Source organism: Haemaphysalis longicornis, unplaced genomic scaffold (assembly GCF_048455015.1).
Source record: "Haemaphysalis longicornis isolate Haplotype H1 unplaced genomic scaffold, Haemaphysalis longicornis Haplotype H1 scaffold_3, whole genome shotgun sequence".
In the NCBI taxonomy this organism is placed as follows: domain Eukaryota; kingdom Metazoa; phylum Arthropoda; class Arachnida; order Ixodida; family Ixodidae; genus Haemaphysalis; species Haemaphysalis longicornis.
The window spans coordinates 174894993-175039171 of NW_027526335.1; the positions used below are offsets into that span (position 1 = coordinate 174894993).

At 46.9% G+C, this 144179-nt stretch overlaps 4 protein-coding genes across 5 annotated transcripts; 3 read left to right on the forward strand and 1 right to left on the reverse strand.

The window, feature by feature from the left end:
- The first annotated feature begins 18914 nt into the window (after positions 1–18914).
- Positions 18915–24341, forward strand: LOC144173561 (uncharacterized). Its single transcript, XM_077701937.1, has 4 exons — positions 18915–19008; positions 20044–20088; positions 21853–22114; positions 23354–24341. Exons 2-4 carry the CDS (start codon positions 20046–20048, stop codon positions 23697–23699), a joined length of 651 nt encoding a protein of 216 aa, XP_077558063.1. The 5' UTR covers positions 18915–19008; positions 20044–20045; the 3' UTR covers positions 23700–24341.
- An 8435-nt stretch (positions 24342–32776) lies between these two features.
- On the forward strand, positions 32777–41710 carry LOC144175813 (uncharacterized). 2 transcript variants are annotated; one of them, XM_077704812.1, is made up of 4 exons: positions 32777–32878; positions 34351–34394; positions 38676–38986; positions 40109–41710. In XM_077704812.1, exons 2-4 carry the CDS (start codon positions 34358–34360, stop codon positions 40436–40438), a joined length of 678 nt encoding a protein of 225 aa, XP_077560938.1. In that variant the 5' UTR covers positions 32777–32878; positions 34351–34357; the 3' UTR covers positions 40439–41710. The 2 variants fall into 2 exon arrangements, with proteins under 2 accessions (XP_077560938.1, XP_077560937.1); XM_077704811.1 differs by having other exon boundaries at positions 32779–32932.
- Positions 41711–60776: 19066 nt separating this feature from the next.
- On the reverse strand, positions 60777–116723 carry LOC144175547 (acid-sensing ion channel 2-like). Its single transcript, XM_077704618.1, has 12 exons — positions 116396–116723; positions 112144–112307; positions 106924–107042; positions 105278–105438; positions 100454–100558; positions 98360–98474; positions 95713–95800; positions 82546–82591; positions 82446–82477; positions 78667–78739; positions 71433–71633; positions 60777–61611 (listed from the first exon to the last, which is right to left on the reverse strand). Exons 1-12 carry the CDS (start codon positions 116651–116653, stop codon positions 61327–61329), a joined length of 1647 nt encoding a protein of 548 aa, XP_077560744.1. The 5' UTR covers positions 116654–116723; the 3' UTR covers positions 60777–61326.
- A 19614-nt stretch (positions 116724–136337) lies between these two features.
- Positions 136338–137352, forward strand: LOC144175548 (large ribosomal subunit protein uL1-like). Its single transcript, XM_077704619.1, has 2 exons — positions 136338–136343; positions 136777–137352. Exons 1-2 carry the CDS (start codon positions 136338–136340, stop codon positions 137350–137352), a joined length of 582 nt encoding a protein of 193 aa, XP_077560745.1.
- The last annotated feature ends 6827 nt before the right edge of the window (positions 137353–144179 follow it).

A 144179-nucleotide genomic window follows, 5' to 3' on the forward strand; every position in this document is an offset into this window, starting at 1 on the left:
AAGACTGCGTCTCGGACGTAAAGGTCGCAAAAGCGAAGCTCGGAGGTCTCCAAAACAAGAGTCGCATCTTCGACGCTAGGGTCGTAGCAGGACGGGTCAGACGCCTCCGGAGAAGTAGCGAAGCCTGTGGCGTTAGGATCGCGGTAGGGGCATTTTGTCGTCTCCGAAGTGTGAGTTATATCTCTGAGACCAGCCTCCCGGTGCTGCCACGGAGACGTCGCCAGTACAGATTTCACGGCAGTACAGATTTCACGGATTCACGGCAGGGCCGCTGAGACGTCTACGAAACGATAGCCACGTTGGCGACGTAAACGTCATGCAGTCGCCGGTGTCCCTCTTCCTGGCTGAGCCCCTCCGGGTTTTGTTTGGCATCGCTGCGTGGTGCACAGCCCAGGTCCTCGCATTCACCTAAACACTCAGCAGCCATTTCCCAGACGCGCGGCACCTCACTCGTGACCATTGGGGACCCCGTCGGCATGAACTACTCGAGAAGCGAGCAGAGATTAGAGGTTGTGATGCCGGTAGAAATTAGGGTCGTCTGAGGCTGAGGGACGGGGCTTGCGGATGAGGCTTGTCTTACGGAGAAGCGTAAGTGCATTCTCAATGCGCAGGATCCGCTCGTCGTAATCGATCGCAGCCGAAATGTTCGATTCATTCCAATTCGTCATCCTTCAGGTCAGCTTCAATTTGAGTGTCGAGTTGGTGCAGGCTCAACTTGTCGTATCGATGAGGTCGAGAAAATTGTGCCTGTCAAGGGCCGTTCCTGCCTTGCTCCGTAGCAAGGCATCGAGCACTGTCATGGTCCTGGAGTCGCTCGCTCGTAGTACAGCTCGGCGAAAACGATATACGTCCATGGCACCGGTGGATGAAGCAAGACGCTGGGGTTTCGAATACCTAAGGCACGAGAGCGGCTTGGGTACGAGGTGAAAGGGGCGGCGGTCAAGGACAAGATTTCCAGGATAAAACCGTGCAAAGGTATCCAAGCCTCGAGTGCCTCGGAGCCGCTGCGCCATAAAACGTCCTGCTGGTGCCTCGTTTCCCTGTTTCGAAACCAGAAATTGCGTAGCGAAAGACGATCAGTGTCTGGCCTCCAAAATGGTGATGGAGTCGGTTGGTTGGTCGGTGGTGGTGGTGGTGGTGGCCCGAACAATGGCGCATACCCACTTAGGGGGATTGGCCAAGAAGAGTTATGTTTTCATTACAATCAATCAAGGCAAAATAATGGAGCAGAAGAAAGAATTTGGTCTAGGTTAATGAGAGAGAGAGAGAGAAAACACGAGAAAAAAAAAACAGAGAGAAGAATAGGAAATTTATAGTAAAAGTCAGCCTAATCGGAATGTTTTTAGCACTGCAGACGAGCTGTCTCCGAAATGAAGGAGTGGATGGCGTTGCACACGTCCCTATGGCATCGGCCCAGCCTAGTCCCCCCAAACGACAAGAGCACCGGTACAGTTAAAGGCAGACCAAGACGTAGCAGGGGAATCTCCAGCAGCCTTCTCCGATGGTTAGCAAATCGGCGGCAGAGAAGAAAGAAATGCTCTACGGATTCAATTTCTTGGCAAAAGTGGCACAAAGGGGTGGTTATCAGATTTGCCCTGTATAAATACCGATTAAGGGGTGGCACACCACAACGAAAAGAAGTTATCAATGCTTCGCACAAGCGAGTTTGGCATAAACTTCTCTCCCAGCGGTACCTGAGGTGTTCCAGTTCAGGAGAAGTGTTCAGACCATGATCGGAGGCATCTTGATTAAACAGGTATTGGCGATAGCGTGCCAACAACACGCAAGAAAACGGGGGAAGAACCTCGACGATCGGTAAAGCCAAAGCTGTTTTAGCTAATATGTCAGCGGTTTCATTGAGGGTTAACCCACAGTGGCCGGGCAGCCAAACGAGCCGAATCTCCCGCACATGAGTGGGGACGCGGGAATAAAAAGTTTTGGCAATAGGATGTAAAGTTTCTGAGGAGAGAGCCATGCACACGGACAAGGAGTCGGTGAGTAGCATCACGGAAGAATTCGCCGGATCAAGTTTCAGGATTGCAAGGAGTAGAGCAAGAAATTCTGCATGAAAAATGGGGATAAAATCTGGTAATCGCAATGAAAAAGACCAGTTCAACGTCGGAGAGAAAATGCCCACCCCAACCTTTTCGTCTTTTTTCGAAGCGTCAGTTGCAATGACCACGTGGGATGGGTATTCGGACTGGTGAGCCAGGAGAATGTTATTGAGTATGTTAGGCGGGAGAAGCTTAGCGTTTTTAGGGAAAATATAATCAAATGAAATCCTTACTACTGTGGATGGTGTCTGCAAGGCGGGAATTGAAAGGAGGGTGGTGTTTAATGGAGTAAGCAACGAATTGGCAAAAATGACCTGTGGGCGCCGGAGACGAGACCAATATATACCAAAAAAGGACCTTGCATGCTGAAGGAAAACAGCCTGTGGTCTGGCCAGCGGGGAGTCAAAGAACTTTGCGAATGCATTAACGGTTAGGTATTTGAACCTGGAGTTCAGCGTTAGGACTCCGGCTTCTAAGTACAGCACTCTAATCGGGACGTAAGCGGGCAGGCCTAAGCAGCAGCGCAATGCTTGACGCTCGAGCTTTACCAAAGGCAGGAGCTTATAGGCAGCAGAGCCAGAGAACAAAACGCACCCAAATTCTAAGACTGGGCGAACATACATGCGGTAGATCATCAAGAGTGTATCTGCTCTCAGACCTGATCGCTTGTGGCTAAGGCCCCTCAAAAGCGCGACAGCGCGGGAGCCTTTCACTGCAATGTGCTCAATGTGGAGACGCCAAGTCAATTTACTGTCATATATAACTCCAAGGTATTTTAGTGAATCGACCTGCCGAATGGATTGGTGACGATAGGATAACGAAATAGATATTGGGTCCGTAAGGGGGAACACGAGAATGGCACACTTAGTAATATTTAACGAAAATTTCAGAGTGTCCAGCCATAATTCTAGAGCATTCAGATACGACTGAAGAGAATGAAACAGGGAATGAATATCCTGCGAAGAAGAGAAAAAGGCAATGTCATCTGCATAAACGTATGTTTGTACATCAGGCTGACTAGGTATGGAGCTCAAGAGCACATTAAATAGCACTGGGGAGATGACAGACCCCTGGGGGACTCCACGCGTCTGCTTATAACGAGAAGAGGCGCAGCCATGTTGGTAACAAAAGAACTCTCTGCTTTCTAGAAAAGCCGCTATCCACGCAGTGATGTACTCCGGGAATGAATAATAAGCCAGGAGATCTAGGAGGATGCCATATTCCACGCTGTCATAAGCTTTTGAAATATCCAGAGTGACCAATGCAGCAACCTGCTTATTCTGTCGTGCCCACTGAATGCGACTTTCTAAGTCTATGTGTGCCCACCAAATGGAGCATCCTTCTCTAAAGCCAATTTGTCTGCAGTTTAGGATATTCTTATCAGTCAAAAACTTGTTAATCCGGGGAAGCAAAACGCGCTCAATCACTTTAACTAGAGTAGATGTTAGAGCTATCGGCCTAATGTTATCAATTGAATAACCGAGCTCCGGCTTTTTGGGGAAAGGCAGAATTTTGGCCAAACGCCATTCAGGTAATATCCATGCGTTTCTAAGTGAAACTTTAACTACATTTAGCGGTCGACTAGCGAGGCAGTGACCGACTTCGATCCTCCTCTTCCTCTCTCCCTGATGTCGCCCCCAGCCCGCGCATCTTTATTTTTGAACAAATACCATTTGTGTTTTGGGGGGTTGATTGTTTTATTAAGTGTCCCTGGTCCTTGCTATAAGGCATTAGTGGCCACATATTTAACAAATCCCAGCCTGGGAATACACCGTACATTTTCGCGTGGCTATTCCCATAAAAGGCCCAAGTAATTGTCAGGTAATGGGTAATCAGATCCCCGAAACATGCTTTTCTACGACGTATATGGGTGATCAAAATTAAGTCAACCGATTTTTTAAAAGTCGGCGCTTATATATATACGTGAAGCGCACCTCTACAGTTAGGTTATGCACCGAGGGGGACACGGAAGTAGGTGGTAATTGTTGATGTAGGTGGCTTAATTAACTGAAATTGAATAATTAACTTTTTCGTGACTGCAGTAAGCAAGCATGTTTGTATTGAAAAGTTAGGCGCAATCGTGTTTCTAAGCAGCTTCATTTGGCAGAATTATTCTAGCACATCCCGACTCGGAGAAATCGAACGGCGAAGTTTAATTGCCGTTCGCATTATTACGCATGCTAGACAGCGAAGGCCAGTGGAAGGCTCGTCCCTTTTATTCTGCGTTTCGATAGCGGTTCCAAGTACTGAAGAATGCGATAACGCCAGCCAAGACTGAAAGTGTGCCAGTTGTCACTTTTGCCTATGCCTCCACCTCGCTTTCAAACTAAACACCATACGCACCAAGCACGCCACAAAAGGGTGGATCCCTGTGCCCGGTTTCGCGGTTTAGCATGCGTAATCATGCGAACGGCAATTAAACTTCGCTGTTAGATATCTCGGAGTACTGATGCGCTAGAGAAATTCCGCCAAACGAAACTGCTTGGAAACATGATTGTGTCTAACTTTTCAATACAAACAGCCTGCTTACAGCATCCACTAAAAAGTTAATCATTCAATTTGAGTAATTAAGCTCCCTACAACAATAATTACCACCTAATTATGTGTCCCCCAGGGCGCAGAAGCTCACTGTACAGGTGGCCTTCAGGTAAATCTAAGCGCCTCATCTTGAAAAAAACCTGTCGACTTTATTTTGGTCACCCTGTCTATTCAAAACATAGCCAAATTCCTTGTCCGCGCTCCTAACAGAAACCAACCTCGCACTGTGTCTGTATCAGGTCTAAACGAGACGATGATATGTTCCACTTGGGCTGGAAGCATTCGGAGGCGACAGCGGTGATACGCTGCTGCCGTGGCGGACGCAAGTAAGAACGGCCAGGAAGCGCGCATTACCTTGTCTCCTGATAGGCCTTGTTGGTGTTCCAGCCCTCTACCAAGACCAATCTGTTTTTGTAAAGTGCCCTAAACGCACTACTTGCTCATAGACGTCACCATAACAGCTTATGGAAAGGAAAAAAAGGAAAAGAAAAGGGAACGGAAAAGAAAAAAGAGTCACCTCCTTCTGTGTGATAAAGCCATTCCACAATACATCGTGAATGGAACCAGAGAAAAAGCTCCTACGGCAACTCCCAACGACGGCCGCTACGTTTATTATCTACCACATCGAGCCGTCCTGCGCGACGACCACCTTACGATGAAGATTAGCATCGTTTTTGATGCATCTTCACACGCCAGAGAAATCAGGACGTTGAATGAAAACTTGGAAGTCGGACCAAATCTAAACTCGGACATTGTTGCTCTCCGTTTGAGGTTCGACAGTTCAAGAATAGCATTACTGCTGACGGTGAAAAGGCCTTCCTCCAGATTACCTTAAAAGAACAAGACTGCGACTCCCTACGCTTTCTTTGGTTTGAAAGATGCCCACAGCTCGGTCAACCACTTCCACGTCGAATGGTGAAAAGGCCTTCCTCCAGATTACCTTAAGATAACAAGACCGCGACTCCCTACGCTTTCTTTGGTTTGAAGGCTGCCCACAGCTCGGTCAACCACTTCCACGTCGAGAGGTTTGGAAGATGTCGAGTGTGCCGTTTGGTGCAACTTCAAGTCCATTTTTGTTGATGGCAACGTTACGACGCTCATTATGCGAAGCTGCTGGTCCGACACGCATATTTTAAGGCATGGACACGCTGGTTTACGCGACGCACTAGTTCAGCTTCGGCACCAAGTTGTGGGATCCGTCGACCCCCAAGGACGAGACACGAGCGTCAAGGTGGGGGAAAAGTGACCATCAAGGCCTGCATTTAATGGGACGTCGAAGGGAAGAGAAGACGAAGAAGAAAAGACGTGTGCTCGGGAAGCACGATTCATGATGATGATGATGATGCCTGTTAAGGGAGACTGGCCTTCAGTTTGCAACGATGGTTCGCAAACGCAGGCCAATGGCTGCCGATGTCAGTGGAGCTGTCTAGAAACGCTTCAGAAGATTCTCTACTGTGAAGAAGGATGAAGCAAAGCTCTCGTGCAGCGCCTCATTGTGAGCGACAATATGCTTGGACATCGTCGTAGTTAAGGAGCGCACGAAGCAATACACGCTTGTTTGTAATTGGCGATTGAGAATACTTCCTGGTTAATCACCTGAACAAAACATTGACCAGCTAGAGCTTTATTCCGGCGGACAAGCATGTGGCTGTCCATTTATTTCCCGTGGAATCCCATGTATTGATAGCAGACGAGAGCTGCACAATATTTACAACTTCACTGTTTACTATGTAATTTTAAAAAGTAAATGAAACTTGGCGTAATGTTAGTGTCGTCTTGGTGGCTAATTATCATAAAATTAGTTTTCCAATAGTTGCAATAAAAAAAGAGTTAGATCCACTTTCTATAATCATACTCCCTCCGTAGATGGACGTGCTTCACTGTGCAACCTCAATGTGGGAAAGACATCTCACAAACACCAAGGTTGCAACGATAACGTTACAGTCGGTTTCCCCTCTAAACGCAAATGCATTGCTGAGAAGACATTTATTTAGGGTAATATAGGACCACCTATATTAAAATAAGGCCCTGTGACTTTTTATTTTTAACACGAAAGTGTTTTATTCCGGTGTCCACCAGATCTGATTGACGTGACATCCCGTCACGGAAATGACATCGCCAGATAAATTTTGATTGAGCGGGTGCGCCGAGATTCAAAGAACGAACTCTTTCACCGCAACGGGAGGTCCGAAACGCGCTTCCGATTGCGCTATTGGCGGGGAGCGCAAACACGGGCGGCGCTTCGAAGCGCGCCTCCGTGACGTCGGCTTAGGGATTCTCGCATTTGTCGTCTGCTTCACTCAGGCTGGCTCTCCCTGCTGTTTCCTTGCGCTCGGTCAACGTCGGATGCGTCACTGCCCCAGAATTGGCGAGTGGGTATCTTTTTATCACAATAATAGTCTCAATATCGTATACACTAGCTCATGGTGTGAGTTAAAGTATAGTTTTGGATACCGCTACGGAAGAAACAATGGCGACGTCGCCCTATTCCTCGCGACACCGGTCCTCAGCGTAGCCCGAAGAGTCGGAGCTAGGCGTCAGCTTCTGAATTAAGCCCTCTTTCGAACAAAGGTAATAACCAGCTGCTAGTAAGCGACAACAGAGAAAATGGAAGACCAAAACAAATTCAAGGCCTTCAAAGATGCCGGCTTTGGCAGAAGGCATTACGATTCCCGGTAATCACATGTAAGGTGGAACAGTTTTTGCAACCTTGCAGAAAGGTCGAAAGAATTTTATTAGACCACTTTACGTTGTCATGTCGTGAAAGTATGCCAACATGCACTATCGGCCGCGCGAAAACTGCAGGTTGAGTTCCAAATAACCAACTGCGTGCATAGGCTCGTGGTGGTTTTATACCTGGCTTCTAACCAGTATGGCGGTTTATTGAGCAAAGCGAGTCACGTCTACGTTAAAGATACAGTAACAATATGTTTGTTCAGACCTGGAGGGATATTTCGTTACATTTTCCACAGCAATATCTTCCCGATATTCTCATATGCGTTATAGGAAAACTGCATTCAAGAAGAGGAGGCGCTGGGGGGGGGGGGGGGGGCGGAGGAGAATACTTTAACAATGGAATCGAGCTGGTTAGTGGGCCGGCTCCTCAGTCCATGACAAGATATTAAAAGTAATTTTCTTCTGTTCATATACCGCAATCCTGAGTGGAGTAGGATTTGTTCTTTGCGCCTGGAACAGTTGGAAATGAGTAAAGAGTTGCTTGGAAATATTAACCGGTTGCGATTCTAGTAATATATGCAGGTATACTACTTATTCCGTTAGTTAGCGAGTATATCATGCCTTCAATACCATAATCATGTCATCATTGTTCGGGTTGAGCGTCAGTTCGTTATGATAACGATGGTTACGATAGAAATTTGGAGTACACAAGCCGCCTTCGAGTACTGTGGACAACGTTGTTTGGGGTGTGATCGTGGTGGCGTAGCACAAACCTTCTCATTGTATTTGCATGTGAATAAACGAAGCACGCTGCGGATATGCACCTTCTTGCACGAAGCTGGAATGAAAGCCAATTTGTGAAGGTGGGAACGTATACCATACAACCTGAAGAAAATATCCACAGTATCTTTGTGAGCCTCCCAAACATTCCCAAACCTCCTAATAAGACGTTTGTGACGGTGCAGAAGAAATAAAACATTGGGCACAAAAAAAAACAAGAAATATTAATCTGATACAAGACAACAGCAACGATAGAAATAGAAGACAGTCGTTTTATTTCCTGCTGTGCGATGCGCGCGTGTAGTGCCCCGCTGCTTCGTACGTAGCATTGCACTGTTGATTCTTCCAAAGAGCATCTCAAAAATACTGCAGGGAAGCCTACGCATTTAGAATACTTATCGAGCAGCTCTGAGAGCTGATCCTCGCGAATAAGCTATAAAGGACGAGTTACACACGCTCTGCTGACCAATGCTCTGAAGAAAGTTGTTCTCTATCTCCTTGTGGGTTGCAAACTTGTGGGGGATACAGCTTTAAATTATTCAGATGCGTCAGAAGCAGGTAAAGTAACTTAATCACTATAAATACGCTTTTTAATGCACTACAGCAACAGAGCGGGTAATTTTTAACACAGACACTGCCGCCCCTCACAAGCGGAGTGTAGCAGACGACAGCGGCGCGAGTCCCTAAGCCGACGTGAGAACCAGGGGGCGCCACTCAAACATCTCACCGCGAATAACAGATGCGCGGATGGGACGATAAACACGCCTTATATCCTTTACTTCAGATAGTTCCGCCGTCTAGGAGAGGCGAAGCGAAGTAGTGCATCATAACGCTAATGAGCACCGACTGTTGGCGCCTCGAGGCCAGCGCCCATAGGGTGCCTTGGTTCACGCGTCCGCCTTACGGCGGCGCTGTCATCGAGGCACGCTAAGCGCCCACCTGTACCGCGGACATGTAGGGTAACTGGCGGAGAAGCATGTAAGGCAACGACCACGGAGAAAGATCTACACCCACTTGCGGACGTCGCGTTTGTAGCACGGTCTGCTGCTCCTTTCACTGCAGCGGCCCGTGTATTCACCAAACAATGCGCTGACAACCCGTTTGGTTTCGTAGCACAGACGGTTTGCGAGCGCCTGTGGTGTCAGTCGGATTTACGCCATGCTCTGGCGCATGCAATCTAGTGACTCATGTTGATTCGTATAACCTGGTATAACGGTGCCAAACCGACGAAATCTAAATAGCGATGTGCCAGTTGATATTGATGCACAATAAGCATTCAACTGCTCCTGCGAAGGCACATTTAAATTTCGTGTTTTACCGGTTCCTGTGAAAGAGGGATCAACCACATTTTTTATGAGTTTTTTCATGTGGCACAGTTTAACGATCCCGAGGATTTGAGTTGGCACCGCAACGTGGCGCTACGCTCGCATGCGATTCTTCTCTACATCGCCATGTTGCCGGAGACGATCTGCTGGAACCTAGCCATAGACAGCTTTGCTGTAAAACAAGAAGCGAAGGAGAACCAAACACAGCATGAGCACTAATCAGCCACGCAGCGCTCACCCTGTAAGCGCCGCGGAGAAGCGGCAGCCGGCGGTACAGCGATCGCGAAGGTCGAGGCGTATATAGCCGCTTCCGGCAAACAAACCCTCCGCATATCGCAATTGGCAGCACTGAGCACGTAACATATACACGAAGAGCCTTTATAGAGAGGAGGGGGCCTCCAGGCCATCAGAGGAGGCGAGGGTGGAATATTTGTTTTGTGCAATCAAAAGCAGGGTCGTAGAAAGGGGGAGGCGGCGCCACAAAGCTCACACTTAATCTACCAAGGTGGAGTAAGTTTCTGCGAAGGAAAGTTTGACATCCACCTGAATATAGCCATACGGCTACAAAGGAAAGCTATATAGCTTCATCAGAAACTTCGCAGTTGAAGAAAAATTCGTAGAGCGACTGCTCCGGTTAAGCGGTGGTCCCCGGTTCGAATCCTGGACCAGGACAAATTTTTCTTCAACTGCGAAGTTTCTGAGGAAGCTGTATAGCTTTCCTTTGTAGTCGTATGGCTACATTCAGGTGGATGTAAAACTTTTCTTCGCAGAAAGCTCGCACTACTCGTCCAAAACCACTCGTCATATCCGTTGGGGTGGTCTTGGGTAGTCGATAAACTCATGGTCGCGTAGAAGTTTCTCGAATAGTAGGAAGGGGGAATTGAATGCATGACGCACCCTAAAAAATGTACCGTACCATGCACCCAATCTGCGGCGTCTTTATTACAGTTACAAATGTTTCCAACCGACCGCAATAGCGAAATGACATACTACTACTGTCTGCGTACGCGTATGCACGGCGTGACCACAGCATGACCAAGCTCGACATTGTCGCGAACGAGCGGCCAAATTAGCAAAATATTAACCGAAGTCGCTTAAGAACGCAAGCACATGCTTATTCTAACAAATTGTGGGGTGATTATTTAGTCATTAGCTCACTTATTTTACACTCCCATTACCACACAGGTCGTCGCAGCGTACGCGAGGTAGAGGGTCGTTCTCTTTTAGCGCGATTTTTCGGTGTGGTGTGGAAGCGTAACAGTCCCACCGTATTCCTTCCGTCAGCATTCGCAGCCGTGAGCGGAGTGAGCATTCCTAACCAAAATAGTAATAAAACGGCGCGAAACGGAGCGCAGAAAGTCAGACGGCCCCTCCCTAAAGCGATTCTGCGGGGCAGCACATCGCAGCCGCAGACTACACCCGCAACTCTTGCAGACGCCACTGACACGCCAGGCATATTTTGCATTCACGCTCGCGTGGTGCGAGGAGGTCGACGAAACGAGGGAGAGTCGGGGCACAAGGGGAAATGCCGTGTTTGATTTGCAATACCGTCCCTAATACCCATCGCTTTAACAAAATTATTGAAGGGGCTGATTACTGCAAAAATAAATTATTTAAAAATGTGAACACCCGTGTATTCGCAAAACTTGTTTCGGGGCCCTTTAAATGGTTTCGTATCTTTCACGTTGGTTTAGAGGTGGGGCGCCGCATATAAACACGTCTAGTTTATGCTGTCCATCGCACCGGAAGCGCCGGGTTGCTACCTATCTTTGAATGGAATATAACTGTTAGCAGCAATTATCTTTGAAAGAATATCAGTACCTTGGCCGTGATTTCCCCATTCACCAGCACAAAACGACGGAAATGATCAACGCCTGTGGAATTGGTGCTACTCCTATGTAGTTTTCCACACATTCCACGATGATGTGGCTTACCTATGCATTTGAGACACTCTTCCCTCAAACTCTTTGACACCCTTCATGCATCCAATATCCGAAATACCCCGCAACCGGCAAATTCTCTAGAACTACGCATTAGCTCCAATCAACACTCCTGCTATGCGTCCCAAACGTATTTCTTTGGCAAGCCTGAATGGCTCTGTCGCCAAACAGGGCCAACAGGAGACCCTTTGGAAGTCTCTCTGCAATTCCCTTGCTCTCCGTATCGACAGCAAACTGTCTTCCGCTACCCGTGAGATATTGAAATCTCGCCCTAAGAACAGGTGAGGAAGTGAACCGGTCCAGCGTTACAGGACTCAGGTCCTGTTTTTAACATGGCTGTTTCAGCATGTTTCAGTCTCTCTGAATCCCTCCATCATAGGTAGCACAGGAAAGCCTTGTTTGGAGAAGCGTAAAATTTCCGTCTGAGTATGGCCTCTAAATGATGGTGCGCTGAAAGCTACAAAAAACTTCGGGTTGCCTTCTCATTACCCACCAAAAAATGGTTTCATAAGCTTATACGGAACACTGCAACTCAGGATGTGACTCGACGCCGCCATTCCGCAGATTGCGGTGTAGCCCACATAAGTGTCATTGCTGACGCAGAAGAATACGCTATTTGGAAAATTGATATTCAACTGTGGAAATCATTACAGCGCGATGATAGACGAAGACTAATAAAACACGGAAGAAGCTCTGGTCCCCTGAGCTGCTGTACGCGAAACTGAAACAAAACACTGTCGTTAGCTAGGTTATATTTTCCCTCATGTTCTGCGGCATTTTTGTGCGAACACATTCCCACTGTGTGTAACGAGACAAAACCCGCTGCTCGTGGCCAACCTCACCGTCGTCAGGAAACAATCGGTGAAAGTGTATCCGTCCTGACGGCTGTGCTTATCATACATGTGAGTGGCCCTTGTTATTTAACCGTTAGACCATAGATACGACTCACTGACACGTTCTTTTGCGTCCATAGCTTGCGGTCCTCTTGAGCTAGTGCTTCTCTATCCATGTTTTCTCTGTTTATTTGTTTTAAGGGGGGGGGGGAATGAGGGATGGAAACTTACCCTCTCCCTCACTTTTGAAAGGCACGTGAGGCGTCGTAGTAAACCTGTAGAGGACGTATCGCACCAGGAAATCTTTACTGATATTTCTTTATTGGCGACCGCTTGAGATTGCGCATTTTTAAACATTCTGAAGCGTATTTCTTCAGAAGTCACAAAGCATTTTCAAAGGACAAATAGACTAGTAATTCCGAAGTGAGGAGCGCCTCAAATGGGTGCCAGTTCATTGAAATCCGCCATAGCTTCCTTCGCTCACCTTTGTTTACGGTCTGCAGCGGCAGCGTTGATTTTTAATCCTGATTGTTCGGAAAAAATACTATGCGCAACACCCGTTGTGTTTTCGCCTGTTTCCGCTACTTAGCTGTAAGACACAGATATGTGCGCGCCACCCAATGAGTCAAGAAAATTATCTTCGGCCGTTATGTATGCAAATAAAAAATAAAGGCACTTGAAGAAACAAAATGTCTCTTTCCCTAGAAGAGCCTTTTATGCAAGCTTCCTGCGAATGGGGGAGTAAAATTTGAAGGTGCCGCTTTTCCCCTTCACCAATCTTCCCAACGAATAAAAAAATTGGCCGCGGATCTGCTCCTTTCGTTGCAAAGGTCGTCAAAATACGATAGTATTTGTAGACATTTGCGAAGGAAATGCCCATTTTTGCTTTCCCGCTCACCTCTCATGCTGTTCCTCTACCGTCGTGCTCATATCAAGGTAAACACATCAAGGGTTTGCTCAAGGCGATTTGAATTTACCGTTTTTGATTGATTTGATTTGATTGTAATTTACCGTTTTCCACTGCTACGGGCCGGGTTCATCGATGCCGGCGCTGCAGTAAGGCGGTGGCGCGCGTGAATCTAGGCGGCCGACTTCAAGTTTTATAGAACCGCGTGGCCGTGCTCCACGCGCGTTCCAAGCAGAACGTGGAACCTAGCTAGTGGAACAACCGATTTGCGTGCCAAAATCTTTGAGGACATCATCATCATCATCATTCGTTGCCGTTGTCACGCGATTTTTTATATGCCGCCTGGAGGTGGCGCGGGCAACAGCAGGCGGCGGTTTTCTGCAGTAGATGTAAAATGTCATTTGCTATCGAAAAACCAAGCATCCATTAATTTTTTAATAAAGAAACACTGTAAATATTCTTTGGGTACTAATTTCCTGTCTTATATTTGCGTAATGTCGTGGTCTTGTTCAACAAAGTTGACAAGTGTGAACATATAAACCGGGCTAGACGTTTACCTTTGGCTGTGAGTATATAAGACTGTTGCGGAAAATCTACTTTGCGTTGGCCGGGAGGCTGAATAGAGTCACGACAGACAGACAGACTACAGACAGACCAATATTTCTGGGTTTAAGTAGCCCAAGAAAGACTATCGTCTTTAAAACAGCCTCGGCAGGTCCGTTGAAGATTCTTTAAAAGATTATTACTATTAGCGCTTAAGTTAGTACCCATAATACTATATTAATGCTATCAAACACATTATTATCAATAAATGAATCGCGTATGACACTCACGTACTACGGAACGGCTGAGCAATGGGCACTCCAGCGCAAATAAAACACATGAGACAAAAAGAAACAGCAGCAAAAGCGAATATTTGTTACTGTATGTAGCATAAAAAATGAAATATAACCCCTTAAACGTAAAAAATAGTTTGGGCAGTACAGTCATTATATGAGCGAGCGTTGGTTGGACGAAAATAAAGATTTCTCCAAATAAAAGACGTTATTTTTACAATGTTAGTTCAAACAAAGTTCAATACGGAGTGAAGGATTTGGCAATTATTGATTCAATCGGTCGCAGTGTACAGAATATTAACTGAGTACCTCCAGTAAATGTTCCTAAAAATCGAAGCCAAAATGTCGCGTTCAAATATGTTCGTAAAGTAACCGGAAAGGTGGCAGCCACCGACGGCAGGCCAAAGCGCTGGAACTAGGTTATGGACGTGTGAGGAAGATATGTGTGTAGTGAGTTATCTAAAAAAATTCCACAAAATAGGCGTACTTTTTGCAACACGTTGCCAGAAGGGGAGGACAGAAAGCGACAGAGAAACCGAGAACGACCGTACGCCTGCGCTGAGGGGTAACGTCAGTGGAGACAGCGGTTTCATTGGCTGCGGTGGTGCTGCGTTCGCACCGCTGCCAAACGTATAGGTTGTCTTTACTGGCGTGGCGCGCATGGCAACCATTTATGTCGCCTTAGCAACGGCGACGCGCAGGCTGAACCATGGCGGTGCCCGCATGAGGCCGCCCCACCGAGATAAAAAGCATTCCTTGTGGAGATACATGGGTTTAATTCCTTTCACTGCAAGCGATGTACCACAATTGTTCCCCTCCGCGACGAAATGCACGCTCAGCTCTCACGTGGTGCTGCAGCGCGTCTTCGGTTGCGGAGCCAGCGGGATCGCGCAGCGTTGTTTTCGCCACCCGGCGTTCTCTTTGAGAAACGCCAGCAGACACACGGACCCTGACGCCACAACCTCGACTCTAACTGCTGTTTTGCGGAGCTTCCTACAGCCTACCTGTTGCAAGACACGAGTGAAGTCAACGGCACAGATCAGCTGACGGCCAGCTGCCGTGTTTGGGTATCGGCCACAGACTCATCGATCGGAGAGCGTATTTTTTTCGGAGTTTGGTCGTCGCTTCGGAGCGGAGCGGTCGTGTTTCTTCGCACTCGTCCGCTTCGGAGGGACTTCGTTTCGGTGGCCCGTTGTCCACGGGAGCCGTTGCGCTCAATTTGGATGTCGCTAGGCTTTCGTCCTGCTGGTGTGGGCCGACGAGTGGCAGCTCCGGCTCCCCAGTACCCGTCTGTCGGCCGCACTCCATTCCAGCGAACTCAGAAGAGGTCGGAACCGACGTAAACTTCGCTCTTCGTCACGGCAAGCTCTCCTCTACGCTTCACTGTTCCCTTCGAGGCTTCTCGTCTCCCGGACGCTGCATGACGCAAGCCAAAACTGTTCGAGGTGTATTGTCTGCGACGGGATCGACCACAGTGAAACTACTCTTCTCCGCTCTTTCCTCGCCTTTCTAATCTTTACCTCTCTACTTTTTCCTCGCCTCTCTAATCTTACCCTTCCTCTATCCTATCCTAGCATAGCCCCAAATTTCACTGATGTTACTCGTATCTGTTGACGCCGCCAGCGAGAATCAGTTTTATATGCGGCAGTCGATGTACGCTGGTGCTTTTTGTAGCGTGAGCTACACTGGCCGAAGCTGAGCAGTTTCGCGTGGCTCCTGGAGAGCCATGCTGCGCATGCGCGAAGAGCAGTGACGTCACACGTCGCACAGAACGTTGCTCGCTGCCCGGCGTCTCTCACCTGCCCCACTCGCCCAGCGTCTTCGCCGACCTTCGTTCCGCACGTGGTGGCCCGGTCCACTTGATGATCATGGGAGGGGTGGCCGGGTGTCGAACCGATGGCTCGTGCGTCGCAGCAACGCCGGCGTGCGCCTGTAGAACCAGCTGAGCTCTGGGGCGATTGGTGACGCTGCGCCGGAGCCCCTTGATAAATATACACGTGTCACCTAATGCGTATACCGTGTGTGCGTGTCATTGAAGCAGCAGTAAGCACGATAATGAAGCTAATCCTAGACAACCGGAAGAGGTAAGAGTAACTAGCTGAACCTTAGCTCACGCTACGTATATGCTGGCAAAGCCGAGCTAACCCACTGCTATATTGTTTTTGTTTTTCCGCAAGATGCGGGCGCAAAGCGCATGTTATGGTGCGCATGCGCGGCGGTTTCAGTGCTTCCGGCGAACAAATCGCCCGCTAAACATTTCAGTGAGGAACATATAAAATAGTTAGGAAAGAGAAAGAGAAGAAAATAGCTATTTTATATGTTCCTCACTGAAATGTTTAGCTTCCTACTTTTTGCTCTACTCCAATTTTTAAAACGCCTCTCTTTCTCTTTCCTTCCTACTTTCTTCTCTACCTCTATCTTTAAAACGCCTTCCATATGCCGCGCGGCAAACACTCGTAATAAAAAAAATATATAAAATAGTTAGGGAGATGGCAAGTCGCCTCGTTCCCTTCTCCGCCCGGCGCGCCCCTAGCATGGCCTGTTGACGCGTCCTGTTACTGTTTGTGGGCGCTGTAAAATGAAGCGTGCTGCCAGCGAAGGGGTGAGTTGGCCGCCAAAAAGTGCAAAGGAAATGACGGTGACGACAAACCAATAGTGGCCGACAGAAGCGGGAGAAAGAGGTAACCAAATTCTCTGCTAAGCGAAGCACACATGAACACTGAGACCGTTGAAACGCAAAGCATGTTCGGCGCAGTGTGAAGGGGGCATGCTATAAATGTCGTGTGGCGTGCTTCTAAAGCAGGAGGGAGACATGCGTATCAGGTACAGCCTTAAGTTCGCTAGGGGGAGACGCGAGATGATAAGCATTATTAAAGAGGAAGTAACACGAAAATTTGCATCTTTTTTTTTTTTTTTGTTGCAATAAGTAGGTTATGACCTATTTATCACGTGTGGAAACCTTATTTGCTTCAGCGCACGACGTTCGTGTAATTAGAGACGTTCTTAATGCGGCCAGCTTCAGTTTTGGTTTCAGCGGGTGCCGCGAAAAGATGGGTTTTGTATAAACAACGCTGTCCACGTGACTGTCGGACAGATATCCCAGAGTAGAGCTGCCGTAGTACTGTCGCTTAAGCATCGGCGGCAGTTACTGCTAATGCATTTACATACTGACCCAGTCAGGCGCTTTATTAAACAGCGACCGCGAACGTGATGCAGGCGTTGCGAGTGCGGATTCCTGCCGCGGCTGGAGAACGACGCGCGATGGTCCAGGCAATGAGTGGAGAGCCGCGCGGTGGGAGCAGCCGGCCGGTCTGAATACAGGTCCGCCTACAGATTTTGGGCTTAACACTGCGACGGATATTCGGTTGCCGCTCCCGTAAGCGGTACAGTTAATAATTTTTAATGCAATTTGCCATCGCATCATTACCTCCTTTCTTGTATGTGCAGCTTTGTTTGAGCCTTCAGACCTATATGAAGGCTGCATTTTACTAGCGAAAAAGAGATGCGGCCGAAGAAGTACACAGGACACTCGCTAGACTACAACTGAAATGTTACTTAGCGTCCGTGAAACAGCGAAGGACAGCGGTTACAAGCTATCACTCGAGCTACCTTCGCCTGCCTTCGCCACTTCTCGGCCGCAGCCGTCGCCCGCACAGCGACCATGCTGGTGATATACGCGGCTGCCTCAGTGCGCTTGTCGTGTGCCCGGCGCGTGTTTGCGGCCAGCGTAATTAAAAGCAATAAATCAGAGTGCCAGGAATCGCTGTAGAAGTTATGTCGCGGTCAGCTGTCCGATGATCCGAAGAAATCCCGGCGCCTACAAGGCCAACGATGGGATCGTTTGTTGCTCGAGAGCAAAAGCACCGACCTCCGACCGAAGCGGCGAGCCATCTTGAAACACCGGCAGTGCGGAAGTGGCCAACACAAACTCGAGACCTGTTTGGATGTTATTTATTTACTTCACACCCAAGTAGATGTCGATGTCGCGAGGACCTCCGCTGCGTGCTCGGTTGCATTATGCACAGTTTAAAATTGATTTTAAATACGCTCTAATGTATGTGTGTTCGCCCAAATGTATCTTACAAGTTATCTCGCCTTAAAACTTTTGTGTCACGACTGTTTTAAAGATGCATCTATGACTCTTCCACTGTTTTTATAGACCACCATAAATTTGGCAAAACCCCAATTGGTTCAATGGGCTGTACGCCAACTCGGCTTCCTCAGAGCTGCGAGCAGATACTAACAGCTACTTCGGTACTGCGGAACAAGGGTCATTTCTGTTAATTAAGTTAGCACTGCATTACACTTGGTGGGATACCATAAAAAGCTTTCTCCTGAAAATTTTGTTAGAACGTGTGGTGATCAACATCATATCTTCGTGTAGTAAACAATGACAGATCACTTGAACTCACGTTCGATAACTTATGAACCAAACAATCGGCGTAAAATACTTTCCTGTAACCTAGCAGAGAATGTATCCCCAGAAATGTAGCAAGCGGCATTACCAAGACGAAAAAGCACCCTTTCGGTTTTTTTAAGGTTTGCAAAAACCACACCAACGTCTTTCAGCAAAAATTTGTTTCGGTTTGTTGGCTTCAACTCGCACTTTGTTACAAACTTTGCTTTCACTCATACAACACTAACTCCTGCTCAGTTGTACAAAGAAAAAACAAAATAATATGACGCTTGTCTTCAGCCTCTTTTACACGTTGGTAGCGACAGTGTGGGCAGCTGTGTCAATAATAACTTAAAAGTCTATTGAGTAGACAGGTGACACTTGATGGCCGACTGTGCTTGCATTTAGACATGGCCACTGGCAGCAATACACATTCCGGCCCTGATACCGGCGCTATCGACTTCCCGGATATCTGATTGACTTGATGGATAGCTGACAAGACAAACCCTTCTGGTCCTCAAAAAGTGACGATGGTGTGAAGGCCTTCATGCCAGAGTAACACACGGAGAATGACATCAAGGGCGAAAAACAGCCGTTCGAGCGTTTGTTTAACGCCCAGTTTGTGATAACAATGGCAATAAATAGAGCCCTACAGGCCGCCCCAAACTTGCATACTGAAGGTGCTCTGACGCTTCGAAAAACGAAGAGGGTTCATCTGCCTTTGTGAGTACTACTGTTTTGCATTCATCTGAGTAACGGCAGCGCGTGAGTTGTGGTTTGCTTGTTTTGGGGAAATTTCTTCGCAGTGGACCTGACGCTATCTACGTATGTTACTACATAACTCCATTTTTTTATAAAGAGGTTTTACTTGTTGTTGTGAAGTTAAACGCAAGAAATGTTTATGTCCTGTTAGGGAAAACATTACTTCCCGCTTCAAAACTCGAGAGTGAGCAAAGTGACACAAAGGGAGGGAACGTGATTGTTGTTATAAACCTGTAAATAGCAATCGTTCCGAAGCTGAGTATGTAGAAGTACGCAATGCTTTCCAACTTCCATGCAGATGAAATACCCTTATTTACCGATCTGCCCGTTGCGTAGCCGTTTTTGGAGGCCACGTTGCTTCACATCGCGTAGAGATGCAGTGAATGGATTCGAGCGTGTCACTTACTTGCTGATTTTCAGTCGCGAGAAATAAGTACCGAAAAGTTTATCTAAAATATGGCCGTATGAGAGGATAACCAAAGACGATTTCATCTCTGCGTGCTGCTGCGCACCAGTTTAAAAGGCAGTGCGATGCTTAGCATGAGAACAGGGCTTCAATTGACGCCCTTGCAGGGCAAAAGCAAAGATAACTCAGCAGACACAACTCTCCCCAACGTCGACATTTCCCTCGTGTATGGAATTCTTCCTCAGATTCCGTCAAAGACCTTCTTCAGCTTCTTGAAAGAAAGTTGAACTTCATTGCAGGTTACAGAGTATATAAGATTTGCGTGCTAAAGTTTTAAATCAAAGTGACGTATTTATAGTATATCTTTAATTTGCATGCTTTGCACTCTCACGATGGGCTTCACAAGGCGTCAGTCAAGGAAACATGTCGCAAGTTTTTTATATCTTCACTTACCCAGTACAAAATCAACATAAATTTTAAGCGGAAGTGAAAGCTAACAGGGGTATTTTACAAACAGAACAGAAATACCACTCCGAAGGACGGTATGAAGTAAGTGGGGAGTACATTTTTCATGCCTATATCTGTTGCAGAAATGGCAATTCTGAACACCATTTTCGGCGCCTTGTTTTTGGCAGGTGAGTGCATCTAACAAACATTTTTTGTTGTTCGGAGTCTAGGTATATTGGGTGCACAGGTAAGAGTTTCGACCAGGCCTCTGACTTTGTCTTTCAGTAAGTGAAACTTATCGATATATATTCGTGTATCCCCTGCAAAGTGTTCGACTTACACTGCTGAGGCATCAACTTTCCGCAAGTGAGCAGTTTCCTAACGCTCCTGAAAAAGACTGCACATTAAAAGAAGGTGTAACGTGCAAATTAACCTCACCTTGTCAAATTTTTTTAAATAAAATAGCTGGGATTGACGGTTCGTCTCTTTTACTCCCCTTTGATGATCGTGTCATTGTTTTTTTAATGACAACCCCTAGTCCCCCGCATCATATTTTCGATCACTGGTATACCGATGCTAACGATACAACATAAGCACTCCAGAGGTTGAAAATGTGTCTAGGACGTGCTCCAGACAAGCCTAGCCGTGTTGTTGCGAAAATATCAAATGCAAAACCCCATTTCACTCGTGTAGTGGCTTCGATCTACAAGTTGCTACACAATAACGAATAAAACAGGTGATGAAATGTTGCGTAATGTTTCACTAACAATGCGAGAATGTGAACCTTTTATTAGTCCTACCATGAAAGGGCTAGAGATTGCTGAAGTATTCGCATAGGACGTGATTTAAAAGCGTCGCGGCAGCATCCTTGGCAGATATAGGGGCGCTATTATGTCTTCGGCTTGGCACTAATTTCATAATAGGAGAACATTGGTAGTTCGGAAATCTCTGACATATTCTGAGTAATCTGAAATAATCAATCCGCATCCCAAATAAAGGAGTGGTATGAATACAATGAAGGACCCCTTCGCCCTTCGGTGCGCCAACGTAGATTGACGATTACGCGAACATTTCTTTGACACCATTCAACGCCGTAACTCAGAACGCCAGCCGGTCGAAACCACTTGGCAAATCTTGGGAAAAAACCAATTGTACTCGTGAAATTCGTTCAAACTTCAGCCTAAGTATATAAAGGGCTACTTCTGGTTAGCAACCGGGAACAGATGCGAGTTAACCGCCGCGGTGGCTCAGTGGCTAAGGCGTTGCACTGCTGAGCACGAGGTCGCGGGTTCGATTCCCGGCCGCGGCGGCCGCTTTTCTTATGGAGGCGAAAAGCAAAAACGGCCGTGTGTACGAGATTTCGGCGCTCGTTAAAGATCCCCAGGTGGTCAAAATCCGGAGCCCTCCACTACGACGCGCCTAATCGCCTGCGTTGCGTCGGCGCGTTAAAAAAAAAAAAAAAAAAAAAAAAACAGATGCGAGTTTGCACGAGATAGTTGTCCCTACAAGGAAATGTAGATCCTGCGTCAGTCTCACGCTTCTTTGTGTCATTCAAACTGACCCTGGCACGTTCCAAGTAAAGATGGAGGATTTGAGAGCACGAGTACGTTGTTTCAGCACTAAGGCAGCCAAGCGAAACTTTGTATACCTCGCTGGTTGTGTTCGATGTAACATTAAAACCCACTGCAAGAAATCCAACTTTACACGGGGTTCCACAAAATGATGATGATCATAAGCGATGGCACATCAACCGCTTCAACTGAAATACCCTTCCCGTGGCCGGAATCGAACTTTGGCCTCTCGCGTTATGAATCCGACGTCTGCCCGATGGCAGCATTCTGACACGGTAGATGCATTTTGGACTTTGGACTTTGACTTGGACTGAGGTTGCATGGGAGATAGCTTCGCGTATCAGCAATCTTTCTCTTAACAAAGGGGCTTTGATTTTACAGGCTTTGCGAGGTCACAGACTGTGCATCCGGCTCATGTCAACAACTACGTGGACGAGATATTAGAAGACCGGCTCCCCAAGGAAGTTCGCAGCCCGATCCATGTGCCCCCCTTCACTCGGGACGTGAGCCACGATTCCCACTACGGATCGGTGCTTTTCCAGTCCACCAACATCAGCAAGCACGAACGCATGAAACGATGGGTGAACTGCGATAGCTCTGTTGGCGAGTTCCCCGAGCGAGTCACTATTCTCTGCAATGTGACGTAAGTTCGTCTCTTCGGTTCTCTTTTATTTCCCATGCAAGTTTATGCATACTTTCACGTTTCACCGATAACAGGCTGGTGAAGATTTGTACTATGGTTTAGGAAAGTACAGCCGCAGTGAACTCGTGGCCTCCTTACTTACAGAACATCTTATCCACTCAGCCGCATAGGTGGATCATTGAAAGCTTCATACGTGCATTTGCAGGCATAAAAAAGAAACGACACGGGGAGCAGGCTTCACGTGTTCTTCGCGCTGACCGACCACCGCAAAGTTTCTTTTTCAATTTGGTATGTAACTGGTATACCTCAAATCCAGCAACGCAACTTCATTTAATGTTGCGTTCAATAATGATTTCAATGCAATAGCCCATGTTACTACTTTCGTACGCCGGCTGTGGAGGGGGAGGGGGATTGCGAGGCAGCATTGAGGCCTCCTTCCACCCTGAAATTTTTTATCTCTAGACTAGAGGCATGAACGAAATCGCGTGACTCTGTCGTTAGATAACAACCGATAATTATTTTTCTGCGGTAACAAACGTCACAACTTCCGCTACTTCGATGTCAGCGCTCACCACGCTTTTTAGTCGTATTACAACGCGCACCAAGAAAACCTAAATGAGAATAAAACAGCCTGAAAATTATACAAAGTACCCCCGGAGAACCCCCTTTATTACGTTTTCCTTAAATTGCCTGAGACTTTGTCTTTTATGATGGTTTTACCCAGTTCCTGTTTTCATGTTCTCAACCTTCCTACTTCACAGGTCTTTGAATAGGGCCATTCGAAATGAAATCCTGCGTATGCTATGGGGTTTCATTAAAAACGTTTGACGGTGTTTCAATTCGTTCGTTTTACCGAACCCATTTGCAAGCCCTTACGACGTGCATTACTGGTGTGGTCGCGGAATCATTTTTCATATATTTCGCTTTGAAACACGTCTTGTGGTAATCACAAGCTATTTCACTGCGGCCCCAACAAAACCAAAAATACAGGCAATAACGGAAGTATAGATGAAAAGTATTATTACTCGCGTATGGTAACTGATATGGTGGCCGGTATAATGAAAAGCACGGTGACTACCCCAGGTCAAAATGTAAAATGTGATTTAATAAAAAAAGTTTTGACTGTATTTCCCAAGACGATATTACAACTGCAAACTTTAATGCCGAAGTTAAAAAATATCGGGTAGTTCTTTATTTGAAAACCACGGGGCACAGAAAACACGCTGTTCTCTGATGCAGGTTCTCGGGTATCCTGGTGCACACCGACAGCCTGCTCTCTTACGATGGCAATGACACGGCTCCGGTGCGAGCGCGCATCTTCTACCCTTTGAGCACTCGGCTGGTCCTTCGATTCGCCCCCTGGGAAGATCCCACTGCGAACCTGACGCAGATCGGGGGCTTCGACAAGTTGACGTCACGCTTCTGGGGCTTGGACAAGAGTGACCCACGCAACCAGAAGCTCGCATGGGGCTACGAGAAAGTGGCCAAGGACCTCGTCCAGCGAGCCATTGCCCAAGAGGTCGCACCGGCACTGGGAAGAGCAGCGGCTGAGTTCCGCTTTCCCTGTTGCCCAGACAAGCCGTAAAAGCACGTGCACGTGCAATGCAGATGTGTTGTGCTTATATCCAAGGACATAGGGTATCCGGTCTTCGCTTCGGCTAGTAAGCAGTCTTTTCTTTGGCGCATATGTCTGGTTGTTCAAAAGGCTGTTCTTTTCTTGCTTCAGGCAGAATGCAAGCGATCAAAAATGTGAATGCAGCATAGGATTCCTCAGAATGGCACATTGATGACCACAATTTCCTAAACGTTGTACGGCAGGTCTATGATGGCATTCTAAACACGCGTAGCGAAACAAAGTAATCGCAATGCTTGCGTTTTTTCTTTGAGCTTCTCTGAGCATTTTGGTTCAATTTTCTTCAATTTATTAGTGTTTCTTAGCATACCTGCAATTTTCTTCTACTAGCTTCCTTATAATTTCGGCTTTTTTATTCTGCGTCTGTTTTTCCATATAGCTACCATATAGAGTAGCTATTGCTGTGGTTAAGTCGCTTGGTTTGCATTGTAAATGGGTAATAAATAAATTGTTTGATAATATTACCGTGGCTATGTACTTGCATATTCGAAATCTGTAGTTTTTATAGCTGCTTTATTTCACCAAATTGCCTTCTTCAGGTCCCACGCCATGTTTGAATTTGAAATATGTCAGTGAATAGAGCATTGTTTGGTTCCAAACAAGCACTTGGGCACTATAAAACACGAGATCTTTTGAATAAAATAAACTTGTATTTTGTCTGCATGGACCGTATAAGGATTAGTAGATGATAATGATCTTGTACCGCACTTAATATGTTCCAATGTTTTACCAAAACAGCATTGTCGTTTGAGCCCGGATGAATGAATCAATTAATTTATTTTTATCAAGGAAAGGAAAGAGAACACCGGGCGTAGTTTGTCTCTTCTGAGGGTGGACACCGGAACGCCTGCTGGTGGGAGGGCGGGTGTGGGGAATGGGGAACACAGTTGTACAGGAAAGGGAGGATAGAGAGAATGAGAGGATACATATATACATACACACAGGTCTAACAGGACATATATGTATAATATATACAAGCTAAACTATAAAACACGAAGGCAAAAAAAGAAACAAAAAACGGCTACCGCTGGCGGGAATCAAACCCGCGTCCTCGGGCACAGCAACGCAACGCCTTACCCCCTCATTTTGAAATTGAATTCGTCTTGAAACTTATAGTAGCGTAAGTGCAGATTACAAAGGGGCGACCAACGCGGTAGGATTTGAAGCGCCTTCTCTGACAACCGCAGCCGGTGCACGAACGAAGACGCGAGCGGCGGCGAAAGATGCGGCGAACTCGAAACTAAAGCGTGGCAAACTGTTCGCATGGCGACGCAGTGAAACCTCCCCCTCGCGAAGGGCACGATCAAATGCAGAGCATTTCCGAGGGCGCACGACGTTAAGTAGTTTGCGTTACGTTAATGTTGTTGCCCTTGTGGCAACTGCTAACGAGAGAGCGCTCGTCAGCAGTAAAATTGGCAGCCTCGGCGCACGCTGAGTCCGAGAGAGGGGAGAGAGTGTCCTTGAAACGTGCCTGGGCGCCTTATCGAATGTTGATCGCGCCGATCGCGAAACGTCTGAGCCGGGCATGTCGAGGCGAGCGATTCGGACTACTACGGACGCCTAGAACGGGTGACATCGTGAGTTAAAGAAATGCTCTGCATTTAATATTGTCACGCTCGAAACTGTACAGCGCTAGACTAGTCGCGACCAATCCCCAAGCGGGGTATGCGTCAAGGGGTGGAGCAGAAGAGGAAGTAGAGGACGAACCGCACTCGTACTGACCGCAGGATCGGTGACCGCCTCCTTCAACGCTCTTATTCCTATTCACGGCTGTAATTAAACCCTTTGCACCGTAACAATATTAAAAAAAATGGTGAATTAGCATATTAGTATACATTTACTTTCACCAGGCTTCTAAATTTATTGATAATTGCTGCATGTTTATTTTCCCACAATATTCTAACAATCATTTCTGCACGTACTGAAATTAATTTTATGCGCACACTTGATATTTTTGTGAGTTTCTGAGTTAGAAAATTTCTCACCCGCATTTACATGCGGAAGCGAGCTACACGACATGAGAGTTTGCAAGGACAATATTTATTCTAAAGCAAAGCTTTACTACTTTCGTCCAGTGGTTTCTAACTTCACCTTTTGACCTCAGACACACCCCCTGCGACACATCCCTCGAAGCGCATCGCGTGATTCGCTAGGCCCACTTTCGGCGTTGCGCCAAAGGCCCCGCTTTCAGTCGTCTGCTCAGCTAGCGGAGGCGGCCACCGCGGTTGCCGGCGCTCAGCTGATCGGCAGTCAACCACCTCACCGCCTCCCACATATGCGCCGCTTGGTCGGCTCGGGCTACGAGACTGGTCTTGCGCCCGGCAAACAGGAACACCACGTTTGCCGTAAATGAAAGCGAAGTCAGGCCTTCCCCTGTGAACGTTGGACGGGACGGATCGGCCTTGAGCCGTGATCGGTAACACAGCTACATCAAAGGTTAACCAAGCGAAACCAAGGTTCAGCCAGGCTAAGCCAAGCTTTTTCTTAGCATATCTAAGGTTAGCTGAGCTAAGCCGCAGCCATTTTAGGGAAGAAGCATCTTAAGGCCGAGGCTTGTCCGGCGTCCGGCGTCCGTTCTCACGGTACAGCACCGTGTCACTCGAAACATCTGTGAACAAAAGGTTCCCAAATGGTTAACAAAAACAAAATAAAAGGTTCACAATGAGTTAGAGAGAGAGAGAGAGAGAGAGAGAGAGAGAGAGAGAGAGAGAGAGAGAGAGAGAGAGAGAGAGAGAGAGAGAGAGAGAGAGAGACGCACAGCACTGTGTAACCCGAAACATCTGTGAACAAAATGTTCACAAAAAGTTAACAAAAGCAAAATAAATGGTTCACAAAAGGGTAGAGAGAGAGAGAAAGTGCTCCTGCAGAGCCGTGCTGCGCATGGGCGAGGAGCATCGTATTGGATTGAATTGGAATAAATTGAATTTTATTGGATTTGATTGGATTGGACCTATTTTTAGTAGCAATAAGCACTCTCACGCGTGATTTACGGTAAGAACATTTCCCAGTATTTGGCCCACTTGTCATGATTCCCTTCGTGGAGATGCGTGAAGTTTTTTTAATCTTGGTACACTGCATGTAGAGTTGCAAAAAGAGCTGTTATCGGCTCGTTAATTACCGCAAACCTTTATATGACTCACTGATTACGTTCCACGTCACGCCAAAACCCTCCGCAGAAAAGGCCATTTAACATAGTGGGCTCACAAGACAGTGATAGTGATAAGGGAAGGCACATCAAGTTCACTCCCCGCCCCTAGCCCCCCCTCCCCCCCAAAAAAAAACGCTTCCCCGGTCGGAGTGGAACCTGGGTATATTGCGTTATGAATCCGACGTCTACAAGATTGTGCCATTACGGAACCGTCGAAGCAGGTGTGATTTTAGACTTCTACTTTCAATCGGGTTGCGTGGTAGAAAGCTTGGTTTTTTAACCAGCTTTCTTTTAAGAATTAGGCTTTGATTTTACTTGTAATCACCATTTACGTCTGACAGGCACTGCGTACCTGGCTCCAAACCTTATGGACCACATCGTTTACAATGGCGCTGTTGTCACGAAAGTTATATTCACTCCCCTAGTTTTTGGGTTTAGATGGGACACGTACTGCGAACGGTGTATCATGCTTTTTTTGTCACCCCTTTTTTCACTTCGCACAAAATTGAGCAGGAAACATCGTCAGCTTAAGGAGCCATGAAGAGAATATGCAAGTTGGTTTTATTCGAAAGATTTCGTGTTTTATAGTGCCCCCAGCGCTTGTCCGGATACAAACGATGCTTTATTCACTGAAAAATTAAACAATTTAGGTTAAAATTTTGATTTTCCCGCTGAATCGTTTGTTTTCGGGGTCTGCGATGGCATCACAGGAACCGACCACTCTGCAGCCTAGAATACCTTCATTCACGCATCTGCCGTACAGGGTAGAGACACGTATACGCTGGCGCCGCCATTTTGGGTCTCTCGCTCGCCGCTGAAGCAAGTCATTGTGTCAAAACCGCGCTAAAATTATCGCCGCAACGCGGTTTACTGAAGGAGTTTGAATCATATTGTCTGCTTCGCGTTGCTAGGTTTCGTGGGAAACGAAAAGAACAACGCGTTGAGCACGTTGGCCCAATTGCGGCGGCACGGGACCGTTCAAAGGTTGTCTCCACCCTGTACAGCGGTTGTCGTTTGTTCCCGCGTTTCTTTACATTACCCGAACCTAGATGGCGCCACCATACCGTGGCAAGCGTTTGGTTTGTTTTTGCCCATATTTAACCCTGGCTTGTTTTTGTTCTGGGAGAAAATATTCGTTCCCTGAAACAGTGCTCGCTCGACAAATGTGGTCACGTAAAACACCGTTGCTTGCGTCAATCGGCCAGTGTAGTCTGAGACAACCCCAAGCCCCGTAGTGCTGTGCAGCTAAACCAAGCATGCTGTGCGCAGTACGAACAGCACTACGCATCAGTACTTCTATGTTTACATGTGCTTTCGTAACTTCCACTGTTTGTCCCATCATTCTTATTGCTTTGTAAAGAATGTGCCCTAAATGTAAGCGCAAATCGCTCGTTCGGCTAGTTTGTAAGCTCTGCCTAATTTGCGTCTGCTTGTGCGGGCCTCCGCCAATCGCCGAGCTGGCTCGAATGACATCATAGATTCTGTTGCGGGAAATGAGCTGGTGGGTCGCATGGCCATTCCCGTTTTTCCTAATTATGTAGCTTATTTGAGCGAAGTTTACGTTAAACGTGGTGTCAGTATGATTCTAACGAGGCAATCTTTTGAATGAACCAAACTTGTGTTTTCTCTTCATGGCTCCTTTAATAGATAGAATTGGAGGTCTGAATCTCGGCTCAGACACTTTGCTCAAGAACGAGATGCACGCGATGAAGTTTGAGTGCAGCACGTTGCGAGTGCGACCTATGGGCTCTGAATAATGTACCAACTTGGCCTCAACCGGTATCACTGGCCAAGACAAATGAATACATTCGGCATTTCTGCTAGCACAGTAATTATAATATTGAAATCAGCGAGTGAGTTTGAGAATTTTGTGGCGGACTCCAAAAAAAATGCAGTCCATATTCAGAGACACGGTGACGTTAGGCCACAACAGCAAATAAAAGCTATGGGCATAATCCAGCAGTCCCCTAGAAAAGCACGTTCGAAATTCCGAGAAAAAGTTACGAACAAATATGTATTAATAATGTGTCGATACGGATATCGTAGCTGTGTCAGTGGAACACACAAGAAAATGCCATCTTAGAAATAAACTGAAACTCTTGGAATGAATGGAATATTAGCTGAAGTGAAGGAAATTTAAACAATGAAAACTTCTGACGGAACTCACAAAGAAAAACTCCCAGATAAATGGGAAACGATCGCTGAATTTTCTACTGTCAACAACGGGCTTCAATCCACAGCTTTCAGTGACTGACAGGAAATGTTACAATTGTTTGCGCTTAGCTCTATAATCTAATAATGAAAATGACAACTAGTGTGGTGGTCATTCGTTACTATCTGTAGATCGAACACGCCGCTTTCTAAAGAAGTGCACGCTAACGGCTTTAAGATGATGTGGGTACTTGTGTTCAAAAACGGAGTTGTAATTAGAAACGCTCACGATAAAGTGGCCAGGAAGGAATCGCCCTTTCCGCACCAAACAGCCTTGCTTCCTTGTGGTACGAACAATCGAGACATTGGCAATCGGTTTAGAGCTTTCATCCCCGTATTGCATGGTTTGTTCATATTTTTTTTTTAAACCAGCACTACAGAAACGAACGTGCAAACTCTAGGGGCTCCCTTCAGTATTCCTTCTTTGTGGGTATACAGGAACATTCCACTATCATAAAAACTGAAAAACTGTAAAAGACGAAAAGTCTCTGGCATCAAAGTACAACGTAGACGTTGTTGGCTGGTATCGACACTGGTTTTTCACATGACTTACTCGATTTGAAAAATTCAGAGAAGCCTGCACTCACACAAAAAACTTGAGTGGCGAAGCTCTTGTAGGTCAGCATAGCCGGATACGTAGTAAAGTTTCAGCATCATTCTACATTTGCGTAGTTGTGGTGCTGGTAGTCGTCAGGTGCATTGAAGAGATCGTCGTCTTCTTCGCGGTGAGTGGGGGCTGCAAAGTCATCCTTAGCATTGTAGGTTTCCACCAGATTTTCGTCGTCGACTCGAGGCAGCGGTGGCGGGACCAGCAAGTCGTCTCGGGAAGGAGTGGCATACTCGTAGCCATGTCTTCAATTTTCAATAATTGCTTCTAGAGAATGCAGAGGCCGTGGTGACCTCTTCCAAGCTGGGTGTCCTTTCAGCTTTTGCATTAGCAGAGTAGTGGTTCGGGCGCGTTGGTACATAGCGACATGTCTAAGTGCAGTTCTAGGTGAGTGACAAAAAACAGAATAAGACAGACAGTGCACTGTCTGAAAAAAAACGGACTGTGTGGGTCTTGTGCTGTGCTTCGACACGTCTATTTGTATTAGCGCTGCAGTTTTTTAAATTTGCCGTAGCAGTTAACGACAGAGCTCGAGTTTTTGTTGTTGTGAAAGCTACTGCGCGAGCTGGGGGGAGGGGGGAAACAACATCTTTACTCGCCGGCTAAAAGGTCACGGTGGCTCTCACTCCCTCGCTAGGAGGGGGGTGCCGGCCGCGACTGCTGGCGTGTGATCGCCGCCAGCGCAAACTGCGCGGCGGCTTTCTGTGTGTCCTTGTCCGTCTCTCGCACCGCACGCGCAAGATGGGGCGGTAGTATATTCGTTCCCGCTTCCGCGTCACGGGCGCCACGGGCTGCACGAACCGTTTCAAGCTTCCCCACGTGGTGGCGCAGTGTCGCGGGGAGCGCGCGCAACGACAGAAAGAAGCAGTAAAGCAACAAAAGCAAGCCCCCCCCCGCGCAAAACGGCGGAGAACTTTCCAGAGCTGCAAAGCGGGAACGCCCCCTTCGTGACACCGCGGGGCCAGAGGGGCGGCAAATTTAAGGCAACGACGTCAGCAGCTACGCCAATGTCCGCGTCAACGCGAGCGAGCGGAACAATGGAAAATAGGAGAGTGCGCGAGCTGGGGACTCGGCGGTCGCCGCGAGGCACGCGCTCACGAGCGCTGGGCATTTATTCACTCCTCGTGGTTTTTGTCAGTCTTTTTGTTTTCTAAACGACAACGCGCGGTCGTCGGCGCGGGGAACACGCCCAGGAGCGCTTGGCATTTTGTGGTATTTTTTCTGCAACGGCAAACTTACGGCCAGTACCAACAGTTCCGCTGTTAACGGAACGAGAGAGGGCGTCGCTTGCATTGTTTTGCCAACGCTGGTTACCAGCGACCACATGGACGTCCATCAACTGCTGGCATCTTGGGCATCGGTCGCCCGGTCTTCACTTGGATTCCCGAACTAGGGTACCCCTCCGTCTTTATGGCTCATTCAAGTTTCGTACTACTACTACTCATTCGCCATAACTGCACGCCCATTGCTCACCTGGTCGAGCGCTTCGTCGTTGTCTTCCACCGTGGAACATTATGCATCACGCTACAACCCCCCCCCCCCCCCCCACACACATACACTCTCTAGCGAGAGAGGGGTGAGAGTGAGAGTCTTTTGCAATGTACGTATTAAAAGAACACCAAATGAAGTAAAAGTAGAGGTGAACGAGTTTTTACCCTTTCATTTACTTCATGATAGCGGTTAATAACATCAGTTTGATGATTGATTGATTGATTGATTGATTGATTGATTGATTGACTGATTGATTGATTGATTGATTGATTGATTGATTGATTGATTGATTGATTGATTGATTGATTGATTGATTGATTGATTGCAGCGTTTGACGCGCCGAAGCAACGCAGGCGATGATGTGCGGCATAGTGGGGGGCCACGGATTAATTTTTACCATCTTGGGATCATTGCCGTGCTCCCAAATCTCGTACACACTGGTGTTTTTGCTTTTCGCCTCCTTTTGCTTTTCGCCTTGTGCTCAGCAGCACAACGCCTTAGCCAGTGAGCCACCGCGGAGGATAACTTATCGCTTTCGGTGCCTTTCTTTTATTGTCTGTTTAAATTTGTAGCTATAAGATAAAACTGCCTTGTTTTGAGATTTCGGAGTGCCCTAAAATCCATAAGTGGAGGAAATTATTCCGGCGCCCTCCACTACGGCGCGCCTCATAGCCGGATATACTTGCGACGCATTGAACTTCCAAACTAGAATTATTCGGCTTTCATTCAGGGTGCATTGACCGCAACACACTATCATTAAACCAGCATATTTTGATCATTGGTTAACCGCCAGTAATTTTCCCCAGATTGCTTTATGGATGCCTTAGTTGTGTAGAGGTATTATGGAGCGCTTAAGGAAAAATGGCAGCGCACTTTCCATGAAACTGCTTCCCCAAGGCGAAACGCATCTTTCCCGGCCGCAGATATTTGATATAGTAGCCCTGGGACACAGTGCTCTGGCCAGTTGGGTTGAATGCGACGTGTACTCAAATTTGTTATTTATTTATTTCATCGGTGGAATTCCGGCACCGTTGGTTTGGACGCCGACGAAGAAGAGGGTCGATTTTCGCATTCGATGGGCATTCAAGGCTTTCCCTTTACTAAATTCTTGGCACCGCTCAACAGCTTAACGAACGCCGAAGTCTAATTAATGAGTTATTCTTTTGGGCACCCGCGGCACACGCATTGGAAATTTTACCTTCATGGCAACAAGTCACCGAAGAATATTTTCAAACAGTGTCATGAACTACCAACAGATCTTTAAGGTGTTCAACTTGGCGATTTTATTTGCAAGTTCGTTTTTCGCAGTCAAAACTTGACTATGAACAAGAATTTCTAGTTTTTGTTAGGTAGTTTGGATATTTATAGCAATTCTCATGCAAGCCCCTTAGGCGTCGTCGTTAACTTGCAGATGGAAGTGGCCTGCTGTCACTTCAACGGATCTTCAACCGCCTGTAAGGTTCGCTGTTTTCCTTTTCTTATCAGCGGCTTTATCGCCACTTAAAGTACCTTCCTCTTGAATGCTAGGATACGGTATTTTTCCTTTATCTAAAGGGCCTCCGTTCGGTGACAACTGTCTGATAGTGTCTCAAACTCGCCGCCTCCATTATCACGCCTGTTTCTTGGACGGCGTACTACTCAAGAAGAGAAGATTTCTTCGAAGAGCTGAGCCAGGTCTGTACTTTGCGACTCTTCACAGTTCTCGCTCCACAGCAGTTAAGAATTCAGGTGCGTAAATAAGATTTCTGTTTTACATAGGCGGCCTAACTCAAGTTTTTAAGTTGGCTTGTAGTGTTTCTAATGAAAGACGCTTAAGCGTCTTGGTGTCTTGCCCACTCTTTGTGCTGCGTGAAGCTACACAGCCATGACAACGGACTAGTGCCGAATTTTTCGTAAGGCCCTTATTTCATAATAATATCTCTGTTTTTCAAACGAAAAAGTGGCAAAACGAAGACGTCGTAATGTAAAGTAGCAGCGTAACTTATGAGACGCAGCCATAAATTAAACACCACCGCTTCGATATTTACCTGCGGTTTGCCTACATCGCTCTGCACTGGAGAGGAAATCACGGGCTTTGGCACTGGCACTTGCCGTTTAACTTGTTAAGATTTCATCCGAAAAAGAAGGTATGGGTAATCCGCCGATTGTTCTACTGAATTTCCATATCGATAATTTCAAGTGTACGCTAAGCATATCGATAATTAAAATGCTCATTGTTGACAGCTATCAGAACTGTTGGTTATTGCCTAAAACTCCTAGTACTTATCTCTTCGGTAGGTAATGACGCTTGCTGCGTTAAAAAAGCAATATATTTTGGTTTGCCAAGGAACATGTATCTGGTCTTTATTGGTAGAAATATCATAGAATAGAAGTATAAAACCAAAGTTTGAGTACAAAAGGTATTTAACCCATAAATCGGATGTCGCATTCTGCGTTTGTAGTAGTAGGTATATAAAATGTAGCAGGGGTTGGTATTTATCACCTTGTCGTGTAACCGGACAATTTTCAGGTATAAAGAGCGAGTGAGCAATGCCAGAAATTAATCTTTGCTCTTATTTTTCTCCGATTCTGGCTCTTCACACGCGGTTCTTACTCTAAGTGAGTGATGACCGAAGTGTGTATCCACGATATTTTAGTCTATATCAAAGAAGTGCACTGGGCAACAAAAAACTCAACTAGAGAAATGTTTTCATTTCTCACGGCTGCGTTAGAAGTCGTGCTTGGAGTGAATAATTCTGTTTTTATTTTCACTTCAATGCTTTCAGCACAAATTAGTCGGAGCTCACGCTGGAGAACAGGGTCTAGCAAAGGGAGGGAAACGGAATGAAACGAAAAACCAGCTGACATAATCAAGAGGGGCAATGGTAGTATTAAAAGATAAAGAATAACCTTGAACATTGAAAGAGAGTAAAAACTACAGGAGAAGAGAGTAATAAAAGAGCAAACATGTAATTGGTAGACAAGAGTAAACTACAATTGGTGTAAGGGGTAAAATACATACAAAGGCACGTCGATAAAGCAGTTGATAATAAAAGCAATAGGGGGGGAATACGGTTAGAACACAAAAAGTAATTATGGAAGTAGGCAATGTCGAAACCAAGGTCATCATGCTTATTGGCATTGTCGTTTTCCTTTTGTGTCTTTAGGTGACCAATGGCTAGGACGTTCACAATATGCCTCATTTTAGCAGGTGAGTTTGCCAAATGGAACTAAGCGCGTCAAATAGGATTATAAAATGATATGCGAGACCGACCCGCAATGCTGGCCGTTATGTAACAGCCATTTTGCAAAGACCCGGTGGACCCTCCCCCATCAACAAGCATGCGGTCAAAAAATTGCATACGTGGTGTTAGTTCACCAGGCAGCAAAGAAACTGGCAGCAAGTTTTCCCGACCACATCATTTTTGGCTTAAGGGGCAATACAGCAATACACCACAGACCAGCAGAACTAAGGCAAGATAATGATATCTCATCCTTGTTGGCATCATCTTTATCGTCACTTTCGTCAGCCTCTATACGTTCTCTGTGCGACGAATGCATCTCCAACAGAGCTTAAAGCATTTGTTTCTTGCGTATCCTTGGTTTATTCCTTGCCCTTAGGTTTTGTTCTTTTCTATCTGCAGCTAGGTACTAGATCAGTCACCTCTCGCTGGAAGTGCAATGGCTGGGATTGAACAGCTGGGATTTAAAGACGCACCAAATTTTCTTGCGTTCCACTGCAGAAACACGCAACAAACGGTGCTTAAATCTGAGGACTGGAAAAAAAAAACAGTAACCGATATTAACAGAAAACTTTGGCGTGAAGAGCTTCCAATCTCACCACAGACCTTCAACTTGCTAAGCTTTTCTGTCTGTCTTGTCCGCCAAAACATAGTAAAGATATCCCTGTTTTGTGGTTGCTACAGCGTTCTCAGGCATAGCCGATATTCCTAATGATTTGTAGACTTTCTTCTCTAAGCTGAGCCGCACACATATCCCGACCTAGCCAATCTGTGGACCTAAGATCCTATAAGTATCGTAAATACCACTGCATTTGCTTCTGTAATTCATTAGGCAAGTCCTTCGAGGGTGGAATATTAGAAGTGTATGTTGATATTTTGAAGCCTAACACAGCGTTTGATACTCGCAGAGCAGCACATGCATGCAGAGTTGCGTTTGACAAAGCTTCTTGGAATTACCAGTGAACTATATTATTGCGGTCAGTCAAAAAGTTAAATTATTTATATGGTCTATTACTTACTTTTTCAGAAGACTAAGGAGCGGCCACAATAATCTGAGCCCGTACTCGTGAGCTTCGATACGCGTTGCATATTCAGAGAGTACCAGATGTCCACCGAAGTGTATTGGAGAGAGCTTTAAAAACGGCTAACATGCTCAGTCATTCCAGTAAGTAAAAAAAAAGCAATCGATCAATCGATCTAAATCAATCGACACTCAATTGTTTCCAACAAAAATAACCTCTCCTGATTTATTTCGGTTTCTTACAAGCGCAAAGTAAATGAAATGACGTGTGCGGAACGAAATGACGTGTGACGTGAAAGGACCTATGTGAAACTGGTGTACATCAAAGCGCGGAATTATTTTCCGGGACTCAAAGGCTTAATAAATAGATGTTAACAAGACCTGGAGACTTGTAGGACCTCGGCACCTGTCCTCGGCTTCTGACCTCAGCGAGACCTCAGAACCTGCGCATACAAAGCTCGATAAGTGGCCCGACAAGTTCGGCCACCGCAATCGACAAAGCCAAATAAACAAAAGCAGTGCAGGGAATGAACATTTTATTTCCTTTTGACAGAGATATTTAAAAGGCCCTGAAAGTAAGTATTGTAGTTGGTGAGCGGCTAAATTGAGTGCTTGTTGAAGAGGGATGATCGCACTTCTCGTCAATAACAGGTCTACAAAAGTGGCCCAATGGCGCTAGGGTACGCAGATCTGTACTGAGACGGACCTTGTCTTGAAGCATCTATTTCGCGCCGCCAGGTGGCGCTTTATTGCTGCAACTGGTGAAATGTAGGTGTAGGTGTTTTAGAACAAAAAGGGTTATCATAAATCTCTACAGAATGAAAGAATGAGTCATTTATAAAATAGGAGCAGGAAATCTTTAATGTCTGTTAGACTGCGATCACACCCATTTAAATTTTTGCAGGGGGGAGGGGGGGAGGCATACGAACCACCCTAAATTAGGTTCTCAACGTTGCTCATAAAGTAAGCCAGAAAGCAACAAAAATGGTTAGAAATAAATTAAAGTGCTGCGTAAAAGAACAGAGATTATGCTACGACACCGAACAAATGCCTTCCTTTAAGGACAAACGATACTTACGTCTTGCACCTAACAGCTAGTGTATCTAAATTTCTAACAGGGGAGTCTATTATGAATAATATTCAAGCTATATCACAACGCCTAAATGTTAACGGGTTGCTAAAAAAAATAAATAGTCAGCGGTAGTGCGGTCCTTCCAGCTAAAAAATGTTCTATTAATGCCAACGACGCATTGCCATTATCATTACGACTCAACCTCCGTTAGTCTCGGTAGCACCTGCTCTTCACTGAAGTAATTGAAGAGCGGAATGATCCGGGAAGCTAGATGTTACCCTCCCAAGTGGTAGTATAGTGGCCGGGGAACTGGACGGGTGGCGCAACTGCTCGGCGTGTTTCTCATTATTGGAATGCGCCGGCGCATTAGGGGGCGCAGAATTTTGTTGTTTTTGTCGTGTTTGCGTAATAGCCTTTGTTATAGAGGTGCTGCTGTGGGCGGACATGTCTTGTGAAATTCCTGTATGATGTGTTTTCTTGTTCGCGGCACTAGCAGCTACGGAAACTCGTGGGACAACCAATTTTTGGTACGGAAACATCATTTGTATGAACAGTTCTGTCTTTTGCGGCCCTGTATGTCTGGCTCCACCCGTGTTGAGTATTACCATTCATGGATTGTACTAGTACAACGTAAATTGTATTAACATTAACTTCCACCGGTATGAATCATAGCGATTTCCACGCCAGATGAGCGGTGGGATACCTGGCTCCGCTTCGTTTGTAGAGAGAGGCAGTTACGTACGAGTTCGGTGACTGGGTGGTCGGAGAAATGTTCTGGCAGTTTACAAAAAATATAACTAAACGAAATAGAGTTTCTATATTCTCAGGTAAGGCAACCGCCACCCGTCGCAGAAAAACCATAAAAAAACATCTTGAAAAAGAACTAACCGAATCGGAAAGTGATACGTAAATGTGGAAGGCTTCATCCGGTTGTCTAAAAACGAAACAATCGATATGAACGGAAAATGAACTGTCGAAATCAAAGTCAGCAACTATACATAGAAAAAATAGAAGACGCTGTAGCATTGAACGCGTTAATTGACACCAAAGTTTCTACCGCTTTCCTTCAAATGCCCAACATTTACTTTATCCCAGAACTTGTTACACTGGCTTCAATGCAGCGGAGGCGGCGAAGTTTCTGTTTTTTTTTCAGTCGTCAGTTGCATAAACATGATAAAACGCGACCGCCGCATTCGGATATAAAACTGAGGGCAGATCTCTGGCCCCCTCCTGTCTCTCTCGTCGTTTAGTCGCGCCGTTATGGTTCTTTCAGACCATAAATCAACTGTCCAGAAAACAAGTATGATTACAGGCATAAAACATCATTTTCAACGTGAAGCAATAATGTTTGAATAGTCATGCGGTATTTATTGGGTAAACTTATCTTGGTAGCACCAGAAAGCGTATTGAAGTTAGATTGGCCACGTTTCTATCCTACGTAATAAGGTTCCGTAGCAGAGAACAGCCTCTTTTCCTTCGGGTAAATCTTCAAAATTGCCCCACAGACATTGTCTTTCGCGCGTGCGCGACGCCGTTTCTTCACCAACTGGGAATAGCAGCGCCACAGCATGCTTCAATACGTCGTCCACGGCAGCTTAGCCGAAGAAGTGAGCTGCATGATTTTCATGGATGCAGCACAATACACGCAGAGCCCAGTGTGGTATAAAAAGTTGCTTTGTGTATTACCACGATTGCGCGATGGAATGAGCTTGCGCTTGCAAATCGGTATTATAGCTTGGCGCAGCCTCTTCTGCGGTTTTCCTAACACGTGGCGTGCCTCCTAAAGGTTATCTCCACTCTCAAGATTCATAGGGCTGAAAAGCCCTCGCGGTATTTTGAATTTGCAAGCAGCACCACGGAACGATGGAACGGCATAAACAGCTACGCCGCGTTTACCGCCAGCTGCATTCCACTAACGTGTGGTTTGCCACTGGCAGCAGTGTTTGCTGAAGCCCCGGCCCTACCTTACAACGGCTGCATGGACCCTGTAGCAAATCGTTCTAAACCCGGTAGCGAATATTGATTGCAGTCCTTTGGCGATACACGAGGGGATGACCTCGTAACTCAACGCGCGCAATTGTAATGTCTCAATAGCAAGATAGCGTTATTATTCCTGTGTGTTCTGGGTGTTTAATTTTGTTCTGTTGGCCGCTCAAGTGTTCACCGGCTGGAGAGGAGCCCATAGCCAACTACCCTTCTGGGATGTGAACACATACGTGGATGATGTCCTCAACTCGGGCCTCCGGCACCAGAACTTCCTGGTGCGCTTCGACCCGCTGCATGTTCCACCATTTGCCCTGCATAACAGCCATGACAAGGAATACGGACCAGTCCGCTTTGAGACTTCCAACGTCACAGGCCTCAGCAATATCATTCGAGTTCAGCGGGGAGACCAGTGTGCAAGTGTCACCGAGGAATTTCCGGACAGGATCAACGTCACCTGCCACGTCAACTTCAAGACAATCAAGGTACACAAGTCGCGTGTCATTTTGTAATGTATTCCACGGCCGACAACGCCGGCTGAACGGGCTTCAAACGTGTCCTGATTTCGCTGTCTTCAAAATGGCTTTTCGAGAACTCACGATTTTAATTTTACAGTTGGTTTGTACAGCCATCCACCGTTAGTGGGTTCTCATTTATACTCAGCTCATGGGCCAAACATTGCACCGAAGCCATATTTGTCGGCTGAGCAGAAATGAAGTGGTGCGAACATTTTAGGCATAACTAATGTACACTTCCTACCGATAGCAGCGCTGTTATAGAAAATGTGCAACCAGGATAACGTTTCTTCGAATTATAAATGTAGTAACCATAGGTAATGTGCACCGTTTTGAGCCCTGGGTTTGAATATATTTATAGGGATATTGCCGAACTGCAAACATGAAGTCACGCAAGGTCTCTAGTAGTTAAGGAGGAATAGACAACCCAACCCAAAGCAACTCACAGCGCACTGGCGTGCTCGGTTTGTTACCGAGTCTTCAAAAAATTCAGTAAAGCTGACATTGAAAATTGATTTCTCAGAGTCTGACCAGGCGGCCTGGTGAATACTAATTCGGACTGCACGAAGAAACAAATATTCAATACAGTTATCAGGGGTTGACAGCTGAATAGTGCACGGTGTACAAGAATTAGCTAACCGTTTGCTCCAATTTTAGGCAATATTCATACTTCGAGGCTTCCTTGCATGTACTGTCTCCTAAATAACTGGTGATTGGCTGAACGTGACATTCAGCTGATTTTTCTTCCAATTAAGGGTCTTCTTGAGGGGAAAAAACCAATTTTAGCTTCTTGAGGGTAGAGGGAAACTTATCTGAGTTGCCGCAGAACTAATAGCCGACGGCTTCAGTTTCATTTGGACTGTATATTGGCAATAGCACAGGTGGTTTAATGAAGTGGCCTTAATTTACAACGATGTCCTCCAGTAAAACTTTACGAAAAATAATAGGGGGGGGGGGGGGGGCTGATGCAGTCAGGTGTAGTCGGTGTACTTTTCAGCCTGTCATGTTCTGAATGACTCCGTCCTAAAAAAGGCAACGATTTATAAAGGCCCGCACCTAAAGTTTTGACATGCGCCATTACTTTTTTCGCAGGTCTACTTGAAAAGCCTCCTGACACGGGATGGACACGATGTCATCCAAGTACGGGTGAACGTGACCTTCCGCGACGTACTGGCTCACCTCAACATACACTTTCAACCGTGGCACAACCCTGTGGCGAACCTTACGGTCGGCGCAACGTTTAGCGACCTGCGTTCAAGCTTCGAGGGACTGAGTGAAACTGCGCAAACACAGAGGCTGATTTGGGGATACGAAAAAGCTGCCAAGGACCTCGTCGCCTCGGCTATCACTGACGATGTTAGTGATGCCCTTAGCAGAGCCGCTGCTACTCGTGTGTTTCCTTGCTGCCACAATAGGATGTAAGCCACTGGAAACGAACCGATGAGCTCCTTACCGATGCTTGCGTCAGCTGGGGTTAAAAATGCATGCTGGGTACAAAGATACAAGTCAGTTTTGAAAAGCATCGGCAACTTCTCCGCTACACCCTTTCTGTGCGTGAAGGGAATTTGTTTTCAAGTTACTTCTTGACGTCTTTGGGGTTTCACTAAGTAATAAATTTTGTGTTGTGTTAGGCGAATATTTGGCAACAATGATGCTTATTACTGTTTAGACGGAAGTCACATTCATCCAATTGGCGTGGTTCGAACAAATATTTCACACGTTGTGGCTCCCATCGATAATTTGTGTTAAAATAGAAATAAGGAATAAGAAAAGTTCCCCGCGTGGTACATTAATGACGAACTCCAAACACGGACAAGCGTATGTACAAAGCGCAATATTGTCACCCAATAAATAGGGATTCGCGAACCCGCCAAAAATGGCGTAACAATAATGCAGGTATTGAGTACGTGCCGTATAGCGACAAACACATGCTAAACAGCCGTTTATAAAGACTTTTGCCAGATAACGCACCGTGTAGGAACCCATTGCTCGTGTTTTTACTACACCCTAATTTTTTGTTAGGCTAACACTCTTAGGCTGAAAAATTTCCGACCAGTTTCTTCAAGTGACCTTCTAAAGCTCCTCATTTTCACGAAGGATCAGTGGAAGGTATAATACATTCGTCAGTCAATGAGAACAATTTTCACAAAGCCGCAAGAAAACTTTAATTTCAGGAATCAACAAATGGGGTCTACACCGTGTCCGTCGCTAGCTACTGCTTCCCTTGGTACAAATCAACGAAGCTGTCATTCTGATGGTGCTTTGCGGTGATCACCTTAATCTGTTTTGAGGACTATAATCCTGCAGCTTTCTACCTACACACCGAAGCCCCTTTGAGGCAGGCTCTAATGTCTAGACATAAACACAACCGCCAGATGCGTAGTGTGAGCCCCAACGACAACAGACCCACACAAAAGTAGTGTTCTATAACACACCTCCGGGAGGATAAACGTAGATAAAATTGAGCATTTCAAAGGTGGGTGCCGAATTGGTAGTGAAATTGCATGTCCATAATTTTTCCATCAAGAAACGATTAACCTGTATAGTGCTATAGTCATCACTTAGGTACAAAAATTAGATACCGTTTTCATGCATATCTTGCCCCAGTGTGTTCTATAAACTGTGAGAGTTAAGGTTTTCTCATGTATTTTTCAGTCTGACGTTTATCAAATAAACATCTCATAAAGGCTTCGAGTGCATCTATGATTGTATTCATCGGTGAGGACTTTGGAGTTCCAAAGATCATTCGGAAACCAAAAAGAGTGGTCAAAATAAAATGCTCCGCACCACTCACGGGACACACCTAGAGTCATGAAAGTCATCGTATCAGACACAGAAAATAGAAAATATCTAATGTAAGATCACTGTATAGCATGGTTTCTCAAAGTGGGTTCCGCGGAACCTTGGGGTTCCGCAGGCCCCTCCTCAGGGTTCCGCGAGCCACTGATAAATTTTCCCTGGTTCCGCAGTCCCGAAGTCTTATATGGTGAACTTGAGGTGCGACCGATCTAAGGAACCTCCATTACTCACGCCCGAGTGTCAATAGGCACATCTAGGCGCATAACAGAAACGCGCGAGCTACGCAATAAATCTCGCGAGCAGCTTGTAGCCAGCCAGAATCCGAAAACGGGCCACGTGGTTAAACTATTGCACTTTAATCTCGGCCTTATATTACCCCCATGCGTATTTCTCCTGTTTGGAGATAGGTGCCGCTAGCGTACGCATTCGCGTAAAGTCGACGGGGGAAAAAAATTCCCGCGCCTTCCCGCGAGGGGAACACGAGTAAATGCAGAGCATTGGGGCCTCAGTACTGATTGAATTAAGGCAGTGTTGCTTCCATCGCTTCTTCCGTGATGCTGGAGTAGCAGACACGAGTAAACGTGGGCACGAGCGTCAACCAAGGAAGGAAGGAGCAACGCAGTGACTGAAACACGAACGACCGCTAGCCGCTATATTTGCAGCGCGCGCAGTAGAGGGAGAGCAGTACGGGGGGGGAGAGCGCGCATGCGCAAGCAGCGCGCGCCCTTCCACGCCCCACCGCGCTGCTATCACGCACATGTTACGCCGAGACCGCGACGGAGCGAACGGGCTGACTACGACGCATGCGCGCTCCACCTGCTGTTGAGAGAGAGGAGGGAAGGAGAGGCGCACCTGCTGCGGACGCGAAACTGTTGACACCGTCGGACGCAGGAACAGGCGAGGCTAAGAAATGCTCTGCATTTAAAAAACGATACCCTTGCTTGCTTTTGAATTTATTTCACGTTAATTTAGCATGAACGGAATGAAAAATGGCGGGAGGGGGGGCAGGTAGGGGGGGTTCCTTGGCACTTAACGGAACTTAGCAGGGTTCCCTGGGACCAACATGCTTGAGAACCCCTGCTGTATAGGATTGCTACCAGTTCGGTCACAGTGCTCTATTACGCAACACACGTGTTTTTCACTCACTGGAAATCATTCCATGTCGGCCCCACAGTAACCTGTTGTGACTATACGGCTATAAGCAGAACTTAGCGCTCAGAGATTGTCGCTGTAGCCGATGACTCGTAACGTTGAGAGAAAGAGAAAGAGTGAGAAAAGACTTTTTTGGCCCAAACACTTTGGTAGTCGACGATCAGCGAATCAGGTTCCGGGACAGCAGCTTCTCCTTTCTTGCCGGGTTGATGGCTCTAATCTTAAGATCCCCCGAAATCAAGCTTTATGCTACGAGCGTATTTGTGTTGGACACAATATTTTCTACTTTTGTTACAAATGTTCATTTTATCCACGGATGTCTACGCGTGAGCTGTTCGAACTACCGCTTAGAAACGTACGCCGAAGATGTACACCATTTTAGCAACCTTAGCAGAGTTTCAGTGCACGCAGACGTAAACCTACACGTAAATCATTCTCGAAGTAAAGTATAACACACGGTTGTGTACAAACAGCGTCACTTGGGCACTTGTAAGATATCCACGGCCCCCGAAGGCTCCATAGTCTTCAGTGGCTTGCAGGCATGTACTGCTTAGGAAATTTACTTCCACTGACAGTAATACCAGTAATCGATCGGAGTTGCTACTCAACAAAAACTCAAACCTTCTCCATGATTAGGACGTGACGGTCTCTTTAGGACGTGACGTCATCTTTCACCACCATCCGACATCCCTACAGTTATACACATTCCTTACTTTATAGCTGCGAAGAAACCGCAGTCGGTGGATTTTTTTGTGTTGCTATATTTCTCACATATGCAAGAGCTACATGTGCGTTGTTTTAAAAATAAGACCTATGTCAAAAGGGACAAGTTCCTCTTGTTCTGATGCCGGGCAAACATATTACTTTGCAAATTGAATGTCTCTCAAGCAAAAGTACTGCTTCGTGAACTGGCAGCAAGAAGATGCTTCCGCCTTCAGCATTGTTGCCAAAAGGGGCTCTGGTGTTCGTTTGGGATAGTGAGGCGGATATTAAAGATGTTTCTTGGGAGGTCGAAGGTGGGTGATGAAGAAGAAACGTTGATGGCCTAGAGTTGCTGAGTCAATGACGATCTTACATTTCAAACTGCAAGAACCGTAAAACCCTTCAGCCACCAACAGCCAGCAAGATCTGTCAACCCAGCAAATAAACTTACCGGGCTGTAGAATCGCGTGAAGTTCAGCATAAGATATACATGTATATATATATATATATATATATATATATATATATATATATATATATATATATATATATATATATATATAAATATATATATATATTGTAAGGGGGATTATAGCTGGGGACCGGCAAGACGCTTGGAAAGAGGCAGAGACCAGAGACGGGTAAGGCAGCGCAGACCGATGTCTCGGTGCGTTCTCTTAGAGCGAGCCACGCGATGCTGACCGTGCCTCTTCTTCTCTCGCGCAGCACCTTGCGCCTGCAATCATCATGCGGCCCATAGTAGTCCTTCCTCCGGTACATACCCCGTCGGTTGTACAGGGGAGATTGGCGCACACTAACCGCAAGGTATGTCGTCGTGTCGGAGACTACTATCTCCAGTACAATCACCCCCCGCCGAAAAGAGGAGCCATTCTGGCGACTTAAGGGGACGAAACCACGAGGGGATCGTAGTAGGGCTTCAAATGTTCAATGTGCACTATTTCACGACCTTGACGACGAAGGTCTGAGGTGGGAGTCACGGGCTCGACGAGGTAGTTCACGGGCGATGTTTGTTCGAGAATCCTATATGGGCCATGGTATTTAGCAAGGAATTTCGCCGAAAGACCAGGAGTGGGGCATTGCACACGAAGCCATGCAAGGGATCCAGGTTCAAACGTTGGTGCAGCGGCGGAGCTGTCATGTCGAGACTTCTGGCGTCCTTGGTCGTCTGATGTGAACTTGCGAGCGAGCTGTCGACATTCCTCAGCATACCTCGCCATCTCGGAAACTGGGGCACATTCAGAGGCGTCGGGGCGATAGGGCAGAATAGTGTCGATCAGGCAAGACGGCTCACGTCCATATAGAAGGAAAAACGGTGAAAAGCTTGTGGTCGCTTGCGTGGCGGTGTTATATGCGTACGTGACGAAAGGTAGCACCATGTCCCAATTTGAATGGTCGGACGATATTGCCGCGAACCATGCATTGGGTTTGTTTATTTGTGTTTTGCTTTTACCGCCCGGCTGCGCCGGTCTGTGTTATCTCCGTGCCAAGGGAAGCGCGTGGTGTTTCATTCTTTCTTTCTGTGCCGCATGTGTTATCTGTTCAGATAGGGAGAGCATTCCGATCTAACGTGAACATCCCGGAATAATCTTCTTGCATCTACAATGTTCTCGATGCGAATCGACGGTTCCAGAACCACGCGCGCCGAAAGATAAAAAGCCTGCAGAGCAGACGCCGGGGCATTCGATTCTGCGACACTCGCCGACGCACGTACGTCACTTTGTTGACCACTGCTTCGCCGCCTCTGTATTCTTTTAAGTTGTTAGGGGAGCACAAGTTCGCTCCAATAAACTTGTTTCTTTTCCAAACAACTGCTTCGTCCTTGGCTACGTGACATCTGGTGGAGGTGCTGGGTACGCACCCTTCATGCCCACTACAACCTCTGGAAGCCGCCAAGCCAGTCCAACAAGAGCCAGCCTCCGCGTGCAAGATTTACCACCCGAGTTCGGTCTACTACCGGAGAAGACGAAGAAGAAAAACGTCGCAACCAGCACCATGCTCAACCAAGCCAATCCTCCTGTCGTTCTGCAGCAGCCACGGGAACCGCCATCATTCCGAGGAGCCCCCGCAGACGACCCAGAAGAATGGTTGGAGAAACTGGAGCGCGTCCGGAAATTCAACAGGTGGGACGACGCAGAAACGTTCCGGCACGTTTTCTTTTACTTGGAAGATTCGGCTCGCACTTGGTTCGAGAACCACGAGAGCTCCTTGACAAACTGGGCTCAGTTCAAAAGCGAGTTCACTAAGACCTTCACTACCGTCGTGCGGAAAGAAAGAGCCGCCCTTTTGTTGGAAACACGCACGCAACACCCCAACGAAGGTGTCGTGATCTTCGTTGAGGAGATGAAGCAGCTATTTCGCCGCGTGGACCCCGAAATGACGGAAGAAAAGAAGTTGCGCTTCTTAATGCGCGGAGTGAAGGAGGAACTGTTTGCTGGACTTGTCCGAAATCCGCCCAAAACCGTCGCCGAATTCGTGACCAAAGCCAGCACCATTGAAAAAGCCCTCGAAATGCGTGCTAAGCAGCATGACCGCAACTTTGTTGGCGCGGCCAATGAGAACGACTTTGGCAGCACGCGGATCCCGTCCGACAGCCTACGCGAGACTATCCGCGCAATAGTGAGAGAGGAGCTGCGGAAACTTCTCCCAACGCCGCCGCATCCCCAAGTCGCTTCCCTCACCGACGTGATTAGAGAAGAAGTGCAACAAGCGTTGGGCTCTTCTACGCCATCTGAGGTACCCCGAGAGCCACAAGCTATGACATACTCCGCGGCTGTTCGTCGACCCCGCCCTGCTCCAACACGCCGTCAAGAGGCCCCGCCGTACCGCCGCCCACTGTCACCCGCCCGACCCCCGGTAGCCCGAAACCAGACGCCGAGGAAGACGGACGTATGGCGAACTCCCGATAACCGTCCTCTGTGCTACCACTGCGGAGAGGCCGACCACATTTACCGTCGCTGCCCATACAAGAGACTCGGACTGCGTGGTTTCTCCGTCGACGCACCTCGCCCTCTCCCTGGCCAACGACCACGTGAGATCGACGAGTATCTATCTGAAACCAGCCGTGGCCCAGCGCGTTTCAACCGTTCGCCGTCGCCCTACCCATACCAATCGCCGAACCGCCGTAGCAACGCTGACTTCGCCCGTGGAAGGTCCCCCAGCCCACGCGGGGGAAACTAAAAGCAGCAACTTCTGGAGGTGAAGTTGCTCTACGGCGAAAAACCGGAAACCCTCCAACGACGGAAGGACGCGCCGAAGACAGTGATTCACGACATGCCCTCATCCCGACGACCCGACCTAACCCTGATGAGACTCCCGAACACGACGACAGCTATACGCCGCGACGCTTACCCGACCTGACCGAGACGTCCGCTGAGAAGACATGGACAACGACGACGCACAGTGCCCGACCGTCAACACGTACAAGCAGAGATACGACGCCCCGACGAACCCGGAACTCGAGGAAGACTGCATCTGACGTCAAGGTGTCCATCGACGGCTTTGACGTAGTCGCCCTCGTAGACACGGGAGCTGACTATTCGGTAATGAGCGGACCATTTGCGTCTAAACTGAAGAAAGTTATGACCAGATGGGACGGTCCGCATATACGCACAGCAGGAGGCCACCTCGTGACGCCAAGTGGAACGTGCACATCGCGCGTCACCATAGACGGCACGACGTACCCTGCCGCGTTCGTCATCTTGCCTAACTGCTCCCGCGACGTAATTCTCGGAATGGACTTTTTGACGGACAACGGCGCAATAATTGATCTGCAGACCAAGTCGATAACTTTTTCCTCCGATCACTCCATGACGCCGGAACCAAACCCCGAACACCGTGCAGCTGTAAGGATAGCCGATGATCATGTCACCCTGCCACCCCGCGCAAGCTTGATGATCGCCGTCTACTGTGAAGGTGCTGCTCCCGACGTCGACGCTATCGTGGAGAGTGACCGAAGGTTGCTTCTTGACCGCGGTGTGTCTGTCGCAAGAGGCATTGCGCGGTTTAAGCATCGCAAATCCCACGTTTTGGTCACCAATTTCACCGAGGAGTACCAGCATTTAGACAAGGGCGCTGCAATTGCGTTCGTCGAAGAAACGCAACTAGCAAGTGACGTGATAGCAGTCGCCGACTTTGAACGCGCACCCGACGATACCTTCAAGCTTCCGCACCCCTTCGACGTGAATCCGGCGCTACCGCAAGAAGAAAGGAACAAGTTATTGGCTTTGCTGCGTCGCTACAGCGAGTGTTTTTCGTCGAACTCAAAGTTACGTCAAACACCTCTGGCGAAGCACCGGATAATAACCGAGGATGGAGCCCGACCTACCCGACAGTCACCGTACCGCGTCTCCTCCCACGAGCGCGAAGCCATCCGGACTCAAGTCGACGACATGCTCAACGACGACATTATACAGCCATCGAAAAGTCCGTGGGCTGCGCCGGTCGTACTCGTGAAGAAAAAAGACGGCACACTGAGGTTCTGCGTTGACTACCGACGATTGAACAAGATCACCAAAAAGGACGTGTACCCCCTGCCACGAATCGACGACGCCCTCGACCACCTCTGCCATGCGAGGTACTTCTCATCGATGGACCTGAAGACCGGCTACTGGCGTATTGAAGTGGACGAGAGAGATCGAGAGAAGACTGCATTCATAACCCCGGACGGCCTATACGAGTTCAAGGTAATGCCGTTTGGGCTATGCACGGCACCAGCAACGTTCCAAAGAGTCATGGACACTGTGCTAGCTGGCCTGAAGTGGCACACCTGCCTCGTATACCTTGACGACGTTGTGGTATTCTCCCGGACTTTCGACGAACACCTCGCAAGGTTGCAGTCAGTACTCGAGGCCATCCGTACGTCGGGGTTAACGCTGAAGCCTGAAAAGTGCCGCTTCGCGTACGAGGAACTGAAGTTTTTGGGCCATGTCGTCAACGCCGCGGGAGTCCTGCCTGACCCGGCGAAAACTTCAGCCATAGCGAACTTCCCAAGGCCGAAAGATAAGAAGGGCGTGCGCAGATTTCTTGGACTGTGCGCATACTACCGGCGCTTCGTCGCAAACTTCGCACGCATTGCAGAGCCGCTCACGCGCTTGACGAAAGATAGCACCGCTTTCAGCTGGGAAGACGACCAAGAAAAGGCATTCTGCGAGCTGCAAAAACACCTGCAAAGCCCGCCCGTGCTCGCTCATTTCGACGACAACGCCGAAACGGAAATACACACGGACGCCAGTGATATAGGCTTGGGTGCCGTCCTTGTCCAAAAACAAAGCGGGTGCGAAAACGTAATCGCCTATGCCAGCCGTGGTCTGTCGAAGGAGGAGAAAAACTACTCTGCCTCCGAAAAAGAGTGCCTGGCTATTATATGGGCCATTTCAAAATTTCGCCCATACGTGTATGGCAGACCGTTCAAGGTTGTAACAGACCACCATGCGCTGTGTTGGCTCGCCAATTTGAAGGACCCCTCTGGCCGTCTTGGGCGGTGGAGTTTGCGCCTGCAAGAGTTCGACATTACAATCGTCTACAAATCCGGCAGGAAACACTCCGACGCCGACTGCCTGTCCCGCGCCCCTGTCGACCCACCACCACAAGACTCCGATGAAGACAGTGCGTTCTTCGGGGTTGTTGCGGAGAGCGACCTAGCCGCCCAGCAGCGTGCCGACCCCGACTTGCGAGTAATTATCGACTACCTCGAAGGACGTAACGTCGCCGTGCCTAGAGCGTTCAAGCGTAACTTACCAGCATTCAGCCTCAGAAACTCCGTCCTCGTGAAGAAGAATTTCAGCCCCGGAACAAGAACGAATTATCTACTTGTCATCCCCGCAGACCTTCGTGACGAAATTTTGGAAGCGTCCCACGACGACCCGTCTTCCGGACATCTCGGCACAGCTCGCACTATTGCAAAAATTAAGGCGAAGTACTTCTGGCCCCGCCTTACATCCGACGTCACCCACTACGTTCGGAGTTGCCGGGACTGCCAGCGACGAAAACCGCCGCCGACAAGACGCGCCGGACTTCTACAACCGATCGCCGTCCCGCGGAGGCCCTTTCAACAAATTGGAATGGACCTTCTAGGCCCGTTCCCGAAGTCACGATCGGAGAACAAGTGGATTGTCGTAGCGACAGACTACATGACGCGCTACGCAGAGACCGCCGCTCTTCCGCGGGGGACTGCACAACAAGTCGCCAAGTTCTTTATAAACCAAGTTGTGCTGCGACATGGAGCCCCTGAAGTCCTAATCACGGACCGCGGAACGGCCTTTACCGCGGAGCTGATGCAAGGAATCTTACGCTACAGCAACACGGATCACCGAAGAACGACGGCGTACCACCCCCAAACGAACGGACTAACAGAACGTCTGAACAAGACAATTGCGGATATGCTGTCCATGTACGTCGACGTTGAACATAAGACTTGGGACGAAGTCCTCCCGTATGTCACGTTTGCGTACAATACAGCGACGCAGGAAACTACGCAGATGACACCGTTCGAGCTTGTCTACGGAAGACGACCGACTACGATGCTCGACGCCATGCTTCCGCATGTAGAAGACGACGACCTCAACGCCGACGTCCACGGATATCTTCAACGTGCGGAGGAGGCCCGACAGCTCGCTCGAGTTCGTATAACGGACCAGCAGCTGGTGGATGCGGGCCGCTACAACCTCCGACGCCGAGACGCCGAGTACAAACCAGGGGATCGTGTGTGGGTTTGGACTCCCATCCGACGACGCGGACTGAGCGAGAAACTTCTGCGACGGTATTTCGGACCCTACCAGATTCTGCGACGTGTTGGCCAACTTACCTACGAAGTGATCCCCGATGGTGACTCCGGCACATCACGACGACGTACGCGGCCCGAAGTCGTCCACGTGGTTCGCTTAAAACCTTTCTACGAACGATGACGAACTTTTATTTTCATTTTCGGACTGTCGCTTATGTTTGCATCGGGTCGATGCACTCTTAGAGGGGGGGTAATGCCGCGAACCATGCATTGGGTTTGTTTATTTGTGTTTTGCTTTTACCGCCCGGCTGCGCCGGTCTGTGTTATCTCCGTGCCAAGGGAAGCGCGTGTTTCATTCTTTCTTTCTGTGCCGCATGTGTTATCTGTTCAGATAGGGAGAGCATTCCGATCTAACGTGAACATCCCGGAATAATCTTCTTGCATCTACAATGTTCTCGATGCGAATCGACGGTTCCAGAACCACGCGCGCCGAAAGATAAAAAGCCTGCAGAGCAGACGCCGGGGCATTCGATTCTGCGACGCTCGCCGACGCACGTACGTCACTTTGTTGACCACTGCATCGCCGCCTCTGTATTCTTTTCAGTTGTTAGGGGAGCACAAGTTCGCTCCAATAAACTTGTTTCTTTTCCAAACAACTGCTTCGTCCTTGGCTACGTGACAATATGTACATGGAGAGCATATCTCCAAGGGTGCGGTTGAACCTTTCAGTAAGGCCATTTGTCTGGGGGTGGTATGAAGTCGTGGTTCTGTGGACAATCTGGCATTGCTTTAGCAGCGCCTCCACGACGTCAGAGAGAAATACGCGGCCTCGGTCGCTAAGCAGCTCTCGGGGCGCACCGTGGCGTAAGACGAAACGCCGGAGTAGAAAAATGGCGACGTCGTGTGCAGTTGCGGTGGCCAGGGCGGCTGTTTCGGCGTATCGAGTCAGGTGGTCCACCGCGACGATGATCCAACGGTTGCCTGATGGAGTGATTGGAAGGGGTCCGTAGAGGTCAATCCCAATCCGATCGAAAGGCCGTTCCGGGAATGGTAGCGGCCGCAGCTCTCCAGTGGGGTGTCGTGAAGGGGTCTTACGACGCTGGCAGTCAGTGCAGGAGCGAATGTACTTCGCGACGAACGTGTACATGCCTCGCCAGTAGTAGCGTAGGCGTAGGCGCTCATATGTCTTTAGTGTGCCAGCATGCCCACACTGGGCGTCAGCATGAAACAATGCACATATCTGGAAGCGCAAGTGACGCAGTATTACTAGCAACCATTTGCGGCCTTCTGCGGAATAGTTACGCCGGTATAGGAGCTCCTCCCGAATGGCAAAATGCGCTGCTTGGCGCCGCAGTGTGCGAGATGCGGAAGGCGTTGTAGGGTTTGCAAGGAAGTCTAGTACCGAAGCTATCCAAGGGTCCTTCCGCTGCTCGGTTGCCATGTCGTCAATTTGTAGCGACGACACCTCGATATTCGACACCAGCGCTGACGTATTAGCTTCCGGTGGCAATGGCGAACGAGAAAGGGCGTCTGCGTCGGTGTGTCTTCTTCCTGAGCGGTAAACAACACGAACGTCGTACTCCTGGAGTCGAAGTGACCAGCGGGCCAGACGTCCGGACGGGTCCTTCAGCGATGCCAACCAGCATAAAGCATGGTGGTCCGTGACTACTTCGAAAGGGCGGCCATAGAGGTAGGGTCGAAATTTACTAATTGCCCAAACGATTGCAAGGCACTCTTTTTCTGTGACGGAGTAGTTGTACTCGGCTTTTGTCAGAGCGCGACTTGCGTACGCCACGACATACTCGCCAAAACCAGCTTTGCTTTGAGCCAGGACAGCGCCGAGACCGGTACCACTGGCGTCCGTGTGAAGTTCAGTGGGCGCGGTAGGATCGAAATGGCGCAATATCGGCGGTGATGTCAGAAGCCTTCGTAAGGTCTCGAACGCTCTCTCGGAAGCCGTTTACCAGTTTAAAACTTCTTTGGCGTCACCGATAAGCTGCGTCAATGGTGCGATGATAGACTCGCAGTTCCGGACAAATCGCCGAAAGTAGGAGCAAAGCCCAATAAAGCTTCGAAGCTCCTTCATTGTGGTCGGTTTAGGGAACTCGCGGACCACACGCAGCTTGGCTGGGTCTGGTAGGATGCCGTCTTTAGATACCACATGACCTAATATAGTAAGTCTGCGGGCAGCAAAACGGCATTTCTTGAGGTTCATTTGCAGGCCAGCCGAAGTAAGGCACGTAAGGACTTGGTCAAGTCGCTGGAGGTGGGTCGTAAAGTCCGGTGAAAACACGACAATGTCGTCCAAGTAGCATAAACAGATACGCCACTTCAGCCCACGCAGAACATTGTCCATCATTCGTTCGAATGTCGCTGGCGCATTACACAGTCCAAAAGGCATGACGTTGAATTCGTAGAGCCCATCCGGTGTCACAAACGCTGTTTTCGGTCGGTCAGCCTCAGCCATGGGTACTTGCCAGTAACCCGAGCGCAGATCTAATGAAGAAAAGAACTCGGCACCTTGCAAGCAGTCCAGCGCGTCATCTATTCGAGGTAGCGGGTACACGTCCTTCCGTGTAATCTTGTTTAGACGTCTATATTCCACGCAAAATCTAATAGACCCATCCTTCTTGGTGACGAGCACGACTGGAGAAGCCCAGGGACTCGTGGAGGGTCTATTAACGTCCCGGGACAGCATATCGCCTACATGCTCCTCGATAACGCGGCGTTCCTTGGGTGACACGCGGTATGGTCGCTGGCGCAGTGGTGCGTGGTTCCCGGTGTCAACCTGATGACAGACAGTTGACGTGCGCCCTAGGGTTGTTTGGTGGGAGTCGAAGGACGTGCGGAATCGTTGTAGAAGAACCAGGAGCTGGTCTGTTTGCTCAGCGGTGAGGCCAGTATCTATGGAAGGCAGAAAAACTGCCGGACCGAAAGTGGTTTCGGGGCTTAGCGCGTCGAGATGGCCTGTGGCTGACTCGTTCGGGATGTCGACAACGAGGTGTGGCGCAACAACTTCGACGCACCCAAGACATTCGCCGCGAAGCTCTCGAGACGGACAAGGGGACGGGTTAGAAATTGACATGATGCTCGAACCACATTTGATGTCCAGGACAGCGAATGGCAAGAGTAGGTTTGTGCGCGACGAAAACAGACTGGATGGCGTGAAGAGAACGGTGGCGTCCGGAACATCAGGTGACGATACAGTTACAAGAACAGAAGAGGATGGGGGAATGGAAGCATCTTCGGCAGCAACTAATTTTACGCTTCTAGTCTCCGCTGCACCATCATTAGGTGAAAACAGTTCAACTTCTGCACGGAAGCAGTCGATGACAGCGCGGTTACGTGACAGAAAATCCCAGCCGAGGATGACGTCGTGAGAGCATGAGCGTAGGACGACCAGTTCAACGATGTGGGGAATGGCTTGAATGGTAACGCGAGCAGTGCACATGGCTAGCGGTTGAATGGGCTGTGCGTTGGCAGTACGAAGAGTAAATCCTGAAAGCGGCGTCATCACTTTGCGAATTTTGCGGCAAAAAGTCTCATGAATCACAGATACGGCTGCTCCAGTGTCAATAAGCGCGAGTGCCGGGGTACTATCCACAATCACATCAATCACATTACAAGGCGAAAAATGAGGACTTAGCACGTTCGACAGTTTCGCAGCTCGTGCCTCAGGAACTGCGGCTGCTAGTTTCCCTCGGCTGCAGGGTTCACACGGGGGCGCATCGGGGAAATGGAACGGCGGCGTGGGGAAGGAGAACGGCGGCCAGAAAAGGGAAGCCCGTCGGGTGAATACGAAGCAGGCGTTGAGCCAGAACGAACGGCCGCTGAGTGGGGCTGAGAGCCAAAGGCGGGCGCTCGAGGAACGTCACTCGTCTGAAGCGGTCGGCGTCGGCAGAAACGTGCGACATGTCCGGGAACGTTACACGCGAAACATATGGGGCGATTATCGGGCGCGCGCCATGGGTTGGGGGCTTGAGCTGCAGCACGAGGATACGGGAGCACCCGCTGACTTGTGGCGTACTGCAGCGGCTGAAATGTTACGGGTGGTGGCTGCGCACAAATCGTAGCATACGTGTAAGTCCCTGCCACCGGGTTAGAGAAGGGTGCCGCCAAGGTGGAAGGAATAGGTGCTGCCATAGGCGAAAAGAGAGGCGCCGCCACAGGTGCGGCTGCGGGCGCGGCCATGGGCGAGTCGAGTTGAGCAGTAACGGCTGGGACCAGGTGCGCACTCGAGGATGTAGGCTGGTGGTCTAATGGCAGCGCTTCGGCGACTCGGTCTTGAATTACGCGGCGTACTGTCGTAGGTAAGGGGCATGAGGGCGTGGATGCCAATGGGTGAAGGTTAAGTTGACGCGCAGCCTCCTCGCGCACGAATTGTTCAATGTGTGGAAGAAGAGGCGCAAGATAAGACGAGACTGCAAGTGCTGAAAGTGAGGCCCGATGCGGTTCGTCATTCGGGAAGCACTGGCGGGTAGAAATGCGTTGCTTCCTGAGCTCGTCGTAGCTAACACACCATTTGATGATGTCTCCAACCGACTGGGGGTCCTTGCTGAGCAGCATCTGGAACGCGCCGTCTTCGATGCCTTTCAAGACGTGCTTGATCTTCTCGGACTCGGGCATAGCAGGATTTACGCGCCTACAGAGGTCGACGACGTCCTCAATATAGCTCGTGTAAGTTTCGTCGGCAAGCTGCACGCGCCCACGTAAGCTCGCTTCAGCCTTAAGCTTGCGGACGGCGGGGCGACCGAACACTTCTAAGAATCTCGTTTTGAAGGCAGACCAGGTTGTCATGTCGGCATCGTTGTTGAGGAACCACCGTTCGGCTATTTGAGTAAGGCTAAAGCCGACGTTAGCACGCTTCGCCGGGTCATCCAAGCGGTTGTAGGCACTCACTCTTTCGAAGGATGACAGCCAGTCTTCTGCGTCATGATCGTCGGTGCCGGAGAACTTGGCAGGGTCGCGTCGAGGAAGAGATCCGGAGCACATGATGGGTTCATGCTGCGGAGGCGCCATTTCAGGATGGATTTCTTGCAATACTGGTCGAATTATGCGCTTGCTCCGTAGTTCCAGGCTGGAAAGGCAAAGGGGAACTGCACCTCCACCACACTGTAAGGAGGATTATAGCTGGGGACCGGCAAGACGCTTGGAAAGAGGCAGAGACCAGAGACGGGTAAGGCAGCGCAGACCGATGTCTCGGTGCGTTCTCTTAGAGCGAGCCACGCAATGCTGACCGTGCCTCTTCTTCTCTCGCGCAGCACCTTGCGCCTGCAATCATCATGCGGCCCATAGTAGTCCTTCCTCCGGTACATACCCCGTCGGTTGTACAGGGGAGATTGGCGCACACTAACCGCAAGGTATGTCGTCGTGTCGGAGACTACTATCTCCAGTACAATATATATATATATATATATATATATATATATATATATATATATATATATATATATATATATATATATATATATACGCTCTTTCTCTAAGCTAAACCACATTACAACACACAGCGCGCAAGGGAAGCGAAAGCCAGGCGAGTCCCGGTTGTACAAAGGAAAACTCATTGATCTGTTTTTTCAGACATCCATGTTGAACAGCAGCTTTTTAAGCGATTATACATATATAGATTATATGGATTATATATAGATTATAGCATATAGCAAGCGTATACCCGCAAGCTTCGGTTACTTACACGAACTCACCCGTGGTAGCAGCATTGCCATAATTACTTCAGCAGCCAGCCCCTTGGGAAGCACCCTTAGCTCTTCCGCCAGCTCGCCACCGCCACGAGCATATTGTTTTTCACGTCGCTACCCTATTTCTCAAGCTGGTCCTGATTTCGCCTTCAGGCACCCTGCTCCGGAGGTGCCTCTTCTGATGCTTTAAGGGTTTAACGCACCGACGCCGGTGCTTGTTGTCTTTCTCGAGCAAGGTACAATTTTTTCTCCTATTTTGCGTACCCCACAATGGTTTTCTGTACCTCACGTGGTCCACAAAACGGAAATTAAGGCTTTCGCATTAAGGCACCAGCGTGCCGTGTCTGATGGGAATCTCAGCTACGGGGAGGCTAACACTCGAACCCTCGCGGAAGGTATCAAGGATGAGTGGACATCGCGAAAACGTAGAACACACGATCATGACGAACTCGACGGTGGTGAGCTTACCTTTCGCGGCACACCATGTAGCTTCTATAAAATTCCACTGCAATCCAGTCGCCCTTCTCTACTCGTTGTGGCGGGGTATAAGTAGTGCTGTAGAAATGTGTTGGGACTCGGCCGGAGTTAAACTAGTGATATTTGCCGCCTTCTCGTAGGGCTGCGCAAGTAGCGTGTCTTGAATAGAAAAGCTCGAAAACTTAGTCACTTGTAGCGGCAGTAACAGCAGCTTCTCTCTACGTGGCCGACTTCTCCGAAGTGCTAGCACCACGATCTGCGGTAGGTTTTTCACCACATTTCGGTCCAAATAGGGCGGGGTATTGCGCAATAGCCAGCCGTATGGCCTAAATTGTCCCCGCTACGGCAGGGACTTCTGGTGACGGTGCGGAAAAGCCGCTATTAGCAGCGTAGACCATGGCGTAGGGCTCACATGGTGTCTCGGGTGAACTAAAACTCCCAAATGCTTGCTGGAGTTCTCGAATCTCCCCGCTTAGCCCTGCAACCTCCCGTTACCCCGACATGGGAAGGTTTGGCACCGTTGTTCCAGGGCTTCCTCAAAAACTCGGTTGAGCGCTGTCTGGGTGCTTTTATTGTGCAAGGTTGTGGAACAAGCCTTATGAACGAGGTCGTCTCCAGTCATCATCTTAGGAGGACGATACCTGCTTCGAACGATTTCGGGTGGGCGGCCTTACGTTCCATAAAATCCGCTAGCGCTGAGGTGCTGCGAAGGTATATGCAATAGGCGCTGGAACTATTAAAAGGGCCGGAGGGCTTCAGGCGCTGCTTTCGAAATTCCTGACTTTAGATGGTAATAAAAAGGTGTCAAAATCATACAACTTTACTAGGTTAAAAGAGTGAAGAAGAAAGCTAACCCCTCTGTGGGTATGCGCCGTTACTATAACGTAGAAGAACAGGAGGAGGAATAAACTTTTCTTGTGCACCCTAGGATGTGTTCAGCCTGCTACGTCCAGGAGGCCGCGTGTCCCAGCTGCGTCCAGAGTTCATTGAAACAGGGCTTGCTGCCGCTCTGGTGCTGAGCTTGTCAGCTCGGCCTCCAACTGCTCAGGGTTGGGGGACGGGACGCGGTTAGGGTGGTGGGACAAGAGAAAACAAGGTGGTGAGTGGTGAGAGGTATGTGAAAGTGGGAGCGGGTGTAGAGGGAAAGGAGCGGCGAGATGTGGTGCAGGATGGGTGATTATACAAGTTTTCAGTTTGCAGGTGGCAGTAAAGGGTGGCGTGGTGTGTTAAGAGGGAGGCGTGGGGTGGGGGGTATATTCGGGGGGCATAAGCCGCTTCATTCCCAACCAGGCCGGCATGGCCAGGAGTCCAGATAGTGATCACGTCTGGGTACGGAGGCAGGCAGCACACAAAAAAATTCAGTCGTGGGAAGCGGTTAAACCAAATTTGTCGAGTAATAGCTCATTTATAGAGAAACGGCCGTCATACAGATACTTCTGTATCAGCAACTACCTCATCTGCAATTCTACCGCAGGCAACACCCAGACGCTGCTCGGCATTGCCGGAGCGAACGCGGTGTAAATTGCACAGTGCCTGCGCGACCACAGAGCGAAGCCGAAGTTTTTGGAGTGATAGCTGTGTTTCCGCGCCGAGAGTGCATGTGGAGTGGAACCGAAGTTTCAGTCGCAACACTTATTGGCTTGTATGTCTCCAAACCACTGTGGGGATAGTGGGTGATTGGTGTGGGGCGTTGCAGCCAGTGCTCGCATTAGAGAGCGGCGGAAGTTCTCGAGGGGTCGGAGAAGGCAATGTTCATGGCCTGACTTGGTGCAAGAGTAGACCTACGCTACACGTTTCCTGCTGTACCGCTTTGGACGCAAAAATGGGCTACGAATGTAGTGTACGTGTTCGTGTGGACAGTATGGAGGTCGACAGGGCTAGTAGGCTCGAGAAAGCAAGGTTAAAAATTGCATCTCCTAGAGAATTTGGGGCACTCCAAAACAAGATAATAGAGTTTTGCTGTAGTTTGGGAGGACTGGTAAGGACATTTCTAGGTAGCGAGGGGTAAAGAGGGGTCCATTGAGAAGGGGTGTATCAATGGTTGTGGAGCGATAGTTTGTTTTCGTGCCAGGAGTGTGCTGTGAACACCAACATTTTTTTAAATAAACACACCCTTCCTCTTTCACCTTATCTCTTTCGCGCCCTATCCGCTGGAATGAACGAGCAATTAGGCGCTTTAAGTGAGCGCAGAAAAAGAGGGACTGGCTGGAAATTGGGTGACCTTGAAGGACAAATCGACGGAGCAATGAATTTTGTGTGGTTCGTGTGTGAAGTGGAGTAATTTAGCTTTCGCTCTTAAAATAAGATGGTGCCGTTATTTTGTCATTGTTAGCGCCAAGCTTTTGCGCACTGGGGAAGACGTGCCGTCACTTTGACCTAGTTGCGTCTATTCGGAAGCCTGGTAAAGAAAGGTTGCAGCTTCAAAAGATCCTTGAAGTAAATCTTTGAGACATAAATACTGATAACTAAATCTCAACACATCTTTGTTTGTAGCAGATAACAAATGTTTTAATACTTGAATGTTTTTATTCTGGGACACATTCTTTTACACGCTTTTCACAAACATGGATAAATGTTAAGAAAGTATCAATTATGTGAAATCGTGCTTATTAAACTCATATTCATTGCTACTATGTAAATATTATTTGTGACCATTTAGCAATACAAAAGTGCGAAGTGTGTCATATTGTGCCTAATATAATCACATTAATCGTTACCCAAACAAATTATTTCCGACCACTGGGCAAGTCGAATGTACAAATTGTGTCCAACCGTGACTTTATACTCAGATTTATTGTTACCCAATAAACATTATTCGTTACCATTTGACAATTTAAAATTATATTAATACTTGGGGGCTCATTTGTACAATAATGATCCGTTAGAGGAGCTATGAGGTTTCGAAAGTAAACCATTAGGACAGAAATAGGCGTGATAGAAAACTGTAGACACGAAACTAAACCACCAGTAAAATTTCTCCAATGTCTGTTTTGTAGTTGTATAAATTACCGTATTTACCCGCGTCATGATCGCACTTCTTTCCCAAAAATATGATGCAAATTTAGTGGTGCGATCATTACGCGAGGTATATTTTTCGCGAAAAAAGTTCGAGCTCAGAAAACGCAAGTTGCAGGTCAGAATCTTTACGATAAGTCTCATGAACATAATCAACATAAGAAATAAAAACAACAACTCCACCACCACTGAATGACCACCGAGTGACGCAAAATGCAGTGTTTTCATTACGCAACGCGCCGCAATTAGGGAATTACGGAACGCGCCGGAACGAGTTTGCTGCGAGGTGAGAACAGCTCGACCAATGAGTGGCTGCTGCTGTCACAGTGTGGGACATCAAGACACGGCGGCCGACGCAGCAAGCCCAGTGCGTTTTTTATATGTCTCGTGAGTACATTATGTGCATCTAGTGAGACTTTTTTCCGCACCAATAATGAACTCACTCTTGCCGATATCGCTAATATCATCAAGTACGCGGCAGTAACGTAGTTATGTCTACTCTGAAAGAAGAGGAAACTAAGGTAAGCACGACCATCGTCATCAAACTTGCCACACATATGACATATGGCTGCGGCAAGTTCAGGGTGCGATCACTACGCGGGAAATAAAAAAAGCCGCATTTTGACGAGGAACTTCAGGGGTGCGATCATTATGCGAGTAATTACGTCTTTAAAGAAGCGTAGAACTAATAAACGAATACGATTGCTGATAAAAACAAGGGGTACAATTTGTCTCGAAACAAATCATCTGAAGCTGTTACTGTGGCTAGTTCGAAATGACTGAAACCTTCCTGCAATGATCGCATATATAAAAAGCTATTCGGAAAACGTACCATTGGCACTAGAACACAGTAGAACATTTTCAATGTATGTAGACAGCATAGTGTGGTTCATCTGCGCAGACGGGCGCGTTGTTTCGAATTTCAAAATTGCTACTTAGCTAACTTGCCTCCCAGCAAGGGTAAGTGGCACAACCTAGTTTATAATTTCTTTCAGTGCAATGGCGGGCAGGCACCGGTGCAGTTTTTCTCTTTTGTTTTCAATAGCGTAGCGAAGTGTTCTGCCAGCATGGCATGCAAAAAAATCTTCTCATCTCGTGGTAACGACACGAGTGCCTCGCAGCAGAATACAGCACACAGCGTTTCCACAGCGTGGGACTTAAAAGGGGACTCACCTCATCTAATTCCTATAGGACTTACTAGTTCATTGCCAACGGGCTTAAAATTCATCGTGTACCGATAGAAAGGCTTTAAAAATTTATAGAAATGTCCTAACTGCTTCGTTTGTTTCTTTCAGAGGTATATCGCTTCTTTACTGAGGGAGAAAAGAAGGACGCGTTTTGGTTTATTCCGCTTCCACTAGACGGCGTCGGCTCTCTAACAAACAATAATATTAGTGTTTTATTTCCGTGAAAAATTGACATATCTCTAAAGTAAGCAAATGATGTCATTCTGAATGTTGATATGTATTTGCACGGCTTCTTGTATTGGTGCAAGTATGGATTTTCAGTCGTTCGGGCACGAAGTTGTAACTCCCGAAGGAATGTTAACACCCTGATCATGTAACCGAGAAAGCAGGAGGCTAGTGTAAGAGCAATACACCATAAGAGCGGTTTGTCACAATCTACAGAATACCTTTCAAGCGAAGTACGGTTAAATGGGTGCAGGTGAACCCCAGGCAATACAAGCAGGCGCATCACATCTGTGACGCTTGGGTCAACTCAGCAGATCATTGCTTGCGGCTACTGGGTGTGAATGGGTGAAGAGAAGCCAACGGATTAGATGAAAGGTGGGCTCGTTCCTCTTTAAAATCTTTGTGGGAGAAGCCAAACTTCGAGGCGCCTTTCGGGCGCTCCGGAGCGCCTAAGTGGTTCTGTTCCGCAGTAGAACCCTTCCAAGCACCAGGCGGCAGAAGACGTGAAGGAAAGTCGTTGTAGAGGGCTTGACTGCCACGGCCCGTATTGCCTGTCTTTGTTCCTCTGTTTCCACCCGTGATTGATCCACCTTGATGGTCCTGCAATAGAAATGACGTGAAGTGCTAAAAGTAGCTGAATTTTCCTTGAAAACAGTTTGCAATTGTTTGCAACATTTTGCAACTCCACAACAATAGTAGCTCCCAAAGGTAGACAAAATTTTGAAACTGCCATTTAGGGCAGCAAAACTGGAGTTTTTCCTACAATCGCGAAGTCATGTGCTCATGAAATATTCAAAGAATATTCAGCGCTCACTGAATTTCACGCCCACATACTTACGACGATGTTGAATGCAAAAGTCGTTATCAGTGCCTTCAGAGGAACACGTAAAGAGCTACAAGACGGAACAATAAGTTAAGAAGAGGAAGCTCAACTGCCCAAGGCTAAAACATTTTAGGTGATTTGTTTCGTTGGTGGCCTGCTTTTGGTATAAAGAAGTTTCAATTAGACAAAAATTTATTAAGGCATTATTTCGTTTCCCTGCGAGAAAAAAAAACTGCACTGTTGATTAGTACATTATTTTGTTTTTAATGGCACAAGAACGAAAAAAAGCATAGAGCGCCACGATAATGGTAGGCTAGATGAGCAGAATTAGCAATAAAAGTACCAGGTTAAAAATGTATTTGTTTTTTTTATTTATTTATTTATTTATTTATTTATTTATTTATTTATTTTAACACCCTCAAGACCCATAGGCCGTTACAAAAGGGGTGGGTAACAGTAAGCACGCAAAGAAAAAAAAAAGACAATAAAAAGCAAGATAAAAGAAAAAAAAAGGAAGAAGCAAAAAGAACAAAAACAGAAAATAACTAGAAAAAGAACGGATATGTAAAAAGCAAACAAGCAAATCAAACACAACAGAAAACGAACACTGCAGAATTGTTACAAAAAGTGTTGAGTAATGGCATTTTAAACAATGAAGGGTCTTGAATGGTTACGATGGAAGAGGGTAGGCGGTTCCATTCAGCACATGTTCTGAGTAAAAAGGCAGCTGAAAATAAGTTTGTATGGGAGAAAGGAATGGTAACCTTATGCTGATGATCAATGCATGATGAGTGGTATGACGATTCAGAAATGAGGTCTCGCATCATTGATGAGTTGTGAAAGAATATTTTGTGAAAAATGTGAAGTAGCGTCAATTTCCTCTGGACAGTTAAGCGTGGTAGTTCAAGGTGAGATTTCATTTGGGATACGCTCTCAGTACGGGAGTAATTAGAACAAATAAAACGATCTGAACAGCTCTGAACGAATTCTAGCGTAGTGATTAGTGTATGCTGCAGGGGATCCCATATTGCGGAAGCGTACTCAGGATTTGGGTGAATTAGTGACCCGTATAGCAGAATTTTGAGGGACAGCGGAGCATGAGAAAAGTTGCGGCGCAAGTATCCCAGCGTTCGATTAGCATTATTACAGATGTAGGTGACATATGTGGGAAGATAGGTTATGGGTACTGTAGACGCCGAGGTACTTATAGGAACAGTCATGCTGGAGGGGCACTGCGTTAGTGGTATAAGTACAAAGGGTAGAAATAGATCGCCGGGTTATTGTCATGCATTTAGATTTGTAAGAGTTGAGAGTCGTAAACCATTTATTGCACCAGGTTGAGACAGTGTCGAGGTCAGCCTGTAGGAGTGTGCTATCTGATTCGTTCGTTATTGCGCGGTAAAGGACCCGATCATCGGCAAATAGCCTTATAGAGGAGTTAATACTGTCGGGGAGGTCATTAATATAGCTATATCAGGAAAAGTAAAGGGACAAGAACGGAACCTTGTGGAACGCCAGATGTTACTTCAGAAAGAGGTCAGTCACAGTCATTAGTTACAAACTGAGGGCGATTAGTCAAAAAGCATTCAATCCATTTAGGTATTTTTGGATCTATGTTTAATGTACTAATTTTCAGAAGAAGTAATTCATGAGGTATTGTGTCGAACGATTTTTGAAAGTCAAGAAAAATGTAGTGTACAAGTGAGCCGCGATCTTGAGCTGATGCTATGTCGTTAGTGAAATATAGAAGGTGGGTTTCGCATGATTAATGTTTTCGGAATCCGTGCTAGCAGGATGTGAAGAAAGAGTTACATTCCATAAATGGGACAATATTTGAGTAAATTATCTATTCTGATAGTTTACAAGAGACATTTCTTAGGGAAATTGGCCTGTAACAAGAGTAGTAAGAGTATTGGGTGTATAGGAACATATTAAGACCTGATTACTACAGGCACAATAAGGTGCGAAGTGTCAGGTCCCGCCACTGTTTTGCAACAGGTAATGAACACAAGTGAGGTTATGGGATGTACGATATTTATTTTAAAACTCAAAATCTCAAACGTAAGTAAAAACTTTTTTGTAAGAGGGCAATGGGTGGTCTGATAGGAATAATGAATGGCGCAAGAGAATATTATATGCGTAATTTTCTTTAAAGTGACGTTTCCTTAAAATTTTACACCTATCACGTTTGATAAGCATTTTGACAAGGACACCTTGACAGCACTCTGGAGTTTCGCCTGTGCGGCCTCGATGGCTGGACATTACTAGCGTCCTTCCTGCCCTCCCCGATTCGGGCCATCCTTTCTCAAAGGATGGCTTCGGGCCATCCTTTCTAAATAAAGTTTCCTTTCTTCCTTCCTTTGATAAGCATGTGAAGGACAGATAGCTGCCGACCACATTGATGACACTGAGTGTAGTTTGTGTCAGTTAACAAGTATTAATGCGTGATGCATGTGTGGCCCATGCTAAGTCTGCATAAGGCCACCTCTATGAATCTGGATTTGTTTCTCCGCCGACGTATTTTGTTTTTTAGGTTTAAGGAAGAGCAATTTATTATCCATCGATTTATTGCACCGTTGTTAGCAGTGGTCTCGCAGCTTCCTCCTCACAAAATGTTATAGGTCTTGATCCATAGGTTTAGGTCCATGTTATCCCGAAGGGCAGCTGGTGCAGCGCTTTGGTCAGCGGCTTCGTTTCTAGCAATGCCACAGTGGTCGGGAACCCAGCACACTGTGACAGCAAGCTTTATACTATAAGCCGGGCACAGAGCTCGAAAAATAGCATTAAAAGTTTGGTTTCTACTAGCCTTCAATGATGAAAGCATTGAAACAGCCCTTAGAGAATCGGTGTGTATGACTGAGCTCTTAATTTGAGTTGGGAAACGTGGTTCAAAGCTAGAAGAATACCACGTGCCTTTGCAATAAATATACTTGTGTTCCTGTTCATTGTTTTGTACAAAATGTTGTTGCGCATGCTGTTGGTACAAAACTACTCACGACGAAAAGCCATAGAAAACACAGGGACGTATCTATAGACATGCCTTCAAATGCATTTTTTAAAGTAAAAGGTAAACTGAAGAAAGTGAAAGACAGAGAGACAATGAACTTTATTGTGAAGAAAGTGAGCTTTCATCTATTTCTGCTAAGTTTACTCCTGCAAAACCGCCATAATTTCTAATATGATTACTGTGAAGGCAGTCTGATGTAACACTTCGTCGGCTTCGTGTCTGTCTTGCATGAGCATTGCAACCCGCAGCGCTAACTTCTTCGTGTCTTAGAAAAACGGCGTCGATATCAGCGTTTACTGTGACCGAAATATATGGTGCGGAAAAAATGCCTTAGCGGACTTTCCGCCGCCCAAAGAAACCCTAAGCTTCGTAAGACGCTGCGCCGAGAGAGCGTGAAAGCAGAGCGGAATGTTTCACCTCTCGCGAGCGCCGCTTGAGGGTACCAACACGCCCATACAAAAATGCCTTATGAGCATCTATTGAAAAATGTCTGGTGAGCTATGGCCGCCTATGGGTCTCTATGGTCACCCATAAAAAGGCATAAATTAGGCTATAGCCAGCTATTGAAGTTTTTAGAGATCCTGCACTAAAGACTGTAAACCATACAATTCTCTTTAGATGATTATAGAACATCCTAGTGTGTTTAGTCTGTAGAGTCACAGCTATTCAGGTTACTGTAGCCAGCTAAAGAAATATGTATGGCTTTAGTTCTAGAGACCAGCCCCGGCGAAGCTATTTTGGCTGGCTATAGACCATTGTTTAGCTTCAAGTCTATAGACTTGAAACCATTCAGCTGTCTTTAGCCAGCTATTGGAAAAAAATATGTCCTCAAGCTAAAGAGAGACAGCCACAAAAGCTCTCTTGGCTGGCTATGGGCTGTTGTTTAGCTCCAAGTCTACAGACTCAAAACCATTCAGCTGTCTTTTTCCAGCTATTGAAAAGAGTTCGTCCTAAAGCTATAGAGAGAAAGCCATAAAAGCTCACTCGGCTGCCTATAGGCCGTTTTTTCGCTCTGAGTCTACAGACTTCAAACCATTCAGCTGTCTTTTGCCAGCTATTGAAAGGGTTCGTACTAAAGCTATAGAGGGAAAGCCATAAAAGCTCATTTGGCTGGCTATGGGCCGTTGTTTAGCTCTAAGTCTACAAACCTGGAACCATAAGGCTGTCTTCTGCCAGCTATTCGAGAGAATTTGCTTTTAAAGCTAAAGAGAGGCAGCCATAAAAGCTTCTGCGGCTGGGTACAGTACAATATATAACTGTAAACCTTTAGATGTATGATAATTAAGCAACATTTTGCTTGCATTAAGAAAGCGTTTGGCGCAGAACTTAAGAGCCTGCATCCATAAAGGCTTCTTTAGCTAACTACATAGTAACATAAGGCTCCAAGATTCAAGCCGCTAATCGAAAAGTGTCAGCCTATAAAGGTATAATTCGAGCAACCATTAAATCCTATTCTGCTGGTTTCAATATGACTTATGACGCGGAATTCATATACTCATGATTTACCTAGCTACATCTACAACACAGATAGGATAACGATGATGAGGTTGATCGGGCGGTTTTATGAACGTATTTGTTCAATAAGGTGAGGTACTTATTATACCAACAATACGGTAAAAGAACAATTAAAGGAAGCTACTGATTAACGCTCAAATTCAGGTTGCAACTTTGGATACTGCGCGTCGGCAAAGCTTGCAAATGAACGTTGACCGAAAGACGTATAATTTCGGAGAATTCTTCCTCTACGGCCCTTCGCTGCCGTGGTCAAGTGAAAAAGCGGGCTTCTCTGAAAACGGCCCTCACAGCGTCGAAGCATATTGGAAAAAACTTTCGCGGCCCACGGTACGCTCTCTCAGAAATATGGTGGAAGCTGCGAACAACCGCATTCTTTCTCCCGCGGAGTCCACTTTCAGATTAGTCATTGAGAAAGGGGGGGAGCGACCCACACTGGACTGAAGGAGGCGCGGTGAGGAAATTTTGGGAAGCGATGAAAGGGTAGAGGGGACACCCCTGCGTCCTGTTTTATTTTCTTTTGTTTGTTTGGCATACTGGTTTTGGCCGTGGGTACCCAAGGACACCGCCATGCGGCCCGCGCTGTGTTAGTATTCCTGCGCACAGCAATGCTAGTGACAGACAATTTTGCCTGAGTACTGAGAACAGATAAAACTTTTTCGAATGAAGAAAACAAAATGTTAGGCGATCTTGTATTTCCCCCCCAAAAAATTACCAGCGAACAAGTTAGAAAAAGGTCGAAAGATGGGCACGTATCTCTGCACTATTTGCTACCGCGATGGACCTGCTTATACCTAGATGTACTCAGTCAGCCACATTTCGTCTCCTTGCTCATGTGCGCGGGCAGGGCACGTGTTGCCTGGTGCTAAGAATTTCGACTCGATGGCAATGTGCTCGTGTAGATGGTGTGACGCCAAGCAAATGTGTCGCTTTTCGGTGTTTACGGTGACAGTGTTACGATTAATTCAACATCAACTTCAAGTCATGCGAAAATGGAGACCTGCTATACTGTGACAGGAATTTCATCGTACGCAAAACTCCAGGGTGAGTGATCTTACGAACTGAAGAGACTGTATAGTGCAAGAAATGCAGGACTTTTTTTGGTGTTCACGAATACTTTTCTCAACTACCCTGGTGCACATGGGCATTGCAATTTGCAACGTACACAGAAGTGAAGATTTGGCCGCGGGGATGTGACAAAAATAATTATTTTTTTCGCGAACTGAGAAAACTTACAAGGAACTAATTGAGTGAACTTGGAAAAACGTTTTTTTATCATTACATTGTGTGCGACCGTCTTCATTGTTTTATTGAGAGTGCCTTTCCATTTTAGCCACCGTACTTGCAGCTGTGTGCGTTGAGTACTGAGTGTACTGAACGACTTCCGAGTGCTCTCTTTTCTGTGGACTACCCACCACCTGTAGGTATTTGTGTCTCGGTGGGCGTTCGCGGGGAATGTGCCGCGTAGTGTGGCTGTCGAGCGAGTCACTTAAGCGTGAGCCAGAGAGTTGGAATTGGTGTGCTGTGTTTTTCGATCGGCGTATGTGAACAACTGTTTACTGGTGGTGAAGTAGCGTAGATAGCAGCCCTTTATGTAATGAATGGAATGAATAAACCCTTGATTTTGCTTTCCTTGAATGCCTGTGTTTAACCCTTTTGTAACTGAAAACTGGCGAAGTGTTTGCAATCGCAACCTCGCACTCCCCCTATATCGCTGAAGTGTTCATGGAGCATATATTACAGAAAGCAGCTAGGCACACGACCTAAGTGTCACAGGAGAAGTTCTAGGGATCTGCAAGGCTCTATTCCAGCATGGCAGCATGCTAATAATTTCTGAGTGGCTGCTGCTGTCGCTGTGTTTCGAGTAGTGGTGATTCTCTTCTGGCTACAGCCCATTCAAAAATATGGTATGGTCGGCTATTGAAAAACCTTCTTATGGTTGTCTTTAGCTATTTGGCCCAATTATCTTTAGACATTTTTATGGCTGTCTTTAGTCATTCCTATCGACATTCCTATGGGTGTCGTTAGATTCTTCTATAGCCATAGCGATATCGAAAGACGAGCTAAAGACAGCCATAGAACCGCTTATAGAAGAAGCTAAAGACACCCATAGGGATTTCGATACGAATAGCTAAAGACAACCATAGAACCGGCTATTGAAGAAGCTAAAGACGACCATAGGAATGTCGATACGAATATCTAAAGACAACCACAGAACCGGCTATAGAAGACGCTAAACACACCCATATGAATGTCGATACGAATAGCTAAAGACAGCCATAGAACCGGTTATAAAAGAAGCAAAGACACCCATAGGAATGGCGATACGAATCACTAAAGACAGACATAGAAAAGTCTAAAGATTATTGGGCCAAATAGCTAGAGACGACCATAAAAAGGATTTTCTATAGCTGACCATACAGCATTTTTGTATGGGCGTAAGCACAAGGGTGCAATACGCGGTAGCCCGGCTTCGGCCTTTATGCACGTGTGATGGTTGCGCTGCCGTACATTTTGTCCAGGGCATTAGAGAGTCTTGGCAATCACCAAGTACGGTAATAATGCTGCATTGTAAGCGCAACAGCGAATATTAAAAGACCCCAATTTTTTAACAGTCCATTGAATCGGCATTGGCGGTCTTATTTCTGGCTACATCGCGAAACTAAAGCCACCTATTACACAAGTTCAGAGTTCGCCGCTGGTCTAGCGCCATACTTGTTATTTTGTGGGTGACACGAGAAGACATACCGTGCATTATTCGTGGCTGCTGCGACAGTTATGCTAATGAAGTTACACAGGGTACAATATGTTTTTATACAACGCCATGCTCCAAAATTGCGATTTTCACGCATATCGGCGTTGGTAGCGAGCTTTTGTCACTGCCTGCCAAGGTTGCGTTTAACTTTACTTAGCAGCGCGGACTTGACAGTGGAAGCACAGTACAGTACCCTGCGACGTAAACTAACAGCGTATGTGAAGAGAGACTTCTCGTTGGCACCCAAAAGTTGCATCGGCGTAACTATCAAACAGCGCTTCCACGGAAACATCTTACGAAGGTGCTTGAGAAATACCGGGGCCATAGCTTACGCTTACGCACAATAATTTCAACGGTTAAGAAATCGCAACGTCCACTGATACTTCTGCACTTTGCGCAGGATTTGATATATTTTACCAGTGTCACTCGAAAGCAATAGTTAGCACTTTGAGCGAAAAGCCATCCTTTGTGTGCCAGTAATGAAATAACTTAAATTCGCGCGTATAACCCGCCCCTGCATATAATGCACTACCCCACTTTCAGGCAGCCGGAAAAGAAAAAAAAAGTGCTTGCCTATTGCCCGCCCATTTGATACTGGAAAGGCTGAACCAAAGCAACGCATCACATTCTGTGTAGACAGTAAAAGCATATATTTAGCCAGTAGAATTCACTGACTACAACGCGAAGGTCGCAAGTCAGTCTGTCGCTGATCTCGCTAGAGCTATCACTTGAGCCGCAGTCATCCCTGTAGTATACGCAGGCATCTAACGATACAACGCGCAGTGCAGCTTCAAGGCAATGATCATTATGCCGTTAAGCTACACTAAAGGAAATACCCCGCGTTACCTGCACCCCCCTGTGCTATTTAAATTTTCGCATTTTTGGAGCGGTTCACACGAGCGAATATACGGTAATTTATAAACCACGTGACTTCGCAGCGGTCCACAGCACATCCGTAAACACCGCAATAAGAAAACGAGGCCGTTCCCGCCAGTACACCGGCAGATGAAAAAGGGGAACAGGAAACAAGCAGTGAAGCGAGTAAGCGCACAGGTAGCGAAATTCGTCATCGTCGTCAGCCTTGCCGATATATGACTCCAGGAATGAGCAGCGACGCAACGCGTAGGAAGCAGAACGAATCTCTTCAAACGGACGAGGTGGATGTGGATCATAAAGCGGATCGCTTGAAGCGGCACAAGGGCGAATCGCTGTGAGCACGCGGGTCGAAAGCAAAGCGCCTCAGGCATTCGATTGGACATTGTAACTTCAGCACTTGAAACCCTTAAGAAGTGTTTACCTGTCCTCTGACCGTTTTCTAACATTCCGCGTAGTTAAATTCTCTTTATAGTCATGTATAACAGAACCCGCGTATGACGTCAAGAGGTTGTTAAGGTTTAGCTATATAAAGTTCTTTAGGTAATTCCAGCGACTGGTGATGCGTATTTAGAACATGGATGAAAACCGCCCCTACTCTTCTCCCACCCTATGTCATGACTCTTAGCCGCGCACTGGTTTAGTGTAAGTAGAATTCCGCACAGTCTGCAGGAACACTTTCTTCAAAGGTGCCATCGTACACAACACAAGTAAAACAATGATCACCAAATCCGGCCTTTTTGATGGATATTTTAATACATGGTTATTACGACTGGTACCAGACAAAATTCGTCTACCAGAGTTGGCGGTAGACCGCACAAAGGGTTTGTTGTAAGACTGCTTCCTACAACCTACAGCGTCACCTATCAATGCGCCATACGTGCGCCATCATCATCACCCTATTCAGGTCCACTATAGGACGAGGCCCTCTGTCGTTGACCTCCAACCACTCCTGCCCTGCGCTGTTCGAGTCCACAGTTTACCAACGAATGTCGTTATGTCATCCCTCCATCGGGTTGATGGCCTTCCCTTTCTTCTAGACACATCTCATGGTATCCACTGTGTTACCCTAATTGCTCACCGGTGGTCGGTTCATCTCATTACAATGCCAGTGTAAGTCCATTTGTTTTTATTCGAACTATATCTTCTACTCTCGTTTGTTCTCTGAACCTGGTAGCTCGTTGCCTGTCCCTGAGTGTTACTCCTACCATTCTTCGTTACTTGGTTCGTTGAGCAGATCTGAGTTTGCTTTCTAGTTGTTAATCGACACGCCAAGTTTCAGCCGCATGTCATCACCAGAAGTGTGCAGTGGTAGTAGATGTTTCTTTTAACAAAAATCTGCAACCAGACAATACAGCGACAAGGCAGTAACGCGGATAGTGTTAATCTTAACACTTCAATTGTTAACCTTGGGTTTCCTGATCAACAACTACTAAACCGTAGTTACATACTTTCTTGTCCCAGAACATATCGTCGTGGCTGTTATCGTGGTCGTGTTTAGTCGTCCCGCGGCGTCTGGAGGAAGTAGAATGTTTCCGCAGGAACAGCCACACAGCGCGCACGACCGTCTCCAGCATTCCGAAGAGCACGAAGAAGGACACGCCGAGATAGATGCCGTTGATACCACCGAAGCTGCTGACAACACGACCCCCCTGCAGTCATGAAGAAACAACGATTAGGCAAGCAAGGAGTATGCTTCGAAGCTACTTGCGTTGTAAAATTTGTTATCGTAGCTTGCGCTTTGTGGTAAGCGCCGAAGTCCCGGTTCTCTTTAACGCGCCGGTCACCGCAGCAAATGCACTAAGAAAATTTAGCTTTCCTGATAATGTTGTAAAAACTGAAAACTGGGTTACAATGGCATAGGAGCAAGAAACTAAATGATAATTTGGATAATCGCGGGGTATTTCGACGCCAGGGGTCTGCACGAAGCTGCGGCAGGTCATATTTTTTGCAGTTATTGCTAACCATTTGACAGCTACAGCGGTCACTAGTCACGCTGCGTCTTTCTTAATCTTAAATATAAAACTTACGATTTAGGCTAATCGGAAAAATTAGCTATACCGGCCCGGGCACGCCGTCCTTTGTATTGCAGATGATACCTTCGCAAGCCCTAAGGCGGTTACAGCTGCTCAGTCTCACTGTACTTTTGAAAACCAGCGCAGCTAGGATCCTGTACTCAACATAATGCATGCACTGTAATATACTGCCGTGAATTATACCCTCTGATTGTTTACTTGTGCGTATGGTTTTTTGCGTACGGCCCCACCCAGATATGTTATCACTGTTTCAAGCAAATTGCATGTATCTTTCCCTTTCTCTTGTATGCCTTGCGGGCTATCTTATGTGGCAGAAAAAGTGTTTCGCCCCGTCGTAACAGACCGCAGTAATCTGCTTTGACCTCTAGTATTGTCTATGTAATTCGATGGTCTGAGAAACAATGACGCCGAATCATAAATGCTCGCAGGGCAGACGCCCAACATTTCATTCGCCGACGCCAGTCGGCGCAGGTCACTTTGGTGACTTCTCCTACGCCGCTTTTATTTTCCTTGAGTGGTAAGGGGAGCACAAGTTCACTCCAATCAACTCTGTTCCTTGAAGAAACCTCCGTTGTCTTTGGGTACGTGACATCTTATGGAGGTGTGGGGTACACGCCCCCTAATCCCTCTGCAAGTCGCCAAGCAATCCCAACTGTTGCCAGCCACCGACAGCAAGGCCTCCCATCCGAGTCCAGTCTACTGCCGCAATAATTGAGGAAGGAAAACGTCACAACAAGCACCATGGTCCGCGAACCCAATCCGCCGTCGTCCTGCAGCACCTGCTGGAGCGCTCATCATTCCTGTTGAAACCCGGTAAGAGGAGCAGGTGGAGCGCGTCTGGAGTTTTTACAGGTTGGACGATGAAGAAACGCTTCGGCATATGTCTTTTTACCTCAAAAACTCGGCTCAAATTTGGCCCAGAATTATGAAAGCACCCTTAAGACCTAGGCCTTGTTCAAGAGCGACTTCTTCAAGACTTTCATGGCCGTGGTACGAAAGGAAAAGATACACGGGCTGAGCCTGGAAGAGAAAACACAGCCAGGTGCGTCCGGAAGGTAAACACAAACCACACAAGTAAACAAACCAGAGGGATAACCCCCCGACCATACACTCCCGTCCCACCCCCCCACCCCACTGACCGTCGCCCCCTCTGCTGCCACTGCGGAAAAGCCCTTACATTAACCGACTCTGCCTAGTCAACCTACTCGGATTGCGAGGTTTCCCCGTCGACACATCTCGTCCATAGCCCGGACAGCATCCCAGCAAGATCGAAGATTACCTGAACAGAGGCAGCCGAGACAGACACCGATGCAGCGAGAGACAGCCGAGACGCGTACTCGGACTGAGAGACTAAATAGACATATTTAGGATGCGGGCAACGTTTACAGCCACTTCCCTGTCGGTGGCTCTTGCCTTTCTGTGAAAATATTTGAGTTTTGGGAAGTGTAAGGTGTAGTAGCTGCTGCCTATACTGAGTCCGTGATGATGAGATTTTCTAGGACGCTTTTATGGGTGCTCGTATACATTTGCAGCTTGCTGAAAATCTCCTAGGTCCAGTAAAGTATCTTCTTTGCCCCGTTTTGCATACACGTGGCTACAGATGAGTTTATATCGACACACGTTTTCAAAAGATTCGGTATTTTCAAAATCGTTAATTCGTATGCACTAGAAAATCAACATTTTTAATTTCTCCAATGGCTTTCTGTTGCAGTGATTTTATTTTATGTATGTTTTGCAAGGACGTGTTTGCCCAGACTAATGCGGATTAGTTGAGATGAAAGGGAAAGAGCGCCTGGTCTAAAAGTAGCTTTACGCCAGTGGGCAGCATATGACGACACCTGTTTATGGGACCAGTGGCCTTTTGCGATTTTGAACAGACTAATCTAACATGCTCTGTCCATAACATTTGTTGCAAAAAAATACACCAATGGTTATCAAACTTTTGACAATAATTATTTTGTGCGCGCCTAAAAAATACTCTCAGGTGTTACGATTGACGTCACTAAACGGCAGAAAATTTCCCCTTTTGTGTTTGATTCATTTAGCGTAAGGCAGGTTTTATAGGGCCACTGTTGGGTTGCGTAACATAAAACATGACACAGACACTCCAGTCTCCCAGTTTTTACCAGAAACGGAGTGCAGTTATTGGCATGTATAGTAAACTTATAATTTATCTGTATACGTGCAATGTAACTTATGTAAAATAAAAAAGAATAGGTTCGAAAAGTCTCCCTTGCGGCACGCCGGTTTTTGCAGGCTTAGTTTGTGATTTGTGGTTATTTACTTCTGCGCACTGAAAAAGCATCTTCACGCAAGACTGCATGCCACTGTAGAACACACCCCGAATTTCCAATCTATTAAGGAGTGCGTAATTGGCACGATCAAATGCCTTACTAAAGTCGAGGAATATGCCTAGCGTGAGTAGTCTTTTTTCGAAATTTTGCAGGCCCAAGTCTTTCTGCAATAATAGCACACTTTCAGTAGAGCGTTTTTGTTTCTAAAACCGAACTGGCAGTGAGTGATCAGATTGTGTTTCCGGGAAACAAATCGATTTGGTTAAATATTATTTTCTGAGGACATTTAGAACGAACACCTGCATACATAGCTCGCATGCGACGTCAGCACGGCCAATTTAGGTGTAATTCTCTAAACTTTCCCAGCGCTGCTCGAGATAAGAGCAGCAGACAAGTTCGCAGCCTTTGACGGTTCAAGTAGTACTTCGACACGGCCGCAACAGTGACGCCAGTGCAAGCTTAATCGAGGCCCACCCTTCATGTCTCACATCGATTTGACTAGATGGTTTCAGAATTCCTGGCTGGTAAACTGCAGATTTCTTTAATAACGCTTGCACAATAAAGTTTTCTAAAGCGCCGGCAATAGGGGATCACCAACAACTGCGCTGCTTCTGACAGAATAAAACGAAAGCAAAATGTGTGCCCTGCTGCGACTGCGATTCCACACTCCGGGAATAGTGCTTGAAAAAACCTTGGTCGATGTTGAATTCTTATTACGTAAATTTTCTTCCGTAACTCTTCTTCTGCACTTAATTACCCTCGTATTTTCTGCAAGTGCGCTGGTCGCGCTTGCATATGAAGTTCGCAGCTCCGGTGAAGCGAAGTCGCAGAAGGGCGCGGCCGAAGCGTTTTAAGGCAAAAATGGACCGTATTAGCGCTAGTGTTGAGTTGTATGGACTTCATGGGCATTACAAAGTATATTGCGCTCGAAAAATCAACAAAACAAAAGGGCATTCATTACAGCTGAAATGTTGTTGGAGCAGTTTTCACTTCGCGGTCGACTCCCAGTGACCCATCGGCCACCCGGTTGATCGAGTGGTTTTAAGGGAGAGGCGACCTAATGGTTCTGGCTGTCGGTGTCTCATGTCGTCGCTGTCGTCTCATGTCGTCGCACTCTCATGTGGTCACGGTACTAAAACACCGGGACACCCGTTTTCCAAAGCCTTGTGGTAAAACGTTTTATCTCCGTGGGTGAAAACGAGTGCAAAGAGAATACACCACACTCGTTTTTCGTTCGCGCTTCCTTGTTTCCTTCTATTTCGCTTCGTATTCGCTTTAACATTAAAATTTGCTCTTCTCCGCTTTGAATTTCCCCTCTCCTCTGTCTTCGTAATTGGGATGTCGCGTATGTCAGCGGCGCCGTGTGGCGAAAGAGAGACAATCTTTCAATATACCTATGCACTGGATGCAGCGCCCCTGTCCAGGTTTCACATTAGTTGATATGGCCCGGTTTTTTTAAACGTCTTCGGCTGGGGAGCCAGTTACATCACGCGGAATTTAGTTAAGCCGACCTGTTTGTGCCGCCATCCGCGTAGTGTGAAGGCGCGGTCTTTCAGCTCGGATGTCGGCCAATGATTCACCGCCGCGGTCGTGTAGGCCTAGCTTGACCTCGCTTTTAGTTTCTTCGAATACGTAACCATTACGTTTTTACTCGCGCAATTAGCGCACTTGTTTTCCCAAAAGTACGATGCAAATTTAGTGGTGCGTTCATTATACGGGGTAGCTTTATAGCGAAAAAAGTTTCAGCACGGAAAATGCAAGTTGCAGGCCAGAGTTTTTATGCTAGGCCTCATGAGCATAATAAACATAATAAAAATCATAATAAAAACTGCACGGACCACCGCTACCAACGTTGCAAAGTGACGTGAAATGCAGTGTTTTTATGAATTACGGAACGCGCCGGATTAAGTTTGCTGCGAGGCGAAAACAGGTCGACCAATAAGTGGCTGCTGCTGCCACAGTGTGGGACATCAAGACACGGCTGCCGGCGCAGCACGCCGAGCGCGTTTTTTTTATTTGTCTTGGGAGTACAGTATGCGGCTTTAGTCAGAGTTTCTTCCACACCAATTATTAACTCATGCTTGCCGATATCGCTAATATCGACAAGTCCGCGGTAATAACGTAGCCATGTCCGCATTGAAAGTGGAGGAAACTAAGGTAAGCACGACCGTCGTCATGTTGACTTGGCACGCATACGACATATGGCTGCGGCAAGTTCAGGGTGCGATCATTGCGCGGGAAATAAAAAAAGTCGTATTTTAACGACGACCTTCAGAGGTGCGATCATTAAGCGAGTGCGATCACTATGCGAGTAAATGCGGTATTTGCGCGCATTTTTTGTGATAATACCACAAACAGCACCTGCACAGAACCATAGGTCGTCGTACTCACTCATTAGTGGAATAATTTGTACTCAGACTCACGAGTAAATAGGATGACAAGTCAGTACAGACCCAGACAAAAACGTGACTGCAAATACGACAAGGTATGAACCTAGACAAAAAAAGTGAATACAGTGACGACTGAGTGCAGACGAAAGCACATGGACACGTGAGGGCAGTAGTGAAGAGTGCGTGTGCTTGTGAGTACAGTACTTGGACGCACATGTGCTCGTCAGTACAGTACTCACGAGTACCCATGTCTGCATGTACTCACACGAGCAGCAGCCGCGAATACTACTTTTATGAGTGCATGTACTCGCGAGTAGTACTGATGAGTACAGTACTCGCGACTGCGTGTTGGCCACTCCTGCTAGTCCAAAATGGCGTGTGATTTATTTGCGGTTCCGCGTATACGCTGCTCGTATGTGAGAATGCCTCTTATGTGAGGATGAGGGCTATCTCCCATGATAGCCCTCAGAACATTTTGCGATGTGTTGGAGGCATGAAAGTAGATTTTACGATTGTTTAACTCATGATGTCTAAAGCACTGCTTGAAGTGATTTTTGCTCTGATAATATACGTTTAAAATACATTAACAACTTACCGCAATCTTCCATACCTTTTTCAGCAGCCCACTGTAGAGCGTAGCAAATGCAGAATCGATTATGAGGTTTAACGCGCCGACGGTAGACAGGCGATGAGACGTGACGTAGTGGAGAGTTCCGAATGATTTCTGACCACCTGTTGATGTACATCCTGCTCCGAATTTGCGAACACACGATCGGCTTCTTTGCGCCTCCTTCAGAAAAGCGGCCACCGCGGTCGCGAATCGAACCCGCGCCTTTGGGCTCCGCAGCAAGTGCAGAAGCTGTAGTGGCAGTACTTGTGTATGTCAATTGAATCCATATATCTAGATCAGCGCGCGAATCCAAGAGGCCGATTGCAAGTACAAATTAGTAGAAGCCCTTTTTAACACGAGTAAAAGTGAGTGCAGATTCAGAATGCCCCTCCGCCAAACCGAACCCCACTAATTGAGTTGTGATTTGATTGAGTTTTGATTTACTCAACGATGTTGACAAGTATGATTATTGCTACAAGATTTAGATGTTCACATATGGCTTTGTCTATATAAAAGTCTTGTTTATCATGCGCCTTAAATTTTTTTCACATGGCTCAATCAAGGGACAGACAAACAAACATACAGAAAGAGCAAAATTTTCTCGTTCAAGTAGCCTAAGAAAGTTTACCCCCTTAGAGACATCTTAATTTCGACTCAGATCTGTCTCTTCGAGTTCATAAATTCACGGCTCCTGTTTCTCATACTTGAAAGTGCTGAACTTTTGGTGTGTCGGCTTACCTGTTACCGAATCAGCCTCAAAATAAACTTCCGCATCTATTGGTTTGCTGGTGCATCTGCTCGCAAAGAGCCACTCTCCAACTCCTGGAACACTGGTGACCCACTATTGACTTTCCAGAGACCCAAAACTGAGTCAGTGGTAAGTAAATAGTGTCGCATCGCTGGTGACAGATCAGTGTCGGTGCACGTGCCACTGGTTATTGTTATTAACTTGCACCATATGACATCACTATTTGCCTGCCAGCATTGATTCATGTTCTTCCACGGGTCCGTGACTAGAGGGTCACCAGCAGAGCCAATGGCGAACTTCGTACAGGACCACAAGCATCGAGCACCCAGCACCGAGCATCCTATAACTATCGCGTGGCAGCGAGCGTCGCGGTTATGCAGCGACTGGGTGTACTGTAAAAATTCGGGAAGAGTGAATCCTTAGATGGGCTACTAAATACAAATTGCGATACCAAATTTAAGGAGTAAGAACGGCCAAACATTTGTTATTCATCTACAGCCAAGCAAACATACACGCTGCCAATATTTCTGAAAGTGAGTCGGCTTTTATACAAAAAACAACAAAAATATGATCACGGCACTGGGTGGGATAACGACAAACCACTTACGTAATATTTGGGCTCCGACGTGAGCTTGAGGTAAGTGACCGTGCTGAAGTGAACTACAACGCGCGCAAGCGCCCTGGAAGAAGAGGTGAATACAAGCACTTGGTGACAGATTTCTTGATAGTGGTTGAAGGACCCATACTACAGCGATGAAACTTGTACTAGCGGCAACAGCCCACTTACGAGCATGCGTTTGGCGTGTGAATGTCACAACGTTCTAGATTGTACTATCATGATAAATTAAATTACGAACAACTGTGCGAGCTATTTCTGGTATATGACCCGCATTCTAAGCGAGCGGCTGCGCCTGAGAAGTAAGAGTGAGTTACCAGAGGGCTTTTTCAAACTTATGCCTGCGCTGCCCGTCCCCGGAGAGAGCACCATGTACTGAAAACCACGCGCCCGATTGTAGGTATAACCATTTATTACGATAGTACGTGGATATTAACACGGAGTAAAATTAAAAACCTAGTTCACATCGTCGCCTTCGTCCTCTTAGTGCACACGCTTCGTTAGAACACTTCATCCTCGCGTTCCACAGGCCACCCCTATGTTGTCAATCGTCTTGGATTTATACGGCTCTATGGTTTCAAAGTATTCATTATCTGTAGTGTTGCTAAGTTCCGCAAAGCAGATGGATGTCCAAATACTGTGTATTTGGCCCATATTCCCGGCATAGGGAAATGCGCATTTGAACCCCGTGTGTCCTGTATGAACACAAAGCCCAGCTTGAACTTCCCCCCTATGGCCGAGTGAAGATGTCTTAAGTGCGTTTGTTTATTTAGTTTTTCACGCTTTCCCACATTTCGTTCCCCGAGGTAATCAAGAGGGTTCACACCAGGAGGTGGTCAGCAGGGTGCCACTCAGACGTCCCGGAATACGGAGCGTGTCAACCGCCTTTTAAGGGTGCCGGGTAATTCAATATGTAACTCAATCAAGTATGTAATTCAATCGGCTTCATGGTGCTATGCCATAGATAAAGAGCTTCACACGTTGCTAGGGAGCACAGCTAATAGACTGCTCATGTCTAAAGGCGCGTTCATTGTCCGCGACTACTCCACTGACTTTTAGCCTTTACGGCTTAAGAGAAAACTTCTCTACCAGCGTCTCATGCAACCTTACACTCTATATTTTATTTGGGCTTGTGGAATGGAAGAAGGAACTTTTGAGGTTGGGTAAATACTCGCCTATTTTTTTGTTCGTGTTGAACATCGCGAAGGTAATGCGCATCATTTGGACTAATTCATTTCAATGGTGTGTGAGGACAATAACAAATTTTGGGCGGGCGCTAGTTCAGAGTGCTGCGAAACTTCGTCCTTCGCTAATTTATATTTAACCGAAAATATTCGTCGCTCATTCCATTCGCCAGAAACCATTATGTCCGCCAGGATGCGGTGAATCCCAACGATGAGATGGTTTTTTGTGATTTTTAGGTATTTGTAGCTGGCCATCTCAGGGCAGAAGCGCCTCTGCAGGTTGCCTTGACAGTTCGTTGCAATGAATGTCAGCAACCCGCGCAGTAACGTGAAGAATTAACACCGCATCTGCACCGAGAAACGTGCCTCCTGCTCTGTTTATACGTCCCTTGCCACATTTCTGTGCAGCACTTTTTAACCCTTGGTAATTCGAAATCGGAAATCTGGAAATATCGTTTAAGTAACAACTGTTTTTCGCCGTGCATCTAGCTTTCATAGGCGCCATGTATTTGCCCCCCTTTATCCAGAAACAATTTTTCAGGGGTCCACGGAGATCTGAAAATAATGAAAGAGAGGACACGGGGCAAAGTCCGCTACAGGCAGGTGATAAGGTCTCCATCATAACGCTTAGCTCCCACTACACGCCGAACGTGGTCGTGAACGGCAAATTTACGCGGTACGAGGCCGATGTTTCCGTTACTGGAATGCTGCCCGACGCCGACATTGATAATAGAGCTGTGGACGATGCAGCTGATCATGAGGACAAAGGGGAGCCCCGAAAAGTGCGTACAACGACAGACACAACAAAGATGCTGCGCCTGCTTCGCAACAATGTAGATTGTAGCGCTGACGACCAACAAGTGATGGGATGAATTAGGCAGCTCTAGAACGCTTTTCTGGCACAGACGCGAACGCGAAACAGGAGAGCATTACGCAGTTCTTTCTTCCGCAATAATAAAAATTCGCTTTGTGTGTACACTTTTTTGTTTTTATTACGAAAGCTCCCCTGTGCAGTGTAGCTTTTGTTACTAGCATTAGTTGTTATTTCAGTGACCTGGCCACAAATTTACGGCTGTTTGCTTAACTCAAAACTGCACTTATCGCCATATTTTCAGCGCATTTGAGGACTTCCAAATAAAGAGGGATTACTGTACATTGAATATTGCCTGGTTTCTGATTCATAAGCGGAAGTGACGCTTATTTAAATATGTATGCGCGAAACGTAGCGACATTATTGCACCCAGTTTTACACTTCGGACGTATATTATTATTACCAACTTTGGTAAAGGCTAAGAACTAATATTTTTTGGCCCACATCTGCTTCACCGCAGATAATGTGTGGAGTCTTTCATCCAAGAAGGCCCGGACCCCAGAATAGTGTGCATCTGTGCTTGCTTCAATTTTGTGAGAGTTGACAATGGGTGTGTTCATTGCACATATTCATCTACACCGAAAAACAACGCATGTTCACGGGATGTGGCAAAAGGAAGAGATTATTTTCTATAGTGGGTCATCTTAAGCTATCAAACGTGTTTAAACGACGAAAAAGGGCAAGAATACGTCAACAAAACAATCATAGACGTTCGCATATTCACCACTCATGCGAAATTATTTCTTTTGCGCTAGTACTTTCTGTTAGGATTTGGCCAACTTCAGTAGTTAGGGGGGATCCTAATTTTTATAAACTGTCACTTTTTTCTTTGGCTATATGTTCATCGTATCTGCTCCTAAGCAGTACATTTAAAAGAGTGTATATTTCAGCTACGCCCTGAGGAATTTTTAATTTGCTGCACAATCATTTATTTTCTGGCTAGTGAAAGGACAATAACAACACAAGTGCACGTTCCAAGGGTTTTGAAGCTGTAGGATTTACGTACCAGACTTGTCGCTAGTACATTCCCTCATAATTGGTGCCTCAAAATAATACAGTTTCTGAAAATATCACTATTTTTAGTCTCATTTTCATTTGAGACTCACAAAGCGCGTTCAGTACATCTGAGAGGTGGGGTATGGTTTCGTTACTGTCCCGATAATAAAGTTTTGTATCGACTAGTAAACCACTGAGAAATGTTCAGAGCAGTCTGGGACAATCTAAAGCGCTCCGGGAAACCGTGATACGGAAGTACTCCTACTGAATAGAAGGGAACTGTTTTTCTTGTTGAGGCGGTGCCTGTAAGCATTCTTTACTCTGCTTTGGCCAATCCTCTAAAAAGTAGGAACAACCAGCGCCATTATAGGTGGCATCAATTCTTTAGTTTGGATAAACAAAGGCAATAATTGATGTCATCAATAATACCGCTTGTCCTGCTAAATTTCCTAAGCCCATAATACATGCCTCGTCATTAGTAAGGGCATTGAAAGGTGACAAAAAAGTAGCCGCTCGTTGGCCAGACAATACACACATAACACACTTTTCGGTGCGCATCTTAGCCACCTCTTCCCACTCGTGTAACATGCTTTTTTGTGATAAGGGAAGGTTTATTTTTTAATCTGGAAGCTATGCTTGGCTTGTGTGGGATTACGTTATTAAGAACCTTGAGCTTGGCAATGCACGTCGCGGAAATTCTCACCTTTCTGTTTTCTTACCTTCTATTTCCATCCGCTCCCGTCAGAAAAGCCTGTCAATATAAACACAATATGAGGATTTGTCCTTTTTTCGAATACACCTCTACTCCCAAGCACTTGCCTCTGGCATCGTAGCTCGTGACACCTCCTTGTGATATTCAACAATCCTGAAGCAAAAAAGTAGCATTGATATTAGTAAACCCATGGAGTGAACAATACCGTTTTATGCTGAAGTTTGCAAAGAAGTAGAAACGGGTGACGCATAGGTTTCGGAAAGTTCAGTGTTCAACGTACATCGAACAAAATGAATATTGCGGATGGTTTCAGGAATGGCAGCGGATAGTATCATTGAAAGTTCGGGAGAAAATATGCCTCCCACAACTTTTTTCAGGCCTGGACGCGAATCTTCCATGTAAACTTCAATATTGGCGTTGCCTAAACTTCAGTACGTAAACTTAATCTAAACTTCAATATTCAATATTGGCATTGCGCTTCTTTGCTCAAGGACACGGGTTCGACACCGGCCATGACGGGTGATTTTGGGAAGGAAATGAAACCATAAAACGGCCGTGTGTTTAGAGTTCTGCGCCTGTTTAAGATCCTCAGGTGGCAAAAAGTAATTCGGAGCATTCCATAACGGTGCGCCTCACATCTCAGGTGTAGCTTCAGCGCGCTTGAAACCCATAATCCATCACTGAGCCCCAACGGTCACCCTGCTTTTTGCTTGCGGGTGATTGGTGCGCCGCTAGTGAAAGCCGCAAAAGCGCACTAGTGCGAATATCGGCCCAGAGGCCTTCCCCGCTTTTGCCGGTTGGGGGCATGCCACCGTGCCCCTTTTCTTGTATTACTAGTGAGGCGCACACATTATTTGGCTGTGTTTTATTTCAAATGAACGCACTTTGAACGTGTTGCAACAGGTGAACATTGATCATACTGCTTTGGACACCGCCGCCCACTTTTTTCCGCAATGGGCCCCATTTATGCCTTCTCAGTAAAACGTACTGTGCCCATTACATTCCGAAACCAGGAATGTCGGGTTAACGTTACAAGTTATGACGCAGCACAACAGATTACTTGCAATTGACCCATAAACCTTGAACGCCTCGTAATATTGAACAGAGGCGCTAATGGGTTTAGGCCAGATATTACATAATAAGCGGTTAGCACTACTTCTACGCCTAGGCAACTAGTATCTCGCAGTAACAGCTCGACACCTCAACAACCAACCTGTAGAATGGAAGGACAGCTATTTCTAATTCTTTTTTTTTGGAAGGTAAACACAATCAGGAGATTTTCTAGGAAAGGTTTAGCGCACTCACAATTTCGTATGGCTTCCGTTTCTGGTTTATTCTTTTGTTTCGATTTTTTTGCTTTAAATAAACAGCGCAAACATTAGGGCTGTTTCTGGGAATGGTAGAAGTATGTTACACGAAAAAATGGCGTCGAAAAATGGAAAATCAACCAATCAGTGATGGCGTAAAATTGCTTTTACACTCTATGCTGGCTATGGGTACCGGACGCACTTTAACAGCTAAGGAATGGTTGTTCAGGGACCGTACGCAGTATGCGAGTCATCATCATCATCATCATCACCAGCCTATCTACGCCCACTGCAGGGCAAAGGCCTCTCCCATTATTCTCCAATTGCCTCGGTCCTGTGCCAACTGTGACCAATTTATCCCCGCAAACTTCTTTATCTCATCTGCCCATCTAACTTTCTGCCGCCCCCTGCAACGCTTGCCTTCTCTAGGGATCCACTCTGTTACCCTTAATGACCAGCGGTTATCTTGCCTTCGCATTACATGTCCTGCCCACGTCCATTTCTTCTTCTTAATTTCTACTAATATGTCTTTAACACCAGTTTGCTCCCTGACCCACTCCGCTCTCTTCCTGTCCCTTAATGTTACACCTATCATTTTCCGCTCCATTGCCCGCTGAGTTGTTCTCAATTTAAGTTGAACCCTCTTAGTGAGCCTCCAAGTTTCTGCCCCGTAGGTGAGTACCGGTAAGATGCAGCTGTCATACACTTTCTTCTTCAGCGACAATGGTAGGCTGCTATTCATTATCTGAGAATGTCTGCCATATGCACCCCACCCCATTCTGATCCTTCTAATTATCTCTGCCTCATGGTTTGGATCTGGGGTCACAACTTGGCCTAAGTAGATATATTCGCTTACCACTTCCACTGCCTCGCCACCTATGTCAAACCGCTGTGCTGTCCCGAGGTTATTGATCATTACTTTAGTTTTCTGAATATTAATTTTCAGTCCCACGGTTCTACTCTGTTCGCCCAGTGCGGAAAGCATGCTTTGCGATTCGTCCCCCGAGTTACTTAGCAAGGCAACGTCATCAGCAAATCTGAGGTTACTGAGGTATTCTCCATTAACCCTTACACCCACCTGTTCCCAATCCAACGTTCTGAATACTTCTCGTAAACATGCTGTGAATAGCATTGGAGAGATTGTGTCTCCTTGTCTGACACCCTTTCTTATAGGTATTTTACTGCTCTCCCTATGAAGCATGATCGTAGCTGTAGACCCATTGTAGATATCCTCTAGTATTGTTACATAATGCTCATCTACCCCCTGGTTCCGTAATGCCTGAATGACTGCTATGGTTTCGACCGAGTCGAATGCTTTCTCATAATCTATGAAGGCTATATATAGGGGTTCAGTATACTCAGCGCACTTCTCTATCACCTGATTGATCGTGTGAATATGGTCCATTGTTGAATAACCTTTACGGAACCCTGCTTGTTCTTTAGGTTGACTGAAATCTAAGGTTGCAGAAATTCGGTTAGCGATTACCTTGGTAAATACCTTGTAGACGACTGACAGTAAGCTGATCGGCCGGTAATTTTTCAAGTCCTTCATGTCGCCTTTCTTATGAATTAGGATGATATTCGCGTTCTTCCAAGATTCCGGTACCATTGCGGTCATTAGGCATTGCGTATACAGGTTTGCGAGTAGTAGGGTCTTAACAAAACTATTCCAATGCGAAAGTTACGTCAAAGTTCCCAATCTTTGCCAGCTATGGTGTATGGCAACGATTCAGCCAAGGCACTGCAGCCTGGGGAGAAAACTTCTGGGATTTCTGCTGAACACACCTCGACTCAAGCCTGTTAAGAAGACGGCATAAAAAGCAATTCTCATTTTCAGTTATTGAGGCATGTCATTTGTGGTGGGGTACGGTTATTTACACTCGACGTATAGCGTATGGTACACAACTCTCCCCATTTGCGAGAAAAGGGGAATCCTCATAGTGGCATGGCTAGAACTTCTAATAAAAATTCCCATCGGCTACGTGTAGCCCGAAGCCTGTATCCAAGGTTACCGATGCCTGCGAATGCTTCAAAATGAAGCCGTTACACTCAACCTGAAAGCTGTCGGAAGTGCAGAGCAGTGTTTTGCCATAATGGGCTGTGGCGCCATTACCCGCACACTGCTACCACCCATCATGCTCTTCTCCGCCCTTTCTCACTCCTCTCTTGATGAATTGAACGGAGGTTTGTTCAATGCAATTTATATTTCCCGCCTTCGCAGTGCTCGCGCACCCCCTGGCAGGAATAGCGTGAGCGGGATCTGGCACGAGCCGTCGCCCTAATGCGGAGTTAGGAACGCTCAGCCACTTTTTCGCTTACTATTGTAAAAAGCAACCCAATGGGCCCTCCTAACTAAAACGACGCGGTGGATGCCGGTTAAATAGTTGGATTTCGCTTCAAATGTACCAGCAATTTTCTTTCCACTATGCAACGGGGGACATGTATGACAACCGCCAGCAGTTCAGTAGTTTCCAACGGTTATTTTTATTTATTTTATTAAGGACCCGAGAGGGCTTTACGTACGGGGGATTAGGAGGATCTTCAACCAGTGCAGTATGCGTGCACAATACACGCAATGTTGCCAAGCATCATCATAAAACGCTTAAAATTTGAAAGCGCAGGGAAACTACACATCAGAAGTAATAGGGGAAAAAAAGCATGCATATAAACTCACTGCACAAGAGCAGGTACGTAACGACAATACAACTTGCCCCAGGTAGCAAAGTGTAGGCACAAACAACACACAAACAATGCTACCAAATGAATAACATCAGCAACATCACTGCATAACTGCACTTATCAATTGGTATTCCAATGAATGCTTTTAATACTTTAAGGATGAAGGCCGTTATTGTTGCAATATTATCTGCCAAAGAATTTCATTTATTCATCGACAGTGCTAAAGGCGAGTTTTGGTATTTTTATCAGCGAAGCTGTTTAGCAAATCGTAGTTTTTTGTGTTCGCACTTAAAAATACCAAGAAATTGCGAAGCGCGCACACGTGAGCGCGGGCGTCGCGGCGACCACGCCGCAGTTAACAAAACCAATAAAATGCCCTGCGCTCGTGTGTGCCTGCCTCGCTGTGAAAACCCAGCGTCCCAGCCGCACATTTGTCAACCGAAGCATAGCCACTTAGAGAGTTCATCGTTCACCGTAATAGTGGCAATACTTGCTCGAAATGAGAAAGAAAAATCATAGTATACACCCCTCCAAGGTGTTAATAAATGATTGTCAATTCCTAAATATTGAAGGACGCTTACATCTACAGCAACAGCGATGGAGTAAAGGTCAGTGCGGCAGCGAAAAAGACGCAAGTCGGCTGCAATCCTGGACTTAAACACAGAAGAGGAACAAGAACAACAACAACAAAAACTTCATAATGGCCGTGAAGGTTGCGTACAGCTTCTATACCTTCCACTATTACGCGTAAGTGTGAGCTTCATTCATTGTTTATGTTCTCGGAAAGATGGCATTAACTCTGTTAGAATGATCAACACGAACTCAAATGCCTGATGGCGAGAGGATATTATAGCGCGCGAATGGGGTGTTGCTGTAGAACAATGAACGGAAAAATGACAGCCGCGAAAGTTTACGGCGCGTGGCAAGGGAGGGAAGATTAAGCAGTTTTCGTTAGGCAGTTACGGTTTCATAACGCGATATCGATGATGTTCTAAAGTGCGCAGCTTTTTTTTATCGATTCAAACTCGTTAGTGAAATTTTCAGTGTGGGGATGCCATAGGGTTAAAGCAAGCTAGAACGATGGTCTTATCAGGGGAGTGTATGCATGGAACCTGGTTCCTTCGTTAGCAAGGCATAGTCGCCATTTGAGGATTCCAATTTTCTTTACTGTTTTGGCAGCGATAAGTTCAATCTGAGTGGCCCAGTTAATATTGGTTGTGAAAAACTTCTGAAGATATTTAAATGATAGCACTGATTCAATTCCGGTAGCATTTATGGTGTAATGGTTTGGTTGAATGGGAGATGTTTAAGTCGAACTAAATTGTAAGTGCTTAGCCTTTTTCACATTTATTTCTATTCCTGACGTGTCGCACTGATCAGTCAACTTATGGAGGTGAGATTTCAACATGAAAATGTCGCAAGGGCAAGTTATTTCCTTGTAAATTACGTAGTCGCCTGCAAATTATTAACGAGAATATGTGGCATCCTTTGTCATTAATGCATATTAAAAACAAAAGGGAACCGACAACCGAGCGTTGTGGAATACTGGATAAAACGCTAGCACGGTTAGAGAGTTAAAAACAAATTTCTTTAGTTTTCTAGAGTGCAAGGAAAATTCTAGGATGAATTGTGTTGTGTTATTGTCAAGCTTCAGATGGCGAATATTTAGTTCTAAGCGTTTGTAGGGGACCCTATCCAATGCCTTAGGGAAATCAATAAGATGGCACCGACATGAAGAGAAGAGTTCAGCGCAGATTGAAGTCAGTAACTCGTTCGAAGAGTTGCAATACACATGAGAAGTTTTTAGGAAAACCACCTTGGTTGTGTAGGAGCTAGTCACTTAGATTGAGATGAGCCATTATATTTGTGAAGAGGGTATGTTCGTGAAGTTTACAGCATAAGGAAGTAAATAAAATTTGTCTGTAGGTAATAGGCTGTGTATTATCACCAGGTTTGAATATTGGAATTGTGTAAGCAGATTTCGAATCCTCTCACAGAAAACTTGTATCTAAGGATTGGTGGAAAATTAACGAGAGCAAGAAGGCTGAGAAGGGGCTGGATAGTTTTAAGAGCCTAGCGCTAATACCGTCTCGGACGGGACTGGTTTTAAATGCTAAACGATGAATTGCACAACCTACACAGTGTGCAGTAATTGTGATTGGAGAAAATTAACTAGGAATAATCAGCTGTGGCAAGTTCAGGTGACTATCACGCGTTCGCCGGATAGTGTGCGCTTCGGAAATGAAATGATTGTTTTTCAGCGCAGCCGACTAAGTGGTCCATCCAACCAGTGGTCCATCCCAGGACCATGCACATTACGTAGCCAATAGCCAGATGGGTATCTCGGTGTCAGAACAGCGCCCTTCCGGCTCCCCAAATTTTTAAAGTGGCGCACTGCCTTTCCTTGCGGCCTTCTTTTTGACTACGCTTTTTACAAGCTTCACCGATAAATTTCACTGTAAAAACGAGAATAACATCACAAAACGTCGAATACATATTGTTTTGGGGAAGTGTACTTTTAAAATGTTTAGTTGTGGAGTATAAGAACACCCAAAAAACATTTTCTGCCTACGCCACTGGGACATGCTTAACGCCCTATTGATTCGGGTTCGATTTTCTTGTCATTTACGTCTCCCTGGCGCGAGTGTCATAGCTCAACAGAACACTTCACGGCCATTCGCAAGGCTACACCCAGATCAAACTTTCATAGAGGGGGCTGGAGGGTAGGCCTTTGCAAGCCATTGAAACAGTTCTCCCGTACCATGCATGTGTACTGTCGGCTTTTTATAAATGTTGCATACGTTAACAAGTGTCAAACAGATCTGGGTAGTTTTATTTCTGTGCAGATTTCATAAACTACAGATACTTTGCGACTATGTTTTTTATAAGACTGTTGGTTCGGTTTCACAGGTTTTAATCTTCTTTTCTTGTAAAACCATGCATATTGCTACGAGAAGGCAGGACAACTCACGCGAACCATGGTACCTGTGGCGATGAATAAAAGAAACCCTGCAACACGTTTTTCAGTTTTATATTCTAAATGCTTTCACAACTTGGCCAACAAACACACTGAGTACTCAGAATGAGAAATCAGAAAGAAGCTCGGCTCACAATTACTGCTCTATGGCCATCAGATAATTTGAAAACTTGCTAAAAACGTTCTCTCTTTCCCGGTCTTGGAGTTCTTGGAGCCCTCGCATTGGGTAAATACAGCGCCGCAGCGGCTATTGGTCGGGTTGCTTTCAGTGGAAGCAATAAAAGTATTCGATAGCCACGCTTAAAGGGACACTGCAACACTTTTTTCAACTTTTTTTTTTAATCTTACATGCTTGCGGAACGTAGACGGCCAACACACCTAATACATATTTAGGGGGTCCCAATGTATCTCAGCCAAGCATTACTTACCTGTGCCCATCACATAACTTATAAACTCGCTCAAAAGATTTTTCTCTCTTTCCCGGCATTTACGTTATTCGACGGCTCGAATTACGTCACAAAGACCATGTAGCGGCTTTTAGCCAGTTTTCCTTCAGTTGCAGCAATGAACAATTTTCGATAGCAACTTTAGAAAAAGCAGAAATGGAAGACGTCTATTGCGCGACGAGCAAATCACAAAAGCCCCGCTCCGCGCTGTCGATAACTATAGCTTTAGCAGTGGTTCAGGACGCGAAGGAAAGAGTGAAAGTGCTTATCGAAACTGTTGCAAGGTCCTTTTAATGAAATAACACACGCGCAAAGCAGAAACAGAAGACGCATCTGCTGTGGCAAGAAATCACGCAGTGCCGCTCCGGGCTCGCGATAACTGTAGCTTTCGCAGTGCTTTCAGACGCAAAGGAAAGACTGAAAGCGTTTATTGGCCGTGTTGCAGAGTCCCTCTGATGTGTAGTCATCAGAATGAAATGACGAGCACAGGGCTACGTGCCGGCCTCCATTTTTTCGTCTTCAAAGGGTAGGGCCTGGAGGCATGCACCACTATTCTCGTCACAGTATCATGGACGGAAATGGCCAGATTAAACCTAAAGTTCGGGTTGCTAACTTAAGAAAAGTAAAATTTAGTGATTGGTATGTTACATCAGTAATATTGACGTCAACAGACACACTCCGGCCGGAACAGTTTGCATGCAGACGGCGTGTACACAAGCATATTTTCAATCTATATTCAGCCTATTGCACCGGCGGCATGGTTCATGTCACATTGTTGAGCGCAAAAGAAACCGTGCCACCTTTACGATGTATGCCGAAGCTTCCGGATTTAAAATGCGCATCCGTGTAATTTATATTTAAGCCAACACTATAAAGTTTGAAATGTTGTGAGGATACACGACACGAAAGCTCAAAAAAGTAGGAATTTTTTATGCGCGTTACTGGTGCGTTGGATACGAAACGGATAATGTGGGCCGGGCTAAAGCGAAGCGGTGGTGCGACTTCTGGGTGCTGCTACAAATCGTCGGTGTGTGAGTGCGGACGCGCTTGTGTTCATGCGTGATTGTGAGTGCGCGTGCATGCGTGTGCCCGTGAGTGTGTGTGTGTGTGTGTGTGCGTGTCTGTGTGTGTGTGCGTGCGTGCGTGCGTGTGTGTGTGCATGCGTGCGCGTGTGTGTGCGTGTGAACATAAAGCAGTTGTGAATGTCGTTGCGCAGTAATAAAAAGTTTGGTTAAGTACATTTGACTTGTCTGCGGTTCCCGCTTTGTACAGCCCCTTGTGAGAATTCAAGTGACGTCACATTGGTTATTGTCATGGGTGTCGTTTACAGCTTCGTAGTCCAACCACATTTACAGCGTGGATTGGATTTTTCCTCATATGAATTCGTGAAGAATATTTAGCCAACTTCTAAAGCACCAAAGCTAGAAAAAATCTAAATAGAAAGATGCATGGCGGTTTGCAAAACTTTGGAATAAAAAACTATTTACCGAGAGGGAGGTTTTATGCACAAAGATGACCCCGCACCGGCGCCGGTGCCCGCGGAGGCCGCAGACGCGGCCGCGGAGACGCCAGCGCCATCTCTCGCCCCCGCCGCGGATCCTCCCGCGGCGAAGTGCGAGGAGGTGGCGCCGCTCGTCGGCACCCCAGCAAAGAAAGAACTGAAACTAAAGCGTGGCTAACTGTTCGCATGGCGACGCAGTGAAACATCCCCGTCTCGAGGGGCACGATCAAATGCAGAGCATTTCCGGGGGCGCACGACGTTAAGTAGTTTGCGTTACGTTAATGTTGTTGCCCTTGTGGCAACTGCTGACGAGAGAGCGCTCGTCAGCAGTAATTTGAATGAGTCAACGATATAAGGCGCGTTCGTAGCGTCCCATTCTGTGTCGGCTTTGTGGCGCAGTGGGTAGAGCACCATGTGCATTGCGTTCCGCCCGCAGGGTCGAGGGATCGAAACCTGGCGCCGGATAGTATTTTCTTTTATATAGTGTAGGGGGAGGGGTGCGGACAACGATGGTGCGGACTACGACGGGACAACGCGGGTGAGCACCGCGAGGACAACATATAAGCTAGTCTCCCGTCCGCTTAGTAAGACTGCGCCAAACAGATTCAATAGACTGTCGCCGCCTCTTACTGGAGCTGCGCTCCTAGCGTTACATGCTCCTTAGCGAATGTACCAAGGAAGAGCTCGTGTACGTTCACCTCGTTTGCTGCTTCTTATTTGCCCGTGTGTCCTCATTTTAGATGCAGAGCATCTGATTCACTCGCCTTGTCCCTCCGGCGTCGTCGTCGTCGTCGGCGTTGTCCACCCCTGCCCCATTCTCCTCGCCGTGCCAGCTGCGCTCTCCGCCGCTCACCCCCTCTCCTCTCCGATAGCGAACACTCTCTCGCGAGGGGCATTGGATTGGATTCGATTGGATTGGATTGGATTTGGATTGGATTGGATTAAAGTGGATTGTGTTGGACTGTGTTGCGTCATAGCCGCGGCAGTCGCGTTGGGGCCGGCGCATGTGCAGTACTCTCTCTTCCGCGGTTTCCTCTCCTTCGGGCGCGCTGCGCATATAACCGGTGTGCCCTTCTCCGGCGAAGCAACATCCACGCTTGGCTCAAACACGTAGAGTCCACGCCGCTTTACAAGTAAGCCAATGTCGTCATCGACTGGGACCGGCTTACGCAGTCCCCTCAACGTTATGCGCGCTATAAAACGCGGTCCCTTCGCCGCTCCGCCTATGCGTCGCATATACACAGGGGTTCCTGCGAGGGGAGGTGGGAGTTTTTTTTATCATGTCCTCACCGTTTCATGCAGTCACGGTACTAAAACACCGGTACACTCGTACTTAAACTTCGCGACACTGGCACACCCTAGGAGCAACGACTCGCGCTAGAAAGCTCCGTGCTTCAAAGACTCAAGACCTTTACAGCAAAGCTGTATACCTGTACCCACCAATGATTTCATCTGCGTGGGCAAAGAAAACAAGACGCCAAGAATACTCTTATACACTGCATGCTTTGGCCCTCCCTGGGTTTCACGTTAGGGGAGATGGCCCTCTTTTAACGCACAGCCAAAAATTTTTCCTTTCTTGGTCTCACTACTCCTCAAGGCAAATTGGTGTGGTTGTTGTTCTTGTTAAATATTATTCAAAAAGAAAGGCTGGAGGCCAAGGGAAGGTGGTTGGGAACGGGGGGAAAGGGTCTATTGATCAAAGGAGTTCATAGGCCGTACGTTTTTGGCTGTCTGGAGGCGGCCTGAGTTCTTCTGCCGGGTGGTTGTTCAGCACTGGATGACTGTCCAGTGCTCAACAGCATTCATTTATGTCATTCACGCGTGGCATGCACTTGTGTATGCCATCGCTTTATGCCTTGGTGGCGAACTGCGTAATTACGTTGATGGTGTATTGATCTAATGTGAAGGGATCAATATCAGTCGATGGATGTGGGTATGGGGAAATGAAATTTCAGTATTGAGAGAATTTAGGGGATATACAGACCAGCTTCACGGCTTGCTGGCAGCATGGGCATTTTAAGTTTATGTACCATTTGCGGATTGTTTTTTGATAAAAATAGTGCACGTGCATAGAATTTGTTACTACAAATTTCTCGGGTTTTTGAGGGTGGAGGTTGGTTGGAAACATGATTCTCTGGCGTGAGTTGCCTAACTTGGAGTTTATTTTTGTGTATTTATGGTTGCATTAGCGGATACGCACATAGGTTAACAAACCAGGCGTATGGTGACCCCCTGCAAGTATCCTTATGCGAGCGAGTAAATCTATTCTTTGCGTGCGTTGGAATAGATATGCTTCTATGCATGCATTGATATGCATCCATACATATGCATTTATGGATGCTCTTATATTTGCACACGTCTGTATTTGGGACATCTGCACGTGCAACTATGTGTGCTGAATATGGTATGCTGAAAAATTGAGAAAGTGTTATTTTGCCTATGGTTAGAACAAAATGATGTCGTATATAGTACGGCGCTCAATGTTGCGCGCGTTTAGGGGGCGGTGACCTCGTCAAGTTTTCATGAGGTGGCTTTTTCTCCGGCCTCCTCATGTACCGAGAAACATAAAATCAATGAGGTTAATAAAACGAAATGAAATGAAAATGAAATATACTTCGCATCTTCTGGGCAACTAGGCAGAGATCTTCTATACTTTGTTGCTTTTAGAGGCAGCAAAAACCGGATATTATTAGAGTTGGTTTTGATTTCGTGTGAATAGGATGTGCAATTAGGGTGATGAGCTACGGCGGACAATAACGTAACGATCCTCCAGCGCAGTTTGTAGGCTTCAGTTGATAAAATCCTGTGATATTTCCTGTAAATCCTTTTTTGTCCCTAGTATCGTACCGCATTACCTGTAGTTGTCGCAAAAATTTACTGAGTTGCTTTCTTTCTTCCTTATAGCCACAAACTCCGCGATTGACATTCCCTAGCTCGCCAAGTCTTCACCGCATGTCATCACATTGTTTCTTGCTACACTTCACATTGCTTCCGTGAGCTCGTCAAGCCATCGTCTTTTGTTTCAGATACGATAGTTTTTCTTGGGCTAATCAAACTCAAACATTTTGTTGTCTCTGCATGCACTTTTTGTCACTCGATTCAGCTGGCCGTTCAAGAGTTAGAATGCATTGTTTAGTGAGGCGTTCATATAGGCAATACTTCTTCAACCTTATAAATCTCGAAATATGCTCCGTATTTGCCAACGTATTTTAGTTAAAAGTTAATGTTAGGCCTATTTGAAGAAGAGCATCAATGCATAACTAGTGTAAGAAGTAGTAATTTAATTAAGGGTAGGTGTGTTCTCAATCCTTGCCAGAGAAAATTAAACAAACGCGTGCAGCTAGAACAATGTTTTAAACTCGAAATACGAACAAGGCCGGCACCCGAGCCTCGAGCTGATGCATTGAGCGTTCAGTCACAACATACCGAACAGATGACGCAGCAGTACGAATGGGGCAAAAAAAGAATTCTGCAAACCTGCTGTTGTCTGTGGTTTGCGGGAAAAGAAAAGAAAAGGAAGTGCATCTGGGGTATTTTCCAAAGCGTGGACCGAGAGAGGAAGAAAACAGCACGACAGGTGGGCGGATGAGGCAGGAGAGGAAGTTTCAATGCAATGGCGGCAAGGTACTATCTCCATTCGACGTCATTTTTAGCGATGCGCACAATTTTTTCGCTTCGATGCTGTCGCGATATCAATGAAGGGTTTGATTCCTCTATTTTTATGGCGTTAGTGTGTTTGCCGTACCGACTTCCCAATTTAGTGGTTTTGGTCGGTAAAGGTGTGCTTTTTTTGGATGGACAGAACGGCAGGCTAAAATAAGGTAAACAGAAGTCAAGGAGGGGTAGGTTGAAGACGAATCCATAGATATGGTATATCTATGTATACACATTGCCTGCTGTTGTTCTTTCACTGGAGCTTATTATTTCCGCCTCGTATCATCGGTGGGCTTCATAAGAAGAACGTTGTGTTGAAAATTCTGCTGAAATCCGTCCCAGCGTTTACAATGGAAACACATCTATATTACCGTAACATTCTCGTGACCTATCTCAGCATGCTTTTTGCGACGCCGATGATTGCTCATTTCATGATTATCGTTAGTAGACTCCTTGACCCAGGTTGTCTCGTGTCGCATTTACTAAAAAATATTTTCTTTCTCTTAGCATGCTCCCAATTAGTTAAGAACAGCGGTTGCTAATGCTCCGCAGTCAAATAGAAATGCTTTTTTTGCGCATTTGACCAATATTTTAGCTCTGGTCGCAATGTGCCGTGCTCCTGTTGTGGTGTGCCACGCATGACCCTAATAACTAGGTAAAGCAACAGGGGTAACCAAAAAATAAACCACTAGGTGAAAGCTAAAACTCACCCGCATGACCTGTGGCACTTGCAATACTTCTCCGTCGACTCCAGTCCCATGATCGTTTGAACTTCTTTTATGCAGGGCTCCTCCTTCTCTGCGCATTTAAGAAAACCGTTTACAACTATGCCAAGTGGCGCAATCCAGCCGCAGACCAGTTGCTGTTACCTGCCGGCATTCTCCAAGCGCACATTTTAATATTCGCAGAAGTTTGACTTATACCTATTTAATAGGTTCATAATTAACTTTCGGCGTCACGTGCAGAAGAAAACCACGAGTAACTGATTGATTTATTGATTGATTGATTGATTGATTGATTGATTGATTGATTGATTGATTGATTGATTGATTGATTGATTGATTGATTGATTGATTGATTGATTGATTGATTCCTTCATGGGTTCAACGCGCCGAGGCTTCACATGGGCCATGAGGCGCACTGTAGTGGCGGGCTCTGGATTCATTTTTAACCACCTGGGCATCGTTAAGGTACGGGGAAATCACCACACACGGGCGTTTTCACTATTCGCCCCCATCTGAAAAGCAGCTACCGCGGCCGGGGTCCAAACCACGTCCTTCGGCTAAACAGACGGAAAGCTTAGCGACTGAGCAACCGCGGCTGCTTTGAAGCTCTTTTGCGGTGTTGTTGTTTGTTTACGTGCTGCTGCATGGTGGTTCAGGATTATGTTGACCGATAAGCCGCATTTCTGGGGTTGAACACCATTGACGACCGATAAGCCGCATTTCTGGTGTTGAAAACTATTGACGTAAGCCCGGTTAACCCGCTCGCAGGCGAGCAAGTTAACTCCTTCAGTTCCCGCCAATCCTGTGGGGTCAGGAACCGACTGTACTGTTATCAGTCCTTTTAGATAGCGACGAAGGGGCAAGGTAGGTGAGTATGTGCTCCGTTGAGCGACTATGTGGCATGCGCATTTACAATCTTATATATGTTACTTCGTTCCTTGGCAGTTGAAATGGGCATTGCAGACCATGTGAATGCTCGAGTATCGGCTTCTCCTGCAATGATAGGGGTTTTCTGCTCTGTTACCTACGCTCCTGCACTACTTCAATAGGCTATGGTGCATTCGTTAATTCATTCAGCAGTGTAAGTAAATGTGCATCTGATAGGTGTCTTATATAACACACTTTGCATAGTAAGTAGCTCGCATTTTGCGCCTGAATGCCAATTGCTCTTTTTGTTCACGTTGCGGGGTACCGGGGTTGTTTCTGCACGGCGCTTCTGAGCGTGGCCTGTGGACCAGTATCAACTCCGTCATTTCAACATAGAACTCCAGTCCCATGTCTCAATCTGTCATTTCCAGGGCTGACATCATTTGTCGAACAGTGTCCTGCACGCGCCCCGCGCTACCACTGTTGGTCTATAATCTTGTTATGTGCATATAATGTATTCTTAATGCGGGATATGATTGTTAGAGCTTCGTGTAGGTTGAACATTGCCAACGTGAAGAAACTGGGAGACAATGCAGCTCCTTGTGGGAATCCGCGTTGTGGGTTGGGAATTGGCTTCGACTTGTGTTCTCGTACGCTAATTGCCAATTCCCTAGGACTGAGCAACGCGCAGAAGTTGCTGTAAACACTTACTTCAGAGTTTTAGTTTTTACATCGGCTCGGACAACGAGTGTGCCAGACGGCAAGTGTGAAAACTCCGACACGTGTTTATACTCGCCCACAAACTAGCTACTGAGAGGAAATGTTTCGGGTGTCAGTATTATTTATTCGTGCGCTACGGTAGCTTGGCTGTGTGGTCTGCCACGGTCACTTGTAGGAAACGAGACCTTGTTTCCATCGAGTGGCCGTGGGTCTGCTGTAGCCGTGCGTCTAGCTTTCTGCCACTACCAAAATCAGGCTTCTCAAGCCACCCCCTACACTATAGCTAATTCAGAGGAAATACAGTCGAACATAAGCCCCACTTCGGCTTCTATAACGGTATATGCCAGATAGTGGTGCTCTACACGATATTAACTCTTTGATTTAACCGACATTGCTTCAGAAGATTGTGCTTAATTTTTCTTTCCCTCCATTTATACGAATACAGGGGAAACATTTGCGACCTACTTTCTCTATGCTACTGGAGTTCGAGTTCTCATGTGAAATGATACTCCCACACAAATTGTACCTGAGTAGCAAACAACTGCTGGGATTGAATGGTTCAGGCATTAGGCAGATCGAGGTAATCAGGAATATTGCCGGCATTAAAACCTTAGTTCAGTTATACAAGCAACATCATCGAATCTGTATGCAATCATTTGAAAACTTATTTCCAAAGCCTGCTCAAACGCAAAGTGTTTATTGAGTGCTTTCTCGCTCAGGCTTACGCATACTAGCACTGGTTTAAATGTAAGAGCACACAATTCATGCAGTGTATAGTAAATTCCAACAGAGTTTGCTAACCACGTATCTTGAGAGGATACCAGTTATTTTCCAGCCGTCCCATGTGAATTTTGTTGCGGAAATTTCTGAGGACATCGCCTTTCAGAAATTTTGTTCTGGGTGTCAGACTTCAGTATTTTTTCCCCATCCCCGCGTTCAAGTACAGAGCTGTGTACATTTGTAATGTCGAATTCTGCAGTCAATCAAACTCATCCAATGCAGCCGCCATATCTGTTCACAACATTTGTGAAATACGGCATGATACCTCTGCAAATTGGGTACACCTTCGATGTGCGCCTGTTGGATGTTGTCGGAAAGTCACTGGATTCGCAACCGCACTGACGACGCACGTAATCCTGTTGACACATAGACAGGCAGTCCTGCAGAAAGACAAAATATTGCATGAAGCTGGTCCGTCGTTTAAGAAAGTAGAAGGGGTGAATACAGGTGGGAGGATTTTGTCACGATTCCAAATGGCAGCTTCAAAAGGAAACGTGACTCGAGGATTCCCACGGGTGCGGTAGTTTTACAGCGGGAGAGTCGCCTGACTGTACATTACGTACCTCCATGCAATATTATGACGCACCACCGACACTATTTGACCCCACCAATTTTAGGCGTAACTCAACTTTGGCGCCGTCAGTTTATTATTTTTACATTGCCACTGCACCGTTTGCCAATATTCCTCTGTTGCCCAATATTCCGTTTTCGTTGCCGGGCATAGTTTTTATATTAACCCGTTTTGTTTCCTTTTAACTGTTTCACGTTCCTTCGCTTTGCGTTGCGCTTCTAAGCTGAGCAGTTTTCGACCCATGCGCGGGAAGAAGAGATTACTCGTTGTGAGAATATCATCCATCAAAGACGAAAGCCATCCAGTTCTCTTCGCGATCACCTCCACAAATCCCAGCCAGCAGCACTGTAAATACTAAGAAGGAACATTGTATGAAAGAACCTAAGAGTACCAATTTCAGCATAAAAAAGCTACCCACGTTCATTGCTGAATATTTTATGGCTGCCGTAGCTAAAGCAACGCAGGCTTCTGTTGAAACACTGAAATCTGCAGGCGTTCTCTACCAAGCTGCTTCCACCACATGAAGTATCACCTGAAATATATAACTAAACTGAACTTTTCGTAATCCTGCGGCCGGTAGTACGTCACGCAGGGCCAGTAGTAGGTTCCCAGACCAGCCGCCCGCGAGACCACCGCACCCTCTATAGGTGGTTTTACGAACCAGTTTCTGCAAGGCCGCCCTAGGCTTCCGAGACCCACCAGTAGAGGGCAGAGTGGTCTCGGAGGGTTGGGTTTCTCTCCCTCCCACTATAAAGGCGAGAGCGTAAACAGCCTCCCGCCACTGACGTTTAGCTGTCGAATACTTTGCGCGAATAGTAGAGCTTACACGACGATGGCGCTGTCATTAACGGGCGACCACCCTTTGACGTTCAGGCCCGCACAAGAATACTACAGCTCCGCGGTTTCAACACATTTTTTACTGGGTGGAACCTGCGTTATTATTTTTATACTTGAGCCACTGGAACTGAGTCTCCTAAAGGTACGCACTCAGTGTCTTAAAATTTGACTTGTCTGCATCTCACTGCGGCACCCATATGCCAAACTTAGATTAAAAACGAGCGTGTTTAAAAAACAATTAGCCCGCAGTCTTGGCTGTCTTCAGCTTCTGTAGAGGCAGTGTCACAGCAGAATTGATAGTGATTGTGAAAAATGCCGGGCGATCTCCACTAATGTGAAACCAAGGGAGCGGCGAAGCATGCAGCGTGGAATTATATTCTTGGCGCCTTGGCCTTTTTTGCCAACGAAATGAAACAGTTTGGGGGTAGAGGCATACAGCATTGTTGGAAACGTCTCTTGTCTTTGCAGAACAAAGTTCTGTAGCGCGAGGCGTAAACGAGTGTCCCGGTGTTTTTCAGAAGCGAAGCCACTTAGGGGCTGGGACTGTTGGCGTTTCATGTCCTTGTTCGTAATCGTTGTCTCATGTAGTCACGGTACTATATAATCACCGGGTAACTCGTTTCCTCCTCGCGCTAGAACGCAACGCGTACTAAAAACACGGCGACACTCGTTTACGCCTCGCGTTGGAGCGCTTCGTTACGCGTTCTAAAGAAACACCGGGACAAAAGTTTTTGTATGGCGCTTAGAGAGCTTCGTGCTTCAAAGACAAGAGACTTTAACAGAAAAGCTGTATACCTCTGCTCCCAAACGGTTTCATCTCCGTCGGTAAAAACGGCGAGGCGCCAAGATTACACTTATGCACTGAACGCTCCGCCCCTCCCCAGTTTTCACGTTAGTGGATAGAATTGGGGGGAGAGGAATTCAGGGAAGGCAAGAGGGCGCAACACGTACCTCCCTAGTGTACATCGTGTTGTTGACTGTGAAGTGCTTGAAGTGACTTGGCCAGCTGCTGCGGCATGGAAACTGGTACGGCTCCGGAAGGGCTGTTCGACTCTCCTGCGTTAGTGCCGTTGCCTTGTGACTGCACTGCCGAAGCACTGCTAAGAAATGCAAGTCAGTAGTCAGTTGAAAGAGCAAATGAAAGTGTTATGTCGGCAACATGGCTCGACGATAATGTAAATGCAATGGGCTTTCCACCTTCCGCATACGACAGATTGTTCAGCATTTGACAAAATTACTCGCATTTGAACTTTACTTATATTTGTAAATGGAGAAAGGTGTGTGATGCACATAAATAAAGATTTGACAAGTGCGAATGCTAGCATTTGACCTTATACAGCATTTGTCGTCTGTTGTGACTTCTGCAAACAGCGGAATATTCAGTTTGACTTGCTATTTTGTTAGGCCCTTTTTAGATAGTATACGGTGATAAAACTTCCGCCATCTCCACAAAGTGAATGATGATGAGAGGGGCGAAGCGAAAATGCTAATCGGTAAAACCGTGAAACATTCGCCCAAACATCACATAAAGACTCGACACGTCAAGCTTTCCACCGCTCCGTTGACAAGCCCGTCGACGACGTCAATGTTTCTGGTGACGTTACAGGGGTGGTTTTGGACGATGAGAATCTCCATGGGTAAGTTGGCGAATTCGGTGTGTGACATTTTAGCCAGCTTGGCCGTCGCCTTCTGCAGAGCGTCTCGTGTCGTGTACCCGCGGTACGCGTCTTGAGCTCGCAGGCGACGAACGACGACCTCTTCGCCTTCCTCTTGTCTTTGTCGGGTAGCAACGAACGCATTGAACGTTTTGTCCTCTTCGGCCAATCTTTGGTTGGCCAATCCCTAGGGGGATCCTGCCACAATCATCGTTAATGTGTCGTGCCGTATACAGCAGCAACGAGGGACGGGACAGGCCCGAGCAAGAGGAGGTTCGCCCCTAAAATACCCTAAGATCACGTAGGGCGCCGCTCATGTCGAGTGATGCTGGTCAAATCAGGCCCCGACCCGCTACTGCAGTAAGCAAAGTTAGTGTGGTTTCGAAAAATTCCGCAGGTTGTCTTGTCCAGTAAAACGTTCCCTAAAAATGAATATAGGTTGCACCTTTGCTGCCATTAGCCATACCGCCCAAACTGCTCACCTAAATTTTCATTTGCGTTCACCCGCAACTCGCACAAAAAAAAAAAAAAACAGGTTTTTCGAAGCCTCTTTTTGTCGAAAAAAGGTGGCTGGCAATTTGGCTAAACTTCCCCACCTGTCCCCCCAATAAAACTTACATTCGTATGTTGAGTTTTTTTATGAATAGTGCAAAGAGCTGCACAACATTTTTAAGTAGCCACTGTTAAAGTGGGAACGCAAGCTTTGGGTCTATAAGTTCTTAGATTCCTAACTACAAGACAATTCCCGAACCAACGTTGGATTCCGGCACTGCAAATACATGAAGTTATTTATCAAAGGTGTGTTATCATTCCTTACTTCTCAAAATAATCAGAACAAAACGAATAACTTGTAGCATTGTATGTGCGATAGCATTGATATTGCAGTGTGCACGAGGATGCGGGTTCGATTCCCGGCCGCGGCGGCCGCATTTTTGATGGAGGCGAAAACCATAAAAATTCCCGTGTGTTAGAGATTTCGGCGCACTTTAAGCATCCCCAGGGGGTCAAAATTAATCCAAAGCTCTCCACTACAGCGCGCCTCATCGCCTGCGTTGCGTGAGCGCGTTACACCCCACAATCAATAAAGAATGCAGGGGTCCTGTATACCTCCGCTAGAGTTATATAAAATTCTCCACTCCCGTTGATGTGCGCTGTTTCTTGTACTTGCAAACGGAAAAGCCGCGTCTGATTTCTTGCACAGTCTCCTCAGTCTGTTGTTATCAATGTAATGAGAAGTGCTAACCGGGTTACGTCTGCAGCTGTAAAAGAATATTTGCAATTTAAGACAATGGTCTTCTCTGCGTCTTAAGTTGTAGAGCAATGATTAATGCTCTGCTTTAACAGTCTGCTTTAAGCCGCCGCAATGGCTCAGTGGCTAAGGCGTTGCGCTGCTGAGCACGAGGTGGCGGGTTCGATTCCCGGCCGCGGTGGCCGCTTTTCTGATGGAGGCGAAAAGCAAAAACTCCCGTGTGTACGAGATTTCGGCGCACGTTAAAGATCCCCAGGTGGTCAAAATTAATCCGGAGCCCTCCACTACGGCGCGCCTCATCGCCTGCGTTGCGTCGGCGCGTTAAACCCTACAATCAATCAATCGATCAGCTTTAACAGTTTGGACGGAAAGTACGCTATATAGCGCTTTTCCTTCCGCACGCAGGAAGCACCGCTAAGCTACTTTTGTGTGGGCGGCCGCACATACAGCATGTGGCTGCACTGCATCATGAGCTTAGACGACTATACAGGAAATTATGAAGCTACGTACGTAGTCTCGATATGTAAGCTGGCTATCAGTCACTGTCCACGATTGTCCCCTTCCTACTGAAATGCATCTTCTAAAACGCTTTCAGCAATCCCGCATACCGCCGCTATATCGCCGGCAAAGCGTTTCTTAAGCTTGTTTTATTTCTTTTCAATACACACTGCAAGAACCTTCGTTACCGTGACACAGGGTGATATGCCTGTGTACTTAACGGATCGCACAATCGAACTTTTAAGTAGCCGGACAAATGTTTGATGACCTGGTTTACGGCATATTTGAAATGGTCTGCTTACCATGCATTTCATGCAAAATTATAGCGTTTGTGCTAAAGCAACTTTGCACACACTGACATTCCCGTAATCATTTTGTGTTTGATAAATTTGCCTTGTACTGTGTTAATGGTTTGGGATCAGAATTCCTGAAATACTAGCTAGTAATGACAAAGTGAAGGCTTCGTAGACATGTTTTTATTTATTTTTTGTGGCAGTACGAACCATTTCTTCATTTATAGGTATTGTTGTCGGAAGGTTAAGTAAGGAACGGGGGATTTGAGACATTTGGCCCTTATTGTATTGCCTACTATATTACTTCATATTTAGTATTTCAAAACAATAACGTTTTACAAGAACAATGTAGTTTTTCATCATCACCATCATCATCAATGGGAAGCCGTCTCATTACTGACCGATACCTTTCCAGCGAATAGGTACCTGGTAGCCGCGTTAGGGTCTGATGTCCTATGGGTCTGAGGTCATAGCTTTATGCTTAGTTCATGTACACAGATTGCAGGTAACAGTAACCTCACAGGCCTAGGACATGCTATTTGGATACTCCCAATGTTTGCTGATTCAGCGCTGACATTTTTCTGAAAAAATTAGCAGTGGAATTTCCGCTACACTTTGCCAACAGGTCTAAACCAATAGGCTAGGCCCCGTATCAGTACAGCTCGCATAAAAATGCGAACATAATTTTATTTATAATTTTATGATGAGTTTTCAACGTGGCGACACTACACAGGTGATTAGGCGCGCCGTACTGGATCGCTCCGGACTAATTTCAACTACAGGGGAACGTTTAACGTGTGCCGAAATTTCACACACACAGGCGTTTCCGCTTTTCGCCTTCATCAGAAAAGCGGCCGCCGCTGCCTGTGATCCTATTATTTCATATTTCCCATAATATTTACCACACGGGTTCCCGGAATCTATTATGCATCTCTACGTTGTTTCCAACAGACTGCAAAAGAATACGGAACGTTTCAACCCGTTTGTTGCATGCCACCAATCCAGTATGCATGTCTAGGAGTTTTTAACAGAGTAAAAAAGAATACGGAACATTTTTACCCGTCTGTGGCATTTCACAAATATCTTGCCCTCAATTGTGTAAACGAACCTACAATTCAAAGCAATGGTCCCCTTGTACTGTTCGGGTTAAACCTCCTAATGTTGAATATGTGCGTTAAACAAAATTATTGGCGTAATTGTGCGAACGTGAACACGCAAATGCTCCAATTAGGGTCCCTGTGTATCTTGTACTTGCAATTTAGGTTATCCCTCTTTGCACATTAAAAATCAATACAGGGATATAATAAATCACTACAGGTTATCAAGATGCAAATATCCACCGGCCCACCATACTCTTTCCAGGAAAGAGGCAGTCACGTGGCGACGGTTGCAGACGAACACTTTTCCGAGCCCTGTTTCCCTCAACCGCTGCTACCCAGACCTTTATTCAAACCTCTGCACTTTATGCAACAGCAGAGCCGACCTACACCACATGATATGGTCCTGCCATAAGCTCCAAAAAAGTACGAATGGCTATAATAGCAAATCCGATGTAGATACACTTAGAAGCTGCAAAATTAAGACTGCAGAACAATGGGAGACTGTTCTGCTCAGCTCCACACCGGAGGCACAACTGACAGCAGTCCGGTTGGCCGAAGCCGCCGCGAGGATCCAAGGAATCCTGGCTGACGGATGAGGGAGGGAGACCGTCCAAGTCGTCTACCCTTCAGAACCCATCTCGGCATCAAATAAAGTCATCTCTCTCTCTCTCTCTCTCTCTCTCTCTTTGTAAAGGCCCAGCATGCGAGTCCAGTTTTTCTGGAAGAAGCATCTGTATTGTCACGCTTACTGTAAAACCTAGTGCCTGACTAAGCACAATCGGGTACACCTTTTAGGCTGCCCACTGAGCGTGGATGCTCTTTAAACATTTACAGTCTGATCCTCACACGTGCTACTCCGCACTTGTGCGCTTTTTTTAGCACTTGCTAGGTTAGTCATAGCAGCCTCTTATTTGTTGACAAAGCAGACATTTCTCAATGAAATCATAATGAGAAGGAAATGCCAGACAACATTACGTCACCAGTCTCAGGCTAATGTAGGTGACGAAGCCAGGTTCGACGAAGACGACATCGTTGCACAGCACCGGCCGGAACCCCTGACCGTGGATCATTACCGCGAAGCCCATCTGCGTAGATGTCGGCAAGTACTCTTCGGCCTGGGCATCCAGGATCAAGTCCAGGCCTGCGTACGAAGAGCATAGGCCCTAAATATTTATTGGGTTTCTCCGTCTCATAATAGATACAGAGGAGCATGTCAATCGGCGAAGCATCCCAAGTAGGTTCATACCAGAAAGAGTAAACCTATAAACGTTCAGTTTGATTAATTGAACAATACGGTCAACGATACCTTGGACGATAAATTCAACGTTGAGTTTGATTTCGCACAAATATCTGCTAGGCTAGGCTGATGAACCAAACATCAGAATTATTGATTCGTACCGAGAAACAGCATACGTTCGTAACCCCCATAACATTTGTAAGAACTACGTCGACGCAATGCAGCAGTGGGCTAGAAAATCGTCATCAGGTTGAGGCGAGGGATCTCAAAGACGTGTGTAGGCGGCCTCAGCAATTACGCGTAGAAGGGCCAATGGTAAAAGCAGCAGTCGAAGACGCAGCATGTCTTACCCAGGCCCATGAGCATCGGCAGGATTTTGTCTTGAGGGGGGGGGGGTGGGGTCGGTGGACGCCCATGCGCACGCCTCAGATCACCGGTTCAACTGCAACTTTTTACCTAATGTTCTGCCATCGGATGTTGAAACATGGACTCACACGCTTTTACTGTTAAGACTGTTAAGCAGTATGTGTCTACCCCCCACCAGTTTTCAACCCGGTTTAGCTGTTTTACTCTCAAACGCAGAAATTTGGGCTAGTTGTTGATACGACTTTGACAAGGTACAAAGCGCACTAGAAGGGGCAGAAGAAGAGACAGTGACACGGGGACGAGTGCTAGACATCAACTGAGGCTTTATTGATACGAAAGGCAATATACATATAAATCCACAGGGAACACGCGTCCTGCGCAGCTTAAGGACGCAACTGCAGAGCGAGATCTTGGAGGCATTCTGCATTATCAAGGAAAATGACGAATGCGTGAGCACACCCTCTCTGGCTTTGCACACAAAAGAAAAAGCCTATCTACAGCTTCAATCACATTCTCTGTGAAAGCTGCGTCTTTCGTATCTTTTTAGCGCTTCTGCTTATTTATATGTATGTTGCCTTTCTTGTCAACAAAGGAACAGTTTATGTCTGGCGTTCATCCGGTGTCACTGCCTCTTCTTCCGTCCCTGTCTAGTGCGCTTTTTACTATGTAGGAACCGTCCCCCGTGCCCGGTCCACCAACCGTCGCTGGTTTTCACGGTCTGAGCTGCACACCGCGCCTTGCCACTGCTCCAGGTTTGTGGTGCTGATAATGGGGGCTGCTGGTATGTTCTGGCTGGACGAATGTTCACACGATGCTGGACGAACAAAACGAATGTTCACAAGATGCCTCATTTTTGAGTGTAAAGATATTATGCACCAAATTTTCTGTTATCCTTCCGAAGAGCGGTAAAAACGCCAATTTCTAAGATGTATAGGTGTACCGGTGTTTTTTTTTGTTCACCAACAAAGCTGACCTGTTCGCTGTTTACCGTGCCCTACCACAATAACTAATAGTCATGCTCACCTTCTTTCGTAGACGTTGCCGTCTCCTCGTGGAGGAAATCTTCGTCCTTCCCGCCGACCCCGTGGCAGTGAAAGCAGAAGCAGTTACCGTACCGAGAGTCAAACGACTTCGTAAAATACCTGCGTGATCAACAATAAAAAATTAGTTTTGCCGTGGATAAACTGACCGCAAGCTGAGGGGTAATAAAATGAGGACAAGGCAACCATTAAAGGACATTTACAGAACTCTTCCACCCCCTCCGTCTAACGACGATGATGGTTGAACACGAAGGTTTCTCGTGGTGGATTCTTTGGTTGGCCAATCCTACAGTGCGAGAATTCGCTACTCTGGAGGTAGGCAACACTCTTCTCGAATACCCAGAGCAACCCTCTGGTGCCCGTAGGCCTAACGTTTGCATTTGGGGCCCAAGGCGCCAATCGGTCCCTGCTGCTAGGCGTTGGCTTCAACCATGTTGACATAGAGAAATCAGATAGACGCCGGCTTCATACGCGAGGGTTCCAGCAGGTTCGATTCCTGCCACGGGGCGACTTTTAGGGGCGATTTCCAACGCCTCGCGATACTTGTTGGCATGCTTCTTAGCATTCTGTGGCGTGTGACACGAAAACAACTTACGGCCAGTCTGTCTGTCATATAATTGCTTGAATACGGTTCAAGGCGAGCGATGGCACCGCCGCCTCAGCAAGCGCGCCATTGCTCGCCCCAACGGCGCTTCTTCGGCGCCCAATGTGCGCTCGTCGTTTGCAGAGGCGTACAATCTTTGAATACACTTATACACTGCATGCTTCGCCGCTCCCAGGTTACACGTTCGTGAAGATGCCAGAATTTGTTTTTATTTCACTTCACCCACGATCACTTATGATCATCGTCAGAGGAAGTTGGTGTTCCTGCAGGGTGTATTGGCGTACAACGGTATCAGCCAGGAAAATAAAGCTTCGCATTAAAACAGCATGAGAATACCAGGAATGTGGGTTGTGATGAAATGTTAGATGCAACCATATAGTCCAATAAGAAACATATGATGTCTCTTGCGTTGGCAAACCGTTTGATGGCATTGATTCCTGATTTTTTTTATTTTGGGGGTCCCTCAAAAACACTCCTTGTACGAATGATGCATCTTTTAAAAGGTCGGGTGCGATTTACTTAAGGAGAAACTGTCGCTTGCGAACCTGTAATGTGTTACGGTACCGCAGTAAGGTGGGTAAAATCTTTTCAGTTGCACTGTGCCTTGAATGCTGTCCAACATTTCTTATCGGCACTGTAAACAGTTTTGTGTCCTTTGTAAAGTTATCAGACGTTTTATTTCTGTAATATTGCAAGTTGTAGAACCAGTAGTTGTATATTACTTGCATAATATATGTTGTGGCATTGCTTCCTCAAAACGGGTAAGTAATATTTTACGGCTGCTTCTGAAAGGATTCGGGTCATTAAAGCGACATTGCAACGAGCAAAGTGCAACGTGTAATGTTGCACACCATGCAACGTCTTCCCCTTTGGCACATACAATAGAACACTACTCAGGTTAAACAACAAAGGCACTCTATGGGGTTCTCGACTAGCCACGGCAATATTGGCGAGTGTCTCATTATTCTAATGCACACAATTCATTGTTTATTGTTTATTGTTTATTGGGTGGTACCCACCAACAGCACTAGGCCTTCTTGGGTGGTGCACACAGAAAGGACAGGGCGACACACAGATAAACAAACGGTAAAACATGGAGACTGGTTATGAAGTGCAGGGGTCACTAAGTACATAGTACCACCGCACACGCGCGTGCTCGCAGGCACGCACACGCACTCACACACACGTAAGCTACGCACGCATGCGCGCACGCACGCACACACACACACAAACACACACACACACACACTCAATTTATACATTTAAGGAATTAAGATTACAGTCAGGTACATTAGCACGCGCTGAGACAGGGCTTGTGACAAGGTATACTACAAAGTACATTGGCATACACGCAAGTTGAGTACAATCCACCGTCGTAACTTACTGGGCAACATGGATACTGGAAATAAGTACATATAAAGCAAAATGGGAGAGGCCTTTGCCCTGCAGTGGGCGTAGATAGGCTGGTGATGATGATGATGATGATGATGAAAGCAAAATTTATATGTATGCACGGCACATACGCTCGTGAGTGCAAACAAAACATACATACACGCATGCCCACGCGGGTGCATGTGAAGGTGAACAAGTGCTGGCAAATGCGCACGTGCATGCATGCACACACACGTGCGGACACACATACATAGGTACACGGGAGTATGTGTACGGCAAACGGTGCAAGTGTAGAAAATGGGAAGGGAACGGAAAACACGAACACGAGATAACTTCTAAACCATACTGAATGGGCAACAGCGGCTTCAAATGCATGCATTTTTCAGGGCGCGTTTAAAAGAGTTAACATTGCCGGAAAAGACGTCCAAAGATGCACGAAAGTCATCATTATACACACGTTGCACACGACACACTGGAGACAGCATCTCTGAGGTGGTCACATCAAAGCAAAGGTGGGGGCGGAGAGCTCGAATTGGTGCCCTTAGCCGAACAGAGCTCACTAATTTCGGGCTGTCGAATCTGGAGTGGATACACTTGAACAAAAACACTAAATCGCGGTTTGTGCGTCTAGATTGCAGTTCTACGAGCTTCAGCCGCTTGATGACATCCTTGTAAGCGTATTTCTCGTGTAGGGTGTAGCGGCGAGAGAAGATGCGCGTGAACCTTTTCTGAACCCTTTCCAAGCGCAAAGACGACGACGCACTCATGCAGTTCCAGACTGCCGATGCAAACTCCAGCTTTGGGAGTACAAGGGCTTTGTACAGAGCAAGGAAACACGAACCTCCTGAGAAGTCCCTTGTTGCACGAGAGATAGCGCCCAAAGTCCGAAGAGATGAGCGCGCGAGGTAGTTAACATGCGGTGTGAATCGTAGTTTCGAATCCATCAGAACGCCCAAATCACGTGTTTCGCTTACTCTTCTTATCGTCAGAGAGTCGAGGTGGTATGGGAAGGTTAAAGGAGAGGTTCTTCGGTTGTATGTAATTGTAACGGTCTCTCAATGGATTCAAATCGAAGTAGTTAGTTTTGCACCAGAGGGAGATTGCTTGTACGTCGCGTTAAAGCTGGGCGCAGTCCGCCTGTGATCCCACTGCGCGATAGAGTTTCATGTCGTCTGCAAACTGCAATAGAGATAAATGCTTTATAATTAACTGCACATCATTCACAAATAAGTTGAACAATAAAGGACCGAGAATAGAGCCCTGGGGAACCCCGGACGGTACAGTGAAGCTGCGAGACTTAGCACCAGCGTACTGAACAAAGTCTGTTCTCTGTTTGAGGTAGGTTGCAAACCACTCCAGAAAGCAGGAGCCAAGCCATAAGCAGACAGTTTGCGAAGGAGCAAATCATGGTTTACGCGGTCGAAGGCCTTGCTGCAGTCGAAGTAGATGGCATCCATTTGTTGGCGTGAAAGTATGTACTTGCTGGCGTCACTCAGAAAGCAGGCAAGGTTTGATTCGACGGACCGGGCAGGTATAAAACCGTGCTGATTGCTATGAATGAGGGGCCGGATTTTGGACAAGAGATAACGGTGTACTAGTTTTTCGAAAACTTTTGAGAAAGAACAAAGGAGAGATATTGGTCGATAGTTCCCAGGCACCGACGCATTTCCGGACTTATGGAGAGGAAAAACAACGCCGGGTTTCCAATTTGTCGGAAAGTGCCGCTCTTCAAGCGAGAGACGAAAAATGTGGCAGAGAAACGGCGCGAAAATGGCAGAGCAGCCTTTTACAATGAAGCATGGGATGTTATCATGGCCTGAGGATTTCTTCGAAGGTAGGCTGCGGATAGCAGCCGTGACATCCTCAACGGTTATGTTGGGCGTGTGTATGACATCACCTATCTGCGCGAGCCGAAGCGGGAAGCCGCTGTCGCGTGACGAGGAGTACGCGGACAAGAAGTGTTTTGTGAATATTTCAACAATGCTGGCTGGGTCGGAAACGATGGTGTCGCCATCCTGCAGAGTAATCCGCTCACGGGCCTTTCTTGTGCGCGTGCTAAAGATCCGCCAGAAGTCGCTCGGGGATTGCGTAAGCGAAGATTCTGTGAAGTCCGAAAAATGTTTTTTGTCGCGAGCGAGCAGCACTTTCACAAGTGAGCGCTGTTCTTTGAAGTTAGTGTCGGCGGACGTGTCGTTTTTAGCTTTCCTTAGTTTGTGGAATCGACGCTTACTGCGCAGCGCGCTGCGGAGTTCTTTGCTGAACCAGAAAGGGAATTGATGAGGGCGCTTAGACTTTTTTGGTATGTGCTCGTCCATTGCTTTTTGGACAATTTTTGTGAGCAGCTGCACCGCTGCGTCTGCATTATGCGATGTGTAGACTGGCTCCCAATTCGTCTCCTGGAGCGTTATGTAGAGGGCATTATAATTGCCACGGGGAAAATCAAAGAATGGGGTCTCCATGCGCCGCTCATAGGCAACCGGTAGTAAAGCCGTGACAGTGAATGGTTCATGCCACGGGTCGACCGGAACAAGGGCTTCTCGAGCGTGTTTAAGGTCTAAGGAGGTCAAGTTGGAGAAGACGATGTCAAGGACATTTCCTGCGGGGTTAGGAGGAAGTGCAGCATATGCCAATCCAGAGAATGAGAAAAAGTTAAACAAGTGAGCGGCTTTGGTAGAATTGCCAACATTTTCCCCGGGATTCCACCACCGGCCGGGCACGTTGAAATCACCGAATAAAAGAATGTTGTACTTTCCAGGGTCTATACTTTCTGAGAGGTGCTGAAAAACGGACGCGAATGCGGGGAAGTCTACAGTTGGATGCATATAATGCACGCCAATGAGCAGATTTTTTCCGCGGTTTGTCTTTGTTTCGACCCAAACGCATTCATTTCCCAATTCGAGATCAGCTCGGCGAAACGCAACCATGTTCTTTCGCAGGGCGATTAAAGCTCCTCCACCGTACTTTTGACCGGTGCGTTCGTAGTCTCTGTCATGGCGAAAGACAGCGTACTCGTCCGGGAAGTAATCTGTAGAAGCAATTTGGTCTGAGAGCCACGTCTCAGTAATGCAGTATACGTCATGATCGAAAAGAACCACATTATCAAAGAACTGTTGCGCTTTTGTCCGTAGGCCTCGTGTGTTTTGGTAGTAAAAAGAAATACTCACAGACAACACGTACGCAGGGAACCGCACGGCAAAAGTATCGCACCTTCGTCCGGTGCAGTCTTGGCGTGCGTATCGGCAGTTTGTGACGGTGTCCTCCAGCTGGTGACCGAGGCGAGATAGCCACTTTACCATGCGGGTACCCTCCTTTTGCCTCTGGGCTATCCACAGGTGCATCTTCAACGAGGTATCGCGGTCGTCCTGATTGGGCTGCGTGCAAGTGGGCATCGTGACACTCAACGACATCCATACAGACAACTGCTCTTTGTAATTGGTTTAATGAAGACTTAGTTTACCGTAATAACATTGTTATTCTTAAATGAGCAATACCTTTTTATAGCGAGCAGTATATTTCACCCTAGATCCTGGTTGGTCATACTAATGCGAAATTCAAAAATCTCTTTGTGCTTTATTAAAAAAAACAGAAAATCTACCTTGGCGAGGGAGACAAAATACACCTCGCTGCATTTCATGATTGTTAATGTGCCTATTTGGTTTCATTTAAAACTAGATTTTCCGGTATGAGCTATCATCATCGTCAGCCAATATTTCGGTCTACGCAGGATGAAGGTCTCTACCACATTATGACTATTGCAAGTTTCCGGTCTACTGCTAGATCAGTGTCCCTAAATCATTTTTTTCGAGGGAGTACGGATTGTGTAACAGGAACCCTTGCTACTGCGGTTGTACCTGTCCAATGTAACCTCCCTAGTAAGGGAATATATTAAGCCTACCTCACCAGATAGCATTCGAGACTTTGGAATCTATTGCAGGGAATGCCACCGATGCACGAAGTATGCAGCATCTAAGGAGCACCGCCCTCTAAAAATCAGAGGCAAGGAAAGGCAGCGATCACTATTCAAAAACGAAACATTAAATTTTTTTCTGAAGAGCTGTGAAACAAATATGAGGGACCCGCAATCAATGCTCCTGTTACGTCAGAATACTACATCAGAACTGCCAAATTCTGCGGTTCTGGCGGCTGGCAACAGGTTATTCCGCATGCGCACGTAACCACAATTACCGTGGTCAATGCGAAGTAAAATCTAGATTTTAGAAAGTAGCTACAGGGCATTTTCAGCCTCACGTGAGTAATGAAATTCTCTTTTCTGTGGGGACTAAGAGTGCGCCCTTCTGAGATATTTGAGTGTGCACGACATCATCATCGTCATGCGTAGTGTAGAAGCCAAAAGGTCAATCTCCCTGTTACTTCTACGCGCCTCATCATCATCCCCGTGGGTCCCTTCATGTAAAGGCCTGTGCTCGCCAGCCTAATAAAGGTGGCCTCGCGGCATCCTTGAGCTCCGCCTTTGAGTATACCTAATGATTGGTTCTGGGAGCATCCCATAAAATGATATTTTGAGTAGCCGCAAGAGAATTTCACCTGCAAGTTAGTGTTTTCCGCACCCAATATATGCCTGGTAAATTAGGCGTGCCATGCCATATACCTAGCTTTCTCGCTAAAAATTCCGACCTCTCAGGAACCTAGCTTTACCACTTCAGGAAAGTGATATTTGGCATAAACCAAGACGTTCAGGTGAGGATGAAAACACTAACAGAGTATTCGAGGATTCTGAATATTTTTTGTGTAATTCGCTGTCAAATCGCACTCCCCATGCATTTCTATGGGATAGTTTCCATGGCTCAGGAACTTAGTCGCGACACGTGCCAGACTTTAAACTGTGCACAAAGAGAGTATACACCCCAGTATTAGATGCACAAAAAACATTACATTTCACTAAATAACTACAGAGTAATCACTGTTGAAAGGACTGTCATGAGCGGGAAAGCTGCACATGGGGAGGGGGTGATTGCGTATGTGGAAAGCGGCCGGCGCGCTGTCCTAGCTCCCACCATAATATGTCTTCTAAGGATACACTGTGTCCCTCCTAGACTTGCTCATCTACCTGCAAAATATCCGCTCCACCATTTCCTTTACGCCCTTTAACGGGTATGTCTGTGGAGGTAAAAGCCATAACTCAAATTTCCTGTTGATTTAACGCGTTCCAAAGCCTCCGTGGGGGAAGCACCTCTAGCAGCAGCCAGGTGTGGGCAGGGCATGTATTGAGACGGCAAGATAACCATTGGTCATTAAGGGTAACAGAGTGGATCCCTAGAGAAGATAAGTGTGGAAGGGGGCAGGAGAAAGTTAGATGGGCGGATGAGATGAAGAAGTATGCGGGGAAAAATTGGTCCCAGTTAGTGCAGGACCGGGATAATTGGAGATCTATGGGAGAGGCCTTTGCCCTGCAGTGGGCGTAGACAAGCTGATGTTGATAATCAAGATGAAGGCCTCCATACATGGTTGTTGTAAATTTCAACCGTCTGCGGAAAGCTGCCGCTGCGACGTCGAATCTAGTGCATGATGCCATCCGTGTAACTGAAATTCTTGCCATATCCTTCACAGTAAGTAGCGCCGTAAGATAAAAGCTACAAGTATTGTCCTTCACAATACGTACCACAACTATTCTGTGGAGTTCGGAAGGCGATAAGAAAAACAGCGTCGTTCCGTATTGGGCCACAGCCTGAAACCATTACCCTCTTGGTTCTTACAGTTTAAGAAGAAGGTAAGTTGCTAAAAACCTTACGCATACGGAGATGTAGTGGGTTTCACAGAAAAGCTGTTTATGGCCAGGGTTTCGTAAAGTTTTTATGTGTGCGAGCAAACACTCAGCACTCGCACTTTGCCCTTGTTCCAAACTCAGTTTCTCTGGCCGGCATGTCGCGCGTGACTTTATACAAAAATGTTTATTTAAAATTGGTGCGTCTTGCACTATAGGGGTGCAAGGCTGGAGAAACCAAAGAGCTGACGGCTCCTCTCCCTTCGTGAGAAACCCGGCTATTCCCAATGCTGTTTATTGGCTAAACTGCAACTGAAAGTTCTCCATCACTGCCAGCTCGGGATCGTTTTGTACGCAGGCTTTCATATCTCTCCCAAAGTGCACATCGCTAGATCACACGCGACGAGGTCTAAAGCCAACGCCGGCGCTACGAACCAACAGGAAATGCTGCGCGCCCGGAATGCGCAATCGAATATACGCCGGTTTCATAGCGCCAGGGACCGAGTTTCGATTCAGACCACGGGAAGCGTGCATTTTTCTTTTCAATGTCCCGAACATGTTATCGTTCCCTGCCGTGCCCATCCCCGTACCCTCGGGCTTTCGGGGTGGTCCAGAGGTTAGGGTACCCGATTTCTGGGCCTAAAGATGTCGGGTTTGATTCCCGGGACTTCCCTAACCAGTATTTTGTCTTGAGGTTTGGAGGTTTTATGTTGGCCACGGAGAGCTAACCAGCTCTGCTGCAAAACAAGAAAGTCATAGCTCTTTCTAAAGCCGTACCAAGCTCGTTCGTGTCTCGTTTTGTTCCCCTGTCCTCGGGTTGGCGGTTACGTCTTTAGACCGGACAAGAAGCCGTTTACGCTATTAGTGTTCTAGTTGTTCGGGATCATGCCCCTTTACTTCGCCTGTTTTTACTTAATGTGTCCCATAGCCTACAAAATATAGGAATCAAATAATCTCACCTACAGCATGAAAATACACGTGCTTGAAGAAACATCTGGAGGATGCACACCTGTCCACATGTAGAGATTTGCAAATGTCCTTGCTCCTGGAAACTAAACTACTTTCGTGTACTATTTCTAAGGTATTTCATGAATGAGTGAATAAACTTGCGTGTCATATATTTATTTCTTGCTGTCCCAAAGGTGGTGCGAATGTATACGGTCTACTGCGATGTAAGTGCCAATGTATTTCGTATGCGTGACAGTGCACTATCATTAGGTCAATGTTTCAGATTCCTTCACCGGAAGTTATTTTGGCTATATATTGCAACTACTACAAAGCTACGTCTCACTGTGACAGACATGCCATTCCATTGTGTTGATACACCCTAACTAGCGCTTGTCCAGTGTGTTCCTCCACATGTCCCATTATTTATAGCGCTGTGAAGATGAACCTGTACAAACTAGCCCGGTTTTCTACGCTACTTCAGTTCCTAAACTAGCGTTTGGCTATTGCATTCAAAACCGTTTTTACAAATGTCCCACCACAAAGTATTAATAACGCTTCTTTCGACGAATAAATCAAGCCGTTATGTGACAGACGTCTTAAAAATGTGTCATGTTGGGCTGATTGGTGGCCAGGCACAAGACGGAACAGCGACATTTTTTCAGAGGTGGACGGAGCAAAGAAGCATACAATACAGCGCTTGTTTTTTGCGCTTCCGGTTCGTCCTTGTCCAAAAAATTTGGGCTGTTCAGTCTTCAGTGTAAGCGTCTTATCGCTTCGCTTATCTCTTACGTCATCGTATGTAGCGTTGTCAGCGCACTGCCGGTCCAGGATCTGCTGTGGCACCGCTCGGTCCGTAGGCAGGGCAGCGTGATTCTCGCAGAGGCGACTCCTTCGCAGAGGGTTAACGTTGCAGAGGGTAACGGCAGGAAAAACCGTGGCGCCGCCCGTCTCCGAGCTGTACCTTGTGGCAACAGGAAAGGCGGAGTACTGGCGGAACACGTGCATGCACTCGTGGCAACAGCGCGCCACCAGGAAGGACACGACCATCAGCCAGCACAGCTTGCGGAACACGCCACCCCGACGACCGCACAGCACTTCGCACCCGGGACCGCCTGACTCGGCGATCAGGTCGCGGTACCTTGAAGAGAAGCGGTTAGCACGAACTGTGGTTTCACGTTTTCATAGGTGCAAAACCACAGTGCACACCAATTGGTGAGGAAACCATTCGCAATAACATGTTGTCTCAAAGCAAGCGGTGCCCACGTCGTTCATTCAGGCTGCCTATCCTAAAGGTCTAGAAATGGCAACGAACTCATGCAAAGCTCTGGCCAATCCGGGAAATCCGTGCCGAACTCATGCAAAGCTGCCAGCGCTGCCAGCCCTCGACAGGGTTGCCAGGTTTGCGATTACAGGCTCGTGGCCACGGAAATTCTAATGTGGCGACTTGGCTAGTTTCTGGTTCTTTTGACCGCTGTTGACTATTTATATTTTCCCGCCTCTTCTGACACATCTCATTCGAGGAAACGAGCCTTATTTGGTCGTTCAGTGCTTTTCAGTCGTCAAGATGAAAATAGAAGCCAGTCGGAACAAGTAAACAATACCGTTATGGCGAAGTGGAGGATAGCGCCCAAGGAGATAGTGTCACCCAAAACACACTAACGTACGCTGCTACTCACTGGTCCAATGCGAAACACGCTCTGTCGCTTTTGAACACGAAAGTGTTTCATGCCGAAATACACCAAGATTTAACCGACGTCATATTCGGCCTAGAAATTGATTAATTGATTGTAGGGTTTAACGCGCCGACGCAACGCAGGCGATGAGGAGCGCCGTAGTGGAGGGCTCCGGATTAATTTTGACCACCTGGGGATCTCGTACACACAGGCGTTTTTGCGTTTCCCCTCCATAAGAAAAGCGGCCACCGTGGCCGGGAATCGAACCCGGGACCTCGTGCTCAGCAGCGCAACGCCTTAGCCACTGAGCCACCGCGGCGGGTTCGTCCTAGAAATGACGCCAGTATAACGAACACAGGAGAAATCGCAGAAAAAGTTCAATTAACGCAGACGGTGCTGCCGCCAAAGAGAGGTGAAGCGAAGTAGTGAATTATGACGCTAACGAGCGCCGACAGTTGGCGTGTCGATCGCGCAGCGTAAGCTATGGCTAGGACAGCTGGTATCCCCCCCAGGTAACCGATAATTGCGTTACTAGCGCCGATTGGTCACCTGGTGCTTGGTAGGCCAAACTGCCAAACCAAAAACCAACAAAAAAATTACTGATGTTGCAATGGCAACTCTTTCGTTGATGGGCGAGAAGGAAACGCCGTGCCGCTTATCGCCTGCAATGGGCTGAACGAGCGCGACTGTCTTTGTGTGCCGCAAGCGAGAACAAACACCGCTTACATTTTGTTTTTCGCATTTTTTTGCTGCTGCAAATCTCGTTTTCGACAGCTTTCAGTTGCTAATTTGCTTGAATTCCCAGCTCGTGCACGAAACATTTGTTAGGATATCTTTCTTTGTTGAATACGCGCGAACCTGCACGCCCTGAAGCGTGACAATTTTGTTTGGGGCAGAAAAAGTAGTCGGCGGAAACGTGGTTTATTCGCTGATTTTAATAGCAACGTATCGCAAGCGAAATTCAATACATGCCGATATACCACAGAGCTGTGTATCTCGATCAGTAAGTACAAATGTCCGCATTCTGCGTCGGTTACACAAACATAAGCGACATCTTCGTACAATTCATCGTATACCGAAAATTGCTGCAGAGGTTACCTCGCTCATTTGCTGTACACAATACAATTCTACCGAAACGATGTTTCATAAAAACACGCGTTTGTGAATAATAAAATGGTTATTAAGAGAGATGACCAGCTCATTTTGCCACCATTACCAACCGCTCCATATTCTTATTGTCGTAAACCTGCTAGCTGGAAAAACCTTTCATAGCTAGCAAATTTTCTGCGCAATTTCGCTATACGTCCCAAATAGTAAATAAAAGAAATACAACCATGGATATCAATAAACAACACGTAAATCGACACAAACATTGAGAGTGCAAACAAGGTACAAAAATGTGTCCTGGCACAGGTTCAAAAGCGAAGCGCCGCTCGGCCGTCGCGCAAATAACTCGAACTTCCAGTAACACGTAATGCAAGCGGTCAGCTGCCACGTAAATAACATTGGGTTAACAAGCATTCAAAGGTGGTAATGCAACTATAAGATACTGATCGTCTCAATGCTCTAAAGCCAAACTTGTTCGCAGAAGGAGCATTTAAGCACATTAGGCGAAGATAATTTCCAAGCTTCTCTCTGGTGGAAAGAAAATGAAGAGCAACCGTTCTCCAAACCGATACCGAAGTGAAACTTCCGTCTGCGTGTACGCTGGCATCAATCGCCTCATGAAAAGCTGTCGACAAGTAGCTTCACATGCTCACAACATTACTGACAAATGCGTTGTACCAAACAAAAAGAAATTCACTGTAATGTAACAGCAAAAGATTTTTCGGTTCGCCCGGAAGCTTTTTTGACAAGGATAGCGCTTGCTTCTTCGTAACTTTGACTGGATAAAAGGTGTGCTGACCTGTCGCCCGCTGGGAAGCGGAAAAATTTCGCCGTGCGATTCCTTCCCGAGTTGACGCACGCACAGCATCGAAGCACGCGTTGCGTCATTTTCTGAGTTTCTTTGACATTTTGAGCCCTTTCGCACTTTCAGACACCAAAATTTTCACCTACAAGGCATACTACAAAACTTCTACACGTGCACACAGTGAAAGCGGCAGGAGCAGACAGACAGGATGGCAGCAGAAGAGATAACAGAGAAACCGCCGCCCGTAGGCGCAACGAAAGAAGCGACTAAATAAGTAAATAGGGTGCCAAAACTGGAAACAGCCAAGAACACATTTTATTTCTACACATAATCGAATCCCTTTGCTTTATTGCTGCGTATGTTGAAAAGGTAAAGCCACATATGCAAAAGTTGATGAATTTTCGCTTGGCTACCCGCGTCATGGCGGCACTTTATTTTGCGAAACCGAAACTAGCCGAAGTGTCCGGCCCCTGCGCAAGCTGCGTCGTTTCTCAGTACAATGATCCCCGCAAGGAAACAGTTGCATTGCGCGCCGCAAAACGACAGCGACGCCGACGGGAGAATGCCGCGAACGTGACTGATTTGGTTCGAAGAGAATAACCAGCGGGAAGCGGAACGCGTTCGCGCGTTCCCGGTCCAAGATACCAACTATGCCTCTCCGTTTCACAAGCTGGGCTCGTCGCAGCGCCACTGTCTGCCGTACACGCCACGGAGCAGGATAGAAGTGGTCGAACCTTTGTCGAGTCGACCCGCCAGAATTACGTCGCTCTCCGAGCACACCCACAAGACAGCCGCCGACCCGCAAATCATGCTACTTTCCAGTGCTAGAGTGTGAAGGCGGGCTGCTACTTTCGCTGGAGATTTTGCTGCACATTTAGCTTTCGTATTTTACCGATTCCTATTACAGATGAATGAACCACAGTTTTTATGTCTATCACCTGCCTTAAAATTCGCGTCAAAGTCTTAAAGCTACGCCGTCAGTTTGAAATGTGATGTTTAGGCTGTTCAGGTGCGCTTGAGATTCCTTGTGTGTGGTTGGGGGGGGGGGGGGGGGGAGGAAGAGAGAGGGCCGAGGAGGCAGCGTGTTTAGCGATTTCTTAAAGTACGGGAACGTAAGGAGGCAGTGATAGGGGTTAGAAGCAGTGTGCACTGAACGGAAGTTTGATGATGCTTCATGCTCTTTGAATACATGGTGTAAAGTAACATATTTTAGATTTGTTAGGAGGCGAAGGAGAACAACTGTTGTCTTTTCGATCAGTACCATGAATTATACTTTTGCTTTTTTTCTACGCAAGCCATCAAAATAGGGTTGCCCTCTTTACCAGCCCAAAACAACTCTCCCTTAAGGAGGCGGTAGGAGGGTCTGGGCGGCGTCATATATAGATGGTTGAATTTGTGTTGAAAAAAGAGCCCTATGTTTTCTTGACATCTAATGCAATTTATTGTAGCGTTTTCTTAAAGGGAAATCAAGATAACTTTGTACTGAAAGTGGCTGAGGTTTTGGTTTTTGCGCTGAATGTGCAGTACTGAAAAGTTACAGCACATACTTGCTTGTTCAATTAACAGCTTTTTTTGCGTCTGAATCCACCAAAGTAATGTTGAAGAGGTATGCTATGCATATGGCATACTGTATTGGATATCTGTATGTGTGTACACGCGGAATACCATGCAATACTCACCATACTATGGGACCTGGGCGCGGTGGGGGCATTTCGTTGTGTTGTTCCTCCCTTTGGTCCCTCTCCATCTCATGGAGCGCCCTCACCCGTGTATTTTCTCTGCTCGTGTGTCTTTGCTCAGCTTCTTGACCCATATTTATCGTCGTAGTTCTGAATTCACGCTTATAAAACGTAAAAAAGTAATCACGACACGATGGCCCCAACCCCGGACAATGACGGCCGGTTTTAAGTGCGGAACGGCAACAAACCCGCTGTCGAAAACACCAGCCGGGCCGGTCAAAGACCGGGCACGTGGCAACCATATATGGAAAAGAAATGGCTAGCATTGGTTTCCTAAAAAGGGCAGTTTTTCTGGCTACTCTTCTAGCGGGGAGTTCAAGGGGGCGACTTTCCTGGCTACTTCTGGAAATTCTCCGGCGACTTTTTGTTCTGAGAACGTGGCAACCAAGGCCCTGAATGCTAAGTGACAGCGGAGGCCATCCTTGGATGGAGGAGAATAAAGGTGCCGGGAGTGTGACCGAGGCGCGCATGGTCTGTATGACGCCAGAACCCGTGCATAGTCCCAGAGCTCTTTCACGCCAGAAAACCTTTGCCTCTTCGCCAATGCAAGGAAGTCTTGCCGGGCTCCTGGAAAGAAAAGTGGCGCGTCCAAAAGAGCGCCGGAACACGCTGTACAACCATTGACCCCGACGCGTTGCCGGACTGCGATACGCTGCATACAACGACACGCTCCTGATGTTTAAAGGGGCCCTAAACAAGGTTTTAAAGGTTGCAATTTTACGTGCGCAATCGTTGTTGGAGTATTATTCAATGAACGTCCTGCCACAAAAATGGTTTAAAATTGTTCGAAATTAGCCAGTATTAACAAGGCCTGGCGCATTTCCTCTTTAACCGCGCCTTCAAAGCACTGTGGAAGCGGTGATGGCGGTGACATCTACAGAAACAGAGCGGCGGCGTGCGCGCGCCGCCGCCGCTCTACAGCGCCGCCTCTCTACAGCGCACAAAGCGCACGCCGCCGGTCTAGTCTGGCCGTGGCTGACGACAGCCAAGATTCGCCTACTACATCCGCTACCGGTCAGCAGGAAGGCCGGTGGCCGGCCCGTATCGAACGGTTCTTCTCGCTGGCCGTGCCATCGTCGGCACGTCAGTTTTATAATAGCGGAAACGAGCGTTTGAAGGCCAGGTAGGAGGCTTGCAAACACAGCATGCTCGCTAACGACAATAATTGAAGATTGCCACTGACGACTATAGCGGCTCGCTAGCGCTTCGGCATGCGGCGCTGTCGCGGTGAACTGGTCCCACCGAGGACTGGGAAAAGGCATGGCATCGCCGCAGTTATCTAGACACTGCTTTGCGACACTGTGCGTCACAAGCAGTCTGTCGCACGTCAGAGCGCGGCAGTGTGGCGGCAAGAAAGCGGTAGGTGAGCAAGGAAAGAAACAAATGATCTTTGTTGCGTGTTTGTGCGGCCCCTGCTTTACGCAGAGGTGTAATATTTGGTATATATTGCCGTGAAGGGGTAATCTTGTGATTGCGCGGTTGACATGGCTACCTTCAGAAGCCTATTTAGGGACCCTTTAAGGTCCGACGGGACCCGTACAAACGGAACGCTCGTACTGTGTCGTTTTTCTTGAGGGAAACTACTTTTCATTTTCTCCGAAATTTAGCTGCTATTTGCCGTTCTGTGTTTATTATCTCTGTTTTATGTTTATCAGAGTTTGGTATTAAAAACATGGCGTTTGGGCAGGAGCAACTTAAAGCGAAGCTTTTTACATTTACTTCCCAAGGGGTCTACAGCAACTTGTAGGTTCTGCTGCGACGCGCCGGTTCTGTAGGTGTCAACAGAAAACTCCCGCGAACAATAAAAGAAGTCACTGGCACCGCCAAGAATCAAACTTGGAACGAATATAAAATCTTAGAAAGAGCATGTTGTCTTACCGACTGAGCTACCAGCCGACGTGGAGACCCCGGAGAGACAGACGGTGCACTAACCCAGCACTTTTTGTGGTTTGCCCCTTGCGTTTTCGCTGCATGCTACGTGATAGCTTCACGCGACCTATCGCGCCGCCGTGCGCTCCGCCCATGGCACGTGTAGTGACCGTGTGCGCACCTCGCGCAAGCGCTAGTAACACCAACGCATAACATCTCACTTCTCTGTCTCTGCCGCCGATCTCGTCGCCTCCGAAGGCGGCGGCAGAGACGGAAAAGTGAGATCAGCTAACGCCGGGTGGAAGCTTCTTTTAAATTTATTAAAAAACGAGTTTCCACTCCTGCGCTTCACCAATACAACTCAATCAACTACCATTCATGAATCATGCATTGATTTGACCCAAGGAAATAACATATTTGAAGTAATAAATTCACTCAGCTCCTCGAAGTGAATTATGACGAGTAGTTGAAGCCCTGGAGATCGTTCTTACCGTAAATCACCCGTGGCATTGCCCACTCGCGCAGGTAAATGAGTGACAACGTGTATGTACAGTATATACAATTCCAGTGCAATCCATTCCGATACAATTCAATTCATTCCAATCCAATCCCATCAAATCCAATCCAATGTTCCTCGCTGTGTAGATGGAGGCCAAGGGGCAAGCCACGGTCAAAGCGTGGTCCTACGGTGCTACGCGCCTAAAAGCTGTGGCTAAGTGCATTTCACTTGTCTCTGGTTTCACTCTTTGTAGAGCCACGTGTGTGAATTCAAATGTCGTCTCATGGGTAATCGTTGTGGCTTGCGTTTACAGCTTCGCTTTCCAGCCACCTTCACAGGGTGGATTAGCGCGCATTTTTTACTGTGTATTATAATAAGAGCATGACATAGCGCTATGAGCACACAGCACTGAGTGGCTGCAGATCGATGAACCCTTCCTACGGTCTTTACATCCACTTCCGCCTGCAGGTGCTTTCATTGGTTTTACGGGCTCGCTGTCACGTGAGTGGCCGCTGATGGATATGACGGGTCGGCCGGGCCTGACTTCAAACAGATTCTGGCTGGAATTCGGTGGCGTCTGCCGAAGTATTAAATATACGATCAAATATTGCCGATAAACGTTTTTCCTCTTTGCTTCCTGCCTGGGCGCGTTGTGAGTGCGTTACTACAGTTTTTGACAGTAGGAGCTTCACAGCGTCATTTGCTCGTTGCGGCAGATACGCCTACTAGTTCCTTTCCAATAGCTTTCCAATAGCTTTCCAATAGCTTTTCAATAAGTTTATTCCTGCAGCTAAAGAAATACGGCTAACAGCAGTGATATAGCAGCCCCCCGGTAGCAGCACACCTGCCGTTTGATCATGGACCCCGAAATTAGGCTTAAGTGAAAAAGAACTTTCCGTTCTTAAAAATAAAATATACTGGGTGCGAAGAGCTTTTTTAAAAAAAAAACCCCTTTAGCCTGGTGGTTTCGCAGCCGTGACATCGAAAAATGAAAGAATTCGGAAACAAGCATGCCAGCAGACTTCTCTCTGCGAAGGAAAATTTCACACCCACCTGAATGCATCCATTCGGCTACAAACGAAAGCTATACAGCTTCCCCATAAACTTCGCAGTTGAAGAAAAAATTCATCCTGGTCCAGGATGCGAACCCGGGACCACCGCTTAACCGGAGCAGTTGCTCTATGCTCAGCTAACCAGGAGGCTAGTCGTTTGTAGCGCGCGAACGAATTGATCAACAACTCGAAGTAAAGGAGAGGTGTTGATCGACCAGATTTAGGGTAAATGTGAATTTTTCCTTCGCAGAAACTTCCTCCACCTTGGGGATTTCCCCTAAATCTGGTCGATTGAGTCTGTTCTCTGTGCGCGGGGGGATCTACAAGATCGATACTCCTAACAAGGGGTATCTCCTATAACACGACGCTGTCATCTTCTGTGTCTTGCATAAAATTAACCTATTTCAACTCTCTTCGATGGTGGCGAGCCCTGTTTTGTGCCGCTGGATTCTTTACTTACTTCGTCCAAGGTTTCTGTGACATAATACGTGACCGATGCCATCGCCCGCGCTGACTACGCACGACAGATTGCGTGTACCCGCATAATCCAGTCCCAAGCCAACCTAAAGGCTGCTTACCACAAACGCCACCGTCACGCAGAATATGCCCCAGGCTCCCTAGCCCTTCTTGGCTCTCCCCGCCGCCACGTGGGTCTGTCATCAAAACTATTTTCACGCTACACCGGCCCTTGCAAGCTGTTACGCAGGGTGACCAACGTGGCGTACGAGATCGTCCCAAATCAGCCATCCTCTTCCGTCGCTCCGCCAGTCTTTGTCCATGTCGCTCGGCTCAAACCGTACACCTCTACGTTGTCGTGTGGCCCCTAGAGAGATTTCTAGGGGCCATAGTTGTCGGCTCCTGAATAGAACCCGCCGGGATGGTGCTTCCGCCGCCGGAGGTTATGTTACGGTGCAGCCTCCCTGGCGAAGTAGTGAAGCCACTCCCATGGAGAGAAATCTCCCTGCACGGCATGAGGCCAATCATGGAGGACGAGAAAGACGACGATTGGTGTGGCGCCCGGCAGGAGATAAAACGGTCATCTGCTGTGTCTCTGATTTTCCCCTTGTGTAAACAGCGTAAATACAGCTAATTCTAATCGCGTCTACCCATATCAATATCTCAGAAGTTATAAAGTACTGCATGCGACTAATCCGTGCACCCGTTTAGCCCTCCCTCCTCCCTCCCCCCACTCTGGAGCCCTGGCCATTGGGACCATTTATTTTGCCTATGGGGCCCTCTTCTCGACACCAGCTTAGGACCAGTGTGTTTTATTTAACCCAGTGTTCTTCGACCTCCAGGAAGCCTAATTATGCTGCACAAAACCTCGAAGTAATAAAGACAGCTGTAAGACAAAGACGCTGATATTGACAGAAAGTTCTTGTTGAGGGGTGTTCACGTGATCGCATTTCTATGTGACTTACTACTTGGTGAGCTGTGGGCTTGAAACTTGTCGTATTAGTGCAGCCTATTTTACAGTTTCTTAACAGTGTTCCTGACGCCATAGTTACTTATATTAGGAATACATCACGTCTGTACTGCGATAAAAAAAGACAGTTCTCGCTTGCTAGACAGCGATCGCTAGCTTTTGCAGACTGGCTAAGATAAAATGTGATATTTTTTTATTTTAATGCAGACGTTATGCATTCTTAATTAAGTGAATTAAGCCCTATAAACACCTTCGGGGAACTCAATCTTTTCGTTTTAGCGGACGATGGTTTTTATGCCCATGAAGCATGATTAGTGAGTCCCAGAGGAATGTGATAAGATGAGTCTTAACACTACAGTCATTATGACAGGCTTTTAAAAGTAGAGTTAGAGGCACATGTGATACTTAAAACAATTATTCGCCATTCTATATGCTACACCACGGTGTTTACTCCCTGCTGCAATCCTTCGCCGGGTGACTAGAAACTTAGCGAAACCAAAGAGGAACTAGAGCTTTAGGCGGATAAACGTAGTTAGAATGCCTCCGGCATTCAAATGGGCAAGTTTTCATCACTAAGCATGACTGCCTACTTGTCGCAGATAAATATCGCCGGTGGCACAAGGACTGACAGAAAGGCGGATTTTTTAGTGCACAAGAGCGCGGTAAGAAGCCCCGTACTCACATTGCGCAAGTAGTCGTTACGACTCGGGAATGCTAAAAGGACCGCAGAAACCGATGGAAGATGCTGTGGTCCCGTGCAAGCCGCGCAGTTGGCCTGCGGTGAGCAAAACTGGACTGCTGACTGGGCGCATTTGCGATTTCTCGATTGATCGGATTCTCCTTGGCGCCTTTTCACGCCCCCGCGTTTAAAAATGGATTTTAATTCCTTGGGCTTCGCCCGCCGCTATGCACTTCAAACGCTGACTATTTAGTTCACAAAGTTTGCTTTTAGGGCGTGGGAGAAACTTGGCAACCTTGAATGTTTTACAATTGCCTATGTGGTAAAAATATGGGGCGGAATACATAAAAACTAGTTACACGGCTCTTAAGCGCACAAACAATACTGAAGGCAATAAAAGCCCTTGTAGTCACAGAAGGGGCTTGTCCGAACAGCGTAGTACGTTCGACGCTATCGTATAGGAGATTTTCATAGTTTGGTCTCGGTGTTAGTCGCATGTGCAGTAGAAAATGAAACCGGGACTTCGATGTCACTTCCCGCGAGCGACAACCGTGGTGGACGTCTTACACAAAATAGGTAGAGGCACACAAAGCGAGCTTTCTGGGTGGTCAAGTTTCATGCGTAGCATTATTTCTTTCCCGACTATTCGCACAGCCAGGACCTTGTAACGCCCTACATTTGTACAAAAACGCCAAAACTGTGGAAGCAACACATTTAATGGTTATAATAGCGCGAATGGTCCAATAGAATTTCGAGAAACCAGGAAGTAACAAAATAAAGAAAATAAATCCTTACAAAAACAAAATGACAAAATGAAGACATGTGTCCCTTGTTACTGCTCCTTAAAAAAACCAAGACCAAAGTAACAAAACCTGGAAATGAACATTGCAAATTCGAACAAAAACTTATGGAAAGCAGCAAAGTGTGTAACGCCTTGCATTCCAACAAAAATGCATAACCTGCGGAAGTAACACATTTAATGGGTAAAATAGCGTACATTGAGACAATTGGCCGAAACGAATACCGAAATACGAAAACATAAGAGAAGAAGCAAATTAAAAACTACGAAAACAAACTGACGATATCATAAATATGCGTCTTATAGATATACAATAAACGAAGATTAAAGTGAAAAAGCCCAGAAACGAGAGTATGTAACAGCAATTAAAAATAGGGAAAACAGACCAACCCTGCAAAACGCCTTGCAACTCCAGGAGAAAAAAACATTATTGTCTAAATAAAGGCACTTAATTGCTATAATGGTACAACTTTACGTTATTGGTGCAAAAAAAGAACATAAACGAAATAAATATCGCATTGTCTGTGGCTACTTATATACAAATCTGGCTGGAAAGAATTCACAACGTAGACAAGCTGCCTAAGATTTGTATGCACTGGGAGATAATTATGTGTATTTCTGCAGTCTTTTGTCCTTTTTACGGGATGGAAAAGCGCTGGCAATGGTTCCGCTCGGATGAAGCAATAGAATATGCAAAAAATTCCGTCTTGTATTTAGACTATAAATACAAGGGTTCAGTGTTTATTGCACACGTTGCGTTGAAATGTTCAATGCCACTGTGGTCCAAATATTGCTGAATGATATGTTCAATTGTGCACCGATTAGTCACATCAATTTTTTTTAAATGTTGCATGTTGCTTTAAACTTTAGAAAGACGTCTAATTTTGTTAGCGAGGTAAGTTCAATTAGGCTAATGCCACTTGGTAAACCTTTTCGCTTAAGTTAGGCGAATTTTTCGTTTGCTGTACAAGCGCCGAGAAGCAAGACGTTTTTCGACAAGAGATAAAAAAAATGTTTATCCCACCAGAGACCAACCTTTCTGAGCGCATCTTCTCGAGCTGCCCTTGTTCCCACGCACGTCCACAAAAGAAGCTTGGCGTCAGCTTCAACCGCCGAAGACGGACACTTGGAACACGTTTCTGGGTCATCTTGTGAGTGCCCCCAAGTCAAAGTGACTGAAGGTGGGAGGGCCAGCTCAACCCGAAGCCTCCTGAGAGAAACTTCCTCCACCCGGGAAAGATTAGGTGGCAGGGAGCAGACACACGGGGAAATTAGGGCACGTGTGTCCCTTCTCAGAAGGAATTTCCGGGCTAAAATACGGGAGCGCGGATCACAACAAAGGGGGGTAGGGGAGGATTCAGGGGGGAAAGAAGAGTGGGAAATATGGTCCGCTAATCGATTCAGTAGATTCGGACCATGACCTTGTACCCAACGTACACGGATCGTTAGCTCTGATGTTGTGTGGAGGCTGTGAATCTGCTGGCAGATCAGACGTGTCTTCTTTACGTGCTTCAGATGCTTCACAGCTCTGAGCCAGTCTGTGTATATATGCACCTCCGTGATGTTATGGAGTGCACTTGCAGCATTGACTGCGTCATGAACAGCCTGGAGCTCCAGTAGCAGCGGGTCCGGAGTGTCGGTAGCGTAACAGCGCGAGCCTTCGATTTTCGGGTGCGTGGCACTGACGAAAGCAGTCCGTCCTCCGTCCGGCAGAATAGCTGCGTCTGTTTACAGTACGCAGTGGCCTTCAGGGACTGCGGTATCGGAGGTTGGCGCTGGCTGGTCACGGTGACGAAGCTTCGTCGTCTTATTCGTTGTCATTGTCGTGTACCGCACGTTGGAAGATCGTCTGAGACTTAAGAAAACTTCCAAATCGTAGAACGCAAATTATTCATAAATTTAAATTATCGAAATTGAAACTAACGAGCTTTCACTGTATAAGCCAGTTAGACCGACAAAATAACTTCATTTGGCCCCACCCCTGGGCATTTTGGGCCGGCGAGGACTTCTGCGTCGTCCGTCGGGCAGCATAGCCCCCTTTGGGTAGGGGTACGGTGCGGTTGGCAAATCGGTCCTTGTCTCCTTTGGAGGGTTACTCAGAGTGGCCTCCCATCGCTCCTCATTGGTGATGGTAAGGAGGATGCGGGAATATGGTAACCTGTATACATAAAAACTGCCGTTGTTGAAGGCGGGGAAACTTCGTCTGTCACCGATAGCTCAGTTCAGGCGAAGCGGCTGCCACAACCTACCAACCTACCTAGCAGCAACCGACCAACCTACAATTGGACTACAGGCAACACACGGACCCTGCTCGGTGCTATTGGCACAAACGCGGTGAGCGGTGAACGCAGAGTGCCCAGTCAAGCTTAAGTTAGTTTAGGGAGTGTTAGTTTTCACGTAAACCCGCAGTGAACCGGTCAGATTTGCGAAAGGAGGTGTTTTCTGGGTTTCCTTTTGAAGTAACAAATCTTGCACTCTAAAACGCCTGTATGGGGTAATTTCGGTAGACTTTCATGATTTCCAGCTGGTTTAAAGTGTTTGTCAGCACTTCACTCGTCCACGATCCCAATCCCAGATGCGGTCTGCTGAGCCACAGTGTGAATAAAACTGAAAATTTGCATAGGTGGACCGGCCGCCGAAAGCCGCCCATCCCAAATTATTTTTCCAACCTGCTGTACCCGTAGTAGAACTGAACCAAGAAACAAAACAACGGTTACCGGTTCACGAAAAGCATTATGACCATTTGGTGCTGGTAATCCGCAGTTTACGTCATTTTGGGCCTGTCTTTCGTACGTATGAACTCCACAATCGCCCATGCATTGTTCCGCCTCAGAACCACAACTGTACAAGCATTGTATTCATGATCACTACGTGAGGAATGGAATGCGCATGAATGTTGAAATGGTATGTTGCTGCTGGTTGCACGTAGAGGAAAAGACTGGCAAACTAAGTATCGCACTCTCGGCAACTTGCGGGTGATACGAAATATCTTTGCGCTTCCAGGCATAGGTATCGCAGGTACTATACAAGACTTGTTTCATCAACACAAAATGGGCGTCGAAATAACGGAATATAAACGTATTTTTGATATTGATTAACCGCAGGCACTTTACTATTTTAGATTTATCTTGGCGTGCTACCAGAAAACTAAGCACAGCCGAGCGCACTTAGCCATGACCTCGTGAGGAGCGCCGGCGTTGTCATGGCTTTCACGTGGGCTTGTGGAGTCCAAATTGAAGAACAAAATTATGTAGCCAGAACCGGAACCCAACTCACAGTTTCTTAGCTCCGACCCGCTGCTATAATAGGTTTTGTCGAGGATTAAAAAGAAGGTAAGGCTTGTGATATAGGGACTACATGCCGAATAAGCCAAGCAGCAGTGTTTGCCATGCTCTGTCGAAGACACCAGAACTAAGCGTCTCATTTACATAAACCCAAAGCCTTCCAAGAACAAAAACATAAAGCCGTATAGAGGTTATGAATAACTATATGTATACTTGCCACTCTTTACCAACGTCAGCCTTATGTTACAGTTGTTGACCTTTATTCTTTAAATTTTAACAGCTCAGCTGTTTAGGCACTAGCCGTGTCCGTTGGCGTTGGGAAAGAAATAACAAGAAAAGAATTCCTCTGGCCGAAGGCATCCGGCATGCCTTTCGCCCAGCCGCGTAGGCGCAGCCGAGCCTCGCTAGCTATGACGTAATTGTGCGCGCAGGCACCGCTCGAATTTTGGGAACACTCCGCCCTGCGTCCGTGGTGGTACGTACTAAGTGCTCTACTCCTGGCCCGTTCACGTACGTTCGCGCCTGAAGTGGGAAGCATAGAGAAGCTCTGGCTACAGACGCTGAGTTCGCAAAGCCGGTTGCACCTGGTTATAGCGGATGCTAACGCGGTCCACTTTGGGAAAGATGTGAAAGGCTCTGGACAAAACGATGTCTCCCAGTCCGGGAGAAGTCTCAGCGGCAAGTTTGGAAATTTATGTGACGTACCACAACCGGGTCTCCGAAGCAGGGAGAGAAGCCGCCATCTGTGCTTTTCCTCCAGCCCTGCACCTCTAGTGGAAGCTGCGCCATACTAGTGCATGCTGCAGACGACGTTCGTATTAGGACACTGACCAAGATGCTGAAACCGAAGTGCACACCAACGCAAGTAACCCGGGAGTCGGTGCTGTGGTTGCGCAAATGCAGTATGGCCCCGAGCGCGTCACAGCTAATGCGTGCCGTACACTTACCAAAGCGGAGAAGAACTATTCTACCACAGATATGGAGTGCCTTGAGGTCATCTGGACAATTACCAAGTTTCGAGATTGGTGTAGGGGCGTCCGTTTTGCGTGATCGCCCATCACCCTTCACTGTGTTGACCGCCTAACCTCAGTGACCCGTTCGGACGACTAGCTGGGTGGGGCCTGCGCCTCCAAGAATTGCATGTAACTATTACCTACAAGTCGGGCAGTAAGCAGAGTGATCCCGACTGCCTGTCCCGCGCTCCGGTGGAGAACAACAAGACTGACGTGGACGACGACCGGGCAGCCCGTCCGCGACAGAGTTCTGAGCTGAACAAGGTGATTGCGTGCTTCCAAGATTAAAAGGTTGACCTGCCGAGTGCCTTCGCTCGCAACTTCTCCTGCTTCTGTCTCCGACACGACGTGCTCTATAAAAAGAGCTTTAACGCGAGCATCAGGCCGTGGCTTCTCGTCGTGCCAGATAGTCTTCGCCAAGAGATTATTGAAGCATGCCATCACCATCCGACTTCTGGACAGGTTGGTTACAATCGAACCTTAGCAAGAATACGAGAAAACTATTACTGGTTTCGTCTTCCCAAGCCAGTGCATCACTACGCGAAAACATGCCGCGAATGCCATAGACGACAGAAATCACCTAGGCGGCCAGCCGGATTCTTTAAAGCTATAGAAGCACCAATGACGCCATTCACGCTAATAGGCATGGATCTCCTTGTTCCATTTCCTGTTTCCAGTTCAAGAAATAGTTCGATTATAATAGCGGTGGACTATTTCACCTGCTATGCTGAGTCTAAGGCGCTCCCGTTAGAACGAACGGGAACAGCAAAAGTTTTTTATCGAGTGTATTGTTTGGCGGCATGATGCTCCTAAAGGGCTCATCACTGACCGGAGATCTGCGTTCACGCCCAAGCTGACACTGCACATACTCCGATGGAGTATTACCAGCCATCCACGAGCAACACTGTACCATCCCCCAACAAGTGGACCCACAGAGGGGCTCAACAAGACAATAACGAATATGACTGTCATGTACATAGGCGTCGAGCATCGAGCGCGGGACTAATTGGTTCCATTTGTAACGTTCGTATACAACACGGCAATACAGGTAACCAGGAAGATGCGGAGATAATATGGCAGAGCGCATAGGAGGCACGACAACTCCCGAGGATCAGTATTCAACAACAATCTTTCGACGCTGGTCACTACAGCCTCCGTCGACGTGACGTACATTTCGCCCTGGTGACAGAGTTTGGATGTAGACATGGGTACGGCGCCAAGGTCCTTACGAGTAGCTATTGAAGAGGTACTTCGGCCAGCATAAGGTACTTCGCCGCATCGGTGACCTTAACTGCGAATTCAGCCCCAACACAGCGAACCCACATTCCCGCGGAACCTCAAGGTGAGCAGTTGTTCACGTCGACAGCCTCAAGCCGTACCATGATCACTAATCCAAGGAATACCGTACCTGCATAGCCTACACTACCATCATCACCAGGAAGAAGGGTAGAGGAATGGAACACGAATGCGCCTGCTTGGCTTAAGACACTCGTTCGGGCGCAACCGCTGGTTTGCAGCTATTAAACCTTCTTCTACTTTACGGTTTCTGGGGCTCCAGGTGTCATTCGTGACAATATGTACTGGACATCAAAAAACTGATATGTTAGCCGTGACACGAGAGTCCTAATGGCAACGACGGCGTCCTCCACAATGTCACTACGCAACAGGCTAAAAGATCCAATAGTCACCGCGCAGCAAAAAAGCTGACATCTTATGAAATTCGACGGTACGTTTCGCCATCTCTATTTGAATGAGAAGTAGCTAATCCGGCATAAGAGAGACGGGAACTTTCCCCGCTGCCTTCAGAACAAATATCAGGGGATCAGGCAGTTGCTTAATCACAGACCATGATGCTAGAAAGGCATTAAATTTGCTGTGAAGCTGGAGAACCTTAAAAATACTCTTGTTCAGCTCGAGAATAACTTCCATGCATCTGCGAGGAATTTTCTTTCTCTCTAGCTTCCTTACAGTCTTCCAAGTCCCCCAAGCGCACACTGAAACTTCCGGTTTGAGACTTGCTTCAGGTTTACGGTGCCTGAAAGGGCAATGTATTTTTTACGCTGCTGGCGTCGTTTCAGTGCGAGGAAAAGGTGAACCTTTTCGACGGCCCTCCACCGACCGGGACGCGGTGCCCAGTCCCTGAGTACCACGTCTGTGCAACTGCGGACGCTTTAAGTCGAACTGTGGGGGTTCATCTCGCAACGTTCGGTCACAGACTGGATCACCTCCAACCCGAGAACAAGACGGGTATCAGTGAATCAAGAAAGTTATAAACCACACAATAAAGTGAAGGTCTTACGGCGCATATTTTCCAAAAAACTCTTCGCAATTCTCCTTCCGATGGCAATTAAGATATCATTGTCTTATAGGAACTGAATATGATGACCATCAAGGTTGTAATATTTCTTGCATAAAGGACCCTGCAGCACTTCACATCAACTACTCTTAATATATGTGGGGTAACGTGTATTGTCCCAGCAATCTTCTCTCGAAAGAATTGGGAAAATCCGTTCAGTATCACCGAAACTGCGGGAGAGTAAAAATCGTGCGTGGTCGTGCAGATGAAGAAACTGTGCATGTAATCGTGCAGAGGGGGGTGGCTAGCCGCGTTCTCTTCGGCGGCCTTCAATATTGGGTAGGACGGGTAATTTTCGCCTCTCCCACGAGACGTGGAAGGGACTATTTCTTGTCTGGTGCTACAAAAAAGCAGGCATGGCTGCCTGCTTGCAAGCACACACTCAGGCTAGTAGGGCGTTTGTGAAGCAATAAACGTTTGTTTTCGAGTGGTCTGGTTGAAAGGGAAGGGAGGTATTCAGTTCTACGCTCAAACTCCGTGCCCACTAAAAACGCAAAAGAAATGCAAAAGCTGTGCGCACAGGTTTAGGCATAAAGGAGATAAGTACACAGCGCCGACGAAGGCGGATCGTCACAGGAATTGCGAGAAATAAGTCGTGAAGTTGACCAACGACCGCCAATAGGACAGCCCTTGCAGAAATGACGTAATTTCGACTGTGCAAGTGATGCATAATGATAAAAATTGAAAAGAGCGCGGTTGGTAAGAGCGCGGTTCGGTTGCACGCGCACCGCTTCATGTGCACATATAATATTCGGCTCAGGTATTCCGGGCAGCGTAATGTACACGTCATGCTGGTTTATTTGCACTGTTAAAAATGTTACAGGGCCCCTTTAACACGCGGCCTTTTCCCACAAAATTTTCTTTGTTATTATGCCATAGGGGACGTGAATAGAATAAAGAGAAAAAGGTATAAACTAAGGAATGATTGGAACATGACTATCAAAGATAGTGTGGAAAACAAAAAGAGTGGTCGAGTGCTTAGAGTGTTAGGAAGCATACTAGGGAGGGAACTGTGCCTAGGAATCCATGTCGTAAAGGGAGATTATGGGAAGATTACAGCTTCTGGCTTGGGCTTGGTATGACATTTCGATTCTTAAGCATTTTTGGAGTGGTTTGCTTTCTACGCTCTGAGTTGATATGCCAAGACAACCGTTCGGACAGACTCTCAATAAAAGCAATAGGCTTGACTTCGTTTTCCTTTAGCTTTTTAACAGTACTTTGTATTTTATAAGTATATAAAACACCCTCCCTTGCATTTTTGTGGCATTATATTTAAAATTATGGCCACTAAAATGTTTCAATCCGCGCCGATGATGAAAATAAGGCAAGCGCAAAGTACAATGACGGCCCATACCGATACAGATGGCCGTTATGGTAGCCACATTGACGCTAGCGCCGGATTCGTCTCTAGTGTATGTTGTAAGAAACTCTATGGTTTAGCGGGAGGGCTGGCGTCCAGTTATTCTTAGAGACGTCAGTATAGGTTTCTAGAACAGGCTGTGCGCCAGATGCCGTGTCACCCTGATTATCGGACAGAGACTGGTATCCGTGAGGGCATTCTGTTGAACGGTCTTTGTATCCGGAGTAATCCTGAGCCGATGCTCACCTTTCTATTGTTTGTATTTGTGCATGACCAAAGAGGAAGGCTGGTGGAGTCTTGGAATAGTAGAAACAAGACATAAATACCTTTTATGGAGCCCATGTCTGGTTTTGTGAAGGGCGGTATTATGTGAGCCATGAAAAGGAAGAGAAGGAAAAAATTATTCATCTATAGATACAGGAGTAGATCCTTATTTAACGAAGCCATGTGCAGACGCCGTTGTCGTACCCGAAGGTACGAACAATGGTTGCTCTTCCAGGCGAAAGCTGGTTCCCAGCATGTCCCACTGGTCAAAGCAAACGGGCATTAGTACGGCTGGTAGGTTTGGGATTCCCTTGGCGTCCACAGTGGTGTGCCTGAGATACCTATGCGACCACATTTAGCTGAATTTTGTAACACGAAGAACAAATGCATTCCTGTAAGTAAACAAAGCGACCGCTCAATCCCACTGGCCTACACTAACTCGCAATGTTTTTAAAGCTCAATTCCCGGGGCAAATACAAAGACTGTAGTTAGAATATGAGAAGCACCTGAGGGAATCGAGCAAACACTTTGTCTTGCATTCGGACGTAAGGCACCCACCGTCGCCAGCGTTGTAATCTGCGCTTCCTGAAGCAAGCGAATCACGCACGATCACTAAAGGGATAGTGTTGGCGGGGCCCTGACCCAGTTCATGTCCCGTGGCCCAGATGGAAGAACAAAGTGAGCATCGCTGTATCCTATGGTCACGTCTCAATTGAGACTAACGGATGTATAAAGAGCACATTGGAACGCGTGGTCAGAGTCTTCCTCAAATAGCAGAACTTTCATCATCCATTCGATTAGGAACAATGCCGGTATGTTTCAGGAACTCAAGTGCAGTAATTTAACAAGACGTGCAATGGGCCAGTCGTTCCCATTCGTGGAGAAATAGCGCAAATAACGAAGCAAAATAGCGAAGAAGGCGACAAGCGAACGCGCTGTTTTTCACCACGTCTGACATTGATAGTCTAGTTACGCCGATTTCATAAAACTGCAAGCTCATTTTAATGACTTTTCCACTTAACATTTGAGCGTTAGGTCGTGTTATAATTTCCCAATCCTTTGGGCATGCAGCAGGCTTGATTGGAAGAAGAAGAAAAACGAATGGTGTCTGGTTACATTGGCGACAGGGATTCTCATTCCCCCGTGAACCAAAAATCAACAGCCACTTGGGAACATGCAACCCCGATGTAAGGCTTTTCAAAGCGTGCTCTGACCTAAAGCATAGCCCACTACGACCTGTATCAGAGCGTCCCTGAAGCTGCGCAAGACAGAGTCCCAGTCAGGGTGTCCAGCATAAACTCACGCGTGCCAACCGAGAGGCTGCACAGCCGCATCAACGAGGTCATCTGGGAGTGGGTTGAGCGACCAGCACGCAAGAAGCGCGAAAAGATGCTGGTCTTGATCGGAGTCGGGCGACGTAGGTCGAAGCGGGGTATTTCTTGCTCCGCCAGCGTAAAGCTAAAGCATGTCCCGAAGCGGTTCTTCCGCGTCTGCGTCCTGGGCGACGAGAAGCATTGCAGAGAAGCCACTGCCGCGAGCCTTCCCCGCCGAGGCATCGCAACCATTCTAGAGATACGGAAGGACAAGCTCAGAGTCCCTAAGCTTGGCAGCAAGTTCGACGGCTTTCTCGCGTCACCGTCCGTGATGAAGGAACTGTCCGATGGTCTCCTCTCCGCTCTGACGTCGGCCGACAAAAGCCCCATTGAGCTCGCCTTCGAGGAATCGCTTTCGGCTCAGATTTACAAGCTCAACCGCAGTACTAACTTTGAGAAGTCGTCCGCGTACAGTCGCATGGCCAAGGCTGGGTATGTCAAGATTTAGCGGGAGATGCTTGCCGACAACATCATCACTGCAGCTGATGGTCTCATGGCTGTTTTTATGAAACATTGGGTGGACGTCGGTTACATAGACGTTAAGTCGGAAGGGGGTCCTACTAAGCGGCTGTTCTGAGCACCGGATTGGGTGGTCCAGTTTATGCATTTGAACTCTTACACGCATAGCTTGTTTTCGAACGGTGAATTAGTTTATTGGCTTAAGATTATATGATTGATCGATATATATATATTACGTACAAATAAATTATATGATTAGCATTTGGTATTGCATGTTCAGGGCGGTTGAGGTTTCAAAAAATGTATTTAAAAAAATTACCAAAAGACAGTCACAGAGTATTGAGTCGTAAATATTTCTGAATTTCCAAGAAATTATCTTGCATTCTGATTCGGATGGCAGGAACCACTTTGAACGTTTGGATATTGCCTTAATAAGCCGTTTATTCTTTTAGGCAGCAGTTGGCTTTTTACCAATCAAAATTTCGTAAGAGCACTTGGTAGCTTTGAAACTGTTAGATTGGTATTGTTCTAAACATGCTTTGAAACACTTTTTCGAACACTTATGCGGAGTTACTCAACCAGCGCGATGGAGCTGCGTCAAACCGTATCATTCAGCCGAGAACTTTTTACAACCAATATAGACGGCGAATGCAGAAGCGAAAGTCACATGACGATTAAAATACTGCCTTATGCGAAATATGTGCGCAGCGCGACTTGCAGTCTTCTCTGTCAGGCGGTAATCTGCTGTGCCTCAGTAGGTAATCGCGTGATCAGCGAATGCACAGCGGCGCGCGCTACTCTGCCATTATCTCGCAGCGCTTCGCTGCCGCTCAGAATGTTGCAAATCCTGATCGAACCTGCCCTACAAATGTCACTTTTTTGGACCCGTCCAGAAATGAGGGACAAAGGTTTTTTTATTGAGCTAGGTTTGGTTAGGTTGGTTCCTCATTTCAATGACCATGTGCCGTCCCGGCTCGACTGTCCCGCTCGACCAGCAGGAGGTGATGTGGAGGGAGGGAGCTAAGCAGCAGCATCTCCCATTGCTCAGGTGTAGGGGAAAGAAAAGGGGTTAGAGGCCTGGGTTTTTGTCACAATCCCATTTGTTCTGCAGAGTGCCTGGTTGAGTACAAATGTACATTGTGCGTCGAATTGTGCGGGAAATAACGGATGCATCCTGACTGGATGAGGAAGCATGTTTGTCTGTGTAAGACTGACTTTGCTTGCTTGGTTCTTTGATTGCTGTGGGTATAGTGCAACGCATGTCGGTGATGGCGACGCTCTGGGAGATGACGCCTTAGAAGCGCGTGCCTCCCACCCCTTCACGCTCTCACGGTCCGCTTCTCTTCGTCTTCTTTCTGCTGGAATGGCTCGGTCGCTCCATCGGTGACGCAGATTACAGCACCGCCTTCGACGTCGCCGCTGCCGCCAAAACCAGGTACGCCAAACGGCTGCGCGCTAAAATAAGAGGGTTGTTCAGAAAGACAACCTACAATTTCCCTGAGGATGCTATCTCTTATTTCGGCCGGGAATATTTATCTACTCACCTTTTTTATCGTCATTTAAGTTATCACTTAAGAAACTTCAAGGAAGCCAAATTAACTTATTCCGTCGCAAGAGCTGCACCCCAGGCGTCATTATTGGCACTCTGCCAACCTCTATCCCGGAGACTTATACACCCGCGACAATAATGTTCAAGAATGACTTGCGCTCAGAGGTAAAATCGAACATCGTTTGAGTAATGTGAATGCGAATGGTATAGCGCTCGAGTGGGGGTAGCACCTCTTGGATTTGCATGGTAGCAGGCAATGCACATCGAACGCTTCCGCCTGCATCGGCTACCCATTTGAGGACAATGATTTTTTAGGAGGTAAGGAGGAACTGAGTGGGGATATGGCATGGAAGCTGTAATAAATATGGGAGCCTTTGAGTCACCACGTCAGGTGGTTAGAAGCAGGGCGTGTAATTTTTTTTGGAAGAGGCCTTAGGATGTCCTCCGTCAATGGACACAAACAGGCTGTCCTCACCCTGTCAAGCACATCTTGTTGGTTAATGTCTGCCTTAAGCAAGGGGCCCTAGCAACCGACCTCCTCTTTCTCAAAATTTTAGTTAAATACCTCTACAGGAACATGTCCCTTCCCCATGGCTTAAACATTTATATTTAAACTGCATCAAATACATCCGAGATCACGTGGGGAAATCAAGCGAACATGCGGTTGTCTTGTAGCTTCCACAAGCAGACATAAACAGTTGGTTGTAATAACATTGGCCAGACGGGCCGATCACCTGTACTCGAAAATGGCTTTTGGAAAACAAGGTGGCTTATAAATTTGCTAACCTAGAGGCCATCGACTCCAATTTACGAGAAACGCATTCTATAGAGGGGAACAGGGCGTGTGAGGATCGAGGGCAGAATTCTTTGCTCGCAATAAACAAACAAGTATCCTCGTCGAATTTGAGAGGCAGATCAGCTTTCTCTTTGCGCAGCCCCCTCCCTTTCCAGCCCTCCCACAAGAAGCAGCCGAAGTCCAGCTACATGCTCTCCGCCCGCCAAATGAGTCCACTGTTCTCCCATTATGACTGCGGTAGAAGCCTGGCCAACCACAGCACGCTCTGAAAGCTGGACGAAAAATCGGAAGAGAAACCTGTGTTACGAGACGAAGTCCCAAGCAAGCTTCACTCATGCCAGTAGCCGAAAGCGTAGCTAAAACCCGAGTTCGGGCTATAACTGGAGAGTGTGAAGGTTATAGATGGTAACCGAAGGCAATCCTCCGGTCGTCGTGCAGTAGCTCCGATAGCTGCCATCACTCCGAGGGTACGCTGGTGAAGATCCCGAAGAGTATCAGAGCAGGTAGAGCACATTTGGAAATTGAACTGGTGCGACGATGAAAAAACGCTCCGGAAAGTGTTTTTTACCCCAAATATTCAGCTTGAGGTTGGTTCGAGAACAATTAGAGCGTATTCTTGAATGCTTTCATGATCATCCTACGAAAGGAACGAGCCGAGCTTCTGGTGCAAACGCGATCGCAAAACCACACCGAAGGTGTCGTGATCTTTGTTGAGGAGGTGAAGAGATTGTCATCTCTTTTAGCTATGATACACAGCGCAAAACCACCTGCACATGAGTCAGGGAGGAGCTAGGGAAACCTTTTTCCAACGACGGGGCTACTCCAACCCGCCTCTGTATGCGACGTGGTCCGGGAAGTTCAGCACGGTTTTGATTTATTGATAATAGATGGGGTTTAACGCGCAAGCTACACAGGTTACGATGCCCGCCATAGTAGAGGGCTTCACAATAGTTTTCACCCACTGGGGTCTTTAACTGGCGCCAAATCCCGAACGCGGGTGTTTTTGTTGTTCGTCTCGAAGCACAAAAGCAGCCGCAGTGGCTGGGAATCGAACTGGCATACTTGTTCAGCACGCTTTTGGGGCTACTACTTCACTCTAGCGTAGGTTGGCAATACAGTGAATCAAAAATTATGATACCTTCATAAAGCACATCACCGCAACAACGATAAAGTTCATGCTAATATACGTTATACCCAAAAGCAAATACATGGGAAGCTTTTGGTCACTGATAAAATATTAATACGGGCATCCTGATAGCGGATAAAAGCAAAGAGAGTACGCAGCAGTATACTGCCTCTGATCAATAAAAATAACTTGAAATTCAAACGCACAGGAGATTACAAAAAGCAATGGCGTCAATAATTCAAGACCTGGGGCATTCTTGAAAGTTCAAAATGTTGCAGCTAATTAGAAAGCGCATTGGAATGAATGAGAGTGTTGGAAAGGATATTTTCTGCATCCATGGACATGATTTCACTAACTGCCTTCGGGAAGATTTGTTTGTACAATTACAGTTCCGAAATTTACTTATTAACTTGCGGCTTCAGGGTTCATGTGTGGCTAATCAAGCTCATCGACTGAGTTGGGTAAGGCAAAGCTATGGCTTAATTTCTGGTGCCCATACTCAGTGCGTGAATGTGGAACATGCCAAGAAATGCGACATCAGTGGGAGTATGGCAAACAGATTTTTTGCAGTGAAGTGAATTTTAAAAATGCCGCTAGTTTTTCTTGCACTGCCTTTTTATCATCGCGTGTGAGTTTATGATTGTTTACTTTAAGTGCTCAGACCATCCCATTTCTGCAAACAATTCCTCCGTGTGCGCATGACGGAGAAAATTTTCGATTGCCTGAACTGCCTTTTTTGCCAAAGCGTAAGTTTGTTTGCTGTTTTGTTGGCTATTGTGTTGTGTTTCGCAGTATCATTGGATAAATTGAGTTGAGGGTAGAATAGGTAATTGTACGAAACCTTTTTAATTTGAACAGAAAAAAATTCTCTCCCACTTCCCCGAGGGGGAGAGTGTGTAAGTGCGAATGCACGAGTTGAATTTGCACGGGTCGGTAATGTTCGCGAAAGAGAGATCACACACACGCACACAACTACAAAGAAAGAAAGATGCATTTATTCACAGACACCTATTTGTGTTGTCCTTGTACTTGATTGCTAGAGCGGATCTCAGCTTTGAAATTTCGTGTCAGTACTCCTTTAAGGGGGTGCATTAGCCCTTCTCACGCCCGATTCCTGGCCAATCCCCCACGTGGGTACGTGCCATGCACAGACACCTATTTGTGTTGTCGTTGTACTTGATTGCTAGAGCGGATCTCAGCTTTGAAATTTCGTGTCAGTACTCCTTTAAGCGGGTGCATTAGCCCTTCTCACGCCCGATTCCTGGCCAATCCCCCACGTGGGTATGTGCCAAGTAAGTGGGAATGCACGGGTGATGCGAAAGAATTCTTCTTGGCCAATCGCCCTAAGTGGGTATGTGGTAAAGAAATTAGGAACTCTTCTTGGCCAATCGCCCTAAGTGGGTATGTGGTGCGGATGGACGGACGGCGGTGGACGCGTGATTCAGGGTCGCTTAAGAAGTGCATTCGCACTTAAAAAGAGCCGATGCCTGTTCGTAATTGCAACAGTTTTGCGAGCTTTCAGGGCAGGTCAATTCTACGTGACCATTCCAGGACCTGTGTTCTGTGAATAGTACCCTTAGAGTTTGCATGGACCTTTCAAATTGTACGGTTTATGTGTCATACATAATAGTGTTGGGTACGTTTATAGGTGTCTTTTGAGCTAAATATAAAACGCACTTGCTATTGGATTCTGTAAGAAAAAGGCTGTTCGTTTTGCACCAATTTTTTAGCTCATGACAGATTCATAGGAGACTCTGTCACGAGCTGTGCCTTGCTCTGTTATGTTTGGTATTCGTTCCCATTAAGGAGATTGAAAACCTGCTGCATGAACGCTTCTGGTTGCTCATTTACATTTCTATATCACGAACAGCTACAAATATAGTAAAGTCATATTATTGGGAAGGAGGTCTTGCAGCACAGTGCAGTAGTGACACTGATGTAGAGACACAGAGATCAGAGGAAGAAACAGCCAAGACAGCTGCGTAGGCCTTTTAGCGCACTGCTGGGATCCGTAAGTTTTTGACCTGCGTCGAAAACTACCTATGCGAACTGGCTGTCTTTGCTGCCATCGAAAACTCTTTTGATTTCGCATTTAAAAGAAAAAGCAGTGATGCATGCGTATTTTGTTAAGTGTGAAGAGCACTTCAGTATTGTGTGCGAACGTTGTAGTTCTAAATATGTGTCAATTTGTAATTACAACACCAGTTGGTATGGTATCTCGAGTCATAATCGAGTCACTGAGCCACCCGCCGCGGTGGCTCAGTGGCTAAGGCGTTGCGCTGCTGAGCACGAGGTCGCGGGTTCGATTCCCGGCCGCGGCGGCCGCTTTTCTGATGGAGGCGAAAAGCAAAAACGCCCGTGTGTACGAGATTCCGGCGCACATAAAGATCCCCAGGTGGTCAAAATTAATCCGGAGCCCTCCACTACGGCGGGCCTCATCGCCTGCGTTGCGTCGGCGCGTTAAACCCAACAATCAATCAATCAGTCATATTTATGACAGCGTTTGATAATTTAAACTGCTTATAATCCAAACAAATTCCTCAGTCTCTTCTTGTTTGAACTATGACAAGCCCTGAAAACAATAAAATATATTTTTTTAACTGTCCTCGCTATTATGCTGCTGGAAAGGTCCTTGAGAGCCGGTGGTTGACCATTTCCATCCCACTTATCTTTTGTCGCAGAAAATGTTTGTTACACCAAAACGGATATATGTGAGGCTGTTCAAGTTGATTTTTCGAAAACAGGCTGTTTGAATTTGTCAGGAATTCATAAGTAATTAGCACGTATGGTCGTCATCCCAGTCGGCTTTTATTTAACGCCTTTTTGTAGATCATAAATGAATCTTTTAGGCCCTACCCGAATACAGTAAGTGGTTCACCCTGCCCAATTCCCCTTTTGGGTTGAGGCCAAGATTATGGAGGGCATCATATTCATCATCAACGTTCATCATCAGTAGAAGAGAAAATCTGGGCCTCTTAAGAGCCCCTAACGGAAAATCGACAGATAGTGTTGATACATCGTTAAGTAGCACTTGCAACATGACCAAATCAGAGAAATGCCATCGTGCGAGTCTTTCCTTGTCGGCTTTCCTCGTGTTTCAAGCGCTACTTAACAATTGGCCCGTATCGGTTGTGCTCTTTCGTTCCTCCTGCTGTCAGCGAACCCGTTGATAGCAATAATCTGCTGCTATCAATATACCTTTGGCCGACACCTTGGAAGACATGGGTAAGCGGTGACCTGGTCGTGCCGACTACCGCTATTCTACACTAAAGTTTACTCACTAAAATTACGCCCACTTGATAGCACCAGTGCGTGTCCGCACCTACAGCGAAGAAGGTAGACTAG

What these genes read in the sequence shown, in the direction of transcription:
- LOC144175813 (XM_077704812.1), top strand. Translation starts at nt 34,358, where the DNA reads ATGGCTAGGACGTTCACAATATGCCTCATTTTAGCAG. An exon ending in AATATGCCTCATTTTAGCAG is followed by an intron (nt 34,395 to 38,675) that starts GTGAGTTTGCCA and finishes TGGCCGCTCAAG; the next exon opens with TGTTCACCGGCTGGAGAGGA. An exon ending in TCAACTTCAAGACAATCAAG is followed by an intron (nt 38,987 to 40,108) that starts GTACACAAGTCG and finishes CTTTTTTCGCAG; the next exon opens with GTCTACTTGAAAAGCCTCCT.
- LOC144173561 (XM_077701937.1), top strand. Translation starts at nt 20,046, where the DNA reads ATGGCAATTCTGAACACCATTTTCGGCGCCTTGTTTTTGGCAG. An exon ending in CGGCGCCTTGTTTTTGGCAG is followed by an intron (nt 20,089 to 21,852) that starts GTGAGTGCATCT and finishes TTGATTTTACAG; the next exon opens with GCTTTGCGAGGTCACAGACT. An exon ending in ACTATTCTCTGCAATGTGAC is followed by an intron (nt 22,115 to 23,353) that starts GTAAGTTCGTCT and finishes TCTCTGATGCAG; the next exon opens with GTTCTCGGGTATCCTGGTGC.
- LOC144175547 (XM_077704618.1), bottom strand. Translation starts at nt 116,653, where the DNA reads ATGGTCGTGTCCTTCCTGGTGGCGCGCTGTTGCCACGAGTGCATGCAC. An exon ending in ACAACGCTACATACGATGAC is followed by an intron (nt 112,308 to 116,395) that starts GTAAGAGATAAG and finishes ACTTGCACGCAG; the next exon opens with CCCAATCAGGACGACCGCGA. An exon ending in CCTACATTAGCCTGAGACTG is followed by an intron (nt 100,559 to 105,277) that starts GTGACGTAATGT and finishes GCACTAACGCAG; the next exon opens with GAGAGTCGAACAGCCCTTCC.